The sequence below is a fragment of the Talpa europaea genome (genome assembly GCF_964194135.1).
Source record: "Talpa europaea genome assembly, chromosome: 12".
In the NCBI taxonomy this organism is placed as follows: domain Eukaryota; kingdom Metazoa; phylum Chordata; class Mammalia; order Eulipotyphla; family Talpidae; genus Talpa; species Talpa europaea.
The window spans coordinates 9,923,238-10,034,793 of NC_140079.1; the positions used below are offsets into that span (position 1 = coordinate 9,923,238).

A 111,556-nucleotide genomic window follows, 5' to 3' on the forward strand; every position below is an offset into this window, starting at 1 on the left:
GCTTATTCTCATCCTTTGTCTTTGATAGTCTTGATAGTTTAGGGGCATCGGTCAGTTATTTTATAGCCAGTCCCTCCATTTGAGTTTCACTCATGTTCACCTGTGATGAGCTCGAGAGCAGGGAACTGGGGGGCTGCCGGGTCAGGGAAAAAGCGTCAGGCTTTTCTGCCCTCCCGCCATTAGGATTGATGACGGATCTGCCGTCCTGAATGCATGCCGGATGGCGGGCACCTGGAGCAGGGTGTGGGCATGCGTAAGGGGGTACACCTGGGCCCACGCTGCGCTTAAAAGGGCGGCGTCACGGGGACGCCAGCAGAGAGAACCACGAGAAGCAGAACCACAAGAGAAGCAGAGAGAACCTGAGAGAAGGCCGGAGAGCTTAGACAGAGTGAAGACTTGCTGGGGGCTGGCAGGTCTGCCAGCCTCCCGGCCCCCCAGCACCCCTGCCTGCCGTGTGCCTGGTAGATCCCAGTAAAGCCTGAAAAGCCCCCGAGGGCTCCAGGACTCCTCCGTGACCCGGTCTGCTCGCGTCATAGAGAACCTGCCCTGTGCCCCTTCCTGCCGCTTCTGGGCAGGACACCCCAGCAGCAGTGCGTGCCCCTGTGCCCGCTCGCAGGAGGCAGGACGCCTGCAGGCCTTTTCCTGGGGACACGGAGCGCCACCACTTGGATTTAGGGGCCTTTGGCCACAGCCTCCACTAGAAGATGGCTACTGAGACACCATGTGAGTATCTTGCTCCATTTATCTTTTTCACCTGCTCATTTCCCTCCTCCCCTCCCGCCCTTCCTTAAACGTGTGTTGCACGGCCCACGTGTGCCGGTGATCCTGGTGCATGTCTTGGTGATTTAAAAAAATGACTTAAAAAGTATCCCTTCTCTCAAACGAGAGTCAGGTGTGATGCTGCATCCACTGAGGGGTGCGTACGTGATACAGGTCCAGCTGGAGGCACGCCCTCCTCTGGGGGTGCAGCGGGCTCGACCAGCTAGGATCGAGTCTGTGGCCTCACAAGGATGAAACCACCCGACTATGCATTTCCTCCTCAGTGTCTGTGTCATTCAGGACACAATTGATTGCAACAGAGACCTTCTGGTCTGCAAAGACTAGAATATTTGCCAACGGCTGTCCTCAAGTTTCAGCAATATCAAGTGATGGAAGTTATTTTGATTAACCAAATAATTGAAGGAGATGCTTCTTCTTTCCATTGATAAATTTATTATTCCAGATAAAAATGATATGTCATGGGTGCCCCATATTTAACACCCACTTAGGAAGTCAAACACTGCACACCTAGTTTTATTGCCTTGTGTACCCTTAGCCGAGTGTATTTCCTATCCCCACGCCCAGAGGGAGCAGTTGCCCCGAATGTGCTAATAGATGAGTTTTTCTAAGCGTGTCATAGTTGTCGCTCTTACATTTAGGTCTTCGATCTACTTTTTTTTTTTTTTTAAAAGATTTCTTTATGCATACAAGAGCTGGGGCACAGGCCAGAGATGCAGGGGGTGAGAGGATTCACCAGAGACAGAGTGGGGAACAGAACAGGCAGACTGACCGAAGCAAACTGCTGAGGGGAGCAGCGGGCGAAACAGGAGAGGTCTGCGCGCCATGTGGGTTGCTCCCTGGCTGGCCGGGGATCGAACTCGTGCTGCAGAGGCTGCGACTGCTTCATAGTGTGGTGCTTAACCTCTTGCGCCACCAGGGAGGCCTGTCTTCAATCTACCTTGAGTTTATTTTCATATATTGGTTGAGATAGGGGTTCAGTTTCATCCTTTGCACGTGACTATCCAATTGTCCCAGCTTGTTGAAGAGACTTTTTTTTTCTCCTTGGTCTTGGCACCCTTGCCAAGAATCAGACATACAGGTTTATTTCTGGAATTTCAATTCTATTCTATTGATCTCTATGTTCATATTTATGTTAGTATTACAGTGTTTTATTTTCTGTAACTTTGTAGTAAGTTTTGTAGTAAGTGTTGAAGTCTGGAATCGTTAGTCTTCCAACTTTATTGTCCCTCTTCAAAATTGTTTTGACTAAGTTCCTTAAAAATTCACAGGGGAAGGGGGCCTCCCCGGTGGCGCAGCGGTTGAGCGCTGGGTTGCGAAGCTGCCCGCGGCCTCTGCGGCGCCGGTTCGATCCTCGGCTGCTCCCCGGCCACCGGAGGAGGGTCCCACATGGCGCGCAGACCTCTCCTGCCGCCCGCTGCTCCCCTCAGCAGTGTACCTCGGTCCTTCTGCTGTCCCGCGGTCCTTCTGCTGTCCCGCGCTTGACTGTGCCCAGTGCTTGTATAAACAAATAAATAAATAAAACATGCCTCTATTAAAAAAAAAAATTCACAGGGGGGCCACCCTGGTGGTGCAAGAGGTTAAGATGCAAACTATGAAGCTATCCGCAGCCACTGCAGCACGAGTTTGATCCCCAGCCAGGGACCTACCCACATGGCACAGCTGACCTCTCCTGTCTCGCCCGCTGCTCCCCTCAGCAGTGCATTTCAGTCAGTCAGTCTGCCTGTTCTGTTCCCCACTCTGTCTCTGGTGAATCCTCTCATCCCCCGTACCTCTGGTCTGTACCCAGTTCTTTAACGCATAAATAAATCTTTAAAAAAAAAATTCTTATGAATTGTAGGACTGAATTCGACACTGCAACTAGATTGCTGGGAGTTTGATAGGGATTGCACTGAATCTGTAGTTTGGATAATATTGCCATATAGATGCATTTATATATATTTGCTGCTTAAGTATTTATCTCTAACTAATATATTTGCTTTATGTTTTGTAATTCCACAATGGAATTACACCAACTTTTCTTCCAGGGGCTGCTTGTTTTGCTCAGTGTATTTGAGATTTATTGATGTGGTGGTGCATACTTCTACTTGCTCCATAATAACTGCTGTGTTGTGTTCTGTTGTATGACTACATCGCACTTCTTTCTGCATCGTCTTGTTGGTGAATATTTTAAGTTGGTTCTAATTAATCAAATTAAAAAATTGGCCCCAGTTAAAAATTTTTGTATACAGTATTACTGTACCTTAGGTAATGTTTTTGTTTTTTTCACAAATAATCCCAGTGTGAGCACTCCTGTGTGTATCTTCAAGTATCTGTGAGATGCGGATCTAGGAATGGAACTAGAGCCAAGTGGTTATACACATCTTCAACTTACATTGTCAACCAGTTCTCCAATGTAGCAATTTGTTCTCACTCTAATGTCAGTAGATTTTCAAAAGTTGAACCATCTTTGCTATAACATTTCCTCTGTTGAGTCAGAACACGCTATTTCTGTAATGAGAAGCTAGCTGTTCATTGGTGGTGTTTTCTTGGCATTTTTAGCATCTAGGCACATAGTGGGATGTACTTACTTTTTTCCTCTTAGAAGAGTGCTATCTCCTTCCCCTGTAAGTGGACCCAATTTATAAAAGATGCAAATCATCTTGTCCTTGAAGATTTGGTAAAGTTCTCTTGAAAAACTATCAGAGAGGGTATCTTGTATGAGGAATAGGTCTTTCACCACCATTTCAATAAGATCATTCACTTTTTAATGAGTTGGCTTGATTTTGACATTTATTCTTAGATTTTTTTTTCTATTTTATCATTTTGGACATCTTTCAGTATAAAGTTATATTACATAGTATATGCTTATCCATTAAAATAGTTCCTCTGTAAGAGTCATCGGTTCCTCTCTCATCCCAAGTGTTATTTATGTCTCTGTCTTCTTAGCATAGTTTGGCTTCTTTATGGGTATTCCCAAATATCCAGGTTTTTATTACTTATAGTTTTCTATTGTGTTACTTTCTGATTTTCGTAATGTTTTCCCTTGGTTTATTGTTTTTTTGGTTGATAGTTGAGCTACTCATTTTGTTTCCTCATAAATTTATATAAGGCTACATATTTTCCTCAAATTACTTCTTTGGCTGCTTATTTTCAGTGCGCTCCTTACCCTCATAACTATATAAGACGTTAATTAGAGTTCTGCATACATTTTTTGGTTGTTGTAACCCACAGGTTTTCATTTGTGGTGGCCTCATTCAGTTCTAAACATTTTGTATCTATGTGTGATTTATCTTTAATGCATGTTTTAGCATTTCCAACTCTATGGATTTCAAGTATGTCACTGATTTATAATTTTATTGTGGCTAGTGAGTGAAGTCAAAAAGTTGCTTTCTGTTGTGCTTTTAACACATGGTCCATTTTTGTAACGGCTGAGTGTTGGGACAACATGTACATTCTTTACTGGATTCATATATTTACATATTTATTTAATCACGTTTGCCATTGTATTATTCACCTCCCCAAGATTATCACTATTTCGTTGGTTTGGGCTTGCTTGTCCAAGTAGATTCTCTCTCTACAACATTGTGGTTCTGCCCATTTCTCCTCACTGGTGATTTTTTTGTTTGTTTGAAACTCTTTTAAACCATTGTTTCTAGGGACAAAGTAGCATCGAGGGTATTTGCAATTTCCAGAGCATTAAGATGCTTTGGCCCTTGACAGGGGTGCATGATGGAAGTGGGGCTCTACACTGGGCTGTCCCCCAGCCTGTGGCTGCTGTGACTGGCACTGATTCATAGCAGGTGAGGCTCACAGAGCCTTGAACTCCCTCACTCTGGCCGTGGGAAGTGGGCAGACCTGGGGCCATGCCCAGTTCCATCACTTACCATTTGCGATCTTGAACAAAATACCTGACTCTTTGGACTGTTTTCCCATCTATCTCTGCGCTATCAGAAGATTTAAATGTGTGTGAGCCAAACAAGTAAATGCTCGGTCAGTGGGGATGACACATGGTGTCCAGGGGTCGTGTCTGTGTTCAGCTGAGGTAATTCCTTCTAGGAAGTCTTCATGTAAATCCCAGCCTGCCACCTTCTACCCCCAATCAGTCCTGACCACCTCATTCACTTATTATTCCTGAAGGTTCTTTGTCTAGTTTGCAGCAAGGGTGAAAAAGAGACCATATTCAGAAACTTCAGCCTCGATAGGGTAAAAGACCAGAGAAGGGGACTAGGAAATGCTTTCACGCAGACCTTGACTTCTGGGCTGAGGCTTGAGTAAGATTTCTCCGGGCATAGCAGCCTGTTGGTAAAGCCCGGGATGAATAGGCTTGATTAGAGGCTGACTTTTCTGTCCATTTTGTCCCATAATCTGTCACTAAGAAGGGGGTTCCTCCCCCCACCCCATGTCCCGAATTCAGCACAGTAACTACGAATGTAGTTAGTCCTCTACACGCTTCCTCTCTCTTCAGAGTCTGCGTTGCCCATGATCTCACAAGGGACAGTGAGAAACTGTCCTAAGCTAGCTCTGCCACGGCTCCCCATCTCCCGCTAGTCTCCCCAATTCTCACTTTATACTTGAAAGAAAAATCCTCAATCTGTAAAATGTCCTCCCCAATTTGCTGGCGCGCTCTCTACTTTCATTTTAATTGATTGTGCTTGCCTAAGATGATCTAATTTTGGTGCTTTCCAAGTTTTTGATTTTAGGGTAAAAAACCTTTAATGCCCAATTGGAATTAATTCCCACCTTAATCTACATTTGCATCTATTCTATTTCTAGTTATTTGGATTGAAAGCTTGATTCATTTTTAAAGTTCACTTATTTCCAGAATTTATTTTCTTAATCAGCGTACTCAGGGCTACCCATGCTCTTCTGGGCATGCCTCTGGCTGCATCCCACGGGTTTCATTGTGTAATGTAACATTTGAAATGGTGATTGATAAAAAAACTACAATATCTACATTGAGTCCATCTTTAATCCATGCCTTAGAGATGTTTCACAATCTCACACTAAAGACCTTTTCAGAAGAGGTTAATTTTAATTGTAGAATCTACCTCTTGGGGTGAAGATCAGATTATCTAATATTTGTTTCTTGGCATTTGGGAGGCTCCTCGCTGCTGATTCTTATAAATGTGGATCTTGATAAACTTTCACAGGTGTTTGAGAATTTGGGGGGGTGGTAGGGGGCACAGGGTTTGATAAACTTGACTAAGTTTATTAATGGTAGTAGTCACACCATTTATGGCTAATACCCTATATATATAAAATCACATATAATTAATTTTTGACTATTGGATCTGATAGTTTCTAAAAGGGGAGAGCCCACTTTTCCCTAAATTGGGCCCCCTCCTCTCCCCTTTCCTGCCACCTCAGGCACCTATGCCAGAGGAGGGACTCAGGTGAGGGTGTAGACACAGAACGGCTCACCCTCCATTCACTGGGGGAGTCTGCCTGTAGCTCAGAAGTCAACTCATTGAGTGGCCTAGAACTTGGGGAACAGTGTTCCCAAGCCGCTGTTTCCCCGTATGGGAAGCTCTGTTTTGGGAGCACAGCACACCGTGGTGTCTGGGGGCAGCGGGTGTACCTAACCCGGGCGTGAACCCCAGCTCCACTTCAAGCACCTTCTGTGACTTTGGGGTGGTGGCTGCCCCTCTCTGAACCGGTTCCTTCACTTGTAAATCAGGCTGCTGAAGCCTGCCTTGGATGGCTGGCCCAGGGGCGCTGCTCAGGGGCCATCATATCGACTAGAACACGAAGCAGCTTTTGCAGGACCAGGTGTGGGTTTGGGTCCCCAGCACGGCCCCTCAGATGCTGCATGACCTTGGACAGGCAATACCACCTCAGGGGCCTCCCAGCTCACTGGTCCAAGGAGAGACAGGATAATTGTTTAGGTCCCTGCCTGCCCCAGAAACGAGATGGGGTGGGCGGGGCACAGCAAAGACGCCACCACCGGCCGGGGTCGGACGATCTTCCTTTAATACAAAGTCGATATATCTACATACACAGAGGTGGGAAACCGCCGGCTGCTTCCACTCGAATCAACAGTGTCGGAAGCAGCGGCAGATCCGCTCTCGTACAAAGAGAAAAACTCACTTGCTCGGGGCTGAGGGGTCCCGTCCTTCTGTTTTTGTCCCAGCACTGCCCCGTAGTCCCAGGGGGTGGGTCCCTGATCCAGGGCAGCATGTGGCCTCTACTGCCCCCCCCCGGTAGTAGTGGGGACCTCCCCGTTTTGTTCAGTCCTCCTTGGGGGCAGGAGGCAGGGGGCTCAGGCAGTGAGGGGGTCGCTGCCATCTTCTTGTGGCAGTGCCCGCCTCGGAGGGTTCAAATCCCGCGCTGGTGGGCCCGAGCTGCCCGCTGCCCTGCCCTCAGAGCTGTTCGTGATATGTCTGAGAAGTTAATCAAAAAACAAAAGCCAGAAAGGGAAGAGAAGAAACGAGGAGCAAAGGGACTTCCTACTCTTGAGCAAGGCACACCTTCCGATGGTGGGACAAGAGCGCGCGCGGGCAGGGAGGGCCCACGAGGACGCGCCGTCACACAGGAACACTTGCTACGGTGAAAAAATAGTCTGTAACAGAATAGGAATAATAAGCAAAGTTTTTAAATTCATTGACTGGCAAGTCTTTTTTTCTGTTTTGTTTCTTCTTAAAAAAAAAAAAAAAAGAAAAAAATACACTATTTAAAAAAAGGAAATGTCACTGGATACAGTTACACTGAGTTCCAAAAGAAAGCTGAACTCTGCCCCCAGCCTGGCACCCCCAGGCTTCAGGGCAGCACGACTCCCGGCGGGGAGGACCAGGGGTCAAATCCAAGGCCTGCACCCCCATCCTCTGGTTCTGGGGAGAAGCCCTGTTTGTTCACCACCCCCCACCCCCACCCCGGAATCTGTTTTGGAATCGGAAGGAAATGAGGAATGTGCCAAGTATTTGAAGGCGGCAGCTGGTGCCAGGGGGATTGCTGGGGGCCGCATGGGGGGCTTGAGGGGCTGCCTCGTTCCCGGAGACCGTGCAGAAATGCTGCTGCTGCTGCTGCCGCCGTGGCCGCCACCTCCTCCTGCCTGGGGCCGGGGGAGTCCAGGCCTCTGTGGGCTCACCCAGCGCGAGCGGAGGCAACAGGGGCCGGTGGTTGGACCCAGGGAACCATGGCTTTAGGTTGCATAGTGGTCGAAACTTCCGAGGTACTCCAGCGCTGCCTGGTAGCAGAACTGGTACTCGTCCTGTGCGGGAGGGAACAGAGCTTGTCAGTGCCCTCCTGCTCCCCAGGCTCAGGCTGCACACCTCACGGGGCTGGGTCTGCGCCTGAACGCCACCCCTCCCCCTGCCTGCAGGCCCTACTTATTGCTAAAGAGACCTGCTCAGTCACCCCCACCTGAAATCTTGCCCTGAGGCCGAGTCTAGGTAGTGGCTAGCCCTCGGGGGACACTGTTAAAGTGCCCGTATGAAGGTGAGCACTGGGAAGCCCCTCCCCGCTCTCGGCCTTGCTTTCCCCATCTGGGAGCAGCAGGACCTCAAGGTCTGTGGCCCAGGCAGTGTCCTGGCTGAGCCGTAAAGGCTGGGGCTTTGGGGCAGGGATGGCCCCACCTCTGCGCACACCAAGCGGCACATCTTGGGTCTGGATTTCAGTCTGTTCCTGTGTCCAAAGGGCCGACCGGTCCCCTTCCTCCCCACACCCCAGGGAGAGCAGGGCGGCAGGGGCGAGGGGCAGCCACTCCTCCTGCCCGTCCTCACCTCCGTCTGCACCATGGCTGGCCTCTGGGTCCGCAGCATCTTCACCGTCTGGAAGATGTCCACCACGCCTTCGTACCGCATGCGCTCCAGCACGATGCTGAGCGTGATGAAGACTCCCGTCCTGCCCACGCCGGCACTGTGGGGGTGAGCACAGCCATTCAGGGGTGGCGCTCAGAGGCCCCCATTCACTGCCTAGCTCCCCAGGAGATGGCCCAAGTGGACTGCCCAAAGCTTGCAGCTGAGGCCTCAGTTTCCCCAGCCAGGTGGTGAGCTGGGGTCTGGGCGGTGGGGGGTGCAACTCACCTGCAGTGGACAGAGATGGGGCCATCCTGGCCGAATTGCTCCTTGGTCTTGTGGACTTGGCCAATGAAGTCAATGAAGCCCTCCCCTGACTTTGGCACACCCTGTTCTGGCCAGTCTGTGAACTGGAACTGCCGGACAGTCCGGGACTGACCGTCCTAAATACGGAGTGAGAAAAGGTCTCAAGTGATGTCAGCAGCGGTCATGACTGTCCCCCCGGCCCCTCACTAGTAACACTTCTCTCCACCATCTAAAGGCACCATCTTCCGCTGACATTCTGCATCCTCTGCCTTTTCCCAGTCACATTCTCTCCATCAAAGTGTGTGTCTAACCCTGACAGACACCTAGAATTTCCTTTCTCTGGTCCCATCGCCTGAATCTTGCACCATCGATAGCACTATGACCACTGACCACTGACCACTGCCTGGCCATCTTCTTTACTGTTCCGTCATTGCCACTGATTTTCTCCATCCCCTGCTGGTCAAAATGGCCCTTCTCCAGTCTCATCTTCCACCCATTGCTGAAAAAGGTCACCATCTACTGACCTGTAGTGCCAAGTTCGACCATCATTCTCCATCCTGTTATAGACATTCGTTCCGTGCTAAAGTTTCTATCTTCCTGCCATCCAACACCACCCAACGGTACTATCTTCCACTAATTCTACAGTCCCCCAAGCTAAAGGTGCCATCTCACACCACTGAAGCATTATGACCAGCTCTTGTATAAATAAATAAAAAATCTTAAAAAAAAGATTTATTTATTTATGCACACAAGAACTTGGGTGTAGGCCAGAGGTGGGTGGGGCAGTGAGAGGATTCACCAGGGACAGAGGAGGGGGCAGAACAGGCAGACTGACAAATACACTGCTGAGGAGAGCAGCGGGCGAGACAGGAGAGGTCTGCTGCGCCACATGGGTCAGCTCCCTGGCCGGGGATCTGCAGTGGCCGCCGATAGCTTGATGGCACTGAGACTTTAACCCCTGTGCCACCAGAGATGCCACCAACATTCAGTATTCTTGCCTCTGCATTCTCCAAACCCCCCTTCCACCACTTAGATCCTGCAGCCAGCAGGGTCACCTTCCACGGTCAGTCTTCATCAGTTATCATAATACCCGCCCATTCTCCCACCACCCGAAACCACCAGCCTCTGGTCTCCACCAGCCAGTCCCCCCACCCCATCCATCCTCCATTCTCATCTCTCCTTCCAGTGATGCCTCTCCCCGCCCCCTGCTCCACACTTCCGGCGCCTGCCACCAGCGCCATCACCGCGCCCCAGCACGCTCTGGCACCAGTGTCCGCAGGTTGTTGCAAGACATTCCCTTTTAAGGGGCCTCCGGGTCACATTCCCTGGTGAGTGTTGTTGCTCATCATCTGATGGAGACACCTGCTCTTCCCCTCACTGGCGGTGGGGACGGTGGGTGGGCTTGCTCTTCTTCCTTCCAAATCCCAGTGCTTCCCACCCCGGGGCGTTTGCTTCTGCCACCAACCCGAGGACCCTTCTGCAGATCACTAGGGTCCACTGGTGAACCCGTTCGCCAATCTCCACACTTACCCGGGCATCTGTGACCTTGAACTCCCGCAGGATGTACTGAGGCATGTTGTATTCCGCCATCGGGTCCACCACGAAGTACTGGTAGCGGGCGGAACGCTCAGCTGGCCAGTACTGGTGACATTTTTCCTGTTGAGAAAAGGGCAGTGGTGGGTGGTCAGCTCGCCTGAGTTCTGCCCTACCCTGCCCTGCCCACCCACAGGGTGCCTGGCTCACCCGGCCCATCTCCCGCAGCTTGGTCAGCATCACCACGATGGTCGAATTGTTCTCCCACAGCATACGCCAGAAGTCCTCCGTGGTTTCTGCCAGAGGCCCTTGTGTGGCAATGTAGGCCTTTTGCTGCCTGTGGGGGTGTGTGAGCGAGGGCGGTGGGCAGCAGGAGGCCCCAGCCCATGTCTGGCTTGGGCGTGATGCCACTCGGTGCACCAAAGCAGGACTCCGCAGCAGCCATGACTGCCACGCCCCTGCCCTCTTGGGAGCTGCCGTCTGGTGCACCTCACCCCGCCACTGACTCAGCCCCCCAGTAATCTCACTTTCCGCATGGCAGCGCCATCGGCCACAAGCTACATTCAATCTCCGTGAGAAAGTTGCAAAACCTTCCCTGCTCTTCTCTGCCTTCCTCCTCCGCCCTGCACAAGTGTCAGGAAACGACTTCCAGTCGTTTGCACAGGCCTAGTCCTCCCTCGCGCCTGGGCCTTTGGCCAGGTGGTACCTTCTGCCTGCAACACCTTCCCCTCGGTCAGGGATTCTCAGCCCAGCACTGCTGATGCCTGCGGTGGACAGTGTTTCGTGACGAGGGCTGTTTTATGCACTGTAGGTTGCTGAGCAGCACCCCGGCCCCACTCGCTGGAGGCCAGTCCTACCCCACTTCTACACTTGCCAAATGCTCCCTGGGTGGGAGCTATGCCCAGATTAAGAAACAGTGATGCAGAGGGCAGATGGAACCATGTAATGGAGCCATCAGTTAAATGCACATCTGAAAACCTTCACTTCCAGAGACTGCCGGGAGCTGGCCTCGTCCATCTAGCTTTGTCTCCCAGACTTGGGAAGTCCCTTGTGGGCAGGAGGGGACCCTCTGGTGCTCCAGCATCACTGGGCAAAGGCCAGAGTCCTACAGTGACCGCTGTGAGGTACCTGTAGCCATCAATGAAGCTGGCGTTGATGTAGTCAGAGCCCTCCACGCCCCGGATGGGCTGCAGGCAGACCCGCGTGCTCTCGTAGGGCATGATGTTCACCAAGCGGTTCTTGAACTTGTTACAAGGCAGATTGGCACTGATGAAGCGGGACGTGTGGGCTTTGGAGTTGGCCAGCCGCTGTGGGGACGAGGAGGGGTCCACGTCAGGAGGCCTTCCAGCGAAGGAGGGGGTCTGCTTTCTCCAGGGACAGGGAGGGCTTCCCGCGCCAGTGCCGACGTGGGAGGTATGGGAGGGGAGGGCGGAGTGACACGCCCCAGAGGGGCTCCCTTGAGACCCCACCGAGGCATCCACGCCCACTTACCTTGAACTCAAGCTCCATGCCGGTGACGTGCTCGCCGGGCTCCACCTGGGCCAGTTTCTGGATGTAGGCGTAGAGGCTGCGGGCCGGCACCTCGGTGTTGCCGCAGCCCACGGCCTCCAGCAGGGCCTCGTGGATGAAGCTGTACTGGTCCTCAGTCTGCACCATGTAGTTGCGCTGGGACCGCATGAGCGTCACGTGGCCGTACACGTCCACCGTCTTCTCTGGCTTGATCCGCTCGAGCATGGCGTCGATGACGATGAAGCAGCCTGTGCGGCCCACGCCCGCGCTGTGGGGTGGGTGCGGCGGTCAGGGGCGGCTCAGGTAGGGGGTGGGCAGGACAGGCAGGGTGGGGTGCGGAGGGAGCAGGAAGGGCCAGGGGTGCTAGGGTAGAATGGGTCATGGAGAGCTGGGGTGGCAGAGGGGGGCCAGGGCTGGGCAAGGCAGGCTCCAGGAACGGGAGGTGGGTGAGGCGCAGAGGTTGGGGACCCGTGTACCTGCAGTGGACCACAATGGGGCCTGCATCTGGGGGGTTGCAGGTCTTGACTCTCCGCAGGAAAGCCAGAAATGGTGTTGGGTACTCGGGCACCCCATGGTCCGGCCATGCTGTGAACTGAAACTGGCGGACTTCGCGTTTCTCACTGGAGCCGTTCTGGGGGGCATGAGGACAGAGCCTGTCACCACAGCCCATCACCCAGACTCACGCCTCCAGACCACCGTGCTCCTGGAGCACCCCACTTAGATGTCCTCTGGACAAGGGGGGGATGTTTTGACGTGGGGGTTTGAGGCCCCAACCCTGCCCTGACTTTTTCCCTGAACCACTCTCTCCATCCTAGTTGATGGCAGCTCCAATCTCCCAGAAGCTCTGGTGAAACTCAGGAATCACCCTTCGACTTCCCTCCCCTCCCAGCCTTCCGCCAATACAGTCAGCTCTGCCTTCAAAGTCTATCCCGGCCCCACGATGCCTCCCGGTCCCTCTCTTCCTAGCGCCTCCCGCCCTGACCCACACCTCCCTGTCCATTCTCCCTGCAGAGGCCACCAGAGGGCACCTGAGTCAGGTCCTGCCCTTCCCCTCCCCGCCAGGACTCCCACCTCCCTATGTTGGCTTTCCAGGCTGAGACCCTGCAGGGAACCCAGCACAGGCCCAAGGCGGGCGGTGCCAGAGGTCCAGGGAGCAGGAAAGACTGGAGGAGCAGTCGCTGCTCAGGGACAACATTCACTGCAAAGTTGGGCTCTGCTGGTTTTCTCCTCCTGCTAAGCCCCAGTTTCTTTGCCTACCAAGTGTGTGATCCTAGAAGGTGGTCGGCCTGGGTCAACAGGCTTGCCTTTCTCCTTCCCCCATCGGGAGCTCCTGGGCAGAAGCTGGGATCCTCTATTTTCCTCCCCCGCCCCAGGCCCCTCTCCCTGGCCTGGGCCCTACCTTGTGCAGAGAAAATGTCCGCACACAGAACGTGGCCAGTTCGATGGTGTCCAGCAGCGTGACCTGGATGAAGCCGTAGGTCTCGGTGCCCCTGCTGGGCCAGTACTGATCACACTTGATCTGTTGCGGGCGAGAGAAGGGAGGTGAGCGTGGGCCAGGGCCGGCGGGAGCAGGGGCCAGCGCCTGCAGGGCTGGGGCCGGGGCTCACCCGTGACTTCTCCTCCAGCCGCGTCATCATGACGATGGTGGCAGAGCGCTGCTCCCACACCATCCGCCAGAAGTCGCCGAAGGTCTCGGGCAGGGGCCCCTGCGTGGCAATATACGCGTTCTGCCGCCGGTAGCCGTCCACGTAATTGGCGTTGATGTAATCACTACCCACGATGCCTAAGGTGGGGTGAGAGGCCAGGAGTCAAGGAGGGGCTCGCCAGGCTGCTTCCAGCTGGCTGACCCAGGACTGTCCCAGCCTATTCCCAGAGTGTGCCCAAGCTCGTGGGGCTCGTAGCTCCTGGTTTCTCTACCTCAGAGTCACTGCCACTTGGGGTCAGAGCCCTGGCGGGGGCTGATGTGAACAATGTAGGAGTTGAGTCTCATCCGTGGCCTCCATTCTCCAGATGCCACTAGCACCCCCTCCCCATGAGGTTGGGACAAGTAAGTGTCCCCGGGTGTCACAAAGTGCCCCTGGGTGGTGGAGTTACCCTGAGAACCGCTGATGTGGAGGGAAGGCAGAGGTGCGTATGGACAGCAGCCAGCAGTTAAATGCACCTCTGAACACTCCCAGAGGTCTCTGTCTAGCCTTGGACCAGGCCTGTGACTGGAGCTGGGCTCAGTTTTCCTATCTGCCCCCAGGTGTCCAGGCTGGCATGACCTGTGGCCGAGAGGAGGTGGAATGAGGGGGTCTGGGGCCCCGGTGCTACCTTCGATGGGCTGGAGGATGACGCGGGAGTGGTCGTAGGCGATGACATTGGCGTAGCGGTTCTTGGGCTTGTTCACTTCCAGGTTGGAGTGTTCCCACGTGAACTGCTGGCCTGGGTCAATGGACTGCAGGGAAGAGGGTGGTCAGAGGTGTCAGGGTGGGTAAGTAGGCCCAGGAGGGAGGGGCGCAGCTCACCTCGTACTCCTGGGAGAGCTTGAGGCTGTCGTTGGCCTTGAGGCGCTCGGTGTGCTCTGCCATGTCCGAGATGGGGATGGGCGGGTGGCTGAGCATGCCTGTGGGAAGAGCAGACCCACGCGGGGCCGGTCACGCAGGAGCCGGCCTGGCCGGGGCGCGGGTGGGGTGCTCTACGGTGTGAGTCTGCGATGGACGAGCTGCGTTAGAAGGGGGTGGCAGGGGCGGGCTCAGCGGAAGGGGGAGCTTGGGGTGGCCCGGGACCTGCGGGCCTAAAGGTGGGACATTAGAGGCTGCCGCTCTCGGCCGAGCCCAACTCCCCTGGTTCACAGTGTCTACCCAACCCAGGTGGCCCCAGACTCGAAGCTCCTAGTGCCTCAGGGCGAGCAGCAGGCGAGTGACACAGAAATGAAGAAGCAGATGCAGCTGGCTGGACCTCCGGAAATACCGTCCCCAGGCGGGGTTGGGAGACTGACCCCCTTCCTGCCCTGTTAGGGGCAGGGAGCGCCGAGGGGTAGGGGAGGCACATGGGACATGCGTGCTGGGCGAGGCCCCATTCATCTTGCAACTGCCTTGGGCAGGAGTTGGTGCGGTGAGGTCCTGACTGCAAGGGGTCATTTCCTCATTGGGCATAGGACTCCCTTTATCTCTGGAGCTCCTAGTGGGCTCTGGGGGATGTGGGGTGGGCCTGGCTCTTTCACCCCATACCTGGACCTGCCAGATCCTGCTCCTCCCTCTCCTCTTCTGGGCCAGCACCACACTCGCTGCACAGCTATGCTGAGCTAGGCCAGCAAGGAAGGCCTAGTGTGAAACCACTAAGCGACTGCCAGTGGGTTGGTAAACAGCTGTTGTTCTGAGCCCCCCACCACCTCAGCTGCTCCCCAAGAGCCCCATCTGAGGGGCCTGAGGCTGATGTCCGTTTGACTGATCAGCCTCCTGCTCATCACCCAAGTGGGCTCCTGTTCCTACATCTGTGTCTTGCCTGTCCCTGTGCCCCCCACACATACACACAGTCACAACCAGCCCCAAGGGCCCAATGGACTGGACCCCCCCAATCAATGAAGCCAGGGCAGGACAGGCGGGCAGAGACTGGCTGGGAGTGGAAGCGTGGACAGAGATAGGAGGCAGGATGGAGAAACCAAAGATGAAAACAAACAGGGGGCGAAAAGGAAGCCGAGAACAGAGACACAGGAACTAACTTTCAAAGTGAAACCCCGGCTCCCTGAGGGGGCTGCTGAGGCCTGAATCTGCAGAAACAGCAAACAATAAATAAATGAAAACACGCGGGTGGGGGGTGCCTCCCCCACCCCTCTCTGGGTGCACGCACAAGGCAGGCTGACAGACGCAAAGGGCAGCGTGACTTAAATATCGCGGGTTGAAAATGGCTGCCCAGGCCACAAGCCGGAACCGACAGCAGCTGCTGTGTCCCTCTGACTGGACATTGGCCAGTCCTGGCCTCAGCTGTGTCTTTGGGAAGCCCCCCGAGTATTAGGCTCTTGTGTCAACATGTCCTCCCAGACTAACCTGGTCTCAGCTTTCCTGTTGGGGTCCACAGGGGGGGTTTTGGAGAAGGAAGCAGGAAGTATAGGGAGAAATTTGGGGGCAGGGGAAGGGCAGGTGGGCCCAGGCCACCGGCTTGGCCATAAGACAACTGCTGTTAGTTAACAGAACTCATGTTTAAAATGCTCCCGCCAACAGGGTAGAGCTGACGTAGCCAGCCCGGCTGCAGGGAAGAGAGGAGCCACTAGGCACAGCACGTGAGGCCACGCACATGCCCTCATGGGGGCTGCAGCCACCAGTCAATACAGATGTTTCAAATCTGTGTTTTGTGGGAAACAAAGTCAGTGTGGGAAGTGCAGGCTCGTGTGCAGGCAGAGGGGAGACGCAGGCAACAGGGGCTCCTGAGAACCGCAGTTGCTCGTCACATGAGAAAAAAATTCCTTGCTGGGCTGGAAGCAGCTGGTACGAGGCCATGAGATGGGGCAGGGCCAGGCGTCTGCACATGGAGATGACTGAGGACAAGCCGCCGACCCAGTTCTTCCACCATGGCCTCCACTGTGGCCACGGAGTGGGGGGTGCCAGAGACGGGGGCAGAGTTTCTGAGCCTCACTGGGCACTCATCCCAGGAGGGTGTAGAAAAACCAAGGGCAGCCCCAGCACCCACCACTGAGTGACCCTCAGACCAGAGGTGTGGACACTGGCGCGGTTCTTACCAGAAGTCAGGGGCCTGTGTAGACGCGTCCTTAAGCCCCCAAAGAGGAGTGCGACTGCCTAAGAAAGTAACTTCCTGGCAGCCCACTGGCTGGGAGCCACATGCCAGCCCCAGAGCGGTCACTAAGCCACGCCTCAGGCAGTGTGGACCCCTCCTACGTGTGGTCCCCCAGGTTGCCCCACAGCCAGGTGTGCCGTGGGCGGGAGCACCCAGGCTTGCGCCATCACACTCGACGACGTCTGCACAAAGATGTCACCGCCTACCGACGCACCGGCATTTCTCAGACGCCGTTAAGTGACGCGCAACAGGGCACCAGGAACGTGACTGTACCAAGCAGTTCAGCGGGGACAGGCGAGTGTCCATCAAAGCGGCAGCTTCCTCTTCCCCAGACCACCTGCTGCACAGGTGTGTCCTGGCACCTGGGGTGAGCACATACCCGGTGTCTGGAAGTTAATGCGTCTCATCTCCACGGGGTCCTTGGGGTGGTGAGGGGCGAGGTCGGCGTTGTTCAGCAGGCATTTGGTGCGGGGCTCCGAATCTTTGCGTTTACTGTGTGCAAGTGAACAGAACCCATGTGTGCTTGTGCCAAAGGCACCTGGCACCGTGGGCGGGTACTCTGCAGGGGGAGGGGCCGGGTCTGCAAGAATGGGGTTCGCAGGAGCATGCATATGTGTGTGTGCACATGCAGGTGTGGCCAGGTGCCCCCACCCACGGGCACACCACCCCTGCCCCAGTCTCCTGCCTTAGGTTCTCCAAGGGCAGGGCCAGCTCTTACCTGTCAGGTTTACTGCTCCCAAAAGCAGACCCAAGAGAGAAGGGGGGGAAAGAAGACAGGTGAGGGTGTGCTCTGGGGCTGTGGGTGGCTTTCTTAAGCTCTAGAGCCTTGGTGTCCTCTGAAAATGGGGTTAATACTTCCTCTTTGGCCCCCCAAATACAAGGAGGCGTGTCTCAGCCCTCTTCCTAAGCTGAGGCCATTACTGTCTTCATGAAGCTGGAAGAGGCAGTTGACACCCCAAATCTTGCTGAGTAGACTAGTCAAATCACTGGCCTGGTTCCAGCTACGAGCCTGGGGCGGGAATCTGCTCAGTGGTTTAACCTTGCGAGCATCTCCCTATCTATGTCACGGGGGCTTCCGTGACCTCCTCCTCCTCCTAGATCACCTTCCCATCCTCCTGGCCCTTTCCAGACCCTTTTCCAAGAAGCCCTCCCTCCCATCAGGTGGTGGGCACAGAGGGCTCACTTCTTGTAGAGCAAGATGGCAATCACGATGCAGATGATGAAGACCACAGCCAGCACGGGGCCGATCACCCAGATGAGCCCTTCCTCGCCGTCCACGATGGGCTGGGGGTCTGGGTTATCCAGTTGGAAGGGGTCTGAGAAGGGGCTGGCTGCAAATGTCTGTGAAAGAGGGGTGTGGAGATCAGGCCTCCATCAGTGTTCATCCTCCTCATGGGAGTCAGATGGGCCTTCCTCAAACACTGGCTCGTCCCTGCTCTAAACCCAACTATGGCTCCCAAGAGCCCTGCTCTGGTGGCCTGCAGGGCTTGGCCTTTGCCAATCTTCAGTCTCCCCATTCCCTCCTCTGCTTCAGTCACTCTGAAGTTCTTTTTGTTCATTTTGCACCTCCAGATCTTTGCATAAGATCTTTGCACAAGTAAATCTTGGGCTACTTTTTCCTTCTGGACTCCTATACATCCCTTGAAGCCCCAATCTAGAGTTCTCACTCACAAATCTTCAACTTGGAATTCCCCCAACCTCAAGTCCTCCCTTCTGCCTGGCCCTGACCACAAAGGCTGGGATGATCTATGCCTAATTTTGAGGTCAAGGGCCCTGGGGGCTGAGGCCACTTAGGGGTCCGTCTCATAGGGTGTGGCTAGATTTGGGCAGATTTCATTCGGGACTTACAGGCTCGCTCTTTTGCAGCACAGCAAGGACAAAGAGAACATATCGGTGGCCAGGCTCCAGGCCCCGGTTGTCAAAGCCACCATACTGCTTCTGGTCACCAGGATGGAAGGTGGATGGCAGTATCGAGAAGCGAGCTGCAATGTATGGCCGAGGCACCTCTAGCTGGCGAGAGTGCCGCAGGCTACGCCTCTGAAGTCGTGAGATGTCCTGGATGAGCTGTGGGAACAGAGGTGTGCGTGGCTCAGAGTCTGCTGGGAGCAACCAAGCTCATTAAAGCTGAAACATAATTGAGCCTGGCAGGCTGGGCTTCAGACCCTCACCTCCTCCAGATCCATGTCCTCTGGGCTGCCCAGCGGGGTCAGGAACTGGCCTCCACGAGACTTGCGCAGTGGCACCATCACAATGAAATAGTTCCTGTTGGGAGACAAAGAATCAGAGCGGGGCCGTCTACAGATAGGGAGGCCTGAAAGATGCTCTTTGGGGTAAGTGAGGAAGCTCTCTCGAAATCTTCCTTCTGCTCATACAGTAGGTCTATTCTCTACTGCCTTGGTCATATACAACTACAATTCCTAATTCAGGCTTCCAGGGCTGATTATTCTGTACCTTTTGCCTGGAAAACCTACCCAGGAAATGATATTTTTTGAACTACTAAAAATTCATTAAAGCCCCAACTTCTATGCCCACACATTCCTTTAGCCTTAATTTTTCTCTCTTTTGAGGCAGAGACCTCCTATTCTCACTGAAAAATCTTGACCCTGGTGCCTTTCACGGCCAGGGGGTTACAAGTCCATGTCCAGCTCTGGAAAGCCAGAACCAGCCGAGGAGCATCGGGGAGTGCTGGGGAGCAGACCCAAGGCCACGTTTACTGACAGTGCCCACGGGAAGCACTTCAGGGCCACCACGTGAACTGGGGCAGACGTGATCCAGTTTTACAGGCAGAAGCTGAGTCAGAGGGGACAGGTGACTGCTTTGTTACACAGCTGGCTGCTAGGGGTGTGAGGACTCCTGAGGGGGTGTGAGCGTACTGGACGGGCACTGGGCTCTGGCCGTCGGGCAGATACACCATGATGAAGCCGTCGGAGTCGGGCTTGGGGGCCACGCTGGGCTTGGCGCTGAGCAGGTTGAAGGCAGTCCAGGCGGTGACGGTTTGCTGGAGGCCGCCCAGGCTGCTGCCGCGGCTGGTCAGCACGAAGTTATAGAAGGTGTTGGGCTTAAGGCGCGTGATGAGCCTTTTGGTGGTCCGGCCGTCCACGTCCAGTGTGAGCCCGTTGTACTGGATCTGTGGGCCAGTGCTGGCTCAGTGGAGGCCTGGACAGAGCCCCGTCCCCAGGCTGAGCCCCCAACCTTGACTGAGCATCAATTCCAGATTCAGCCCCGACCCCAGTGAACCGTAATCCCTCACTGAGCCTCAATGCCAGGTTAGCTACTGACCATAGACCAAGCCTTAATTCCAGCTGAGCCCTAAGTCTAACCGCTGGGCCCTGATCCCACAGTGAACCTCAGTCCCAGCTGATCCCTGACTCAGGTTAAGCCCAACTGGGACTAAGTCCTTATCCCCGACTGAGGCCTGGTCCCGCGTTAAATCTTGACCCAGACAGAACCTCACTCCCAGCCACCTCAATGCTGACTGAATCCTATTCCTAGATGGAGCCTCAACCTCAGCTGAACTCAGTCCCACTCAGTCCTCAGCCCAGCTGAACTTCAACCCCAGACCAAATCCTGACTGAGCCCTAACCCCCGCCGAGCCCTGACTCCCGACACCTGCCCGCCAGGTGCCCCTACCTTGTAGGGTGTGGGCGAGTTGTAGTTGTCGGGGAACTCCCAGCTGAGCAGGACTGACGTCTTCATGATCATTTTCACCTTGAAGTTCTTGGGGGAGACTGTGCCGAGCAGCGCCCAACGGGAGAGAGCAGAAGAGAGGGCCTGTGAGTGCCGGGGTCGGGGGGCGGGTGCCAGGGGAGGGGTGGGGCGGCCCAGGCGCTCCCTGTCGTCCGCTGTGCCTGTGCCCTTGGCCTTCCTGCCTGGCCCTGGCCCGGCCCTGCCTGGCCCTGTCCCAAGTCCCTGCTGTGGGAGACGGCGCGGCTGCAGAGAGAAGGCGGAGGAGGGAGGAGGGGGTGGGGTGAGGGCAGCGGTGGGGGCGGCGGTGCCACCTCGGCACGTCCCACCTTTGCCAACGCCGGAGCCTCGGGGTCCGGACTTCGCCTTGAGCATCCACGAGGAAGCAGAAAAGTGACCACTTACCTGGGCAGGGGAGAGGGGAGGGGCTGGGGTGGGGGTGGGCGCGGGGCCCGGTCCTTCTCTGGTGCGGGGGTCGCCGCGCGCCTACCTTGGTCCCGCAGGAACGTCCGGTAGCGGACGGGGGGGCTGTAGGGGCCAGGGCCCCGGCGCGTGTGGGCCCGCACTTGGAGGTCATAGGCTGTGTCGGGCTTGAGGCCCTGCAGTGTTAGCACGTTCTCGGCGCCCTGCTCGGCCGCGGCCGGCAGCTCGGTCTCTCGGGCGGGGCCCAGGGCACCGGCCTCTCGCACAGCCACCGTGTACTTGACAATGGCCCCGTTGCGCTCAGCGGGCACAGGTGGCAGCCAGCGGAGCAGGACAGTGCCGGCCGAGGCGTTGCCCGCTGCCTCCAGGATCTGCGGGTGGCCACGGGGAGTGTCCTCGGGTATGCTCAGGGCCTCGGCCGCCTCCTCGCCCAGACCGCCTCGGCTGCGGGCTGCCAGCCGGAACACATACGTGGCCCCCTTGTGCACGCCCAGAGCTGTGTAGTGGTCCTCGGTGGGCGGGAACTCCAGTGTGGCCAGGGGGGACGAGTCCTCGCGGCCAAACTGCAGGCGGTAGCCCAGCACCTGGTCCTCTGCCGTGCCGGCTGGGGGCTCCCAGCGTGCCAGCAGGCTGCCCTCGGGGGTCTGCTGCACCGACAGGGTGGGGCGGCCCAGCACTGTAGGGACAGGAGGCAGGTATCAGGCTACACCTGTCAGCCCAGGAGTAAGAAACGGGGTTGTAAGTTTTAAAAGTGGGTCTTGGGAAGGCCTCATTTAGAAGCAAAGCCTTGAAAGAGGGAAGGGAGAGAGCTGCAGGGAGATCTCGGGGGGAATAGTCTTCAAGATAAGAGGGAATAGCCAGTGCAAAGGCCCTGAGGTGGAACCGTGCTGGCTGAGGAGCTGGGTACTCAATTGAAGCCAACAAAAGAAAACACCCACATATGTCACCGCAAGCCCTCATCTATTCATCTCCACCTTGAGTTAATGATCATTCATCTTTTGTCTTGTTCATTTGCCCCTTGCTCTCTGCTGGCACCTGATTAACTACCATGGGACAAAGGAATGTTCAAACTCTGCTCCTGCTTCACTGTCTGGGAAGTAATGAGCGTGCTATGAGAGGTCCTGGATCAGATAAAGATGGGCGACAGCTGAGCTTTACAAATGAAACCAGGCTCTTCCACTGCAGGACCTTCAACAGACTATGCTATGAGCTATCACAGCATGTTCTGCTTAGCAAGCCCAGTTCTGATGAAAGAGAAGGGAGAAATCACCGGGGACTTTTTGGAGGAGGAGGCATGGGTGCTGGACACTGGGATATACAGATTAGGCAGAAGGACACACCTGGAGTGATTAAAAGCTGTGATGGGGGAAGAAACATGGGGTGTCTAAACAGGGAGCCTGACCAAGACTCTGAGATAAGGGTGGGTGGGGAAGTCTTCCTGGAGGAGGTGCAGAGTAAGCAAAGACTTAAAGTATGGGCAGGAGAGCCAGCTTGGGGAACAGCATTCGGGTAGTAGGAATAGAAGGGTGAAGGGCAGAGGGCAAGGGGACTGTTAACTGTCTCCACTGGCTGGAGCTAAGTTGGCAGGGAAAATAAAGGTGGGGGGTGCTGGGTCATGCTGGGTCCTGAATGCCCCATGAACAGCGCCTACACCTCTGCTCTCACTGATGCCTCCGCCAGGAGCACACTCTCCTCACACGGGCTTAAGAACTCTGAGGGGACACTGAGGGCAAAGGAACCAGGGGGCAGGGTCTCATACCTGCTCCCTTGGTCACTACCACCTTGGGTTTGCTGCGAGCGCCATCGCCTTTCATGGTGTAGGCGGCTACCGTGACGGAGTAGGCAGTCTCAGGCTGCAGGTTTGTGATGACCATCTCCTGTGGGCAGGCACAGGGGTCAGGGATGCTACCCGGGCTGCGACCAGCCCGGCCCACCCTCCTCCACGTGCTGGGTTTAAGCAAGGCAGACGTGGGGTCTGGTCCTCAGGTAGATGTGCACCCGAGTTCATGCACAGACCCTGACACGCAGCACGTCCATGCTGAGATGGGCACACACAGCCTGACACCCGGTCAACTCCCTGCCTGGACCAGCGCGGTCGCTTCCGCCCTGGTTCCCTGGCTCCCACCTGTGCCTGCCACGGTCTGTCTTTTCCATAACAGGACACCTGTGAGCATTCAAGCCAGGGCTCACCTCTCCTCTGTCCACAGTCCTCCGGGGCTGCCACTGCCCTCCAGGTAAAAGCCCAAGGTCCTCTTCCCTGTGCCACAAGGCACCATATGAACTCTGTCTCCTACCTGCCCTCCCCTCTTCCCTCCCTCCTCTCTGGCTCATTGTGCTTCAGTTACACAGGCCTCCTCACTGTTCTCACGTGCCAGACACAGTCCTGCTCCAGGGCCTTAGCATGTGCTGTACCTGGTGCCTCTACCATACCTAGGAGTGTGCTGGAGATTCCCTAAACCAGCTGCCAAGAGTTGACAGTTAAACTCAGGAATTTTTCAAGCCAGTTGTTACAGACATTATTATAAATTATATAAACTTATAATCAAAGAAATAGTATTAAAAACCATAGGTGATTGGAAAACATACCTCTTCCTAATAATTTCACTACATTTACTACTATCTAAGTTCTGGGAGTTTTTCTGTCTTGGTTCTGTATGATAGGAGTACATACATCTAGTCAGAACGTATTTCCTCTAGAAGACAGCTTGAAATTGACATGGTAGCATTATTTACACCATGGGAATGAGCAAGCATATAAATCAGGACGGCCCTCTCCCAGCCAGCAGAGAGCAGATTATTAAACATTTACACCGTGTCTACATCCCACCCCCACCAGAGCTATAACTGATGATTATTTGCATCTTGTTCCAATTAACACCTCTGTCCCCCCCCCTGGACTGAGACCCCTGGGAGAGCAGGCTCAGGTCTGTGTTGGTCATTGCATGCCCACACCACCTGGCACAGGATCCAGCACACAGCAGGCACTTGGTACACAACTGCTTGTTCAGTGAATGACAGAGCACCCGATCTGCACACACAACCGCACACACCCTCACAGAGCCACACGTGTGCCCGTGTTCCCACGCACAGTGCATGCACACCCACAAACATGGTCTGGCATGCCTGGGAGCTGGAGTGGCTCTGGGTCAAGAGCACATGGAGGGGGCAGAGATGCGTGAACAGAGGGTCTCCTGCCCCTGAACCTCACATTCAGTCACCCCTGGGTCCAGATGGGTGGGTGGGGCTAAGCTGGTGGGAACTTTACTCCTACTCTCAGGGTGGAGAAGGGGCAGGGTCGGAGGGGAGTGGGTGAGCTGACGTCTGTTCAGCATCTGGACACTGTAGGACACACAAACCAGGAGATGAAGGGTCTTAGAAGGCCGGTGGCCTGTATGTGAAGAACGGAGACAGCCCAGAGAGAGGCAGCAGCTTGCCCAAAGCCTCACAGTAATTCTGCCCCTGACTCGGGAAAGCTCTGAGGGAGCTTGAAGCTCCTCTGAGGAACTGCGGCACCACAGCCTCCTCCCTCCCTGGCCGCTGACCCCTCTCGTCTCTTGAGAGTTAGAAGGAAGCTTATACTTTGGCCAGAGAGAACTTTCTAGATCAGGGTAGTAATTTTGGTTGTTTGGAAAACAACCCAGTTCTGATCTATCTGCTGGGCCTGGGTGCAACAGGGCGACTGCAGGGTGGACAGCACGGAGGCTGCGGGCAGAGCCAGAGCAAAGCTGTGGAGATTAAGACTGCAGGGGGAGCGGATGGTGGGGATACAAGGCTGGCACATATGTGGGGCGGGGGCTGGGAAGAAGCAACTATCTAGGGGTCATCCAGAGAGACGAAGACCGTGTCCAGACATCTGCCTTGTGTCTGCGTCACCCCTCTGGGGACCCCAGCTGGTGCTACCCCTTCTGTGCCTATTTGCCTGATGCAAAAACTGAGGTTACAAGTTCCCAGAGGTCACCCTGGGCACGTCCAGGGTCCAAGGGAGGAGACCCTTTCACAGGGGGCGTGCGGGTGGGGGGACAGTCACAGCACAGCACAGCCCGCGAGAAGAACATAAGAGCACGGCAGAGGCCGGTGGGGCGCTACTTACATATTCGGCCATGTCATCCATCTCCCACTGAGCGCGGGAGGCGGCGGCAGGGGAGAGAGGAGGAGGTGAGCAGAGGTGGCCAGAGAGACAGAAGCGGCCAGAGGGCAGAGCATGGGGGCAGCCCCGGCCCTGGGCCCGCCCTCAGCCCCCCCCACGCAGCCCGGCCTACCTGGGCATCGGCCAGCATGATGTCCTTAATGCGGGGCGGCCCTCGGGCCTCCGCGCCCTCCATGCGCACGTAGTGGACCTGGTAGCCGCGGATCTGGCCATGCTGCCGGCCGGGCGCGGGCGAGCGCCACAGCACACGGATGGCCGTGGCGTTGAGCGCCTCCGCTTCCACCTTCCGCGGAGGCGCGCTGGGCACTGGCGGGGGGAGGGGAGGGGAGGGGCGGGTGGGGCTGTTACTGGGGTGCCCAGCCCTGCCCCGGGCAGCACCACTGCCCGATGCCAGGGTGCCAAGTGGCTGCTGGTTAACTGGCCCTGATGGTGTGCCCCCACTTACAGATGGGCAGAACTGAGGCCCCCCCAAGAGCCTAAACCACCCAGCCAGAGCCACAGGGCGTGAGTGAGCCACGCGAGCTCTGCGCTCGGAGCTTTACCCACACTGTCTTCATCCTCACAGGATCCCTTCCAAGTAGGGGCGCTCATGTTCATTTTACAAACGGGGAAACTGAGGCCCAGAGAGCTGATTCCATGATCACTGGATTAGTAAAAGGCAAGGCCAGGATTTGAACCCAGGCAGGGCACATACATGCTACTGTTACCCCAGTAGCCGGCCAGCCCACTATGCACTGGGGAGCCTCAGAATCCCAAGGTTGGAGCTGTCTCCCCACCAACGCACCCCCGCCCCCCAAGATCTGGCACAGATGCTCTTCCCCATGCTTAATCAGGGACTGTCAACCAAACCTTCCAGTGGCTCAAAATAGCAAACAAGCTTCCTGACAGCAAGAGGTTGACATTTACTGGGGAGGCTATCTGCTCCACTTCTCTGTGCCCCTGGCTTCCCCCACGAGACTCCAGCCTCCAGCCCCCACACGTTGCAGCTTAAGACTTTCAGCCTCGGGGCAATATTTACACCACAGAAACGGGCCAATACTATAAATCAAGTCTCTAATCCAGAGAGACAGTTGTTACACAGCCTCAGCCTGCCTCAGTCTACCTGCTTTGCAGACAGGTTGGCCCAGCCAGGGAGCTGCAAGGCCCATGCCTAACAGCCAGGTCTCTGGGGTCAAGGGACCCTAATGAGGTGGCATGTGCCGCTTGCTGTTTCTCACACTCCACTGCCATGGTTTCCACCAATGGGCCAAACACGGGGCTGCCCGCTTAACTCTGCAGGCACAAGCCTCAGGGAGAGAGGCTGCCTGGGTCTACACGGAGAGTTACGGACCAAGGAGCCTGGGGCTTCTCCGAGAGGCTGCTTGCTTCACGTCTCCCTCTCATGCCCGTGGCGTCTACCTTTGACCTCCAGCCAGCCCAGTTTTCCAGATAAGGTTCCCAGGCCGGGGCAGGCTGGGGCCTTCGGGGCCCGGGCGGGGCTGGTGCTCACCGTCCTCATCGGTGCGGACGACCACGGGCGAGCTCTCGGGCCCTGGCCCCACCTCTGTGTGAGCGACAGTCGTGATGCGGTACTCCGTCCACTTGTCCAGCGCCTCCAGCAGGATCTGAGTGGTGGTCGGGGGGATGCCGTTCACCTCCTTGGGTTGCGGGTCCTCTGAGCCCAGCGGTCGGTAGCGGACGCTATAGCTCACCAGGGCCCCGTTGTGCGTTTCCGGCGGCGGTGGGCGCCAACTTACCAAAATGGCCGTGGAACGAGTGCTGACACATTTAACGTCTTGAGGGGGGGCTGACGGTTCTATTGGGGGGAGAACGTGGGGGTGGGGAAGGGAGGCGGGATGGGCAGGGAGGGGGTGGGGAAACAAAAGATGGGAAAGAGAAAATAAAAAAGAAGATGATAACAAACAAAACAGAACCAAACCAAAGAGAAATCGAACCCAAAAGAAGCAGGTGTCAACCAAAGGTGAGATGGGTGGGCAGGTAAGGATGGGGGCTGGGAGGGCTGGCCAAGAATTCTGTGCTTGTCCTGTAGGGCTGCACCTACCTAGCACACAGTAGGTCTTCGGTAGTGGACAGGCACAATCCCCGTGGAGTGTACATATGATGTGTGGCAGGCACTGTGCCAAATGGAACAGCAATGAAAGCTCCATTCATTGGGCACCTACTATGTGTTAGGCACAGTACCAAGGGCTTCAGAGAAAAACAGTAAATGTTGTCATTTATTGAACACCTACTGTGTACTAGACACTGTGCCAGAGAACTAGCAATAAAAGTTTCATTTTTTTGGGACCCTACTGTGTGTCAGGCACAGCACCAAGGATAAAAGGAAAGTACAATGCACTTATTTACTGAATACCTATTGTGTCTAGTTATTGTACCATGTGATAACAAAAGTCCCACTTATGGGGCACCTACTATGTGGTGGGCATGGTGCTAAGAGTGTCACAGAGTAGTGGTAAATGCATTTATCTGCCAAGCACCTATTGTGTGCCAGGCAATGTCAGTGCCAGCTCCACTAACTGGATACCAACTATGTGCCAAGCACAGCACTAGGAACGGAACAACAGGCTAATGTACTTATTTCTCCAACACCTACTGTGTGCTAGGGGCTGTGCCAGTGCCTTTTATAGAGCAACAGAGTGTCTTTAAGTAGAGTTCCTCTTATTGGGCACCTACTGTGTGGGGGTCATGGTACTAAGAGCTTCCTAAGGTGATGGCAACTGCTTTTAATTGCTGAACACCAATTCTGTGCCAGGGAACAGCACTTACTGGTAGCACCTACTGTGTGCTAGGCGCAGTGCTAGAACATCACAGATTAATGTTAAAATCACATATTTACAGAATACCTGTTCTACTAGGGATCCCAGAAAGCCACCCCAATGGGTTACTTTCAAGCAAGACTACCCTTCTGGCCTCACTTTTAGAGAAAATAACGCCTATGTCCTGAGCACCTATTATGTGCCAGTTAGTAAGCCAAAGGCTTTTATATAGTCACAAATGACTTAATGATGGGGACATGTCCTGGGAAATTCAAAGTTAGGTGATTTCGTTGTGCAAACATCAGAGTATAATAACAGACCTAGAGAGAGGGCCTGCTGCACCCCTAGGCACACAGTGCAGCCTGTTGGGACCACTGTCATACATGGGACTCTTGTTGACTGAAACCTCGTATATGATACCTGACTGCAGAGGTGAAGGTGCTGTGCTCTGGCCTCTGCTGTGCTAGTGCTCAACTGGGCCCCATAGACCTGGTGCCCAGGTCTTCGTCGACTGTAGCTCTTCTGGGAGGACCCTTGGCACGCACCACACCAAGCCTAATGCAGGGTGATGGCAAATTTTATGTATTGAGCACCTGCTCTGGGCTGGCCATCCTCACAGCTGCCTGAAGATCCAAACGGCAGTTGCCATTATGTAGCACCTACTGCATACCGGCAGGCACTGTGCCAAGGACTTATGCCAGGCACATAACAAGCAGTCACTGTGCCAAAGGCTTTAATGAGGAAACAGGAATAGTTCCTATATGTTAAGCAACTACTATGGGCTAGGCCCTGCACTAAGGGCCTTGTACAATTTTCATTGTTTCCCTTCTAAAGCACCCACTCTGCTTCTATATAGTCACTTGTCACTTTGCAAAGAGGGTATCTGCTGAGAAATGCACTGTCGGTTGCTTTCATTGGGAGCCACTGAGCAATGACACAGATTTGGACAGTGCAGCCAAGAGCATGCCTAGGCTGTGTGGTAGAGACCGCTGTCATGGACATGGGCCCTTGGGGACTGGAACTTGATCAAGCAATGCACAACTGTACTAAGGGCCCCAAGAATGATCACAGTCTTAATCAAATACTGACTTTCGTACACATGGTCCAAAGGACTTTGCAGATAATAACTCCATGTTTCAAGCAAAAACTGTGTACCTCCAACCATGATAGGCCCTGTCAGACTGACAGTGGTTCTCACACGAGCACCTACTAAGCACCCAGCTCTAGTAACTTTCCAACTTTGTAAGGAGCACTTTTTGTGTGCCCAGCACTGGGCCAGAGGCTATGCAGACACGGAATGCAGCCCCATGCTTGGGGTACCTCCTGTGCACTTGGCACAGGGTAAATTTATGACACACTACTAAGAAAGACTATTCATCAAGAGGCTAACACCGTGCCAATCCAGGTTTAGAGTAACACAACAGCTACACTTATAGAACACCTACTGTGTGCCAGGCAGTGCGCTGAGGGTGTTGTTGAATAACAGTGGGAGTTCCCACATACTACGTACCTGCTATGCATGTTAGGGCTCTACGAAATAATAGCACTAGTCTCTGTGTATTGAGCACCTACTATGTGCCAGGCCCTGTGCTAAGGGCATTGCAGTCACACTGCTTCACATTGGGGATCCTTTCTGGGAAATGCGTCATTAGGCAATTCCATCGTTGTGCAAACATCACAGAGTAGCGAATGGCGGATGCCTAGAGGAGTCTACCCTACACCGAGGCTAGGTGCTGCAGCCTGCTGGGTCCCCAGCGAATACGCGGTCCCTCTTTGACTGAAACACCATTAAGCCGCACAGACTATGCTGAGAATAAATCTCACATTCTATACCTCTTTTGCATCTGGTAAATTAAGTCCTTTATGGGCTGAAAATGGGTCCCAGTGATTTCTCACAACACCCCTAGGTAGACAAAACTATCACTCCTGTCCCCCACACCCCTTGTTACACATTATTAACGAGTTGTGACAGCCTCAGGTACCCCTCCAAACTTTGAAAGCAGGGAAGCCAGTTTGATGGGCTTTCTAGCGTTAGTCATGAACCAACGGGGTGCCTTGTCCCCACCCATCACCTCTCATCTTATAGATGAGGAAACTGAGGTCCAGAAATGACAATTTGCCTGGCCAAGGGCTTGGGCTGAGGTGTGTGTTGGGAGTGGGCAGAACCAGGATCTGCATGCCGGCTCAGCTATTGTCCATGGGTATCTCGGCTTGAGCCTGGGAGTTCAGAGCTCAGCCCGTGCCCCTATGGGTGCAGGCCAGTTGAGACCGGCTCAAACCACACATTCTGTACTGCCCTGATTCCTCGCCTAGAAGGGGGCCCAGAGAGGTTGCTGGTCTGCCTGAGACTAGAGGGCACGGAGCCTCTCACCACCACGGCAGCCCTCTTCACCGAGCGCGTGTTTGTAGACTACTGAATATGCGTGCAACCTGAGCAAGGGTCTGGGACCCAAGGGTGAACCAGAGCCCCAGCCTCAGAAACATCAGGCTACCGGAGACCTCAGAGTCCAAAGACTACTCCAACAAGAATGGCTGTTCAGTCTCTCTTAAAGAGAAACACTAGCGATCCTTTCTCTGGGACTACACACCTATGCTCCCCATTTCTTGACCAGCCACCCCAACCAAAAGTGCCTGGGGGAGTCAGGCAGGAACAGAAAGACCAATTGGGGAATGTGCCAGAAGGAATGGATTTGCTGCGAAAGGGGGAGGAAAAACAAAACCAAAACCATAATAAAATAAGAAACAACGGTGATGGTGATGATGATGAGAAAAACCATAATAAAAGAAAGAAAGACGCCTTCCAGAAAACTCCCAGTCTGTTACCTACCTTCCACTCTTCAACTGCTAACTTATAAGACTTTCTTACGAGGGAGGGAATGGCGGAACGCCGAGCTACAAGGCCAGACCGAGCTCTGGGTGGGTCTCCGGGTGTGAGCAGGCCCTCAGTGGGCACGCTGCAGTTCCGGGCTGGTGCCGACGAGGCGGGGAGGTGGGACGGTGTCTGGGGAGACCCACGGCTGAGTGGTCTGGCCTCCACCTACCCTTGAGTTGAGCCTAAGAAGCCCGCAGCCCCTGGGGGAGACGCCTGGCCCTGAGACTTGGCTGCAGCTTTCTTGGGCCCCACCCGTCTGGGGGCAAGAAGGGGGGAGTCCCTTCTCCCCCACTCCCTGTCCTGGGCCGCCCCGGAGGTTCGTTTGGCTGGGCCAAAGCCGCGTTCTAGACGACCGCAGAGGCCGCCTCCTTCACAATCCAGCCCAACCTGCGTGACATTCTGGGAGGGAGTTGGTGGTGGTGGTGGGGGGGCAGTGCATGTGTGGGGTGCATGGTTCCAACTCCCCTTTTCTGGGTAGAGGGTTTCAAGGCCCAAACCGGGCTCTGGACTACTGGTGTAGCCCGGAGCTGCGGGGGCAGCGGGGTGGTGGGGAAGGAGCCTGGGGGCACGCAGGGTGGGCCGTTTTTGTGAACCTGCTTGAGACCAGCGAGTACTCACCTTCACGGCACCTGTGCCGGCCTGTCACGTGGCCGCCCAAGCCACAGGACACCCTCACTGATCTCCACCTCACGCACAAACACCCAGGCGCCGCTGAGCTGGGGCGCGCTTGGCTCGGCTCGGCAAGTGGCAGCGGGAAGAAGGGGTGGGGGCTGGGGTGGTGGGGGAACTGGTCTCCGAGGCCCCTGATTCCGCTGGCTGAGATGCCCTGGCCCGAGCCGACATCACCCTTGACTGACCCGTGAACCCCTGTGTGCGCACACACCGAGGCTGCTTCCGGAACGAGGCCTGGGATGGCCACGGCGTGACTGACTGAGAAGGGGGGAGGAGAGCCACGGCAGCAGAGGCCATGGCGGCAGAGGCCAAGCTGGGCTAGGCTGAGGGAAGAGGAGGGAGCAGAGGAGGGAAGGGAGGCAGGAGACGCAGGAGAAGGGCCCTGCCTCGGCCCTGTGCTCAGCGCAGGCAGGGAGCAGCTCGGGGCCGGTGGGCGCCGTGCAGCCCTGAGCCTGCTGCAGTCCTGGCCCGAAGGTGACTTGTTTGTGACAGGGAGGCCGGGCGGGCACAGCGAAGAACTCCAGGAATTTAAAAGCCTGTATTGAGGCCTGTACCCCACAAACCTTTGACTTTGACTCCCCTGCCCCCCACCCCTGCCCTGGCAATGGAGGTCCTGGTCCTGGGGCAGAAGGGCTACCGCCACCTGCCCTTCCGGGAAGTGAGTTCATCTCCGTGCCCTTTGCTCTCTGGGCACAATGGGGTATGAGTTGTGACAGCCTCGTGTACCCCTCAAATGCGTGTGGGAAGGGCACAGTGTGACTGTTCAATTAGCCCCAAATCTGGGAGAGAAAGGGGAGAGAAGATGTGGTCTGCTACTCCCCAACAGGGGCAAACCAGCCACATCTTGTCCCCAGCCCCAGGGAAACAGACACAGGAGACTGTGGGAAGCCTGGGGCGAGCCCCCCCCTGCAGCGCGGGTGGTCATGTCTGAAGTCGAGGGGCCAGGCTGGAACGGGCCAGGATGCCCCCCACCCGTGGTGGGCTCCCCAGTTAGCCAGGGCTGCTGCGCTGGGCCGAGGGTCCCCCCCACAGAGAAGGGTGGGGTCCGAGAGACACCTACTGGACTGCAGCGTGCGCTGCCGCACCACCGAGGTGAAGGCGCCCAGGCCCTGCGGGGAGCGCGCGGCCAGGCGGAAGGCGTATTCCGTGTTGGGCTTGAGGTCGTCCACCACGAAGCTTGTGGCCGGCTCGAAGGTCCTTCCCACCTGGGTGTGGACAGGGGCAGAGACAGACACAGAGAGACAGAAAGAGAGGAGAGAGACAGCGAGATTGCAACAAAGACAAAGAGACAGAGACAGAGGGATAGGCAGAGGCAGAGAGATACAGAGGCAGAGGCACAGAAGAGACAGAAAGAGATACAGAGAGAAAGAGACTCATGTGAGGAAGTGTCAGTGAATTATAGAAACGGAGAGAAAGTGAAACCCGGGAAAGCAAAGAGAGAAATAAGTGGGGCAGAGGGAAGGGAGAGAAAGACATGGAGAGATGGAGAAACAGAAAGGAGGTGGAGAAATTAGCAATAAATAGGGGCAAAGGCATTCAGGTACAGAATCGGGGAGCCACGCCAGAGAAACAAAGAACAGGTGAGAGCAGCCTCCCAGCCCCACCCTGCCCCCCACCCCCTGGGTACCTCTCTGCCAAGGTCGCCTTCCCGGAACAGGAGCTCATACTTGATGATGCTTTCTTGCCTTGGGGGGCTCCATGAGAGCCCGATGCTGGTCTCCGACTTGGCCTCTGCCCGGAAGTTCATGGGCTGGCCAGGTACTGGGGGTGGGACAAAGGAACAGAAATGAAAGGGGAGGATGGGGGAATCCATCTGCTTAGGGTGCCCACCCCCAAAAGAGCACCTGAAGGAAGACTATTCAGCTCTGGAAGCTTCCAGAATATTTGCCCACTGTTCTCTTATCTTTCTGGGAACCCGGTATCATCCTTGTTAGTTGTCCATCTCAATCCCCCCCTCCACCCCCTCTCTCTGCCAGTAGAAACATTAAGAAATTCCCTTTGCTATTCACCCCAGCACCTTCTTCCTCCTCCCAATTAAACTGAACTGATTTCTCTAAATTGGTGGGGATATTTTGAAACGTGGCTCTCTACGCTGCACCCCTCTGCAGCAGCAGAGCTCCAGCCCCTGTGCTTGTGCAGCTGCCCGAGTCTTTCTGGATTTGAGGTTATGGAGCCCTGAGCCCAAAAAAAGGCTCAGCAACTGCTTGGGACCCCATGAACCTAAATGCTCCCCACTTCCATCCCTAGGCCTTCAACTGGAGCCGGCCAGCAGTCCAGGGCCTTTGGGTAGATGCACTTTGCATTAATTACTTCAGAACAGCCAGCATGGATCTCTCCAATGGGAGCAGCAAACAGGGGTTCTCAAACTCAGATACCAATAGTGCCGCCAAGTGAGAAGAGGGGGAAGCAGAAACAGTGCCCCTCGTTTTAGATGCAGCTGCTGGGACCTATCTGGATGTCGGGTGGTTTGTAAAATCAGATTTCCCAAAGGAAGCAGAATTTGGATTTTCTGGGACTTTGATTTTAAATGGTAGCCCGAAAATAGTCATTTGTTGCTTAACAACAGAGACAAATTCTGAGACATCGTTAGGCGACTGCGGCGCTGTGAGAATGTTGTAATTGTAATGACAGACCTAGATGGCACAGCCCACTGGGGCCACTGTCGTCTTTGTGGCCTGTCACTGACCAAAAAGCTGTTAAGCAGCACATGGCTGCATTGTAAAGCACGGTGTGGGACAAAGAATGGCTTTGTGGCTTCCAGTGGGGCCCGCTGCCTGCTGGGAGATCCAGCACCACCACTTCCTCCCATCACAGGCATCCCTGACCCCCACGGAGTCACACCTCCCACAGCCTCACCTCCCTGTTGCGTCTTGACCTGGATGGGGTCAGAAAGGGGGCCATCACCCACAGAAGTGAAGGCCAGCACGCGCACGGTGTAGGTCTCGTCCTCTAGCAGGCTGCCCACGGTGGTCAGCAGGCTGTCGTCCACGTTGTGCTTCTGCCAGTTGCCCACGGGGTGCTCGGGCTCCATGGTGTAATAGATCCGGTACCCCCGGATCAGGCCGTTGGGCTCCACAGGCTCCTCCCACTGGATGATCATGGTGGTCGCGCTCAGCATGCGGGCCTGCACATTCCTTGGGGCGCTTGCTGGTGCCTGCTCGCCTGTGCGGGTGACCACTGACTCACTTGGGGGACCCTGTCCGATGGAGTTGACGGCAGACACCCAGATCTCATACTCGGAGTTGGGGCTCAGGCCTCCGATGCTGTAGCGCGTGGTGGTGATGTCCTCTTTGATCTGATACGGCCCATCCTGACTCTTGGATTTGTATTCGATGACGTAGTAGGACACGGGATCTGGGTTGCCCGAGTCCCATGTGATGGTGATGCTGGTGGCTGTGTTCTCCGTCACCACGGGCGTCCCAGGGGCCTTGGGGAGAGCTGTGGGTGAAGGACGGACACATGTCAGGGGCACACCAGCTGCAGACCCTCAGGCCTGTGACTGTCAGCCACAAAGGGCCCTCTGGAGCCTACGTCACCATCTAAAGCAAGGGTCAGCAGACTGTAGACCCAGGACCGGCATGTGTTTTTGTAAATAAAGTTTTATTGAAACCTGCTGTGTGGATGTCCTACCCACAGTGGCTTGGCCACTATAATGGGCAGCTGAGTGGCAGCAGCAGAGACTAAATGGCCACTAGCACCACCTTTTCCTTTTAACAAACTAGTTTGCTATAGAAGAAAAATATTTACTTTGGGGAGAGACACTGGTGGCCCCTGGTCTACAGTTCACTTTGCTTATCTGTCTGTTCCCACTTCACAGTTCCCGTTCCCTGTACCTGGGACTCTCCATCCCCAGGGAGCCATGTAGCTGCTGCTGCTGCAGAAGCTCACTTGTCATGCCTCCCACGCCACCCTGGCCGCCCCAGACTACCCAGGGTCATCACTTTGTTTTCCCTACTGGCAGGGACCAAGGTTTGTCTGTAGTTGCTGGGATATTATGACTTATAAGAAACATATATTGGTCGTTCAAATGACCAAAAAGTACATGTACGTATGTGTGCAGATTTATCTCAATCATAAAGATTTGCTCTTTGTCCACAGAGCCTGACACAGGGCTCCCAAGGCCCTCATACAGGAGTCTGTTCTTATGTGAATAAGGTGACTCTGGAAGCACCGAAGGTTGGGGCTAGTTGCCTGGAGAACTGTGTGGCTAGAGGTTGGAACGTTTGTTCCTTCAGTCCCCACGACCCCCAGACCTGCTGGAAACTGAACCAGCTGTCAGTGGCCAATGAGCGAATCTGTCGTGCCAAAGTAATGAAGCCTCCACAGAAGCCCAAAAGGAGGAAATCTGGAGAGTGTCCAGGTTGGGGAGACAGCGACACTGTGCCAGACCCCAAACTCCACGAGGACAGAAGCTCCTCTGTTTGGGCCCCCCACCCCGTGTGTTCCTTCATTTGGCTTTGATTCATATTCTTTGGTATCCCTTGTAATAAACTTGTGACCTACAAGTAAATGGGTTTTCTGAGTTCTAGAAACAACTCTGCAACTGACTGAATCTGAGGAAGGGGCTGTGGTGACCTCTGACTCATGGCCAGCAGCACAGGTACGACCTTAGGTTTGTGCCTCTCACTAGCTGGTGGAAGCACAGTTGAGTAGTCTGGGTCCACGTCACAAGCCAAGGAAGCATTCACCAGAGTGTAACCCCTTAGCAGAATAACCAAAAAGCCAGCTAATGCCAACATCATCTGTGGCCCTAGCTAGGGCAGAGCTCTGGCAAAGGGCCAGGTGTAATGGTTTTCAATTCTGCAGGATAGGGCAATCCTGGTTGAAACTACTCAGCACAGCCCTTGTAGCCCAAAAGCTGCCACAGGCAGGCATGAACGAATGGGTCTGTGTCAATAAAACTTTATTTATAAAAATAAATGAAGGACTGGATTTAGCCCGAGGGTGGTGTTTCTTGGCCAGTGTCGTCATGCTTGAAAATTATTTTGGGCACCTTCTGAGTTTCACCATAAATTTGAGACAGCAGGAGAATCTGCAGTCCTCTGTTCCAGCCCCCAAAACCCCCAGTGTCAATCCTGAGTTTTTGCACAGATTGCTTCCTTTTCTGAGAATGGCACCCTGTCTTCTCTGGTTCATTTTTGTTCAATGTGTAGTCTTTCCCTGACTGAGCATGCCCAGAAAGTGGTAATTTTATGGTGGGGGCCAGAATGACACTATGTGGCCCCAGCAGCCTGTAACTCAACCCCATGGGGATGGCTATGCAGAAATTTCCTTCTCTGGACTGTGAGCTCAAAAAAGAGTTGGGTCTGTGTCTCATCCCATGGGGTCAGGCCCAGAATCATTTATAAGTGTTAAATATTTGTCCAGAGAACCATGATCCCCTTAATGTCCATGAAAGACTGAAGCCAAACTGGTAACTCAGAAATTTTCCACTTGTACCTCCCATCTGGGGGTCAGAAACCGCTGACCTCCCGGCGCCCTGCTTACATTTCACTGTGATCTGGGCCACAGCCTCGATGACACCCAGGCTGGACATGGCCACGCATGTGTAATTGGCAGAATCCTTGACATCTGTGAGTTCCAGCACATTCCGACCCACGGGCATATCATCTTCCGGTGTCAGGTCCTCCGCCCCCTGCATCCACTTGACGTATGGCATGGGAGAGCCCACGGCCACGCAGGTGATGTTCACGTTGCCACCTGGCATGATCTCGTGGCTCATGGGTAAGATGGAGAATCGAGGGGCCACGCGGCGGACTGGGGGGGGGCGGCGGCAGCGGCAGGCAGAGGGAGATGCACGGGGTGGGAGGGAGACGGAATATGGGAGAAAGGAAAGAAAAGCAAGAAGAAAGAAAGAAGGAAAGAAAGAAAAAAAGGAAAAAAAAGTGGAAAACAATTTAAATATAAACAGGGCTGCTGCCTCCCCCCCAGTTGAAATTTTTTTTCTTCCAAATGAAAAAAAACAAAAAACAAATTAAAAAAAAAACAAAACAAAACAAATTCCAACACAAAGAAACCATAACTTCAAAAGAAGGTACTTCACAAACAATATATAGAGAGATATATCGATATATAATAAAAGAGACATGAAGCATTATTCCATAGCAACAGGGTTTCAGCGACCAGAGTGGCTGGTCACAGCACAGATATGAACACAAAAATTTATCAGCCGTTTCTCATCTTTGCTGACAGACATGGCTTCGGAAGGCAGCCCCTCCACCCGCACTCCCAGGTGGGGAGCTTCGGAAGGTTCTGGCCGCGAGTGTCGGGGGGCTGGGGGACAGTCAGATGGGGAAAGGACAGGCCATGGCAGCGCTGGGACTGAGAGGCAGAGGGGGCCAACACCTGGGCCCCCCACCCATCCCCTTGGGGACCCAGGGCCCCGCCCACTTTCCCCGGGGCCCTCAAGGAAAAGATGAGAAACTCTAATGAAATTTTTGTGGTTTTTGGGTATAGAAACCCTTCTAAAAGCTTCTGTCAGTTCTGACAAGTTTCCATTGATAGATGCAGCTCTCAGGATCACAAACAGCATGCAAAATAGGTTGGTTGAGAGAGAGAGAGACAGAGAAAGAGAGAGACATAGAGGAGAGAGCAAGAGCCAGGAGGGACAGAGAGGGGCTAGTGCACAGATGAGACCTGGATCTCAGGGCCTTTAGGGTGGCGCTCATGTGGGTGCCAGAGAGGAGAGACAGATGAGCTGAGAGAGAGAGAGACAGAGAGAGAGAGAGAGAGAGAGAGAAAATCAGGGCCAGAGGAACAGAGAGAGGGACAGAGAAAGAGAAAGAGGGGAGGGGGCCCACTTCAATGCTGCATATTAATTCTAGCAAATGTGACCCAATGCAACATGTCACATTGTCACATCACAGCCCTGGCAGGATAATAAATAGAATATTAATAATAATAATAATAATAATAATAATAATAATAAACAAGGGAATGGACTGGAACGTTGATAAACAGGGACATGTTCTGTGCGTTTCTTAGCAGGGAAGCGGATGCAGCCTTCTGTCCCGTCTCACAGACCACGAAGGCAGCAGGATGCATTTCGGGGGCTCCATTTTCGGAAGTTGAATGGGTTTCGGGGTGGAGGGCCAAGGGTGGACGCTAACATGCATCTGAACTTCCATTCCAAAGGGCACTTCTCTCCCACAGATGTACAGGGGGAAGGACTAGGGTTAGCGTAGTAAGTCCTTCTAGCCAGAAAGAGGCTGTCCCTGGCTGAGATCTCCAGACATAAGAAGCCAGGTGGGGGGGCCCCCAGCTGTGGGGGGGGGCAAGGAGGAGTCTTATCTCCAACCATAGAGATGACAGATTGGGGGCTCACAAGGCTCAGAAGGGCTAGACAGGGACTTCCAGCATGCCCAGCTTGGCTAACTTTCACATGGCACTGGGGGAGCAAGCCAAACCCGAGAGGGTGGTTGCGGGGGGTCTGGCCTGCTCTACAGAGAGAGCTTCAGGAGAGACGGGGAGGCAGCTGACTCCCTCTATTCCGGTCTTGCTTCTGAACTAAGAATCCCAACCTCTGCTCCCTGAATCCCAGCTGGAGGCAAAGAGAAGGGGAGCTCCGTGGGGGTGGGAGGGAGGGTGAAGAAGTTGGCAGCCCTTCGGAAAAGGAAGCCCCGCGAAAAGTCCAGAGTCACGCTGGAGACAGGATGGTGGGAGTGGAGGGTACTGTTTGAGGGGAGGGGCTAGGGGTGCAGTGGGGGGACAGGAGGAAGACAGAGGGGCCATGCAGACAGACTGGGGAGTGAGGGGCAGGACGGGGCACTGAGATGGGGGGCGGCTTTCTGGCAGGGCTGGGTGGAGGGTGGGGGGAGTTGGGGGAGAATGGGGTCCGGCCAGCCAGTGGACACAGTCCAGGCCAGCCGCCGGCATCCACAGCGAGGCCCGAGTGGGATGCCGACGCTGCGTTGTCATGGAAACAGAACACGATGGGGGATGAGCTGGGGGATGAGCGTGGGGGATCTAATTAATCAAGGACAGAAATCAGCATCGACGTCCAAAACAAAACCAGGAGAAACAAATGAAAAAACAAAGCGGAAAAAAAAAAAAAGATCCAAAAAGACAAATTAAAGACCCTCTGAAATAAAAACCAAACACCCAAAAGCAAGAAGAAAAAAAACCATGGAATGGGTGTGGGGCTGAAAATCGGGGTCTGAAAGGAGGAGGGCTGTGGCTTCCCCAAGAAGGTGCCCCCGCCCCCCAGGCAGAACACAGGGTCTGGCCTCCCCAGCCAGCACCCCGGAGCATCGGCTGGAGGCTCGAGGCAGCTGCAGAGATGAGATCCTCTCCGAGAGGTGCTTCGGAGCAAACCAACCCCCTCCCCCACTGACAGCCCTCTTGGCCCACTGCTCAGGAAGACCCTTGCTTAGCCCTCATCAAACGGAGGTCCACAAACTCCATCACACACCGAGACAAGCTCCCCGAGGTCTCAGAGTCCCCCCAAAACCTCCTCAGGCAGAGGTGAGGGAGCTGAGTGGGCCCTGTGGCCTTGGGAATGTCCCTCATCCTCCTAGGGCCTCAGTTTCCTCATCTGTGAAATGGAGGCAACAGGATGACAGCCGAGAAGCCATTAAGCTGACTGGGTGGGGCAGTGCCCGGCGCATGGTAGATGCTCAACCCAGACAAGGGGCTGACGACGACTCTGTCGGCCTTTCGGAGTGCTGGGAAGATCAATTAGATTCTCTACCTTAAGGGGTTTTGGGAATGAATTAAAAAGAAAAGAAAAGGATACAGTAAGAATTTCTATTGACTCTCCATCTTGCTTTATCCCTCCCAACAATTTTGAGAGGCAAATGTCCTGAAATCCATTTTGTGGATGAGGGCTAGAGGCTCGGCGAGGGGACAGGGCTAGCTGGCCGTCACGAAGGAAGCAAGTGGCAGGACGAGAGCTCCAAGTCAGCCTGCCTGGTTCCTGCCTCTCAGATAAAGTGAGTCTTCGCTCACCACATTAAGTGGCCAGAATGACAGCCAGGTGTCCTTTCTTGGCATCTGGCTCTTTCCAACTTGTGAGTCCTTATCCTCTGGGGACACCAAAGAGGGCAAAAGTACCCAATCACCAGCAAGCACCAGTTAAATAATATCCAGCAGCCATCATAATAATTGTCCAGAAGCCATCGGTAAAAGGCTGATACTGAAGGGACTGTTGGAACAGCAAAGGACGTAAGAGCAGACTTTAGGATTTAAAGGTTAAATGTGAGCCCAATTTATTCCTTCACAAAGCTCAACATCTCACCCAAAAGAATGTGTCCACATCTGATCTTATCTTAAAATATCTCCCCTTAGGAGGCATCCTAATTTAGAAGGTACCTCTAACTTTTTCCAGAAGTAGAGACAAGGCATACATCTTAAATATGTAAAAGACTTGCTGTGCAGGGTTGTTAATTATAAGTCAGTTAATGTGGGAGGGCATTTATCAACAACAGTAATTTTAGTGCTCACAATCTCCAGCATGGCCGGCAGCCATCAGTTAAACGGATCTGCCAATAAACTGTAAAGGCTGACACCTAAGAAACTTTGCCCACTTGCGTTCTCACCCCCCTCATTTGCTTCTGAGGGTGTGCTGTAGGAAGAGGGCTGGTTTGCCACGAATTTGGGGAGGAGTGTGCCCAGTTGGCACTAGGTGGCTCAGACCCTCCAGGGGTCCGAGACCTCTAGGCATCCTCCCGCTGGCAATGGGGGGTGGCTTGACGCTGTGTTCTGCCCAGTTTGGTGCTGACACCCACCCACTCGTCTTTCCACCCCGGCTGCAAGCTTGAGGTACAGGTTAGAAAGTAAGGTGGGTGCGGAGCCCACGGGACAGAGTGGCCCCGTGGAACCCCCGCCCCCAATTACCGACCTGAATGGAGGGTCCAGGCGGGTTATAAGGGGACCACACCAGCTTGGTCCTCAGCATGCTCCAGCTGGCTCTGGTTTCCAGCTCTTCTCGTCACCGAGTAGCCGGGGGGTCCCAGCGGGGGAACCCACGTGGGTGAGGGGGTCAGGAGGGTGGGCAGTGGGGGTGGCAGGTTGGGGGGGGTGGGTGGCTTCAAACCCCGATTCACATGGAAAAACAACTCAAAAACCGTCAAAGCAACTGGGAGACAATCCCTCCCCCAGGCAGGAAGAAGCAGAAACTCAAAAACCAAAAAGGGGAGTAGGGTTCAGGGGAGAAGGGGGTGGGAAGGAGTGAGGGGGGAACTCAAAAGTGAGGTGATCTGGTTGAAGCACTAGGTAGGGAACTCGACAGTGTCAGACATCTCCACAATTCAGCAAGCCGCAGCTGGGGGGAAGGGGGACGACTCTGCTGGGCATTTTGGAATCAGAGAAGTTGCCAGAGCCTCCTCTAGACTCCAAAATGAGGATGCAGATGGAGAGGGTGTGTGTGTAGGGGGGGAGATGCCAAGAAGTTCTACAGCCTCCACGGGTTTACTTAAGCTTAGATTACACCTGTCGGGGGGAAGGGAGGGGTCAGGGCCTAATTCCAGAGCCCATTTCTCATCTCCTCCTTTGCCCAGCCTGTGGCCCAGGGAGGGTGGGTAACACCCTGCAGCCTCTCTTGTGCATCTTCCTTTCCTTCTTCCCTCTCCACCATCCTGCCGCCCTCCTCCCACCACCAGCTCCCTCCGCCATCAGGAGAGCGTGCACGGCCTGGAGGGACCTGGCTGGACCCTTGGCCCACGGGCTGACCAGTGGTCTTTGGCAAGTAGTTGACATTTTCAGCGTATATTGTTTTTGTTCTCTGTCCCCCCCCCCACACTTTTGGGGGGGTTCTAGTAGAAAATGGGATGACATCTTGCCAATTGACTGACTCACTTTGGCCTCCTCACTGTGGCTACTGGAGATGTGGGGCTTTCCAGATGACAAGGTGTAATCTAATATTCTCCACACCCACCCCCCCAGAACAGAGGAAAGAGCAATGCAAAGGGGTGTGAGGCAGGCAGCAGGCGAGAGGTGTCTAGAGCTCAGTGTTCCTGCAGAACATCCCCTTCCCAGCCCCCCACCATGCCCAAGTAGAGGGAAGTCTGCTTCTCCACCCCCGGAGCCCCCTCTCCCCTTGGGATGAAGGTGGGATGAGGAGAAAGGCTGGGTCCTGATGTGCAACTGACTACCCCCAGGGTCAAGTCAGGGGCCTCGGGAATGGGCATGGGGGGGTTGGCATGGCCAAGTTCAATGAGTAGGAACTGGGGAAATTGCCAACACACCCCAATGGAAACCTTTCTGAAAGTACAGGAGGTGAAGGGGGCTTAAAACCCAATATCTAAACCTACTCTTATTTTGAGGGGACAGGAAGTCACACCCACCAATTATATAGCTTGGGTACCAGGAATTTAATTTTAAGAACAACTTGTCCCATACAATTCCATGCTACAGACTGATCTAAAAGGCCTATAGAACAATAAAGGGTTCTGAAGATCTGGAAATTGGGGGGCAATCTAGACCTCCCACTGGCCAAGGGCATGAAGTACCGATTTCTTTACCTAGCATTCGAGACTGGGCACTAAATTATCTAGTCCCATCTGGTATCTTCCAGAACTCTGAAGATATCTGAAATTTTGTGAAGGTGGAAAGTTCTTCCCTAAGTCTCTTCCTTGCCCCAAATTCTCTCTGTACATCTTAGGGACATTGGAGAGTTGGTACACCATTTAACTGGGTCATGTGCATTGTGGTTCAATAATGCTATGCTGTGGAAGTAAATGGTAAAGAGAGTATCTTTATTCACTAACCCACACCTTAAAGGTTTATAATTTTAAAGAGACAAAAAAGAAAATTAACAGCCAAAGAGCATGAAATCTGGTTAACTTCCCACCCTTGTCAAAAGCCTGAGCTGCATATTCCCCAGGGGAGGTCTGGGAACAGAGCTGCCAGTTACATTAAAAAATGGGCATGGTTTTGACTTTGGTCCTATGGATCGCAAATCAATTTTAGAAAAGGCAAATCTGAATAGTCCATCCTCTGAACCATCCAGCATCAGCAGAAGCTGGAAACTGTGAAATGAAGACTTGGGTTGTGAAGGGTGGGGATTCCTTGCAACTATGAACTGCAACATTGCTGCTCAGACTACAATGCAAACAATTGTAGTTTTTAGGGCACAACATGCCAGGTGGCCTATCCCTTCTGCTGGGTTGGTCCATATTTTTAAGCATGGCCTACCACCCAAGCTGGGTCTTTTTTGCCCTCTCCTGGCTATGTGGCCATGGCTTTTCCTGTAGGAGTAACGGGAGGTAAAGTAAGAGATACAGCTCTGGGGAGGTCACAGATCTCATGGGGATGGGGTTGGAGCGAGGAGGAAATGAGATCATGGGTGGGCTCAGAAATGCACTAGCAAAAAAAGAGATCTGAGCAAATGAATTAATTTCTGGCCTATGATTCTTTTCAAAGCAGTTTCCCATAAGCCATCTTATTCAAACTATGGACATGTGAAGTACATGAAAACATACAGGAAATGATGGTTCCCCCCAAAAGGAGATGACTTCCCGAAGCCTTTGCTCAGACTCTTTATTTCTCACTTTTACAACAATGCCACTGTATTTTCTTATGTGCCATCTACTACACAGGGCACTTGGCTAGTATTAATTTGCTCAATGGAATCCTCCCATCTAACTTGTGAGCTAGGCATGTTGATGGTCTATATTATTCAAAGGAGGGAATGGAGTCTCCAAGAGATCAAGTGAATCAAGTTACTAGACTGAAGTCACAAAGCTAAGTAGGGGGTAGAGGCAGGATTTGAATGCACATGTGCTGAGCCCAGAGTCTGTACTCTCACCTCTAGGCTACGCTGCCCAAAAAGTCCACATGATCTTCAGAGGCCTCAACTACCCCTCAGTTCCAATTCACTTGGCCCCAACTTTGGTGTAGGAGTGGGGGGACCCCTCTCCTTTTATCTTTTGGGGATTCCTGAGAATCTGTCTGGCAGTTCCCCTACCAGATTAAAAAAAAGAGATAGGAGAAATCAACTCCCTCTTATTGCACCTGAAGTCCACTTGCCAACTTGGCCCTGGACTTAATATTGGAGAGTTTAGAGGAGCAAGGGCGAGAGAAGGGGGAACGGTGATCCCAAACAGGCTGGCCTATGCCTTCAGTTATCATCTGTGTTGGGTAGGGAGCTGGGGGCTAGAAATCTAAATGAATATTTTACTGGGGGACGGGGGTAGAACAGGACTGTCAAAGTTTGCCTTTCTTCAGGGAGGGAGAAGGTGGAAGTGTGCATCCCTGAAGATTTACAAGAGAGAGAGACACAGAGAGAAAGAGCTGAAAAAGAGAGAGAGAAAGAGCGAACGAAAGAGAGAGAGAGAGAGAAGGGAAGGGAGAGGGGTAGAGGGAAGGTTAAGGAGGCAGAGAGAGGGGGAGAGGCTGTGTCCAAAGTTCCCCTGGGTTTTCTCCAGAATTCCACAGTTCTGATGCTCAGGGACTCAGAAAGTGACCAGGCTGCACTGCTGAACAAATGACACCTGTGACTGGGCCTGAAGTCTGAGAGAAGGTGGGAGGAGCAGCCAATATCACCTGGGAGGCAGAGGCATAGCACTCAAACACAGGATAGCTGGCTAAGTATGCCTTCCAAAATCAGTCATGCCCTATTTTCTGACAGGCAGTTCTTTATTTGTGCCCAGCCAAGAAGCATAAAGTTATCACGCCAGCTGCCATTTTGAACATGGTTCATGTGCCAAGCATGCACCATTTGGGGTGGATGGTCCATTTAAAGGTGATCACTTCCCACATGTGGATGTGTTGTTCTATCAAGCAAGAACTCAAAATGTTAGGTGCCCATTCAGCTGTGCTTCAAATGCTTCAAATGGGTGTAGTTTGGGAGGGCAGGCGTTGGCCTCACGCTAAGGCAGAAGGACAGGAACATGTGTGCTTAAGCTCCCTTCCAACATGGTCGTTCCCCACTATAGTAAGGGGCTTAAGCAGTAAGGGCAGGCAAATGGGCTGCTCTCCCCACACACCTCACCAGGCTCCGACCTCCCACCGCCTGCCTATGCCCCTCCTGAGAGCCCATGTGGTCACTTTCTGCCCCAGCATCCCAGCTGTGGGACCCCTTCCGCCCTCCTTGGATGGTAGTTGGGACAGGAACACTGGCTTTTAAATCACAATGCGTTTGGAGAACAACCACAAAACAGCTCAGCCCAAGAAACCAAAACCAAGTAGCACGGAAACACGATACAGAACCAAAGACGAAACGCTTTGAGGGAGAAAGGGGCTGAGGAAGGGGATGGGAGGGGGGAAAAAAAAACGAACCGATCGGTTTTTTCCCCCCCAAAATGAAACAAAACCAAGAAAAGAAATTCATAAATAAAAGAAAGAAAAAGAAGTAAACCAAAGGAGAAAAACGGAACGGAAGACAAGAAACACTCCAACAGAAGGTGTTGGGAATTCACCAAACCAAACCGACAAGAGTGGCATGCAGAGAAATTTTTACATTCTCCCAACATGCATCAGGCCCAAGTTACCATGACGACGAGGAGTGCAAAAAACTTAGCAACAACATTACCAACGGATGCACAGAGAGGTGACCACAATGCAAGCATCGCATGTGTGCGGCCGGCCCTAGGCCGGGCTGGGCGCGGCTGAGATTTTCGTGTCTTTCTGGGTTTTTGCTCTCGCTTGGCGGTTTTTTGTTTTGTTTTGTTTGTTTTGTGCCAGTTATTCACATTCCATTTACTTTTTTTTATTATTATTTTCTGTGTGTGTGTGTGTCTGTGTGTCTGTGTGAGTTTTGTGTGTGTGCGTGTCACTTTCAGAATGTAAAAATGTGGGTAAAGAAAGTAAAAAAGAAAAAAACACACCAACCTTCTCGAAGCTCTGAGGGATGTAAAGGGGGTTTGATGCAGAACACAATGACATGGGGAGAAGAGAAAAAATAGGGGAGATACAGAGAGTAAAAAGAGGACTTCCCAAGGCTAAAAGCTGCAATAGTTTGTTGTTTTTTTTCTCATTAAACCAAAAAAAATTAAAATTAAAAAATAAAAAAGAACAGCAACAACCTTTTCTCTTTCCTTGACATACAAGATCTATATTCGCCTTTGAACGTTTCTTTTTAAATTTAATTTTGGAGCATCTGAGACCCAGGCAAAGGTTGGGAGGCCGGACTCCCCAACAGGAAGGAGGTTCAAGCCGGGGACCCCACCTCTGGGGGCTGAGGACACAGAAGCCCCCCGCCCTGGTTGCACCCTCTCTCTTGAGCACCCGCCCCCACCCTGCCCCATGCCTGCTGTCCGCTCTGTCTCTGAGTTATGCCAGAATTACAAACCCCCATCCCAGGTGTTTGCAAAGAAATAAGCAGGTTAGACGAAGACCAGTCAGTCAGAATTCATGAGCGCACTGGAACTCACCAGAGGTGCTGTGGCAGCGGGTGGGAGGTATGCCCCTGCCCGCCCACACCCCCGCGGTCCCATCCCCTCCCTCCATGCAGCTTCCTCCTCAGAGACAAGATGCAAAACTTCAAGTGCAGAACTAAGGAACTGCTTCGGGGTTGGGGGCTTTACTGGGAGGAGGGCCGAGGGCCCAGGGGCTGAGGGTCTGCAGGTCAAAGAGGAACCCTCCGGCCTCTGAGGTGGGAAAGGCAGGGGCTTGGCATTTCGAATGGGGAGAACTGCAGCTCAGAGAGGGGAGAGTCGAGTCAATTACACGGAGCTGACCGAGCAGCCCTGGGGTTCGGACAGCGGGGGCGGGCCCCCTGGTTCCCTGGTGGAAGCTGTTTCTACCAGAGTCAGATCAGAAGGCGGGAGGTGGGCATGGGGGAGCCGTGGAGGAGGGGGAGGCAGACTATCATTTCCAAAAGGATCCAAGAGAGTTAACATGAGGATAAGTGGGGGGTCTACAGAGGCATCGGGGGCAAAGGGAGCCTCCCTGCTGCTCCCCTGGGAGGGACCCAGAAGGAAGTATGTGTAGACACTTCCAGGGCTTCCTGGGTGGGGTGGGCACGGGAGAAGGACCTCCTGCTTCCAAGAGTGACGCGTCTTGCTGGGTGCCGTGCCTGCCTCAGCCTGGGAGGGGCAGTGCCGGGCCCCTGGGGTGTGCCTCGCAGTGGCCCCATCTTCCCTTGGCCTAAATCAGACCTTTCCTGAGGGTAACTAGGATGAGACAGATAGCACCAGGCTAGGGGACAGCTGAGGGTGTGGGCCGGTTTGGAGGGGGGGATGCCTCAAAGACCCCTCCCCAACTCTCAGATAGAGGGGCTGTGGGGAGGGGTGGTAAAGCGGGGAGCTACGAGGCCACGGAGTTCGGAAAAGCGAAGCGAGCACGGAACAGGGGGCACGGCACAACACACAGCACAGAAGCCGACTTGGATGGGCAGTTGGGTGGGCGGGCGGGGTGGGGCAGAGGCCTGCAGGCTCCCCCTGCCCTGTAGGCCCAAGACTGACCCCCTCCCCGACCCTGCCACAGTCCCTCCTGTCCCCACCCACCCACATCCCAAAACCCATGGGGCGTCCATCACCAGGCACGGGGTGGGAGTGGGTTTAAGCTACCCCCATTTTACAGGCAAGGAAACTGAGGTCCAGAGAGGGACACACTGCCTTGCCTACGGTCCCCACTGCATCCAGGCGGGGGATCTTCTGGCTCGGGTGTGCAGGGGACAGGGGAGCCCGGAGGCTGTAAGCCCGAGGTAGGGGGAACGGGATGGGGCAGGTCCCTGCCTTTGACCTGGATGCGGCGTTCCCTACCTCGCACGTAGAGGTTGGCGGGTGAGGAGTAGCGCACGCCAGCGCTGTTGGTGGCCACACATTCGTATTTGCCCTGGTCGGTCTCTTCACTGCTCTCAATCTGGAGGGCCCCTGTGGAGAGAGGGCAGAAGGCTCGAGCAGTCAGGGCAGGCGGGGGAAGGACGGGAAGGCTGTCCCGGAGTCCAGTCCAGACTGTCTCTTGCTCTGGCCGGGCCACGAGGCAGATGGAAGAGTTTAGTTAGCCTAGAAACCCCAGGGGTTACCCTGGCTCATTGTCCCCCAGCCCTGAGCCTAGCCTCGTCCTGGCCTGGACACACAGGACTCCCCGACAAATCCTTCATGTCACTGTACAAGCAGCAGCCCACCCGTGGGCGCTGCATAAATGACAGCCACATTGAACCACAAAGATGGGGGAGTGCACGGGGGAGGTGTATTTGTAAAGGGTCCCATGATGCTCTCCAGGAAAGAGGGAAAGTGGGTTCAAGAGACCCTGGGACCTAAGGGGTCATCGCAAATAATGTGCAAGTTCAGGGAAATGGCCAGCTGCTTGTTGGTTTCAACCTCTGTGCATCTGTAAACCAACGAGAGTCTGGGTTCCTCAGTGTGTTTGGAATGACAGATATCAAAGCCTACAGTGCCCACAAGTAAATGGAGACAGGGTGGTATTTTGTCAAGAGAATTTAAACTTCAGGGCTGGGGTACATCCCCTGACACCTGGGGTATCATCCTTTACCTGAGGTACAGGACATTGAAACTGATAACATTTAGCATGTTTGAATCAAAGGCGTGAAAGAAGCCTTCTATACCTGAAACTACATGAGGAATCTGAATTTCCCCAAGGATTTATTTACGTCACCTCAGTAAGTCAGTCTGAATTTATTTACCCACCTGTTTTAAAACCACAGTCCTGGATTCAGGATCCTGGTGCTCATGAATAACTGAGTGAACTTTGCCAAGTGTTTTTGAAATTATGGTCCTAGACCCAAGTCGAAGGGGCTCGCAGGTTAACGAGGAAACTTTTCAAAAGTGTTTAAAATCCGAGGTTGGAATGAAAACATTGCAGACCCACAAATAAAGTTGAAGTTAAAATGCTTCAAGTATGTTTGAAATCACAACCAGGATCACAGGATTTGTTGATTATGAGTGAATGAAAATTGAGAGAGGCCCATTTCCTCAAGTATATTTAAAATCACAGGACCAAACCAGAGGTCGTGGTGACCACAAGCAAATGAAAATAGAGCTGATTTCCCCTTAGTATGTTTGAAATCCCAGGTTAAAGATTTCACTCCCAATGAACATATAAAAATGAATGACCCATCCCAAGAATATCTGAAAGCCCAGTCTGGGGCAAATGCTACAGTGCCAATGAATAAACAGAAATGAACCCAGTTATCCTATAGACTCCTGAAACCACAGTCCTGAAACAAATCCTCACTTTCATAAGGAAATGAAGCTGACTGAACATCCGTAAGTATGTCTGAAATCACAGGACTCAATAAAATCCTTGAGTGCCCATGAATAAATAAAAATGAGGCAAAGGTTTCTACAAATATGTTTGAAATCAAAGGCCTGGGTTGAAGTCCTCATTTGTGTAAGTAAATGAAACCGAGCGAACATCTCTATGTATGTTTGACTCAGAGGCTGGGACCCAGAGCTTGCTGACCACGAGTAAGTGAAAATGAGTGAGTCTCTCCTACTGTGTTTGAGTCACAGGCTTTAAGCGGAGATTCTGGCACCAGGAGTCCAACAATCCAGTCCAAGCTCTCAAGCAGAACCGTCCGCCCTGCTTTATTCAAGGTTATCCCACAGAAGTGACATGAAGTCACAGACTGAAAAATCAGGCTCTGGGGAGGGCAGACAGGCAGGCATCATTGTGGCCCCAGAGATGGCAAGGAGCCTGCCTTCGGTCACACAGTGTTTCACGGCAAAGTCACAACCAGACATTGACTTTTCCTAGGGCTCCCACACATCAGACTATTTGTAGTCTAGTCTCTGGGCAGCACCGGAGGGCTGGCCTGTGAGACTGCCTGACTGTTCCCTCAGGCTAGACACCCTACTCCATTAAAAAAAAAAAAAAAAAGAAAAGAGCTGTAGAGCCAAAGGGTTCCTCTGCACCCTCATTTTACAGCTGGGAAAACCAAGGTTAGAGATGGACAATAGCTGCAGCCAGAGGGTGGTCAGAACCCCGGGTCTGGCACTCCGGGGGGTGGGCATGGGAAGGTGGCCCCTTCCTGTAAGCTCCCCTCTTCCTGTAAGCAGGTGCCCTGAGGAGCCACTGCGGCCACACTTGGCACCCCAAGCCACAGACAGCAGCACAGACACAGAGACTGGACCAACATCGGGTAGGGTGGCAAGGAGACACGTGGAGGGGGTGCGGGGGGCAGCCCCCTCTGAAGTCTGGGGAACTGGGTGGGCAGTGAGAGAGAGCGTGAGTGGGTGGGTGAGTGAGGAAAGAGCCTCTTACCTCGGATCGGAGTGCTTTCTGTAAGGGAAGCAGAGAGAATCAGGTGAATTTCAGAAGGCAGTCCTGGGGGGCCGGGGGCCCCAGGGAGGTCCAAGCCAGGCCTGTTCCCTCTGCCCCCAGGGGGCTAAGCCAGCCCTGGTCCCTGCTGAGGAGAACCAGCAAGGCTCCAAGGAACAGGGTGGGACGTGAGGGCTTGCCAATTAGAAGGGCTTCCCAACAGAGGAGGCGTCTCCTAGGGAAGGAAGGGGCTGAGTCCACAGGCCCCTGGGAGCTGCTATGCCCTGGGGAGGTCTGGGGCCTGCCTGGCCCCGCTGGCTGCCTTCCTTCTGGACTGAGGGAGGGCCATGACCTCTGCTTTGTCTTTCCTTCTTAGGAGGGACAAGGAGTGGTGGGGTCTGAGGGATCTTGTTAGACACAGGGGGAGGGGTTAGTGCCCTAGGGCTGGGCATTAATAAAGCAAAGGGCAGATGTTACAGACAGGCCAAGTAAGGGGGACAGGGAAGGGCAGAGAAAGGGGATCCAGGCAGAGGGAGGACACTGAAGCCTCTTAAACTTCCAAAAGGAAAAGAGGAAAGGACTGTCTTGGTGTCGGGGCGCTGGGGGAAGGAAGAGTCAGGAGACAGGCAACACCCAGGGTTGGAGCTTCATACCTCATGCCTCAGGCCAGGATGTAGAAGGCGCCAAGGAGGAGAAATCATAGCTCCCTCTGCATGGCTCATTTTACAGACAGGCAAACTGAGTCCCAGAAGGTGCCAGAGAATTGTTGTATCATGAGCCAGAGGCAGAGGTGGGCCTTGGACACAGCTCTCCAGCACCCTCGGCCCTGACTGGAGACCCTCTATTCTGAACTTTTGGGGGCCCTTGTATAATCTATTGCAAAATTCTCAAGTGACAAGGTCATTTTCTCCTCTTTGCACAGGAGGAAATGGGAATTTGCCTAAGGTTGCACTCAGGAGAGCTAAAATCTGGGTCAGTGGGAATCTAGGTCAGCCCCTGCTTTGGGTTGTTCTACTACACTTTATCGGGGTGATAAAGGTCGAAGAAATGGACTTCAAATGATGGCCCAGCAGCCTATGATTGCTATATTGGTGGCAGAGGGGATGTCCCTCTTGGATCCTAAGGGTGTTTCTGCTTTCCACTCCAAGGAAAATAAGTAACTATCAAGGGCCAATTGCAATCACTCTCACTTTAGTAAGAATTAGTCCAGCCAAGTGGTTTCAGGGGATCCAGGCTGGATGCTGGGTAAAGAGGATAAGAAGTGCCCAGTACCAGCCCACCTGGAAACTACCCTCTCACCCCAGATCTAGCACTTAAACTTCTGATTTCATCATTTTCTAAACAGGGTCAAGGCCAAGAATGGGACGAGGCACTGTTATATAGAAAGCTCCATGGGTCCCCAGATTCCTCTGATTTTTCCTCACCCCCATTCTGGGGTCTGATCTAACTCTGATGGTCCTGTGGTTTTTTCCTCTTTTCCCTTCGGGCTCCTCTCTCTGCAGCCCCCTGGTGCCTGGCTGAGGAGAGCTGGAGGACCATTGGGGCAGGGGTGGGGGTGAGGAGGGCAGGAAGGCGTTAGTAAACATGCCACGTGGAGTGGGTCACAGTTACTGTCACGGTGGCTGTTAGTCTGAGGGGAGAGGACAGGGGCACAAAGGGGGACGTTAGTTGTTGACGTGGTGAAGAAATTAGACTTACCAAAGGTTTCTGAACGTTTACAACGGAGGACAAGAAAAGAGAAGAGGAACATTAATGGGTGGTTACTCAGAAGCCTGGATCCTCACTGAGGTGGGGAAGTCAGAATAACAATCAGGTTTATGATGATTAATAACGCGGCTTATGTTCATCAAGCACTGACTTGTGCCAGGTATTCTGTCGGCATAATGTGAGGGATAAGGCACCTTTTATGGGGACACCAAGGTCCCAAGAGGATGTACTGCTGCAGGGCACAGTCTGAGCCCCAGGAGTTGGGGCCTGTGGCTGGGCCCTTAACCACTTCACCCTGCAGGTACTATAATAGCAGGGAGCAACCAGATGCCCAGTGTGGCCACCATTCTTACAGTGGAAGGCCCCACACTGCAAATATCTTTGGGTAGAGAAGGTTCTTTCTCTCCCCGGTGAGATGGTCTTTCTCCAGGGAAGAAATTCTGGGCTCCACCTCTGCACTACGCAGGGTCTGGGTCTTGGATGGAAGAACAGAAAGCAGAGGCGGGGCGGCTGGGTCCTCAGACAACAGCTGGGCAGTGAGGGAGGGAGACGGAGGACGGCAGCCGGGCCTCCGGGGGAGGCTCAGGGCCAGTCTGAGAGGGGAGACAGGATAGAAGCATGTCCCCGTGTGTACTTGCAATAGACTGAAATGCACGTGAGCACACCCGGGACGTCCCTAGTGCCCATCGCACGCACGAGGACCTGCGGGTATCACACGTGCCTGCACATGGGGGCGCTGCCTGCGTACGTGTATGAAGGGAGGCCTGTAACGTGGATGCTGCGGGGCCAGGGTGCACATGCACAGCTCTGTTCTGGGAGGGCAGGCAAACCTGTTTGTGCCGACGGACAGCCTGTGTGTGCCCACCCACGAAGCAGGCCACAACAGTGAGCCCAGACACGTGCATGCAGACACGCCATGAAGCAGTGGGACAAGTGACATGACACACACAGTCCCCTAGACAGAGGAGTTCACAGAAGGGCTCGCGGGTGCTATGCTGAGACACAACTATGGAATTCACCCATCCCCAGAGTGGACAAGGCCTCGAGCTGTGTTCCGAGGTCCCCGGAGCTCAGCCTGGGCTGCCAGTCTGCTTGTCCGTGCCCCATTACATACTCAGGGCGACGGCCTTGGCGGTACTCTCTCCCTGCAGATCTTGATGGCTCCCTGTTACCTTACCTGTCTGTGGCCCACTATCTCCACTGGAGACATCCACTGGGAATGTTCTCTTGTTGCCTTATGCCACTTCCCTCTGCTACCTGTCTGGACCCCATTATCTCCTTGCTGGACATGCCCAACGCTTCAGCATGGAAGACACTCTGCCTCTGCCCCCTTCCATGGCTCCCCGTTATCTTAACTGCCAATGTCCTGTTATATACCTAATGGTTAGGAGCGGAAGATGGACTCCCCCTAGCACCCTCCATGGCTCCCTATCACCTCTGCCCTTCTGCTGGGGCACCGCAGAGACCCAACAGCTTATGGTTTCCATATCACCCACAACTGTGCGCCTCAGGACTCCACTGCCTGGGTACTGGAGACACTCTGTGCCTGTGACACACTGGAGTTCTCCATTATTGTGCATCTATTATGTCCCTACCCAAGCACCAAGGAGCTCTCCTCCCACAGCACTCCACCGCCCCCTCATTGTCCTGCCTTTCCATGTCCTATTACCCTCAGGGGTTCAATGTTGAACTCCCTCTCAACACCAGTTCCCTCCATGGTCAGAGGTGATGTCCTCCCACGACCACCTTCTGTGGCTCCCACAGCCTGCTGGTCACCTGCGCTCACCTGATCGCAGCTGCTTGATACGCCCGTTGCTGGCACTGGGGTCCACAGGTAGGAAGTCTTTGAACCAGGTGATTTCAGGGTCAGGGTTGCCACTGGCAGCGCAGAGCATAGTAGCCGTCCGGGTCCGCTCTACCACCTTCAGCTGGGGGCCCATGTCAATGTTGGGGAAGCCGGGGGGCAGCTGGTCCTCTGAGGAAGGAGACAGGAAAAATGGGGGAGAGATGCAGTTATGGCAGGGCCACCCCTGCAGGATGTGGCTCGGGGACCACAACCTTGGCCCTGGACATCCCGAGGCTGTTTCTTCCCCTGTCCATGGGTGGGGGTGACTCTCACGTGAGAACATCAGCCCATACCAAGGCTTTTCACCTTGGGGCAACTCTGCTGCCCAGGGGACACTGGGTGAAATCTGGGGACATTTTGGGTTATCCACCACAGGGATGCAGGGTGCTTGGGGCATTGAGTAAGTGTGAGCCAGGGAAGCTGCTCATACCCACAGTGCCCAGGATGCCTCCAGAGTGTGACCAGCCTGAAGGCAGCGATGCCAGGGCCACAGACAGTAGCCAGAGGGGACTTTCCAGAACAGAAGTGAACCACACTCTCCCAGCTGCAGCCTTCTTGCGGCCCCACCACTTCAGGAGGAACTCAGCCTCCCAGCCACCGCAGCCCTGCTCACCACCCTCCCTCTGTCACACGCCCATCCTGCCAAGCTGGCCTCTTTGCTGCTCGGTTATCAATCTCCCCCCGGGGAAGACTCCAGGGCTGGGGTTCCCTGGCCCTCTGCACCTCCTCGTCTATGCTGCCTTAGGCAGCTGACATCCAGAATGTCTGAGGATCGAACTCCACTTACCATGATGAAGGTATGTGGTCACCATATCCCCACCCCCAGGGCAGGGCCTGGCACACAGTAGGCACTTTATAAATGAGAATGACTTAGTTCAACCCCCTCCCCTATGGAGAGGTGCCACCCCTCCAGGTTTCCCATTTAACATCCAGAGTCTGCACGTCACTCAGTGGTAAAGGGAGGTGTAGGGGGACACCAGGAGGAGAAAATGTACCTCCTTGGGAAGCCCTGCTCCCCGTGTGATGGGCAAGAAGATGGTCCTAGGCTAAGCAGAGGCAGACTGCAGGCTCTGTGGGCTAATTTAGCTGGAGCTGGAGCCGGGGTGGGGGGGGCAGTACAGGGGGCCTCCACCTTCTCTTCTCCCTGCACCCAATTCCAGGTTTCTTTGGCTCTAACTCCCAATGCCCCTCATTTCTGGTCTGGTCTTTCGTGCACAAAGGGTGCCCCACGTGGGAGGCAGGGGGCTGGGAACAGAGTGTGTTAAGATGGCCACTAACACCTCCCCCCACCCTGTCTGGAATGCAATGCACACCTGCCCTCAGGCTCCTGTGCTGAAGGCTTAGCTCCCAGGGCCTCAGAAGGCAAGTGTGCTTGGAGACAGGATGCTAAAGAGGTGATTCAAGTTAAATGAGGTCATAAGATGGGCCCTGAGCCAACAAAACTATTGTCCATCTAGAGGGTCAGGACACAGACGGGCTCAGGTGGACAACTGAGGACACGGGGAGAAGGCGGCTGTCCACACGCCAAGGGTCCTCCCTTCCCTCAGAGCGCTCAGCCCTCGATGCTGGACTCCCAGTCTCCAGCGCTGTGAAGCAGTAAGTGCTGCTAAGCCCCTCCGCCAGACATGCATGTTACAGCAGTCCCGGCACGGGCCCACCCCTGACGGACAAGGGCCAGACGTGAGCACCCAGGGGCTGGGGTGACTGAAGTTGGCAGGGAAGCTGACATGCCTGCTGACATCCCATCCGGGCCTGGAGGGGTGATTGGGTGCCACCCACCCAATCCTGGCCCTCAGCTTAGCATCCTAAGCCCACGCACCAGAGGAGCACGGAGGTGCCCGGAGTCGGCGAAGGCTGGAGGTGGTCTAGGCCCCCTGTCAACAGGGACTCGTCAGACACAGGCAGGAGGGATCCTCTCACACAAAGCCTCGGAGCAGAGCCCAGGATACTGTGTCCAGGGGACAGGTTCCAGAGTGAACATGATGCACACCAGAGATTCTAGGTTGCTGACGGGCACCACTTCTGAACCAATCTGGCCCTCAGCCAGCTTTTGTTTAAGTTTTACTGGCACTTGCCCATGCCCGTGCACTTCCTGGCCAGCGACGGGGGCTTTCCTGCCTTGGCAGCGCAGCTCAGAAGTCACCACAGGGCTGCCTGTCCCGCAGTTGAAGGTATTTATTTTCAGGTGTTTCACAGAGAGTTTGCTGCCTCCCAGTGTGGACAAGGAATTTGTGTAAAAAGGAAGTGACACCCATGCCGTGGCACTGGGCAGAAGCGGGAGGGTGTCAAGGATGGGATGGAGGCCTGCAAGGGAACTGACCCCAGGCATCAGCAGGAGGTGCAGGCGGAGCAAGGGAGAGGCAGGTGGAGGCAGCACCACTCCGGGTCTCTGGGGGAACAAGGGCGCTGTGGCCTCCATGCTTCCTGAGCACCAGGTGCTGTGTAGATACCTCCTCTGAGGTAGGGCCTGTTCACAGAGGGGTACTATGGCTCAGAGAGTGGCCACAGTTAGGACACAGCAAGGCTGGGGTTTGAGGACAAGCCTGGGTGTCTGGGGGTGCTGGATGCACAGCCCTCAAAATGGATTGGACCCACTGGGGTCTTCAGGGGTGGGGTGTGGCTAGACCCCACCTGAGGTGGTTTGAGCCCCATTTGTTCCTGGGTCTGAGGCCTGGATGACCTAAGCAGCTCTGATGGGTTAACGGAGGTGAACACAACCAGGGTTCAATTCTTGGTGTTCGAGGCTGGCTGTGTGCACTGAGCCTGGGTTGTCTGCCAGCACCCCTGTATCCCCACATCCGACCTGCATGTGTCTGTGTGCACCATGCAGGTGTGCAAGGCGTGTGCAGTTCACACACAGGGTGCCATGTGTGTGGCATGTACGCATGTGCGTGGTCATCACACACGTACCTGCGCCACCACGTGCCCACACGTGAGCACTTCCTGTGTGTACACAGCCCCGGGAGCCCCATGAGTGTGTGTGGGCGGCAGCCAGCCAGGGTGGGGAGCAGGCGCGCAGGTGCGGGGGGAGGTGGTGGCCGCCTGACGTTACCGAGAGTTCCTAATTAAACAAAAATGTTCATCGTGTACCACATTGTGCCCGATTCCTCAGAGTTTAATTAAAACAACAGCAAGGGAGGCGTGAGCAAGGACCACAATCAGATGGTGGGGGAGGAGGGGGGGCGGGAACACTGGGAGCTGTGGGCAGCCCAGGCCTTCCAGCGCAGCCAGGGTACCTGGGGCTCAGGGTCCCTGGGGCTCATGGTCCCTGGGGCTCAGGGCCTGGGGCTGGGGAGGCCCTGGGGCTCCACTGGGGAAAAAGGCGAACACCTGGGATTAGGCACCCGGCCCAAGCACCCTGGCCCTCTAGGGCGCCTGAGAACAGAGAGAAGCTGGGAGCCGTGTTGGGGGGGCAGGGAGCAGAGATCCGTCTTTTCCAGACTCCCGCGACTGGGCTGTTAACAGAGTCACAGCTTGTCCTTTTAACTCTCTGAGTGCTCACAATGGAGGCTGGCACAGGGCAATAGGAGGCAGGCTGTTCTGTCTGTGCCCGGAAAAGGTCAGAGCAAAAATATCTGCTGGGAAGAGGTGGGGCGGCCCGGGGTGCATATGACTTCTCCTGCTCCTCCCTTTGTTAGCCCCCGCCCCAACCCTCCAGCTGGGGCTGATGCAAAATGAAACTATGGGCCCTCATTAAAACACTAAGATTTTCAGACGGTCACGGCAAAGCATTCTGAGCAAGGGGCTCCAAGCAGACTGCACACCGGGGTCTAGGCCAGAGTGCCCCCGCCCCCGGGGCCAATGGACAACCCCTCCCAGGGCTCTAAGCTTGGCCACGGCTCCACTGCCCTCATTCAGGAGTCACATGTCGGGCCACACTCTAGCTAATGGCTGGCTGTGGCCCACACTCAGATAAGAGAGGGCCAGAGCCACAGGCCCACCCCCGGCAACAGGCAGAACCCACCCCTTGGAGAAGCACAGCAGGACTAGGGGAAGCCATCTTCTTCAAACCAAAGTAACCACAATGACAATCACAGCAATAACTGACCAACCACAGCACAACCCTGCAGGGCACTGCGCTCATCCCCTACTTGGTTCACGCAGCGACCCCCTCACTTTGGAGATGAGGAAACAACAGCTCAGAGAGGTTCCTTAACTTGCTCAAGGCCACACAGCTACAGAGTGGTAGCACCAGCACTTGAATTCAAGTTGCTGGCCCCTGGGCTAAACCGGCCTGTGACGGAGAAGGCAGCTAGGAGTCACATGGCCGTGTTCAGCCACTTCCTGCAGCAGCCAGCCCCCCTGAATGAGGCCAGCAGGCAGCCCGGCAGAGTTCCCAAAGGCTCCACGTGAACACACGGAGATGTGGAGGGCAGATGTTTCTGCCTGCCCAACATCTGTTCCTCTGTTCCTTTGGTGGACGAGCCTCTGACTAACCCCATCTACATGGGCTGACCCACCCCTGACTCCAGGGAGGACTCTGACAGTCGGAGTATGTGCCCCCCTGTCCTGATGCCAGCTCAGGGATGCCTACACTGGGCCAGCGAACAGCAGTCCTGGGTCCCGCGGGCCTCTCTTTTGGGTGGGGGCCAGGAGTCCGGAGCTGACGGGGGTGGGGGGAGCTCACGGAGCATATAGTTGATATGGAAGCAAACAAAGCCAGAGGAGAGTGAGTCCTGTGACCATCCCACGAGCTCCTGGATCCGGGTGAACCTAGAGCGAGCTGCTCCACGGACACCTTCCCTGCAGTCCCGCCGCTTGGCTGCGTTCCGGCCATGGCGAACCTGCCGGGCGGCGGCGGTTCCCATGGGCTAGCTCAGAGCCGCAGTCACCGTCCAGCGTGTCCTTCCACCCTGATGTCCACCCAGCGCCTGGCGATGCCATTCTCAGGACGGACCCTCATCATTAAACAATGCGTGACTTGTGCACAGACCAATTCTCTTTCTTACTTGAGCCAGTGCGAGTTGGATCAGTCTCGGGTAAACTTGTAAACTTGACTGAGGTGACAAACAAGGAAACTCTATTCCCTTAATGCTACTTTTTCCTGCCAAGGCTCGATAAATCCCTCCCAGCCAAGGCTCTGGGCCCCAGCGGTGTTACAGGCCGGAGAAGAGAAAGAGCGGCCCCCAAGGAGAAAATCCAAAAGCGAGGTTTTCTCAGATCCCTTCGGCGTTTGTCCCCAAAACCCAGAGCCTGACCTCTCTGGTGCCCACCCCAGGATGCCCAGTACCTCGGAGGACAGTGAGCTTGGCGTGGACGGTGATCTCTCCGATAGAGTTCTGGGCCACACACTCGTACACGTTCTCATCGCGAGGTGTCCGCAGCGGCTGGATCCTCAGCACGGCTCCCGCGCTCTCGTCAAACTCGATGGTCTGCAGCAGAGAAAGAGCAGGGTGAGCCCGGGCCTGGGTGACCGGGAGAAGAGCTGCTTCTGCACGCGTGTGGGTGCCCAGCGTGAAGGCACTGGAGGCAGAAAATGGCCTGGGGATGGGCAAGTGAAAGGGCGCTGTGTGTGTGGGTGCGGCAGACGTCCGTGTGCGTGGCGGGCGTGTGAAGGCACGCGGGAGGTGGAATGGGGCGAGCATGATCACATGCACCGGCACGGAGGTGTGAATCCCAGCAGTGGTGTGTGTGACCATGTCTGAGTGAGAAGACTGAAGAGGCAGGGCCTGGCCTCATGCCAAGGGGCATGAGGAGGCAGAGCAAGAGAGCCTGGGTGGGTCCTACCTGGACAGGCAGGTGGGGCCACGTGGCAGGGAGGGGTGGGAGAAGCTGCCAGTCAGGCTTCCCCGTGTTGGCCGCCTGGGCTGCATCTGGGGCATGTGTTAGTTCTATCTTCTACGACTGAGGTGCACGGCCCCACCTTGAGGGTGGGGTGAGGGGTGTTGGCCCTAGGCTACCTCCCTTGGTACCGACTCACCTCAAAGCGCTGCGAGTTGACTTTCTTGCCCTTCTTGTTCCAGGTCACCCGAGGCTTGGGGTCACCCGCAGCCTGGCACACAAAGGATGCGACACCCCCTGATACTCCAATCTGGTCCTTGGGCTCTTTAATGAACCTGGGGGGCTCTGAGGATGGAGCAGAAAAAGAAGGGGCTCTGGTGAGCCCAGGTTCATGGCCAGGACTGCTTGGGGCTCTGCAAACAAGCCCTCTACCCCCTAACCTGAGCTGAGATACCATGTGGGCCCAATCAAAGAGCTGGGCAGAGAAGGGGGAAGGCAGAGAAAAACCACCATCGAAGCCTTCCCCACCCCCACTGCTGCATACAGCAGCCACGCACGCTCACATGTGGACACAACCTCACACAGGCAGACCCACAAAGACCCGGTGCCACAGGCCATGGAGGAAGAGGAGACCCTCCAGTCTTAGGCCCTCAAGTTCAGTGTTTGGTCAGCCAAACCCTGGAGGAAATGTGGTCACAGAGAGCCTGGTTTAATTTGCTGGCGGGACATTTGGGGAAACTGAGGCACCAAGCAGGAAAAGTAGAGAACTAAGGTCAGAGCCAGCATTTTGACCCAGGGCTCTAGCATCTTTGCCCACACAAGGTGTCCAGACAAGAGGGCCAAGCTGGACTCAGAAGCTGGGAAAGGGTGATCAGGTTTTCCAAAGCCTATGGAGCAACAACCACTAGGGCGAGTGCTTACTGAGTGCCTAGAGTATGCCGGGGGAGAGGGGTACAGGCAGGAACATCAAATGGTTCCAAAAGCGCTGAGGGGCAAGACCATTGTGGCCCCATTTCACTCTTGAGAAAACTAAGGCACAGAACAGGCAAGGCACGCCTTCATGGGCAAGCTAGTCAGTGGCTACATGCTGGGGTTTGAACTGGGGTGGCTCGTGCCCATGATCTGGTGTATTCGATCTCTCAAAGAACATCTCTAATGGGAGCCGTGTCTGAACACCTGAGGCAGACTACAATATCCAGTGAATTTATCACCATTGTTTTCTATTTATTGACTTTACACAGTAACCTTTGAATCACCCAAAGGGATATTGGGTTTCCATTCACTGTAATGCTACAATGTATCCCAGAAAATGAATTCAGTTACTTCTGAGGTTTTTTTTTTTTTTTAAACCAACAGACTCAAAGGTTGTAACATACTTACAAGGTCCCTCAGGAAACAAACTGCCTACCCAATAATAAGAGATCGATTAAATGAATATACCAGGTGGAATACTACATAGCTGTAAAAAGGAAGCGGGACACCTTTTAAGTGAACAAGTCATGCATCACTGAACAATGTTTTGGTCAATGAGGCACCACATACATGCCAGGGGTCCTCATAGGCTCCACCATCAAGTCTAGGTATGTCATGGGATGTACCATCTAGGTTTGTGTCATTACACTCCATGACGTTAACCTGATGACAAATTCACTTAATCATGCATTTAGAATGGATCCTCATCATTAATGCATGCCTCATCAATGCATGACTGTATTTAAAGATGTTAAAATTAAAGTGACAAAAAGGTGAGCTGATTAAAGAAAATATTAAGTAAAAGTTTGGTATGTGACGTGAACAACTCAAGCTTGGGGAACCCTGGGCCTCTGAGCCTCCAACGTTAGTGCAGGTTGACCTGGAAAGCTCTGGCAGCTTGGAAACTCCGAGAAGCTGAAGGCCTCAGGTTCCAAGTCTGTGTACCCACAGGTCTGTTTCTCCCACCTATGGCAGGCTGGGCTTTGAATGAAAGAGTCCTCATCTAGTTGCCTGACTGGTGTCACCTCCCTCATACAAGGATCTACTCCCAATGATATGACCATCTCTCATGAAAATCAATAAAGCCACTCTAGGTATATGGGGTCTTACTCAGCCCTAGTGTATCCTGTGACTGCTGATCCCATTATACAGGTGGGATTGTACAGATTCAGGAAGATTAACGACCTTGCATGAAGTAACACAGTTCAGAAGCGACAGCACTGGAATTTTAAGCCCGACTCTCCATCTCCAAGTCCATATTTTGTGCTACTATCAACTCCTGGCCTGCAGCCTGACTTAGATGCTTTGCTTCATGTTGGGCTCTGGGCTAAGCCCTGCTCTCTGGCTCTGATGCCGGGGCCGGCCCTCTTCAGAGCCTCAAATCTGGTGACCCAGGCCATCTGCGTCTCCAGCCAAGGTCCCAAGGGAAAGTCACTGTGGCTGGGTCAGGAACCTTACTTCTGGGAAAATCTTCCCTCAGGAGGAGCTGGAAGGAAGGGCAGAGCTGGCTGTGGATAGCAGAAGGCATCCAGCTAGTGGGGGACACACCCCAAGCAACGGCCAATCCAGGATTGAGACACAGCAGGAGCCTGTGTTTTTCCTTCCTCCTGGACTTCCCTTCTCCTTCCCTCATCTGGCAGCTCCAACCTCAGCTGGACCAGTGTCTTGCCTGGGGAGTAGCCTCAGATTACTGCAGGCAGGGCCAGAAGACCCTCTGTTCCCACCACTGCCTTGGCACCTCTCACCACTGTCCTGATCATGCTTGGCTGAAGGAACTGCCCCATCACTCACAAGGTGGGCACGGGGCGTAACTGCTGGGACCCCACATAACTGCTCCTTTGATGTCTGATGACCTTTGAGAAAATGGCGTTTTGGCCTGATGCCCAACTGATGACCCGGTGAAGCTGCCCACTTGACCCTGGGCTCCCATCTGCAAGGCAGACGCCTTCTCAGCCTATCTCCAAGCAGCTCTGAGACCCAACCCCTCCAGAAGGAGGCCACAAGAAAATTCCTTGTGGCCACTCAGGTTCTCTCACTTGCCTCTCCCTCTCCTCTTGCCGAGGGGCCTCCAATACAAGACAGACACTTTGGGGTATGGCCGGAGCATGTAACAAGCAAATGCTTTGTGCTGGGGCTGGTGAGACTCTGCACAGCCTCACATCCATGCCTCAGAGCAGCAACAAGCTGGGAAGGGGCCGTGAGCAGACCAGGTCAGCCGGCTCATGATGCGCAGAGCTGGGATTCCAAGCTCTGCAAGCAGCCGGCTCAGTAAATAAGATTGTAGGTCTTCACTAACGGAGAGCACCCCAAGTATTCCTGTATCTTATATAAAGAGACTTGGAAGTTCAGAGTGGCGATGCCAACCACCAGCTTGAAGGCCGGAAGGGCTTGGCCCAATTTCTCTTTTTCCATTTCAGATTCTGCAGAGAAGAATCTGTTGCCAGAGCCAGAGACCCACCCACCCATTCCCTCCAACCCCGCCTGGGTCGGCCCCACAGCATCCTGGGAAGGCCCCAAAGGATAAGAGAACATTTCTGGAGCAGAAATTGCTCCTTTTGGTGCTGGTTAGGTTTTCAGGCGCCTGCTGGGCTTGCTGAGGCTGGACACTCCCCGCCCCAAATGACTCCCTGAGGACCTGGGCCACTCCTTGAACCTGGCAGTGCATATCACAGTGCCTTGGCTCCCCAGATTCCCTCCAGACGACAGTTTCTGCTAGACAGACCCACCAACAGGGTCAAAATTCTACCCAAGCAGATGGAGAGCTGGGTTCACTTCCAGCCCCAAAGTAACAAAGTCAGTACAGAACTCATGGAGGGAGCACCCACTAAACAGGCTCCCACTATATACCAAGTGCTGATATCCTGAGTCACACCCCTCTCTGTCCACTGGGACAAGCCTGGTCCCCTCTGCTCTGGTCCCCCCAACCCCATCAGTCTGTCCTTCCTATAGCAGCCACCAGAGGGTACCTGTGAGCACCCAAGCCAGGACCCATGCCTCCTCCTACACCCACTTCCCTACAGATAAAAAGCCCAAGAGCTCCCAGTGCCCACAAGGCCTTGTAAAACCTGCCCCATCCCCTCCCCTCACTCACTGCTCCAGTCACACAGGCCTCCTCACTGTTCTTCCAACATGCCAGGCATAGTCCTGCCCCAGGACCTTTGCATGTGCTATGCTCTCTGCTTGGAACATGTTTCCCCCAGATATCTTTAGGTCTCTGTTCAGATGCCACCTCCTTGTTGCAACTTTACCTGACTTCCTCCTGTCCATTTATAATGCAGCCCCTAGCGCTCCCCTCCCACCTGTATCTCCCCTCCTACTCATCTTGCTCCCTGGCATGTTCACATCCAACACACTAAATTATCAGCCTAGCTCCATTGCCAGTGGAATGTTTGTTTTGTTCTAGGTGCATAAACCAGTGCCTGGCATACAGTAGGTTCTTACTAAAAACCCACTGGATAAAAGAGGACACAGATCTACCTGTGGTGACTCAACAAAGCCAGAATTTGAACCCACGCCAGGGCAGTCTCCAGACTCCATGATCAACACCCCCTCATCACAATGGCTACTGTGTAGCTTTAGTTTCTCCAACACCTGTAAATGGGGGAAATCCTGGCTTCATCATACCCAGACTGGCAATTATCATAGGAGCAAGATGTCAAAGTAGTAAAATAAATTATTTATTCAGGCAGTGAAGGTAAATCAGAGGTTCTCATCTGGGCTGAGCCATTTTTTGCCTGGGGACACCTGTGATTGTCACAACTGGCGGCGCTCCTGGCACGAGCAGGTGGGACCATGGATGCTGCTCAGCACCCCAGTGCCTACGCAGGTCTCCCACAGAGAAGGACCTGGTCCCCGATGTCAGCTGTGCCAAAGGGGAGAGACAGACTTGTGCTAAATGAATGAATGAAAAAGTGAGGATGCTGAGTACCTTTGGCCCACCATTCCCACTGTGGGAACCAAGTCCAGGAAGACACAGGCCTGGGGGTGACAGGACCCAGTCATGCCTGGCTGCTGGCCTGGAGGTGATGTGACACAGTGGTCAGGAACCTGGCCTCTGTTCAAATCTCAATCTAGCCACCTCCTGGCTATGACATAAGCTCACTGTGCCTTAGTTTCCCCATCTATACAAAGGGGAAGATGGTAGCACCAATCAGCTACATCATCAGGTTGTGGTGGTTGATCTGAACGCATTAGGCATTTACTAAAAACCAAGAAAAAATGGATGATTCAGGTATGTTAGGTGTGTTATGTGAATGATATTCTCACCTGGCAGCAGTCATTATTTTACCTGTGGTAATTTAAGATTGTAGGCCTATTATGTGTAAGCGGTATGCAAGGGCCGATTACATGTTCTTGTCACAAGAGCACTAGGACGTGAAAAATGGGATGAGTCTCATTCAATCAGCTGAGATGTTGAGTCTCCAGCCCAGCTCAACCCAGCAGGTTGTCAGCAGAGCTAGGATTCAAACCCTGCCTGAGCATCCCAATTTCTTGCTCTGAGGGCTTTACTCTGGGTCCCCATGGGCCTGAGTGGTATCTTATTTAGGCCCCTTGGTGTGTTTGGGGAGGAAGGGGTGTCTTGGTGTTAGGGTCAGGCCTGACCCTCATTCTCAATATGTTAGTGCCAGAAATGCAGTCTTCTTCCTCCTTAAACCATACACCAATCTCTCCTTACCTCTAGGACTTTCCACTAGTTTGTCCGTCACCAAACTCCTACACACCCACAAAGCCCTAGCTTCAATATCCTATCTCCCAAGAAGCTCCCTTGGGAAGGTCTGTCTGCCTACATGTCTGCCAACTAAGTAATGGTGAACTCTGGCTAATTCCTAGCGATTTAAAGTAAGTCCCTGTCCCCTCTGAGCCTGTTACCCTCATTGAAAAATGTGGCAGGAAATGGGGTATGTTTTTGTGCGGCTGAAGGAGGGTGAAACAGATAAAGTCTGTGCCAAGGCAGAGTTGGCTGGGGAGACAGACATCATCACCATCATTACTGTTACTGTTTTATTAATGCCATCACTGTTATTTACCGGGAATCCCTCAGGACCTGATGCACTGTAAATGCTTCCTCGACCTCATTCATGGCGCACAGAGGCTCTGGCTGGCAAAATCAAGAGCCCTGGGGAGGCCCCAGCACACATACCCGTAAATGGGCACTCAGACGCCCTACACCCCGCACCAGTTCTTACCTTCTGCCGCGCAGCCTCCGACCAGCAGGACCACGAGGAAGCCCACGGGACCAACCACAGACGCCACACCAGGGCCCCAGGCAGGCGCCATGCTTGGCGGGAACCTGCAGCCTCTGGCCTCCTCCCTGGAGGGGGGTGGCCCCCCGGTCCCTCACAGACAGGCCTCAGGCAGAGCGTCAGACGGGCAGCGTCTGCAGAGACAACAGAGGGCTGTGATGGGGAGAGGAGCAGCTAGGGAAGGGGGGAAGCAGCAAGGGCAGAGAGTTGGGGGTGAAGAGTCACGGGCTTAGGGGAGAGAAGGCAAGAGGACAACGGGTTCAGGGGAGACAGGGTGACAGGACAACAGGGGAGGTGACGTGATGGGAAGGAAGTGTCGAGTCCCTGCTACAGACAGAATATTCGTGTCTCCCCAAAATTCATGTTGATTCATGTAACATCGTGAGGGCGGAGCGAGGCTCTCACCAATGGGATTTGTGTCCTAAATAGAAGGGACCCCAGAGCGCCCTGGGCCCTGTGGCTCCGTGAAGACACAGCAGAGCATCTGTGAACAGGAAGAGCGCCCTCATCACACACCGACCCTGCCCAGGCCTTGATCCTGGACCTCACCCTCCAGAACCATGGGAAATAAGTGTCTGGCCTGTGGGGTCCTGTGGGAGCAGTACACGTGGACTGTGAGAACCCTGGCACCCAAGTCCCACACTGGGGTTGCGTACCAGCGAGTACCAATTTCTCCCCTTATGGCCAATACTTGTCCAGATGACATTGCCAACTATCCCTAAATCCAGTCCCATTTGGCTACCAGTTAGATCCCCCCAGCCCCGCACCCCATCCCTGGGCCTGCTTTAACATCTCCCACAGCCCCTGTCACCTCCAGAGAAGCCACGACAGCAGGTGCTCCTCTCTGAGACTCGAGGTGCAGCCATGCAGGCTGAGGGAGTCCTCCCTCCAAGCCTTTGTCCCGGCAGTGCCCTCTACTGGCACGGCTGAGCCCCACGGCCACATGCCAGGTCTCAGCTCCACGGTCACTTCCTCAGGAAGCCCTCGCTGCCCCTTGAAGGTGAAGCCCCCAAGCCCCACTCCACACCCACAATCTCAGAAAAGCCTAAGGCGGTCCTCCACGGTGTCTATCCCAGTTTGCAAATTAACATAATACTAATCATTCAGCGTCTGCTTCCCCACAAGAATCTAAGCTCTTCCGAGGCAGAAGGGTCCCTCATTACAGGGACCAAACTCCGGGCCAGTCCCCCCCTCAATTGCCACTTCGTCCAGGACCAGGACAGAGGGCCAGGAAGGGACTGAGAGAGGCCCAGGGTGAGAAAGGGTCAGCCCTGCACCCACCCCAGGCTGCGCCCCGGGGCGGGTCCAGCCGTGACCACAGGGACTGGTGCCACATAATGACGGGACAGCCCCTGTGATTGTGCCTCCCAAAATACCCAGCTGTGGTCACCTCGCCCAGCCCGGCCCCAGGGCAAGGCTAGGTTGGTGGGGCCAGGTCATGGCCCCAGTGAAGGGCAGGAGCCTGGACGGGGGGGGGGGGGGGGGGGGAAGGAGGGGGGGCTTAACATGCACACAGTCAGACCAGGCACAGAGAAGGAGACTGGTACACAGGCCACAGCCACACCATAGACAGACCCAGACACACCACAGACAAACGGACACCAGACACCATCACGTGTGTGCTCACACAGTCAAGCGACGGAGATCAGCCCACGCGCAGTCAGACAAATACAACTTGCACACAGTCAGACCACATGCACAACAGCTGACCTCAGACACACGGACAGAGTCAATAGAAATATTCAGTCATGCGTTTTAATCAACGTGGGCCTGCACAGGCTGTGCCACGGAGGCTGGGTGTGCAAGAGGCTGGGTGTGTGAAGGGTAGGTGTGCAGGCGGCTGGCCATTAGATTGCCAATACACACAACCTGCACAGTCAGAACCCAGGCAAGGTTACACTCTGTAACACCTGCACAGTGACACACCCCTGGATGACACACTTCTCTGAACTCGTCCCAGTCACTAAGGGACGCGTGACTGTACACACTGAGGGTCGTGACAGAGCAGACAATATACTTACACAGTCAAACCATGACTGCACTCAGACAAGACACGCCCGCAGGTTCACACAAAGCCCACAGGTGCACAGCCAGGCAAGACCCATGTCTAGGGGCCGGCCAGGCAGCACAGCACACAGCTGAGCTCCCGGTCCACGGGGCCCAGGTAATGCACACTCCGACCACAGACTCGATGTCTGCACAGGAGCGAGGATGGCAGAGCCCAGGCAAGGGAGAAAGGCCAGGCAGTCAGTCACACACTCTTGCACATGCCAGACAATACACACAACCTGCAGTCAGAACCCCCGCCCCGTGCACTGTCTGCACTTGCAGACAGACACACGCCATCAGACAACAGACACACAAGCAGTCAGGGACCAGGGAGCCTGAAGTAAAGCTCCTTACTCTGGCCCCCACCCCAGGCTCCTTCAGAGCAAAAGTAGCCACTGAGGAAGGCAGACGCCAGCTGGGAAAAACAGCCCCTGGCCAGCCAGGGCCAGGGCGACCACAGCAGCTGGCCCCACCCAGGCGGACATCTGCTTGGCCACATTTGGGAAGACAGGCCGTGACCCAAACCTCTTGGATCAACTAGGCAGACCCTCAGAGAGCTTGTGGGGAAACTGAGGTAGCACAGTGGGGTGACAGCCCAGAGGGAGTCAAACTCAGACGTACCACTCTACCAGGACCCCCAGGGGGTGACTCCCTGCTCCAGCCTGAGTCTCCTGGCCTAGAACACTGGCTTACGTGGCCAGGGGCTGCCTGTGCCCAGGAGGTCCCTGGCCACAGCTGCCTCCCCCGCTCAACGTGTCCCAAGCAAGCCAGGGCCAGCTCTCTTCTAAGCACCCCTGCTTCCTTCCCACACCTCCCAGTGTCTGGGCTGGACAGGGCTGGTTCAGGTACAGCGGGCCTCGCCACAAGCTACCAACTTTCCCAAGCCCTCCGCTGCAGCTGGTCGGGATGGGGCAAAGCATTGGGGGCACTGAGGCCTGGATAAGGGGGCAGCCAACGGGGGTGGGAGGCACGGGATAGACTCACCCAGGAGAGGAGAGTCAGATACCGTGAGACATTACCATGGAAGGTCCGTTCTAGCGAGTTTTAGGCCCCATCCTTCCTATGACAGAGGTAGGACCCTGCAAAGTCCGTGACCTTCCTGCCACCCCCCACTCCTGGAAAACACCGTGGGGGTGGTTCCTGCAAGGAGTCAGGAGAGAATGCAAACAAGTCCTGTCAGCTCTACCCTCAAAATACATACTGAATTGGCCTCTACCTGGTCCAGCCCCACCTTTGCTCACCTGGATGAATGCTGTTACCTCCCGCCCTTGCCCCCCGCCATCCGTTCTCCCCAAAGCAGCCATGAGAGGGTGCTTGTGAGCCCCCCAGTCAGGTCCTGCCCAGTCCCTGCCCACAGCCCTCCAGGGCTACCACCTCCCTGGGGGGCAAGCCCACGTCCTCCCCACGGTGCTCCTCCCTTCTCTGCCTTCATTTTCTTCCTCTTTCCATTCCTCAGTCAGCCTGCTCACAGTTCTTCCAATATGCCAGGCCCAGTCCTGCCCCCGTGCCTTTGCATGTGCGGAGCCTGCTGCCTGGATATCTGTTTCCAGACATGTTATTATTTGGCTGAGAATGAAAGAGTGAAGGGGAGGCGGGGAGGTATCTCTGCACCAGGAACGTTATGAGGAAGGGCAAGAAGAAATGCCTAGAGGTCCCGGGAGGGAGAGGGGGAGAGACTGGTACAGAGAAAGATGTGGCATCAGGTCAAGCCTCCTCTCTGCCCCTCTAGCAGTAAAGCAGCCCGATCACCAGCCCATCAGCCCCATTACTGTCAAGATGGGGAAACTCAGGCAGGTGCATGAGGGCTGCCTGAGGTGTGGCCATTAAGAAGGAACAGTCACTTAGGGGAGTTGCGGGAAATAACTTGGGCAGCAGATGAGACAGGCATGGGGGAGGAAGGGCAGAGGGAAGCAGCTCCAGACCTGGAGCCCAGGCCCAGGGAGGCTCCCTGCCCACCCTGCTCAGCCACCTGCCAAGGGCTTCCTCCACGCCTCTTGGTAGTCCACCACAGGGAAGCACCCGTCTTTCACAAATGAGGAAACTGAGACTCACTGAGGAGGGGGACTTCCCAAGGCCCCTTGCAGGGTCCAGAGCTCATGCTAAATCACATGGCTATGTCCTTCCTGGGTCACTGTGTGATCTCAAGAAAGAGAATGACCCTCCCTGGGCCCCAGTACACCCTGCTGGGTGGTCTCTGAGGGTTCTTAGGCAGTGCTGATGAGGAGCAAGTGGCCACCCATTCCAGCTGGGCGCCAGGAGGGGGGCACGTGATCTTGGAACCAGCCTTGTGTACCCACGCGGTGCAGAGAGCATAAAGGGGTGATTATGAGCCAGGACTGGGCAGCAAACAGGCTCTGTGTCACCAGCACGAGGCAGGGTCCTTTGATTAAGTAGGCAGGGGTGTCGCTCCCTGTCCCCTGACTCAGGGTCGGTCCTGTCCTGGGAGGGGGGTCTAGAGGCTCATTGACCCTCAGGGGAGTTTCATGGCCCCAGGGCAGGGGAAGGTAAGGTTGACTTCACTGGTTGGTTGGGCTTAGGACAAGGCTCCCAATGGTACAACCTCACACACACCTCTCCTGCCCCACTGCCTTCCTTCTGGGCCCAGACTATACTGCTGCTCTGAACCCCATTTTCACAGCCTCAGAGCTTCTGGAGGGCAGAACCCCAGATCTAGTTTCCTTGGATTACTGTGTCCCCAAGTGTCAAGCAGGGTCTGAGCTCAAGCCCTGGTCACTGGTGAGCGCAGTGGCTCTGGCTAATCCCCTCTCCCTCCTGGGGCCTTGAGGTCCCTCCACCAGGAAATGGGCTAGGGCAGGGCCGGGTGGGGCTGGCCCTGCCATCTTTCCCGGAACGTGCTTGGACTGGGGCAGGGAGTTGCTTTTAATTGACTACCAATCTCTACTGGGTGCTGTTCCCAAAGGTCCCTAAGGCCAGGAATGGACAGGTGGGGTGGATGGAGAGCCAGTCTCGGGCCAGTGAGGAATGAGTAATGCCCACTGATGACCCTCTTGTGTTTCCTTCTGTTCGACAGATGAGGAAACTGAGGCCTGGAGAGGGAGTGCTATTCTTCACTGTGGAGGGGCTGGGCTGGGGTTCAAGGTCAGAAAATAGTTTTCAATACAGCCCAGAGTTCACACTCCTTGGTTTCCAGGCTCCAGACTTGGCCCTGCCAGCTTGTGCCCTAGGTCAGCTTCATGGAGGAATCTGTATTGCCCAGATTTGGGTTGCACCCCAGCTCGAGTCACACCTACCATCGCTCCCAGCTCCCCTGCTCCGCATTCTGACCCTGGGCCCTCCTGCTGCCTCTTCCCGCAGGTTCCCGCAGTTCCCACGCGCACTGTTCTGTGCCAGTGCTCCAAGGCTTTCTTAACACAGGCCCCCTTACCAGGTACCTCTCTCCCCTACGGGCCCAGTTGTCAGCTCATCCTTCAAGCTGCAGCCACGTTTCCCCCACGCCAGGTTGTTCCTGATCCCCTCGGAACTGTTCCCTTCACCCCGGGGTCCCTTCCACAGCCCAGCTGTGGCCTCCCATCCTGGGGCTGGGCGTGGCTATGTCCAACTCTGCCCCCCCCACCCGCCCCGCCGCCAAAATAAAAACCTTTCATGGTTCCCATTAATGTCCATTAAAATCCAGACGCGTAACTTCAGCCTCCGGAACTGCTGGCTGCATTGTGTTGCACCCCTAGAGTCACACGTATCCTGTCTGAGCCCCGACTCTTTGCCCTCTGGCTTGCCTGGGATCGCAGTACACAGTGCTCCTTCCATTCAGCACTTTCCCTCTTTCCCAATCCAACTTCAGCTCTCAATCAAAGGACTCTGCTGGGCTGTCACTTCCTCAGGAAGTCCTCTTGGATGACCCTCTGAGCTCCCTAGCACCCTCTGCTCCCATGATGGGCCTTTCCCCCACCCCAGGAATGTGCATATACTGGATACCTACTGCATGCCTGACCCCACTCGGCCCTTTGCCCACATCCTTCTTGTGGTCACATCTACTTCAGAGGGGGAAACTAAGGTCAGCGGGGGACACCACAGGCAAAGGGGGTGGCCACAGGCAGACTCCAACAGCAGCTTACATCTGTTCTGGGAATCTGTTCAACGCTTAAGGGCTGGAGATGAGGTCCAAGAAGGGGCAGGCATGGCTTAGAGGGGGTGTCCTCTGGGAGTTGGCATAAAGTCCCTCTGGTGTCACCCAGGACTCTAGAAAGGAATTCTGGGAAGCAAGACCCCAGGCAATAATAGGGGTGCTGAAGCACGGGTTCCTTGGACGACAATGGGGCTGCAAAGGCATGGAGCTGAGGGACAGGAACGTGAAGTGGAAAGCGGGTGCAGATATTCTTGTCCCAACCCACCCAGTTTATTAAAGACCCCAGGAGCCACATCAACCTGAGTCCACAGGTCCCAGGAACACAGGGACAAATGGAAAAAGGGAAACTTTCCGTGAGTTTGGGGGTGGATCACGGCAGGGATCCAAGCCGCCTATCTCCACTCCACCCACCACCCATGGTTCTGCCGCCTCGCCTGGTCTGCGGCTGGGCCCGGGGAAGGTGCCAGAACGCCGGAGCCCCCATCAGCGCATCCAGGAGGGGCAGCAGAAGCAGCCCGAGCCTGGCTCCGCCTCCGAGAGGGGGAGGTCGGCTGGGGGCCAGGCGGGGGAGGGGACCCCTCGGAGCATAACGGTCTGGAGTTTTCCAAAGTGCCAGCAGCCAGCCTGCACGGACGGCGGGAGCCCAAGGCAGCGGCGATCTGAGCTGCCCCTGGAGGGCAGCTGGGGCGTCCGCGTGGGGGGGGGGACCGCAAGGGTCCCCCTCCCAGGAACAGTGAGAAGGAGCACAGAGGGGGGCAAAGCCCAGGGCGCAGGGCTGGAAGGGGATCCGGGGCGCACTCACCCCTCGGCTTGGAGACCGGGTTGGAGACGGGGGTCCAGCGCAGCTCCTGCTGGGGAAGCGCCGTCCAGGCGCCGCGGGAAAGCGAGGGCTCGGGAGCGGCCAGGCCCAGCAGCTCGTCCCGGGGCGGGCCGGGGGCGGGGCGGGGGCGGGGCCCCGGCCGGAAGTGGGGCGGGGGAAGCCCGTGGGGAGCCCCATCTGGGGGCGCGGGCAGCGTCCTTGGGGATGCAGGGGGTGGGGAAGCTTCGGAGGGGCTGTGCCCCTTCGACCTGCACAAATGGGGCAGATCCCTAAGGGGCATGACCCTCCCCCCTTGGAAGTCTGCGCCCCGAACGAGGCCCTACCCTGCTCCCTCTCCCCTTCCAAGCGCAGACTGTGGCCATGGTAACGGATGAAGGGGTGGATGCTGCACAGCAGCAGAGGGCTCCCCAAACACTCCCGAATACGGGGGTCGCAGAAGGGGCCGAAAGACCCCCTCCCAGTCGGGGCGGGTGGCAATGGCCGCGCCCCCTGCACCCAGAGACCCAGAGATGGGGGAGGGGCGCGACAAAGGGGCTTCCCTCCCCTGGGAGTTCGCTGGGGTCCGGGCGATGACTGGGGGACACCGTGGCAAAGGCCCCTATCCTGACCACAAGCCAGAGCAGGGGGTGGAGAGCGCAGGGCCAGATTGGAAACAGATGGGGCCACCGTGCCAGGCCCGAGACACCCGATCCCGGGGAGGGGGAGGGAGGAGGAGGAGGGTGGGGAAGTGGGGGCGGCCCCACCCCGGCAGCCAATCCCAGCTGAGGGGCTGCCCAGTGCGGGTTTGAAAACTCCACAGGCGACTGGGGAAGATGGAGGCTCAGGGGGTCCTGGGAGCTTGGGGAAGCGATCAGGGAGGGGCAGAACCCGGAGGGAGACCCACAGGCCTCGGCAGGAGGGGCCCGCTCCCCACATCTGCTCCCATGCTCGGCAAGAACGCCTCTCGTTCCACCATTAGCGCTCAGGATGAATCCCATGGCCGTCATTTATTGAGCCAGCACATAGGAGCGCTTCTGCAGATGGTCACCCACCAGCTCCGAGGGAAAGCGGAGGAATGAAATGATTCCCTGAAGCACAGGAAGGCAGGGATTCTAACCAAGGTTCGGGTCCAGCCGCGAGTTGCTACCCACAAGACCGCAGCAGGCCAAGAGTCCGAAAATGATAAGGAATCCCTAGAATTTACAGCCCTCCCCAAGCAGTGCCGAGAGAGAAGGGCACCCAGTAGGTTGCAGGGCTTTGATGGGGGAGAGGGAGACACGGCAGCTGTGGAAACCCAGAAGGGTCCCTGATCAGGTTCAGATAACTCATTTCCCATGGTGGCCCATCCATGCACTGCTATGGCTGCCCTACAGGGTGCACCTCCCACCTCCCCAGCACTCAGCACCTCCTCAGTGGCTGATCTGTACCTTTCACATCATGTGGCCCAGTTCCCTCCCCCCTGAACAATGGAAGGTATAACCCCAGGTCCCCTGGCACTGGGGAGGCCTGGGCTGGAGTCTCCCAAGCACTGGACACACTGTAGGTGCTTGGTGAATATCTAGATGTAGATTCTTCACTTGGCCCTTCTGCCAGGTGCACACAGTAGGCACTGTCCAACACAGAATGGTCTGACATCTCCTCCCCCCAACATGAGTCTCATACGTGGGAGGCACACAGTAGGTGCCTCACAGAAGTGGGACACAGGAGGTATTCTCTAATCAACAGCATAACCTCCCCGAGCTCAGCAGGACACACTGCTAGAGGAAGGTACTGGGTGCTCTGCACGCATCTGCAGACAGAACAGCCCAGGCAGAGGGATCATGCAGACCTGGGTTTGAATCCAGACATAACCCATGTGACCTTACACTCTGTGCCTCAGTTTCTCCATCTGTAATATAAACCAGGCACCCTACAAGAAGCCACCTGGTCAGGACACCCAGGGCAGAAGTGCCTGTCTGTGTCACCTAGGAGCCAGAGGATAGTAGCTGAGGACCTGTTGCCCCTTCCTTGGGCCTCTTGTCCATATGTCCCTGGAGAGGGCCTCCTGTCTCCATGTGATGGTGGTGACCCTTCAGCGGGGGAGAGAGATCTGGGGCAGATCTCTTGCATCTCCGGCTGGGAGGTCCCTTATGCATAGCCACAAGGTGCTCCATAATGGCTCTGATCATCTCATACGCTAATTGCCTGGCCCAGGGAGCACCTCTCTACTAGACTGTGTGACCTTGGCGGGCAGGGCTAGGTATTGGTCAGAACAAGCATGGCACACAGTAGGTTTTCAGCAAATATCTAATAAATAGCCAGACCCTCACCCAGAAGAGCCCCCTCCAACACTGCTCTCCCCCAGAGGCCAAATATGCAGCACCTTCATGACAAAGCAGGGGTTGTTAGCTACCCTTTTCTAAAACAAACATTTGTTGAGTTCCTACTGTGTGCCAAGCCTGACTGCAGGGCATAGAGAGGTCACTATAAAACTGACAAAGATCTCTGCTCCTACTCCAGTGGGAACAAATAAAATACAGCAGGTCCTCCAATAAAGTTTCATTCAACATCATTTTATTATAATAGTGATGAGAACAAAATAATATCCAATCTATGTTGAAAGAAAGGATGTTATTTGAGGGCTTGCTGAATTTTTGTTTTATACATTTTTTTCACTTACAGTTGCAATTTCCAAGAATCTATTGATGTCAAGTGGGAACTCACTGCACACCAAGGATCAGCTGGTGATAAAGGCTCTCAAGATGAACAACGTGGGGGGAGGTCCTCATGGGTAGGATGTCATATTAAATAGGCGAGGGCCAGGAAGTGAGGAGGTGACATTTGAGCTAAGATATTAAAGTGTGGATGTTTCAAAGGAGCAATTCAGGCATCAGGAACAGCACATACAAAGATCCTGGGGCAGGACATGCCTGGCATATTAGACAGACAGTGAGAAAGCCTCTTCCTGGCTGGAATGAGGGAGGGGGAGAGAGGGAGATGGGGAGAGCAGGGAAGAGACAGAAGCAGATCCTGCGGGGTCTTGTGGGTACTTGGACTTTTACCAGGAGGAAGGTGGAAGCCCTGGGGAGCTGTAGGGAGAGAAAGGAGAGGATGTGGCTCGGGTATTTACAGGTACCCTCTAGCTGTGCGGATACGACAGTCTGTGTAAGGCCAAGAGTAAAGACCAGGAACTATGGCAGAAGCAACTGCACTGGTTTAGGTGGAGCTGCAGGGAAAAGAGGCACATTCTGGAAAGATTGTGAAGGCAAAGTTAACAGAATTTTCAAAAGGACAGTTTGGAGGCATAAGTTAAAGGGATGACTATAGGGTTTTTGACCTAAGCACCTTGAAGGTTACAGCTGCCACCTCCAGGAAGTCCTCCCAGACTGCTTTGCCCACCCAGTGCCTGTAGGAGCTGACCCCAGGAGCCCCCAAATGTTCATGTGATATGTGCTCAGTACACAGGAGGCAGCTGCCCTTGGGGAGGAACATGGGATAGATCACGTCAGCTTCACAGCTGGGACTTTGGGGGTAATTTTTTTCAAAATAACTTTTCTTCTAATTATAAAATAGGCACGTGCAGCAGAAAATTAGGAAAAATCAGCAAAAAGAAGAAAATAAAAATTGCCCATAATCCACTCCTCTCCTGAAGAGAAACTCTTAGCATGTGGTCATTTTCATTCACTCTTTCCACAAACACTTACTGAGCACCTACTGTGTGCTGGGCTGCCGGGGACTTGGTGGTGAGCATGACAGGGCCGGCTCCCTGTGCTCTCATGGGGCAGACATAAGTTGGAGTGGACACCCAGGGAGACAAACACTGTTAACAGTGCTGTGAGATGCCAAAAAAGGAAATGAAATATACTAGAAATGAGACTGTAGAAGCCGGGGGCATGTGGAGGGGCCTCCGAGGACGGAGATGAGAGCAAATCAGACACGCGAACACCTAAGGGAACAGAGTTGCAGGCAGAAGGAACAACAAGTACCAAAGGTCCCGGGGCCCACCACTTCCTTTTAGTCTTCACTCTATGTGCGCAAAAGGGTACTTTTCCTTCTTTAAAGGAGACCACCACTTGCCAGTATCCAGCCCAGAGAACTTAATGGACTTCCACTGTTCTCTATTAAAAACAACACTGAAAGGGAAGCCCGCAGATTAAGTGGGGCCCCATCCTTTCCTCCAAACAGCTTGCAAGCGAACAGTGTCCCCCTGGGACTGCAAGCTTTTAAAATGTGCCTTGATAGAGAGCCCTCAGAAAAAACTTCATCTTGGACACACCTGGGCAGGACCCCATTACTACTCTCCCATGTCCCACCTTCCTCACATTTGGGGTCAAAATCTCTGGAAATTTCATTTCTGGGTAACTACCAAATTCCACACCCCTGGTTTTCATAGTGAGAGAGAAACTGGCTGGGCGGCTTCTCCATTCTCTGGGCTCCCCACCCCTAGGTTGCCTGTGCCCGCAGGGCCCCTCCCCACCTAGCTGGCATTTGTGACCTGGGGCACTGAGCCTGTGCCTACAAGTTGGGAGTGTGCCTCATCTGCTCACACCCTGGCCCTGGCGCCGTGTCTGCCTGCCAGCCACACCGCAGCAGGCACACTGCCCACCGCAGGCATGCCCCAGCTCTTCTGCCTTCTTCACCTGTCAGTTCTCTCAAGCCCAGATACTTCCTCTCCTTCCAGATAAATCATGACACCGTCAGGTGTGGCTGGATCCAGCAAACCTGTTCCTCCTAAGCCCTCCCTTTGTCAGCTGATGGCAGTTCCATCCTAACAGGGACTCATTAAAATCTGATAACCAGCCTAACTTTTCTCCTCTCACACCCACAGGCTACTGGTCTGGAATTGCTCTCAAATTTAATTTCTCATGAATTTATTTATCTTTACCCACGAGATCTACCTACCCCGTGTAGTCCCCATCATTGCCCACCTAGACCTGTACGGTCCCCTCTGCCCTGGCTTCCCAATCCCACCCTCACCCCCATCTGTCCTCCCCAGTAAAGCACCTGAATCAAGGCCTGACCCCCTTCTACACCCACAGCCCTCCAGGGCTCCTACCTCCCTCAGGGTCAAATTCCAAGCCTCCCCCGCAGTCCCACAGGGCCTTGTACAACCTGCCCTGTTCTCTACCTGCCCTCACCTCCTTCGTCTCCCCCACCCCACTCTACTCCAGCCGTTGGGGGCTCTTCCAATATGGCAAGCACAGTCCTGCCCCAGGACCTTTGCACTGGCTGCTCTCTCTGCCTGGACACCTTCCCCCACATTTTCATGGCTATATCCTCACTATTCACGCCTCCCTCAGACATTGGCTGACCACTCAGGTAGCACCTCCATCATCCTTTATCAAACCTTCCTCTAATTTGCAACATTTGGGTCAATATGGGAGCACATGTGTACTGGGGTCTCCAACAAGCTGTACGACACAGTGTAGTGGGCACCACTATTCAGGATTGTGTAACTGCACTCTATGACCTTCGCACAACAACAAAATCACTAAAGGTGAATTTCTTAGCGCATGTCCCCTCAGTAAGCCACTGTAACTCTTTCCTTTTTGGCCCGTATTGTTATCTTTACTGCCTAGCTCTGCACCACCCAATATGGGAACCAGTCACATGTGACTAGTTAAATTAAAATAACATTTAATAAAAATTTAAGCTTTAACTAGTCACACTAGTGATGCTTCCAGTGTGGCTCATGGCCATGGCATGGGGACAAAGAGCTCATTTCTATCATCACAGAAGTTCTGGGGGGAAAGAAGAAAGTTCTGTGAATGGCTCTGCTGGAAACTGGGAGCCAGGAGGGCAGAGCTGGGTGGATTCTGGTCACTGTGGGTCCCAGGACCTGGCACAGGCGCTCAACAAATGACTTCTAAATGAATGCGTGAATGGCTAAGAGGCTTTGCAAAGCCTGGAGGGGCTGATCTGAGGGGCAGGGCAGTGGCTGGCGGGCACCAACCAGAGCCACAGTTCTCCCGCTGGCTCTTACCTGATAGGCTCTTGAGGTCCCTAAACTCACTGTCTTCCCAAAGGAAGAAAGGGAGACACAGAGAGCAAAGGCCACATGGCAGAGACCTACAGGGCTTACCCACCAGGGGCACCCTCCCTGGGCTGATACTCCAGGCTCCAGGCAGAAGTTTGCCAAAAGCTGTCGTGCCACAGCAGGCGCCACTTGCAGCCTGGCATTAAGGCACCGAATCAGCCAGAACAGGAGGTGGAAGGCCCTCCCAGGCCCACCCTCTCCCACCTTGAGCCTGTGGCTGCTTTAATGGATCTGGCTGCGTCCTCTCTGCAACACACCTCTGCACCCGCCAGATCCCTAGCAGGGACGTCCATGGCATGGCCCCTAAGTCCTCCCCTCCTTGCTCACAGCATCCCAGTAGCCCTCGCTGACTCTTTCATTCCATTGACTCATGCTTTTCTTTAAACTGATTTGCCTTAGAAACTAACTTTATAACGCTGGGCTCAAGCCGGGCCTTGCAAGTCACCAGAAAAATTGTTTCAATGAAAATATGTACTAAGGTCTTCCATTTTCCCTGGACACTGTAGCTAAAGCCAATAGCCTGGTGGGATTTGGTTATAAAGTGACTGGCAGGCATTGGGGTTAAATATCACCTTGCACTTAACTGAACCTTTCTCCACGATCAGAACTGAAAGTGGAGTCACTGCTAGTCTGTGCTGCCAAATGCCACCTCCAAGGGTTACCCTAAAACAGCCTCACCCAGGGATGGGTCTCCCAATTTAGAAATGATATCCCAGAGGAGTCAGGAGGCCCAGGTTCTCTTTCTAGCTCTGTGCCCATGGAGCTGCGTGGTCCTGAGCGAGTCCTTGCTACTCACTGCATGTTAGCTCCCCAACCTGTGCAGCGGGGAACTGGCTACTGGTGCCTGGCGCTGACTTTTGTGGGTTCCAGGTCTTTGAAGATCAGGGAAACTGAAGCACAAGCCAGCCAGGTCCCCAAGGCAGGGGCTGATGGGACCCTGTGCCGGTCACTGCTGAAACCTCATCCTCCACCCTGTGCCAGGTGCTGTCCTGAGCTCTGCAGACAGCAGGGAACACGGTAGAGGACCTCCCAGGCTTCCTGGGAGAGTGATGCAGGTGGGGGTGAGGAGAGTTTGCACACAGCACATGCAAACGCCCCCTCCCTTCCCCTCCTATGCCTCCCCTCCTTCTGCTAAGAGGTAGGCAGTTGGGAGTTGGAATAGCAGTGCCTTCCCTTTGGGACTGCTAACACCACCTCTAGGGATTTATCCAACATGCACATTTTCATGAAATGACACATGAAGAGAAGTCCTCACAGCAAAAGACTTGAATCAACCTACATACCCATCAATAGAAGGTTGGCCAAATAAATGACGACACAGAAGATTAGCACAGTTGACCCTCAACAATACGGGTTTGAAGGGTGAAAGTGAACTTACACTCAGAGAGTTTTCTATCTGCAGGTTCTCTACTCAGGGATTCAACCAACCTTGGATGTGAGTTGATTAGCCGAATCCGAGGATGCAGCTCTCACGAATACAGGGGGTCAACTATGAGGGACTGGAGCATCTTTGGATTTGAGTATCGGAGGAGATCCTGAAACCAGTCCCTCCCACCCCCAGATATGAAAGCATAACCTTAAAGTTTTAGGAGAGTCAAATCCTATATTCAACTTTTGACAGCATGGGGGTTAGCATCTCTAGCCTCCATGGTGTTCAAGCGCCAACTATATTCCACTCTATCTCAGCTTCATGAGATTAATATCACAGCTGTGACAAGGAATGGGGACGTCAGATATACAGTTATAAAATCACTTTCAAGATACTGTATGTTTACATGCAAAAAACCCTCACCAAGGCACAGAAAAGTTTGGAAGAGATGCTACCATTTGGTTCAACAAAAGAATATAAATCTACCCACTACAGCTATTCACAATCTCTAGATAATCGCATTGTCTAAAACAGTAGCCTGCAGCACACAGCTATTTACATTGAAATGGAACAAACTGGAATAAAATTAGAAATTCAATTCCTTAGTTGCACCAGCCACACTTCAGCACTTCAAGTGCTCACGAACTCACACGGCTGGTGGCTGCTTTATCAGAAAGTACAGGTGGAGAAATTTCTATCATTAGACAAAAGTTCTACTGGACAGTGTAAGTATGACAAACTATAGCCCACGGGCCAAATCCTGCCTGCCAGCTTTGAGTAAATAAAGCTTTATTGATACAAGGTCACGTCCATTCATTCTTTTCCTCGTTGCTTGCAAGCTACAACGTGGAGTTGAATGGCATTGACAGAGGCCATTCAGTCCACACAGCTTAAAAAAAAAATGTTCTATCTAGTACAAGAGAAGTCTACTAACCCCTATTCTAGAAGGAGCTGGTGGCTATTTCAGGGAAGGAGAGGGGTGGAAGATCTGGGGGTGGCAGACTCTGCACTGTACATTCTTCTGTTATGTCCTCAATTGTGTCCCACGTGTATGTGTTATCTGGCCAGAAAAATAAATTAAAAATAAAAAGATGTTACAAAGTGACAATGCTTATTTATTCTTCTACCAGTGGTGCCTGGAGGGCCTGGTTCCCCGCCGTTGCCACTCCAGTGATTACCAAGCTTTAGAGGCATTTTTGCCAAGCAGATGGGCACGGAATGGTAGCTTGTTTTAATTTGCTTCTCCTGGGCAAGAGAGAGGGAATCTTTAAATACGGATATAAGCCCATCTACTCATCCATCAGCCCCAAGACTCCGAAAGGGCAGAGGCCCCCCACTGTGTAGGGCCAAGCAAACAATTGGAGCCCAATAAATGTGTGTTGAGTGGATGAATGAAGGACGGAGGGAATTGAGCCCAGACCTGGAATCACTGGAGATGAAAGTGGGCACCGAGGGCCAAGCCAGCCTGACCGATGGACATGGGGCATCCCTGGCTCCTGAGCGGGCGAGAGCTGCCAACCCCTTGGGCAGGAGGCTTTGAACATCCATCCTGGGGGGCCAAGCTCCGCAGAGCTGGTTGGGCGGGGGTCCCGAGGCTGCGGGCTGCGGGCGGGGAGTGAGATTATATATTCATCAGAATCTTAAACAAAAGCCCTGCAGCCGCCTGTCAGCCGGGCTCTGGCTTTTATGGTAATGGGCGATGAATTACCCACAATGCCCGGCCAAGCGCAAGTGGTTCTTGGCCCAGAGCCTAAACTAATTTTTATATGTTCGTGTGTATATAATTTTGCTCACTCCCTCCTGTTCCTTTTCCATCATTAGCGGGAGTATGGGGGAGGGGCGGGGCAGGGGCGGGGAACCCTGGCGCAAGACAGAGGTGCTCACCCAGACCCCCAGCCCACGAGCCTGACTGGCACCAGGCCCTGGGCCCAGAGCACATGGAGGTGGGAGGGGAGTGCCACACTGGAGCCAAGGGGACCCTGGAAACCACCAAGAAATAAAGCTGGCAACCCTGGGGGTGAAAGACACACAGAGGAGAGGGGAGAGAAGCCAGGTGGTGAGGACACGTGGGCCCACAAGCAGGGCTGCACCTCTGTGACATGCCATGTGGCCTGGGGCAGGTGCCTCAACCTCTTTGGGCTTCAGCTTCCTGGCCTGCAAACCAGACTCCCTCCAAATCCCCAGTGAATCTCAAATTTCTATCCCCGGATCCCATGTGGAATTCAGAGCTGGCAAAGCCCCAAACCAATCCCATTCAATCCCAAATGTATAGCTGGACACTGCTCTAAGCGCTTCCAACATCAGGTTGAGCGGTGACTGTGCCTTGTCCATGTCCACTGGCTTGCTTGTGGCATGGGATGCCAACTGGGGGCCAACTTGGGAGCCACCAGCTCCAGGAGGTCCACCCAACTGCCCCCAGGGAGAAACAGCCCCTTGGGCCTCTGGGAACCTTGGTGGGTTTCCAGTAACATGTGGATCTCCGCACCTGCACCTCTGTCCCAGCAGATGCTCAGGCCAGAAGTGTAGGAGTCATCCTGGATTCCTCTACACACACCACTTGGCCAATCCCACTGGCTCTTGCAAAAAATCTTTCCATAATCTACTGTCTTGCCATCCCTCTACCTCCACCTGGTTCAGTGCAACCCAGCAAATGCTAAAAAGGACCTCATACTGATGCGTGAGCAAGCACACACTGAACCCTATCACATGGGAGAGAGGGATGGATAGCCGTATCTATCAGGAGGACACACCAACGGCACAGTACACAGTCCTGAAAAAGGAGGTGACAGCTCTGTGTGAACCCACATGGCTAGCGAAAGACCATGGGGAGCAATGAGCACAGGGCTTGTGGAGAAGGGGACAGGAAAACAGGCCTTTACCTGCCACTGCTGAAATACTAATAGTGATAATGACAATTGCTAACATCTTAGACTGTCTTGCGTGCTGGACACACCTCACCTAATTCTATTTTATAGATAAGAAAACTGAGTCCGAGAGGTCAGGCCGCTTCCTCAAGATCACACAGCTTGGAGGTGGCAGAGGGGGGCCATCAGTGCTGGCCACCTGGCCCAGGATGTGCTGACAAAGCCTGCTGGTAGCCAAGCCCAGAGTCTGGCACACAGTAGGTGCCCAGTGCGTGCCATGGAGAGGGCCAAGGTCAGCAAAATGAGCAAAGCCAGGGCTGTGGCCAGGTGGAGACGGCAGGCGCTATTGAGCGGTCGGTCAGACAATGCTCGCTGTGGAGCCGGGGCGAGGGCTGGAACAATCAATGCGAACACGTAGGAAATTGGGCGTTGGGGAGCGAGGCAGCTGGCTCAGAGGAGAACAATTGGCTGCCAGTCTCATTTCCTCCTGTGACAGAGATGGGCAGGCCTGGCCAGAGGCCACTGGCACAGCTCCAGGGTCGGCAGGGACCTCCCCACCTGTCACCCATGATGTGTTCATCAAGACCAAGGGGAGTGTCACAACCATCGGGGTGGGCAGCATGAGGGGGTGTGAAGGGTGCTTCTTGGTGGGATGAGAGAGTGTGGCCCAAGGTCAATGTGGTCCCTGGCAAACCTGCTCCCTCTGCTTCAGCTGAACCAACCCATCATTCAACTTACATTTACAGAGAACCATATGGTGTGGGGCCCAAGACCACACCAGGGCCTAATGGAAATTCAGTTCCAGGCACTGCTCTTCACTGTGTGAACTTAACCAAATCACTTTCCTTCCATGAACCTCAGTTTTGCCATCTGTGAAATGGACTCATTACCTCCCGGCCTGGGACAGCCTTCCCGAGGCTTTTTTAGATTCAGGGCAACCTGAGTTTGGATTGTGTCTGACCCTCCTTCCAGCTATGTGGCTTAGGCAAGCACTTTAAGCAATCTGGGTCTGCTTTTCTTCACCCATTAAAGGTTCCCAGTGTTTGTGTCCCTAGATTGCACCATGCCTGAAACTGGTAGATTTCAGTACAAACGCAGAACACCCTTCATTTCCTGTCTACTCCGTTAATTCCTACTCAGCCTCCATCCACATCTTAGATCAGTTGCCACCTCCTCCAGGAAGCCTGTCCTGACCTCCCCTTGCATCACTAACCCCTGGAGCATCCCATCCTCTTTCCCTCCCCCATCCCAGATCCAAAACTCACAACTCCCATATTCCACTAGGATGCGTCATTATTTTATGTATCAATAGAAGACTAAATGCTGCCAATTAAACGGACACAACTTCTCATCACACAGAATCACCATTTGATAGTTACTAAAAGATTTTTTTTTATTTATACAAGAACTGGGGTACAGTCAGAGGCGCGGGAGGGTGAGAGAATTCACCAGAGACAGAACGGGGAGCAGAACAGGCAGAGAGACCGAAGACAATGCTGAGGGGAGCAGGGGGCGAGACAGGAGAGGTCTGCCACACCATGTGGGTTTCTCCCTGGCTGGCCGGGGATCAAAGCAGCACTGCAGAGGCTGCAGACAGCTTCATAGCACGGTGCTCAACCTGCTGCGCCACTGGGGAGGCCCTAAAAGATCTTTTTTTTTTTTTTTAAACGTTTTTTGCTTTTTAAAGATTTATTTTATTTATTTGTTTATTTATTTATACAAGCACTGGGTACAGTCAGAAGCGCGGGAGGGTGAGAGAATTCACCAGAGCCAGAGCGGGGAGCAGAGCAGGCAGAAGGACCGAAGTACACTGCTGAGGGGAGCAGCGGGCGGCAGGAGAGGTCTGCGCGCCATGTGGGACCCTCCTCTGGTGGCCGGGGAGCAGCCGGGGATCGAACCGGCGCCGCAGAGGCCCGGGCAGCTTCGCAACCCAGCGCTCAACCGCTGTGCCACTGGGGAGGCCCGCTGAAAGATCTTTTTGAGCCCTCCCTGGATGTAGATTTTGATCACCTTTCTCTCCTGAGCTACACACACACATGGAAAGTGTAAGCAAAATCTACAGTTCAAGTTTTCCTAAAATACCTTTGTGTTCTGAGTCCAGCTCTTTTGAATTGCTTTTCACCCAGAGCTACTGACTTGGGGGGTAGAACATGGCACTGCTCTCTGTGCCCCTGGGACCTAGCGCCTTCTCAGGGAGCAGTCTCAGAATGTCCTTCTGAGTGGCCAGTGACAGATCCTTGGCTGGTAGTGACCATGCTGGGATTCCCACTCACCTTTGTATGGTCCAAATACTATGGTTTGTTGACTGACACTTGGGGGTGTTCACAGATCAAGGCAGGAATAACCACTGTGCCTAAAACTGCCTGGCACACAGCAGGCACCCACGAAATATTACTGGGATAAAAACATTAGACTGCAATTTCCTGGGAAGTGAGAAGTCAGAGAGGTTAGGCAGTGACCACAAAGTTATGTGAGAGGTGAGGACAAAATTAGTGTCCCCGGCTTTCCCCGCTAATAGCCCTTACAATCTATTTTCCTGAAATGGGCCAATACCTGGACCAAGAGAAATAAAACTCATGCAAACCGATCCATGCTTAAGGTCAATCTATAAACTAGGAAGTAATGGCCAGTAAGTGGCTTGGTCTGTCCAGTCATCCTACCACTGTGCAACATCCAGCTGTGTGATGCTGGGCATGAGACTTGACTTTTCCAGGCCTCAGTCTCCACATCCACAAGATGGGTATCCACATTTCTCCTTCTGTCATAGAACTGCTGTGAAGATTATACTCACAGGAAGCACTGCAAAACTCCAGCCAAATATGCACCCTTCTCCCCAGCTCCTCTGCCTCCATGTGGTCCACAGGGCCCACCAACTCACCAGCCTGGACCAGTGTAGCCCCCTCAGCCCTGGTTCCCCGGATCCTTTCCTCATCCCCCCACAGGTAAGTCTCCCAGCAGCAGTCACCAGAGGCTGCCTGTGGGCACCAGAGTCAGATCCTGCCCCTCCTCTGCCCACAGTCCTCCAAGGCTCCCACTTCGTTCAGGGAGAAAAGTCCAGTCCTCCCTATGGTCCACAAAGTCCTGCACAACCCCCCCTAAGCCCCCTGATCTCACCTCCTCCCTCTCCCCTTACTCACTCTGCTCTACCCTCTTGAGCCTCAGTGCTATTCCTCCAACACATCGAGCAATGCCTTGTCCCAGGGCCTTTGCACTGGCATTCCCTCTGCCCAGAACACTCCCCCCGACACACATATCTACCCACTCGAGTCCCTCACTTGCCTCCATTAGGGCTTTACTCAAACTGTCACCTTCTCAATGAAGCCATTCTTCTAAGCCCATTTAAAGCGACAGCCCTAATCCAGCCACTCCCAAATCCCTTTTCCCCTTTGTTTTCTCTTCTCAACACTTAACATGAGGCATGTTTTATTTCACTCCTTGTCTCTCCCTGATCAGAATGTGAGCCTCACAAAGGCATGCACTTCCTCCCCTGCCGGGTTCCACACAGAGTAGGTGTCTGAGAATCTCACGGGATAACTGAACGTACGGGCCTGCAGCTGAGCCAGGCACTGAGACTCCAGGGCTGGCACGGAAGCACCCCCCCACCCCCCACCCCCGCCTCCTCCAGCTGGGCCCTTCCTGTCCCCATTTTGGAGCCATCCCAGGACTCTGCCCTCTGCCCCCTTTCCTGAGACTCTAGCCTGGTCTGAGCCATCCGGAGGCCCAACACCTGCTGGGCAAATGCAGGAAGCAGGGGGTGGCCACCACAGAGCCCATGGTCTCAGCTGGACATGTTTAATCCTTGCTCTGGTGGGAGGAAGGATCCAGCGGCTGAGCTAGGACCTCAAAGCCAAACAGATCTGCAGGAGAAGTATGAATTTTACTGGCCCCACTCTCAGGAAGAGTCAGTGCTCAGAACACCTGATAAATATTCAGGGAGCACGTGTATTCATTTCCAAGCACCGTGGCACCCCCACTCTGAGCCCAGTGCTGCCCATTGTACAGATGGGAGGCGGAGGCTCCAGCAGGGATGTCACCGCAAAGAAGGGACAGAGTTGGACTCCAACCCTATCTGGTCCTAAATCTGGTTCTTGACCACGAATCCACACTGTCTCAACAAAGTAACAAGAATAAAAGGTGGTGGGGAATATCCATGACTCCTATGGAGTTTGCTGGGTCCTGGGCTCTGGGGGGGAACCACACCCCAGCTTCATCTCCAGGTGCCTCCCGGCAATCTAGCGACAGTGGCCCACTGAAGGACAGGAAACCAGCTCCTGTGGGAAGAAGGGGCTCCCTGAAGTCCCAGAGCTAGAGCTAAACTCACTGAATTCTTCCTCATGGAGGTGATGGAGGCTGCTTCCAGGGGGCTGAGAGTTGGAATGACAGCGGTTGAGACCCAGTGAGCACCGCCTCACACCCTCAGTGTCTGGTTTCCAGAAGGGCACACCCAGCCAGCGGCATTCCACCACCTGCCCAAGCCAGAGGCTCAAAGAAGTCTCAGTTCCCCAAGCCCAAGACAGTCCCACTTCAAAGACCGATAAGCTGAGCCTCAGAGAAGTTCCTCCACTTGCTCAAGGTCACAGCCAAAACGCAGTGGGGCTGGGCTCAAATGCGGGGCATCCCCACCAGAATGAGGCAGTGGGTGAGCTGGGGGGCGCCCGCAGAACCTGGGCCCAGACACCGCCTCGGCGGCTGCATCCAGGGGGACACGCGCGGGAAGCCTAAATGAGTGTCTGCGACTGGAAAGCAGCCCTGTGGGTGGCTGGGCTTCTTCAGGCATAAAAGGAGTGGGGGGCGGGGGAATACCTAACACCAGCTATATTTTTAAAAATCCCACAGCAATAAGGAGGCCGGCCCGACAGTGCGGCGTCACGTCCGTGGGCAGGCAGAGGCCCCAGAACGCAGGACGTGGCTATTTTAAAGGGGCTATTTCTGGAGGCTGAGGTGAGAACACGGGGGCGAGAGGAAGGATCAGGAGCAGCCGCTGGGACCGACTACGGCTCGCCCGAACTGGCCGCCTGGGGGTGGAGGTGGGGTGAGAGGGAGAACTTGGAGCCAGCTGCTTGGTGCAATTGTGGGCACTGCCACCAGCCAGAGAGACCGCTGGCGTTCCTGAGCCTCATTTCTTCCCCAGTGAATGGGGATCAGTTTGCGCAAAATACCTCCATCAAGCCCTACTGCGCAGAGCTGAGAGGGTCACAGCAGGGGAGATGCGGGAATGCCCCCTGATGAGCCCTGGCCAGGAGTGGACAACATGGAGATGGAAACCAGGGCTTTGAGGAAAAGCAGGACAGGAAAGGGGGTGAGATGGGGAGCCAGGGGATGTACAAATTTTGGAAATAATTTTGCTAATAATGATTTTGTAAACTTCAATAGGGAGGTCAGGAGAGGCCTCTCAAATACGGAGAACTGCAAGAAAGAGAAAGAGACAGCACTGCGTCCTGAAGCTCACCTACTGTAGCTGTCAGGATCCAGGTGGGCTGCAGGCGCCAGAACACCGGAGAGGCGTAATTTCTTTCTTCAAATAACATAAAGCTCCCAGGTTGGCCATTCAAGGTTATTGTGCCCACCCCACAACCATCACGGTTCCGACTCCTGCCAACTCTGACCTCCCCTTCTCCACGACACCTGTGCTTCACAGCCCACGTGGCTCCCTGAGCGATGGCCATCACCTCCACATTCTTGGGGGTGAGGGACAGAGTGTCAGAGAAGGGAGCATGTGCTCCCTCCCTTTGAAGGCATTTCCAGGAAATCCTGCTCATTCATCCCAGAGGTCGGAAGGGAATCATACAAAACAGATAGCGGAATGCACAGTGGGAGATTTTTTTCTCCAGGTAGCCATGTGCCCAGATAAGTCACCGAACTCAACTGCAACGGTAGAGAAGGGATTCTGGGAAGGTTCACCCCAAACATACGGTTGAATCAAGGCAGGCCTCAGGTAACAAAACCAGCTCGCCTGAGACGTGGGTCTGGAAAGCAAAGGTAGAAGCCAAGGGCCAGCCTCCCGACTCCCGCCAGGACGCTCGCACTCAGCCCAGCGTCCACCTTCCCGAGACGCCAAGTTCGGAAAGAGCGGCTGCAGGCCAAGTCGGGGCTCTGTGTTTTGGGGGGGCCTCCCAAAGGCAAGACCCCACCTGTGGTTTGTGCTTTTCAAGCCCCAAGGCACCAGGCAGGAGGCACCCCCTTCCCGCCTGCTGCCTGCCTGATGAGGACGCCTGGCCAATTCATCTCCTTCTCCTCAGTAAACAACTGTCAGGGAAAATAAATAGTTTTTAATAGGCTCATTAATTGAATTCAGGGAGAAATAACCTCCCCAGGCCGCTGAGAAGGAATACGCTGAAGCAAATAGGGAAAGTCCGAGCACCCAGTCCCATGGTAGGAGGGGACCTGGGCCCCCTCCAAGACCAGGAGACCCCCACACGCTTCTCGTTGATTCAGGGACACCAACGCAGCCAGCAAGGGGGCCGCTCTGGCCCTGGGTTTTTACAGGTTTCTGACGGTTGAAGTCCCTAGCGTGTGCCAACGCGGCCTTGCCGCCCTCGGCCCCTGCTCTGAACCTGCAGCGCTGGCGGCACAATGATTTAATGTCTTTTTTTTTGCTCGCATCACAATTATTTTTAAGGTTCTGCCTCCTTATATCAAGGACAGACCAGGTTCCTATTCAGGAGAGTGAGACAAAGTTTTCCTCTTTGAGGTTTTAAAAGAGAATGGGCTTGGAGGACCCATCAAGTCATTAGGAGGATTGGCCGCCGGGCAAAGCCACGTGTCCTGGTGAGGAACTGGAACTGGGGTGGTGTCAGGCGGAGCACCCAATGGGCAGTCCAGAGGCCTCACTGCAGCTGCAGGGTGACTTCAGCATAGGCGCAGAGGTCAGAGCTGGCCGCCACACCTGCTGAGAGGTGTGGCTGCACTGGTATGACTCAGTTTCCCCAGCTGGGTTAGCCACCAGCTCCTGCCAGCCTGCTTTTGGCACTGCAGTGGGGAGGACCCAGGCATGGCTTGAAACATATGGGCTCAATCTTGCCCTCAGCAGCCCCAAGCCCTCTGCCCCCAAAGCCCTACAGGCATGCCAGTCCCTCCTGCCTCCCGGGGGTGCCAGTCATCAGTCTACTGTACGACAGTTGCCAGTTACAGGGGGCCTGCCACATGCCAGCGTTTGCCAGGTGCACCGGAGAGAGATCCTTCCAACTACCCAAGAGATGGTCTCAGCTTCAGTTTACAGAAAAGGACACTGAAAACTGGTGGAATCACTAGCCGATGGTTATATTAAGCATGAGGCCAAGTCAAGGCTCAAACACAGATTCTTCAAATTCCATATCTGATCCTCAAAAAAAGTCTGGCCTGTTCCTGAGGGGCTTCTAGGTGACTTCTACATCACCATATATTTGACTGGACACACAGAATGTCAAATGAACATCAGGGCTAGTCAAGTCTTAAGATTCCCTGGCCCAGCTACTTTGCACTTTTTCGGGGCCCTGGCTTCTCCACCCTTCTCCCTAGGAGACAGAAAATCTCACAGGCTGTTTCAGGGCTCACTTAATCCTTGGACACCCATCCTCAGACCTTTGGCTCTCAACAGTCACTTGTCACTGCTTCTGTCACAGACATTTAGACATGCAGAGGCTCAGAGAGGGCAGATGAGGACTGAAGTCACACAGCATCTCCACTTAGGACCAGGCCTCCTAGCCGCCTCATCCAGGGCAGATGGAGCTGCCAATGCACTACTTTCCCTCCTTAATTGGGACAATTAGACACGTACAGGTTAGTGCATCTAGCTCCTATTCTGGAGTGGGGCCGACAGGCATAAAGCAAAGAAGCAGAAATAAAACGGGTGTGGCTGGGGCTGCATGAGCATAGGGAAGAGAAACGGGCTTGGGGAGCAAGAGAAGGGTGGAGGGTGCCTCGGTTCTCCCCTCAAGACGGGACAAGAGCTGACACCCACCTCTCGGTGCCAGGCTAAGGATGAAAAGAGAAAACTCAGACTCCATGATAGGGGGACTCAGTGCCTGCTTGGGTGCATTCCCCTGTGCTGCAGCCCTCTGGGGGACGCCTCATCTCCCCGACCAGTGCAAGAATATCAGCTCAAGACGACGAGGGAGCAGAACAACACACTCATTCAGCTCCTCCTTGTGCACCCCGGGCACCCGGCCACACATCAGTGAAATACCTGTAATCCCCAATGACTCAGCAGGCAAGATTTGTCCCCATTTCACGGATGAGAAGACTGAGGCTCAGGGGAAGACAGTAATGGGGTCACCTCACACCGCTGGGAAGCCCTGTGTCAGGATTCAAGCTACAAGTGCTCGGGCCTCCAAAGCCCTTACCCGGGGGGGCCTGGGGTTGGGTTCCTGGGGCCAGCTGAACAGGGGCAAGGCCTAGATGTGGCAGCCCCCATCTTCCAGATCCAGCACCATTACCAGAAAGCCCAGGCACTTGCAATTTCTAGAATCCATTGTCAAGGCAATTGGCCACTTCAGGTCATTAGCTGGTCAGTGTGGCCAGGGCAGGTGTGCAGCAAGAAGTCGGGTAATCTCAGTGCCTGGCCACACGTGACACTGCAGAGCGAGGAGGTGGACAACAGCCTGCCCGCCTGATTTCTCTCGTCACAGGCTTCTAAACATCAGCACTATTGGCATCAACGTAGGGTCTGGCTATTCTGGGGGGAGGACATCTTGGACACTGTGGGGTGTTGAGCAGCATCTCTGGTCCTCACCCCGTGATGCCGGACTACCCCTCAGGGAACATAATCACCCTGGTTGAGAGCCATCACAATAAACTACAAATAAAGCAGGTAATCAGGTGCCCCAGACCCTGAGAGCAAACAGGTATGTTCTAGAAAAGACAAGTATGTGAAGAACGGGTCTTGCAGCCAGCAGATAATTCACAGCCCTGCCCCTTGGGACGAGTCTGCTTCCTTCTACACAGCATTTAATTTAAGTCAAGTTTATCATTATGACCAATATTAATACAATCAGAGGCAACATTTATTGAGCGTGGATGCTGGCCCAGGACCTGTTCTCAGCCCTCCCGTAACTTATCACGCAGTGCCTCTGAAGAACCTGTCCAGGTGCCCACTGCACTTATGCCCATTTTGCAGGCCCAGAAACTGAGGCTCCTCAACCACCAGGGAAATGTCGATGTCACACAACCGGCAAACAACAGTGTTTTAAGGACAGGAAAGCTCCAAGGGTGTAAAGTAGAATGATTTCACATAGAGAATTCTGTTTTTTCTCAAAAAACCAGCAGATCTGGCAACAGAATGCTTCAAGGCTGCCTGTGAGACCAGCCGTTGCACACCACCCATTGGCATCACCTTCCCAGACATGACGAGAGCTAGGGTTTGAGAATGACATTCCAGCAGCGCCTTCCTGTCTGTTTCCCCTTCCTCACTGGTGTCAGGAGACACAGCCAGAGGGCTGGCTGAGCGAGTAGGCAGATATGGCTGTGTGCCCTCGGGCAAGTTACTCTCCCTCTCTGGGCCTCAGTTTGACAGTTACTCTAAGAGGCATTGCCCAAGCTGCCAGGTCTCTGTTTGCACTGATGTTTGTACCTAAGCTCTGGGGGGCTTTTAGCAAACCCGCTGCACATGTTTCCAATGCAATGTGAATGTGGAACCTCCCATTTCTGCTTCCTTCACCTCCAGCCACACAGTGGTGGGTGCCCCCTCCTAGTTTTGTACTTGCTGTCCCCAATACTTGTTCATTTGTCTCTAAGGTTGACTCCGACCCACCCTCAGGTCTCACCTTAAAGGTCAGCGGCTCAGAAAGGCCCTCCCTGACCCGCCAGACAAAACAGGAGCCAGGTGACCGGCTGGATGTCACTGGATCTTCAATTTCAGGAAACTCTGTAGTTGATCTTTTATTTATTTTTATTTATTTTAAAAAAGATTTATTTATTTTATGCATACAAGAACTGGGGTACAGGGCAGAGGTGTGGAGGGTGAGAGGATTCACCAGAGACAGAGTGGGGAGGAGAACAGGCAGACTGACTGAAATACACTGCTGCGGGGAGCAGCGGGCGAGTCAGGAGAGGTCTGCTGTGCCATGTGGGTAGCTCCCTGGCCGGGGATCGAACTTGTGCAGCAGAGGCTGCGGAGAGCTTCATATGTTGCGTCTTAACCCCTTGCGCCACCAGGGAGGCCCTGTAGTTGACTCTTTAAAAACATGTATGCACTCACTCTCTCCCTCAATGGACCGGGGTCCAAGGGACACAGGGTCAAGCCTGCCCTGTTTACTACTCCCCTGAGTTTCATTTTTATTTGCTTTTCTTTAAAAAGAACAGAATGTAACAGCTGTTTCTGCCTGCTAGTCACACATTACTTCATAGATGCCTCACAATACCCCAATTGCAAATGAGGCAATACTTAAGCACCCATTTTACAGATGAGGAAACTGAGGTATGAGGAGCTACATAACTTGTCTGGGTCCCCACAGCTGGTAAGCAGCAAAACTGGAATTTGAAGCCATGATCTGGCTCTCAGGTTTTCCAGAAGCCAATATTCCACAAATGCGGACTGAATGACTGAATTGACAAATGAAAGAACTTTTGCACGCTAAGCTTATAAACTGATCCCTTCCTGGGTGCACCCCCAGAGGGGGGCTGCAGGCAAAACTAAGATCTCACAGCCCTGGATCATCTCTGTTCCCCACCTTGGGCAGTCACTCTGACCCACCAGAAATCCTCAAAGCCAGAGGCCACGGCTGGGGGTCTCAGGAATGCCGGGAGCCTCCCAAGGCAGCCATTCCCCTCCCTGCCAGCATCGCCTGGCCTCCCGTGGCTCAGATCCTGCCAGGCGCCTGGCCCGGTCCTGATGCAGAAGTGGGGCGGCCTTGATTAGGCAGGCAGTGACGGGGAACGCCCCAGTTTGCAGTGGCTGAGTCATCCTGCCATCTCTCCCATGCCGGACCCCACGGAGGGGCCGGGAGTGGAGAGGGGCTGCCGAGGAGCCCCTGCTGGACAGGTCCTGCTACTTATCAAGGCAGCTTTTGACAGGTATTAACTCATTTAATTCTCCCAACAACCCTGCGAGGTAGGGGATGTTACTTTCCAGTCTGTGCATAAGAAAAAGCAAGCAGAGAAGTTGAGCAACTTGTCCCAGAACACAGAGCCAGCGGGTGGGATTTGAACTCAGGTGCCCCAGCACGATGAGCTGTCACCTAGAGACTCCTTTGACAGCTGGGCAGAGCACTCTTGTGCACCTCAGGGGTGAAGGCTTCAGGTTCTGGCATCTGTTGGCTCCAGGCGAGACTCCATACTCTATCGCCGATGAGCTGTGTGAGCGCCTACCTGTGCCTCAGTTTCCCTCCCAGGGAGTGGGGCTCTGAGCACGACAAGTGTGTTGCCAGGGGATGGGAAGGTTAAAGGCAGCGAGGATGCTCCTAATGTGCTTACTCAGCAGAGGGCCTGGCATGGGGCGCCAACTCCAAATAAGTCGGAGCAGCTATTATTATCCCCCCGACATCCCCTCATTTGCTGATCACCGGGTTAATTATAAGCGGCATTAAATTATACACACACAGACGCATCGACCTCGCTTCCCCAGAACCCCTGAATTTCCACCAACACTCAATTACCCATGTGACAGTGCAACAATAGAGCATCTCCCAGCCCCTCCACCCCGCCTGCCTCAGCCAAGGCTCTCGGGCCTCCAGAGCTGTGGCTGCTAGTGACGGAGGGTCCGGGCGCCGGGGGTCGTGGGGGTGTGCACAGGCAGCATCGGACATGTGGAGACCGGCGGGGGATGCTCCCCTCCCAGCATCTCAGGGCACAGCTTGCCATGAAGCAGGCTGCGGCGCCCTCGTCTCAGAGATGGTGGAACAGAGACGTCGGCCGGCCAGTGCAAGCTGCACAGCTTGGGCAGGATGCACCACAGAAGACAGAGCCGCATAGCAAGGAGGTTCCTACACAGAGAGGTTAAGGGGCAGAGTCAAGGTCACAGAGAAAAGGAGAGGGGAGGGAAAAATTCAGGAGGAAAATTGGGATTTTCCTTCCTCCAACAGGACAGGAGCCTCCTGGCCTTTCTATAAAAGACTAACAGAAAGATTAAAAAAACAAGCAAATGAACAAAAAACCCTCCAAAGCCGCAGAGGCCACCCAGGGAGTTTTCAACAAAACTGTCCCTTCGAAAAAGAAAGCTGCAATTCACACCCCAACCCCCCATTAAGGCATTCTGGTGGGGAGGGACCATCGGACTGTGACCCACAAACCAGAGCTGCAAGCCCCTGGCCAGGGGGCATCAGGGTGCACAGAGACGCCTCACAAACACCTGGTGCATTTTCAGGATGGACTCAGCTTCCGCAGGATTCTGAGGGTTTCTGAATTCTGGGGGGCAGAAGAGGGGATCCCATAACCAACTCAGAATAGCACCCATGCCCAGGTCCAGGCTGGCCAGGCAGGGGGGGAGAGGGTGGGCCTGGCAGCACCATAGAGGAGAAAAGAGACAAAAATAAAGCCACTTGAAAGTCTGGCCGGGTCTGTGAGTCACCCCACCCGCTCGTTCATTTTCGCCTTTCCAGAAGTGTAAGCCAATTGATTTTTCATATTCCCCACGCACATCCCCCCTTCTGAAATATCAGTCAGAGACAGGACAGAAATGGCACGTCGGGTTCAGGTTTTTTAAAGTGTCTTTTCTTAAGAGAGGGAAGGGACTAAAAACCAGTTCTCTGCTTGATACCCTTGAATTTCTGGCAGGGGTGGGGGGGCGGGAGACCCCGTATCAGCCTTCCGGCGCATCTCGGGGGGAGCTCTGTCTCTGCACCGTCCTCCTCTGACCGGGTGCTATGCCCTGAGCCTCCACCCCGACCCAGCACCCTGTCTTCCCTACCCCCCAAGCCAGCAGTTTCCTGGTTCCAGACCAATACAAGGTGGGCGAGGGCAAAATTTAGAAACCATTTGAAAAGGCCACCAACCTCGTTCTCCCCAATCCCGACGGTGGTGTGACTTTTCCGCCAACCCACGGCGGGTTCTTATGGGTTTGGCACGGAGACCCTATACCGGCATGGTAGTTACGCATTAATCTTGTCCCCTCCCGTCCCCACCTGCCTGGCGAGCAACTGGGGTCTCTCAGATACCCCACCAGCTCAGGCGTCTTTTGCTTTGGGGAAGGACAGCGCAAGGGTAATGCATATCAGCGTCGCCGGAGAGGGCCAGCCTCCCCTTACCAATTCTGAGAAACGGATGCCCTGCCAGAGGGTGGCAGGAGGCCGCCCTGGAGGCAGAGGGAAGCTAGGTGGGCCCGGCCTCTCGGGCCCCTGCCGCCCTCCAGAAGCAAACCCCTGGGAAGGGGAGCCCCACCCCGGCAAGCACCCACCGAGCCCACCGTGCTTCCCAGGAACCTGCCTCTGGCTCGCCTGACTCCACCGCGGAACCTAATGCAGTTGGGGGGGAGATCGTTCTGAGCTGAAAACATTAAGCTTTGCCAATTATCCCCCAAACCGCTGGGTTTATAAATATCCATCTTTATTTTTAGGGATTTCCTCCCCGTCCCGAACTCTTTCGACGCCCCCTTTCCTCCCCCCCACGCACACACGCGCGGCGGCTGCACTCCAGTCACAGGGGCAGGCGAGCCGGGGCGCAGGGCACGGCGGAGATGCCGCAGCGCGCCTCAGGCCCGGGGTCCCGGCGGCCGCCTCCCTGACCACCGTCTGGGCCGTGCGGCCAGAGGAGCCACAGGTCTCCCGTCACCTGGCCCCTGGAAGCAGCAGTTCCAGGAAATAGAACTGGAAGCGGAGGTGCACGCTGCCCGCAACACCTGTGCGCTGCTGTTCAGCGCCAGCACAGACGGCGAGAGGGAAACCGAGTCCCATTCCGGAAAGCCGTGAGCAGAGCAGGGGCGCCTGTGCCTCCTCGGCAGGACCTGGGGAAGGCAGGGCACAGCCCCCATGCTCAGAGCCCACTGGAAAAACATGTGACTGGTGACTGCTCCAGCGGTGCCCACCCAGGTGCCGCTGCTAAATCCCCAACAGTCGGGAGCGTCTCTCCTCCCATCCACTCCAGACACTTGAGCCCAGAACAGTACCCGTGCTGGGAGAAAAATGCCTTAGGGGTCTCCAACTGGGACCCACGGACACATAAAGAAGGCCGGGATCCCCTGGGTAGCAAGGGAAAAAGAAAGGAGCTTGGAAAGTCCAAAGGGGTGTAAAAACCAGAAGCATGGCCGATCGGCGAGGATTTCCGAGCAGGCAGCAGACGGGCATCTGGTTTGGAGCGTCCCTCCCTCCGCACCTACCACATGCCCAGGCCAGAGTAAGGAGACCCTCAATCCCCCTGCAGTCCAGTCCCCATCCTAGCATTGCCCGCGATGCCACACCCCTGCTATACCAGAATAACCCAAACGCCCCCCACCCCACCTGCCGCGGGGGATGGGGAGTGGGCCAGGCCATCACCTCTCCCAGGACAGCCATTGACAGGACCGCTCCAGCCCCCTCATCCCTGGGGCGCCGATGTCATAGGCCAGGGTGGCAGGAATAGAAAAAACGCATGAGCTCACCAGGCTGGCTGGGTCTCCCGCGACGTTTTGTTTGCCTGAGCCCAATTATACCAACTCTCACGGCGGCAATGGAGTAAGGCGGGTGGCAGCCCCCAGGGGGCCTGGGGGGGGGGCTGGGCCCCTGGCAGAAGTGCACCGTCATGGCGAAGGTACCCCCGGGGCCCCAGGGACTGGACAGCACAAAGCATTTTGGAGAGGAAGAATAGAGACTCTGACAGGCAGCAGGCAGCAAGCTGCCCTGCAGAGGGCAATGAGGGGAGCAGGGCGGTGGAGTCAGAGACCCAAATCCAAATTGGTGGGCTCTGGGGTTTGGGGGTGGGTAGTAGCCACCCCCAGCCCCAGCTGCTTGCCTTCTGCAGCCAAAGCATCAGCTGGCAGAGGAAGAAGAGAGATGCTGAGGGACAGAAGGCAGGCTATATTGGCGGGGGGGGGGGGGGGGGGCCACAAAGGAAGGGGACCCTGGGAGGGGGGAGGGGTGTATGCAAATATAAGAATCAACCAAGTCCCTCGGCCATTAATAAAAGCTCCCGCAGCAGCAGCTGGCATCACAGGAGTCGGAGCAGGATGGCTCGCTCTTTCCTCCCGGGGAAGGTGGCTCGGCAGGGGAAGCACAGCACCCCAGACAAAGAGGAGCCCGCACTCCAGGCACCCCAGGGACAGCAGTGACCGGCGACATGACACGAAGGCCAGAAACCCAATAGCCGAAGTCCAGGTGGAAGCTGAGGGGACCCAGAGGGGGCTGGTCCCCATCCCGGCGACCCTCCGACTTTGTCCCTGCTCTTTATAGTCCCAACCCTCTGCCTGGACATCTCAGACACCCCCTTCGCCAGCCTTGTTGGCCAAGCCGCTTTTTCTGGGATTTGACCAGAGGCAGAAGGGATGCGTGCTCAGAATGGGGACTTCTCCAGATTGAGATGGGGGGTGACAGGGGAATCCCAGCTGAGCCCAGGAGGGGGAGGGGTAGCATCCCAGATGGAGACGAGGCGCTGGCGAGGTTTGTTAATTTGGGGGGTGAGACACCCAGAGGGGGGCTAAATTTGAGAAAAGGTTGCAGAGGAGGGGCCGGTCTCAAAAGCTGCATATTTACGGGGCAGCTAAAGGATTTGAAATCTGGAGAAAGGGTCACCAGGGAAGGAGGTTCCAGATTTTTTTTTTGGGGGGGGGTGTGGCTGAAAAAATATCCAGTGGGGGGAGGGGGTTTGCCTGATGTGAGAATTTGGACAGAGAGCTGCCGAACGGGAGCTTCTCCACTTGGGGAGGGTCTCCTGCGGGGAAGTGGTGCGGGGAGTCCTAAATTTGGGAGAGGTTCCCGTAAGGAGCAGCGAACTTGGCCGAAGCTTGGCCCAAACCCCGCGCCCAGAGCGCCCGCACTCCAACTTGCGGGGGGGGAGGGGGTTCCCCTAGGGCACGCCCCCCCCCCCCCGCGCCCCTTTCAACCCCGTTTCCACAACTCCGCCCCGGGTGACGTCACCGCCCCTCCCCCAGCCCCCGAGGGGGCTCCCGGGGCGCGAAGAGCCCGCGGGGCTGGCGACTCAGGGGCGGCTTCCCTCTCCGGGGATCCCCACGGCGCCCCCAGCGCCGAGGGAAGGTCGGGGTGCCGGGCGCGCGCTCGCGCCCGCGGGTCAGTCCCTCGGGCTGGGGGCTGCGCCTGCTCTTCCCGGGAGGTTGGAGGGGGCGCCGGGCCGCAGAAGGGTGGGGCACGGCCGGGGTGCAGGAGAGGCGGCCCCCCGAGGGATGCATGAGGCTAGGAGGACGTTAGAGGCGACGGCGTGGAGCGGGGGCCTCCGAAGCAAGGGGCCGGGCGCGCGGAGCGGCGGGCACAGCAGCCGCCGGGCGCACCGGCCGGTCCCCTCGCTCCGCGCCGAGCCCCGGTCCCGGCCGGCCCCCTCGAGCCCCCGCGCCCCGGCACGGCGCCCCGCCTCCAGGACGCGCCCGGGGACCCCGGCCCGGCGGCCCGGCCAGCCCCCGCCCCGCACCCCGGGTCCCCGCGCGCCTCCGCCCCGCCCGCAGCCCGGGGGCTGCAGCCGGCGCTGGGCAGCGTCCAGCGCCGGCTCCGGGCGCCTCCAGCCCAGCCCCCGCCGCCGGCGAAGCCCCCGGCCGCGCCCGCGCCCGCCCCCGCCCCGCGGCGCCCGCCGCCCTCCGGGGCATTGTTCGGACGCGGCCCCGGCGCCGGGCCGGGCCGGGCGCGCAGCGGCCGCAGCGGAGCGCCCTCCGCACAATGGCCGGGCGGGCTCCGCACAAAGCCGCCCGCCGCCCGCGCCGACCCGGGCGCGCCTCCGTCTCCCGCACCGCGCGCCCGGGTCGCCCCCGTACCTGGCGGCCGGCTGGGCTGGGCTCCCCCGGCGTCGCCCCGCTTCACATCCTGGCCGTGGCATGGAAGCCGAGCGGAGCCCGAGCGCCAGCGGCTCGCGGCGTGCGCGCGCCGGCCGGGCTGCCGGGCGGGCGGCGCGAGGACACTCACTGCGGCTCGCGCTCCCCTCGCGCCGGCTCGCGCGCCCCCCCACCCGGTGACGTCATCCCTTCCGCCGGCCGCCGTCGCCGCCGCCGGCCGGAGGCGGGGCCGAGACGGGCCGACACGCGCGCGGCACCGCGCAGCCGCGAAGTCGCCACGCCCCCGGCCAATGAGGCGGCGCCGTGGGGTCACGTGGTCCGGGGGCGTTTAAAGGGCCGCGGGAGCACGTGGGGCGCGGAGCGCCGGGCTTCGTGGAGCACGTGGGCTGTGGTAGCAGCCCAGGGGACCCCTCGGGCCACTGTCCCTAGCTGGAGCCCCAGGGCGCTTGGCACAGAGACCGTGGGGCTTGTCATGACCGCTTAAAACTCTTCCGTGGCCCCCCAGGACCCTTGGAATAAATTGCACACTCTGTGAGGCCGTCGTGCCTCGTTCATTCCCACCACCCCAGCTCCTCTCCATGATCCAGCCAAGCTGACGCCTTCCATTTCTCCACCTGCTCATTCCTGACTCAGGGCCCTTGCCTCTGCCTGGAATAGTCTCCCCAGAGATCTTTTCCTTCTCGTCTTTCCCATTTCTGTTCAAACTGCACCTTCTGAAAGAAGCTCTCCTGACCACAGCCACCATCACCCCATCACTCTATCCCATCATCCTGTTTTTATTCTGGCCGTGCCAGGGTATGCCTCCAGGGGCCTTAGGGGCTCTCTCTGTGAGGTTGACCAGATGAGAGAGCAGATCCAGCAGCGTAAACACTTTACAGACATCTCACCTCATTGCCATCCCTTGCTGCCTTAGAGTCAGGACACACCACTGGGAGAACCTCAGTTCAGGCTCTGACTTTTTATATGGCGCTGTGAACCTCGGTTTTACCACCTACAAAATGTGTTTGCCTCTCTGGTCCGTCCATGAAATGGGGCAAGGTAGGCCCGGTTTGCATAGACAGTGAAGGATGGATTCTGATAATGCACCTGCCTGGTCTGAGGATGCAAAGATGCCGAACAAGACTGCATATGCAGTACTTGTTTTTTGAACACGTTGAAAGTGTTTCATGTCTTCAAGGTACCTATTTGGAGAGGACCTCAGACCTACAAAGGGATTCAAGTTTAGATTTGGGTTTGTTTTTTTTATCCTCCAGAATTGTTGATTCATTCACTCCAGGCCAAAGATGCAGATATAAACAAAAGACATTAACCCAGGGAACAAAACAAGAAGGCGGAAGTCATAAATAGGAGAATGGAGAGGAGAGGATGAATAATTAAACAAGGAACCTAAATTAAGCTCGGAGTTTCCCAGCGGCCAGTACAGCGGCCAGGTTTGCAGAGCCTACTTTGTCCTCCTTCCTGGCTGCCTGACCCTGACCCAGCCATTGACAATCTAGCCTTGGTTTTCTCATCCACGCAATAGGGATACAGCCCCATCCTAAAAGAACAGACAGGATGGTCTGTGCATGAACACTCAGCATGGTTTCTCCTACACAGTAGGTATTCAAGCCTTGCACCCTTGGAAACTGTGAAATGAAGTTGCCCTAGTACTGCCACTTTTGATGGGCGCATCCTTGAACCAGTCACTGAATTACTCTAAGCCTTGCCATCACCCTGTACAAAAAGGAGACAACCATGTCTACCTCTGATGATTCTTGTGAGCAGCAAAGGCCTCAGGGCCTTTGTACAACTTTACAATCGCCTTCAGATGTTGTTCCTCTTGTTCTCTCTAAGGTGGGATTCTCCTCACCTATCAAGTCTCTGAGATACCCTTCTTGTCCATCCTGCTAAAGTTCTTTTTTATCCTAGGGCTATGTTATTATTATGATTTGAAGAGATTTTATATTTTGGTCAATTTGTTTTCTGCTTCCCCACTGTAGCTGTGCCTCAGTTTACCCATCTGTTAATGAAGGCTAATAGTCTGGATTCTCCTAGGGTTTTAGACAGATGAAATGAATGACATCAAGTACCTGACACCAAGTTTAGACTCAAGAAGAGGTGAGTGGGAAAACAAGGGTAGCTATCCAGGTGACCATAAAAGTTAGCACAAGGAGAACAGAACATTCTAGTCTGATATTGTTGCAGTCTCCAGACAGCCCCAGGAAGTGCCAGAAAGGTACTAAGGATGCTATAACACCAAACCAAGACTTCCTGCAAGCCAAAGCTTGAAGAGAACCAAGGAGGGAATGTTCTCCTTGGGGGCATGGCTAAACCTCAAAGTTCCTCAATGTGGAAAACACTAGAACGGAGCCTGGGGCATGGTGGGTGCTGGATCTGTTTCGTGTCTGTCCACCTGGCAAGGGATGGGTATGACTCATTGTTAGGTTAAAAGTTTAGTCAATAAACATTTACATCTTCTGCAGGGGCGTGGAGGTGCTCTCCCCACCCCACCCCCACCTTCCTCCTTCTTCCCTGCTAGACCAATCTCCACCCTAGCTTCTCCCAGAACCTGGTAATTAGCTCCATTGTGTTTGTGTTGAAACAGCTCCAAGGGAACCATCAACCGCCCATCACTATATATAAACAGGACTGCTCATGCCAACTTCAGGATTGTGTATGCAGAGTCCAGCCCTAAATCCCTGCAGGATGGGGCAGAAACATCTCCCCTGCAATTTTGCCCTATGCCAGGCATTCTACCATCATTACACATTCCTTCAAATTATACATTGCTCGCTCGCTCTCACCCACCCCTCCCAAGTTCACTTCCAATGCTAAGGGGAATAGCAGCGCGTTGCCACACCCCATTGCGAGCCACCTGATCTTTGCTGAGTTCCATGTGGGCCTCTTTGGGGATCCACTGATTTGGTTTATCAGATAAGTGCTGGGACTCTAAAGTCAGAGAGACATGGAGCAAACCCTGCCTGTGACGTTTGACAAAATTAAACATTCTTTCATGATAAAACACATCACAAACTAGGTATAGAAGAGCACTTCTGTAACCTGATAAATAGTGTCTACATACTTAATGTTGAAAGTCTGGATGTTCCTCACTAAGATCAAGAACAAAACAAGGATATCTTCTCTCACTATTACTAGTGAGCATTGTACTGGAAGTTATAACTGGGGAATTAGGCAAGAAGATGAAATAAAAAGCACCCAGATTGCAAAGGAAGAACTAAAAGTATCTCTGTTTGCCCACGACATCATTTTTATAAAGAAAATCTAAGGAATCCACTAAAAGACTTTTAAAACTAGAGAACAAGTTCTATAATACTGCAGAATACAAGTTCAATATTAAAATCCATTGCATTTCTTATGCAGCGGCTGTGACCAAATAAAATGAAACGAATAAGTCAATTTCATTTGCAATTCCTCAAAAAAAATTTTTGATATACAGCTACCAAAAGAAATACAACACTTATACTATAAAAACAATAAAACATTGCTGAAAGTAATCAAAGAACTCCTAAATAAATGGAAAGATGTCCTAAGATCATGGTTCAGAAGACTTACTATTGGAATGATGGCAATATTTTCCAAATTGATCTACAGATTCACCCCAACCCCTATCAAAATTCCAATTGTCTTCTTTGCAGAAATTGACAAGTTGATCCTAAAATTCAAAGGGGTTTTCAAGGTACCCAGAATAGCCCAAAAAAAACTTAAAAAAGAATGAAATTGGAGGATTCTCACTTCCTAATATTAAAAACTAGCACAAAATTATGGTCATCAAGACAATGTGGTACTGACACAATAAATGTGTAAATCAAAGGAATATAATTGGTAGTCCAGAACATACTCTCATAACCATGGTTGTCAACATTGTCAATTCCATGGGGGAAGAGAATGTTTTTCTCAGTAAGTGGTGCTGGGAGGACTACATATCCACCAGCAAAAGAATGAAGTTGGGCCTACTTCATACCAGATATAAAGATTAATGCAGAGGGCCTCCCCGGTGGCGCAGCGGTTGAGCGCTGGGTTGTGAAGCTGCCCGCAGCCTCTGCAGTGCTGGTTCGATCCCCGGCTGCTCCCCGGCCACCAGAGGAGGGTCCCACATGGCGCGCAGACCTCTCCTGCCGCCCGCTGCTCCCCTCAGCAGTGTACTTCGGTCCTTCTGCCTGCTCTGCTCCCCGCTCTAGCTCTGGTGCGTTCTCTCACCCTCCCGTGCTTCTGACTGTACCCAGTGCTTGTATAAATAAATAAATAAATCTTAAAAAAAAGAAAAAGAAGTTTAAAAAAAAAAAGATTAATGCACTTGGATCATGGACCTAACTGTAAGTGCTAAAACTATAATACTCTTGGGTGAAAACATAAATCTTAATAATCCTGGATTGGCTAATGAATTCTTTGGGATGAAGAAAAAATCCTTAAAATTTGATTGGAGATATTCTTAAAATTTGGTTGGTGATGAGGGTTTGTGTATATATTAAAAAAATACGAAATCATGTAAATCAAGTGAGTAAATTGTGTGGTGTATGAAATAGATGTCAATAAAGCTGTCATTTTTAAAAATTTGGTTATGCCACCTCTGCATTGTATGACTCTGAGCAAACCAGGTGTGCCTTCTGTTAATCTCTATTTCTTTGCCTTGAAATAAGGTATAATTGGACCTACCTCACTCAGGTTCTCTGTGAAGGTCAATGAAGCCACATCACAGAGAGTTATTTTGGGAAGTATGAAGAAATAATTGAATCCAGTATTCAGGAAAAGATTGAATAAACCACGCACAATCTTTCTGGGAAGTATTATACAGCTGTGAAAAATGATTAGTAGCATGGACCATTGGAAAGTGTCTCCAGGATAATCTGCTTGAAATTATAAGCAAAGGGTGTTGATCATCATGTTCTACTCTTTAATCTAATTTTTCAGTTATTTTAATAGGAGCAAATGCATATGATTGCACGTCTATAAATGCATGCCATCACCACCAGCCAAATGAAAGGAGTGGGATTGATGGGCTGCTGAAACAATTCTTCTAAATGGCATCTTTCTCTCTTTGTGGTACCTGCTCCGCTGAGCAGCGGGTGAGATAGGAGAGGTCTGCTTCGCCATGTGGGATTCTCACCTGCCGTCTGGGATCAAACCAGCGCTGCAGAGGCTGCAGACAGCTTCACAGCACTGCGCTCAACTGCCTACGCCACCAGGGGAGGTCCCTTAAAGTTTCTTTTTAAAAAGAACATTTCATTACCTAAAAGCAAACAGGTGAATATAAAGAAACTGCTAAGTGACTGGCAGTACAGATACTACCAAGACACCGATTGACGACTGACCAATGATCTTGTTGAAACTTAGTGAAGACAGGCAAAGCAGGCCTTCATGATCCATTTTACAAATGAGGAAAGTGAGGTCTGAGAGGTGACACCATTGCATTGAAGATCAGCCTGACCAAAGAAACTACACTCTCGCCTCCCCAGTGGTCTGCCTCCAGATGTTTCCCCAGTCTGTGCTACCACCAGGCTCACCCCCTCCAACACTTCATGCCACTCCACGTCTTTGCCAATAACTTTGCTAAAGGAGGCCCTCCAGATGCCTCCTGTTCACAGCAAGAGCTAGGCTGGGGCCTGGGATGGGGCAGGGGGTTCGTCAACCCATTCCACAGAGCCAAGCACTAGAGGGGGCTTGCTGAGCAGGTGGGATCTCCCCTATGTGTGAAAAAGGTGAACTCACTTCATTTACATACTAGGAAGGTTTTGGGGATTGGGCTGCAGCATAGCTGCGAGAAGGTGGGGCAAGTCCTATAGCACCAGGAAGGTGGATGTAGGGCAGAGTGTTAATCCTGGGTACAGCTAAAATACTCTAAGCTGGAGGGGTGCAGGGAGTAGTGAGACACAGATCACCCTACCTTCTGTGGGGTCAGTCAAGGTAACATTTCTTAGCCCCATGATATACAAACCAGAGCTGCACTCTCTCTTCCCCTCTTTTCATCCAAAAATGGACTGAGTAATTGGAAGCCATCGGAAGGCAATTCAATCCAGTCTGAGTTAGTCACCATGCGTATCACTATAAGTCAATCAACAAACGTTCATGAGCAACTTCTACTTAGTTTTAATCATGTGCAGTTCTTAAACCTGGCATGCAGCAGGCACTTAATAGATGTTACAGTGTTATTTCGCACCTCCAAAGGAAAGCCAGCCCCAGAGAGAGGAGGAGGCTTGCCCAGGACACACAGTGGGCATGGATGGCCCTGCAGGGCTGGAGCTCAGCCCTCCCCCTGGCATCCTGGCTCCCACCCGACCACGTGGCTGCGAGTGGGATCGTCCTGGCAGCGGAGATGTCGCACAGGATAAAACGGGAAGTGCTAAATAAATCCACTCGCCTCGCGTCCCAATTACCAGCGAGTTCCTCTCCTGGTGCCTGGCACTTTGGGGCATGGGGTGTGGGGGTGCTTTTTCTTGTGCCCGGGAGACTCGAGGTTGCTGCAGCATTTCAGACACTACACATGGGCCCCTCATTTTATGGTCACTGTCCTTGTGATCATCATCACTTCCTTGCATCAGCAAGAAATCTAAATATTGGGACATTTCTGAGCTAGAAGCAGGTGGCCAAGGGAAGAGGAAGGTCATCAACACAGAATAACAGAGACTTCCTTCTGAGGAGCACCTGCTGTGTGCTGGGCTGTGTGCTGAGAGCTGTCCACACAGCCAGGCGGCAAGAATCATTCCCATGGAGGAAGAATGATGATTTGTGCCCACTTTACTGCACAGCAAGCTGAGGCTCAGGGAGACAAGAAATGTACTGATATTCACATAAGTTGGCAGAGGTGGGGCTGGGGCCCCAAGGATGACTCAGATCGTTCCTTAATTCATCCATGCATCTGTCAGGTACTTATTGGGTACCTACTTATTGGTACTTATTGGCTTAACGCTGGGAACAGAGCAGGGGGGAAAATAGGCAATGATTCCAGGTTAACTTTTTAACAGGAGAGGTAGACATGAAATCAGATAAATACATCTTTAGTGGAAAGTGTTAGGAAGAAAGATGAAGCTGACAGGGAGAGGGTCAGAAGTGCAATTTGAAACAGAGTGGTCATAAAAGGCCTTTCTGTGATGGTTGAACAAGGGCCTAAAGCACGGTGGATGAAGAATATCCCATGCAGAGAGGACAGCATGTGCAAAGGTCCTGGGGCAGGACTGTGCTGGCATGTTGGAGGATTAGCAAGAGTGCCAGCAGGGGAAGAGAGGCAGAGGTGAGGACAGGTTATGCAGGGGATCTGTGGGCTGGGTAGGACTTGGGCTTTACCTGAGAGTGGTTAGAGCCTGGAAGGCTGTGGGCGGGGGAGGAGCAGGACCTGATTTGGGTGCTCACTGGTACCTTCTGGCTACTATATGGAAGATGGAGGCAAAGGGAGAGCCAGGAGGTAAGGAGGAGGGGACTGAGCTGGTCCACATGGAGAGGATGGAAATCAGACCAGGGTGGAGGCAGTTTAGAGAAGTGGCCAGACTTGGGAGACAGAGTGGCCTTCGACCACTCTTTGGACTCCCTTACAGTCTTCCCTAGGCTGGGTGACATGCAGAGACGGAGGGTGGGCACGTTTGTATTACTAACCCAGGTGATGAAGGCCCAGGTGGCTACTGAGCATGTGTCACTCAGGAGCAGTGTCCATGCCCCTAAGCCCTCTGGTTCCTGCAGCTGCCGGAGTGCTGTGCAACAAGGTTGAGTGCCCTCCTCCCCGAGACAGGGGGTGCCCACTCCACCCTGAGCACTTGAGCACGAGTCCCCAGAGGCTTGAATTGGAAATACTGATGACATCACCCCCAGAGGCCCATCAGCTGCTGCCAACTCCTCCCAGCTTGTGCCAGACACTGCCGATTCCCTAGGGACATCCAGAGTGCACTTTCTGCTGCAAACACCATTCCATACATTTTGTGGTGACACCTCGAAGCCCTAGGTGAGACGCACCTGTACACTGAGAACCAGCCCGGATCCATGTAAGGGGGGGGGGGACTGGAAAGCAGTATATTTGGCTCTTCGACATTGAGCCAAACCAAGACGGCCTTTGAGTCTTGGTTTGAGGTTCCTTCTGCCATTGCATCATAGGCTGTCAAGGAGTGGAGGGTCTGCGGAGTCAGTGGGTTGCCTAGAACAGAAATCCCTCCCTGATGCAGGCCAGCTTTGCACACTTTCAGCAACGGGAGCCTCATTCCTTGTATGGGGGAGCTGCCTTGGTCTTGGGCAATGCTGAGTTAGAATGTCTCCTCTAATACAGCTGGTCTCTCTCTCTTTGCCTTTTCTCCTTTATCATTACTTTTCCTCTTGGGAAATTGCTCTGAAAAATGCCCCTTCCTCCTTTTCTTGCCCCCTTTCTCTCCTCCACCTACATCAGCTTTCACTCCTAGGATCAGAATTGGGGAACAGATGAATCTCAGACACACTTGCCTCTTGGCAGCTCTGGGGCCCTGGAAAAGTCCTATCATCTCTTTGAGCCTCAGTTTCCTCTTTTCTGAAAAAAGAGAGCAATATTCTCTAACTTGTTGTCCCTGCAGCCCCAGTGCCCAACTCAGATAGTGGCACAAAACAGATGGTCAATAAATGTTTCCCAAATAAATGTTTTTCCTTTCAATTATTGTCCAGATTGATTATTCCTCACGTGCTCCAAATCTGACACTCCCCAAACCCCCCCGGGTTCCCAGAGTGACACAGCCCCTCTACCAGAACCCACAAGACCCACACAGCCAGCTTCCCTCTGCTCTGTCCTTTATCTTCACCATGCCAAGCTACTTCCTAACTCTTGGCTTTTGCATGTGCTCTTCCCTCTGCCGGGAATACTCTTCCCGCATGCTTTACTTTTCATCCTTTATATTGTAGCTGAGAATTCAGATGAGATCGCCCTCCCAGCTCCCTCTCTCTCCTCGAACAGATTGCATTTAAATCATTAACTGTATGTAATTAACTGCTTAACATCTGTCTTCCCACGCAGTCTGTGTGCCACGAGGGCAGGACTTTTTATCTGCTTTTCCACGTGTGTAGCCCCAGAACCCTGGACAGCGCCCGACACACCTTAAGGGCTCCATAAGTGCTTGTGAATGGAAACGTGAATGACATTATATCCTGTTTGCTTCTTCCCTAGACTCCAGTTTATCAGAGTTTTCTGAATTGAACACACCTCTTCATGAGATTCCGAGCAGAGAAATTGTCACCATCACCTCCCTAGCTTTGCACTCCATACTCTTGTTAATACAGTCAACATGTTCCACCTTCCCCTACCCCCCTTTGCCTTTCTCATTCAGGAGAGGAAAATGTTAAAATGTGTTGATGTAGTCAGAAGTGTTTTAAGCCTTCAGACAATTCAGACTTGAGAATCAAGTGATGGCGGAAGAGCTAAAAAAAAAAAAAACACACATTCTTGTTTATTAGGAGGAGAAAGAAAATGCCATTTCAATAAGCTCGAGGCTCGTTAATGCTGGAATATAAAGATAGACACTTCCTGTCCTCGACACGCAAACTTCACCCACAGCTGTGAGTGCCAGGCCCTCCAGAGAGACTGGTGCAGGGCAGGCACAAAGAGAACATAATTGCTTCAAAGCTGAAGCCCAACGTGTTTGTGGATCCATGCCAAGAGGGAGTGAAGGTCACAGGGGAGATGGGATGCTGTGGAGAGGGGACTGTCCTTGGGGCTCTTCTAGGGGACAGGAAGGTCAGGGGCTCAGCCCCAGGGGCAAGTAGTAATGCTGTTGCCTGTTACAAGGGGTCTTGTCTTACCAGGCCCAGCACAAGGTTTTATTCCTGCAGAGGGAGCTTTCTGGAAAACACTTGAGTACCCACAGTGCATTCCTTCCCTGTGCCTCAGTGCCCCATCTGCCAAATATGGGCACATAGATTATATCAATAAATCAATAAATATTATAAATATCAATAAATATTATAAATATCAATGAATATTATAAATATCAATATCTTAATATTTAACATTTTAATACTAGTTATTATTCTTTGCTGTGATTCTTTTATCCAGGATTTGGAGTGAGGGCCCCAAATTGCCCATTCTAGGTCCCAGACACTGCAGATAAACTCGTGTAATATGGAAAGTACAGGCAAGCTGAGAAATAGAGATGTTAATTGCCACAAAGAAATAACATCATGGCGACAGGAAGGAAGGGTTGGAGTTGAGAAAACTTTAACCAGGGCATTGGAAAAGGCTCTCAAAAGAACTAAGAGGTGGCGTGGAGTACGAGGGACATCAAGGGCAACGTCGAGGCCAAGAATTTGGCTGTCATCCTTGGGGCGATGAAAAGAAACCCACAGGATTTTTAACAGAGAAGGGATGAACTCTGGGGCTTAAAAATGTCAGCCTGGAAGATGAAGAAGCAGGACTTCCTGAAAAGAGAAGAATCAGTCTATGTTTATCCCACAACCTGCTTGTTGATGGGAAGCTGCTGCTTTGGGACTGTGTTGAGAAGGATTCTGAGCCTGTGTCCCAGTTCTGCAGGAAAAGGGGTACTGTAATCTATTGGTGATGCCTGGGCCCCATCTTTTTGGGAACGACTTCTGCTATTGATTTGTGATGGCTGCCGGGCCCCTGAACACAGTATGTACTGTATGTGCTGTCCCTGGATTAAGGGGCTACTTCTGTTCACAGAAAATCCTCCAGGGCTTCCGGGGCTCAAATTTGGGCCTGGTCTACTTCCTCCCTGTACTATGAGCTACTTGTTTCCTGAAAGCAACTGGCACTCCCTCCTCCCGTGGAGCTCTCGTGTGGGTTATGAAGCGTGGGTTATGTGACAAGCCCAGCATGTGGAGGGGCCTGCTGTGGTTGACGTGGCCCTCTCGGGCCTCCCTAACTGTGGTCCAGGTCTAGTTTTAGCTCCAGACTAGTTCTAGGGTTGGTTCCAGCTCTGCTCTCCAGACCTGGCAGACACCCTCGCCTGCCCCTGGCACCTGCGTTCTGTCCCAGAACTTTGGTGTCCACTATCTACACACTGCAAAGTGGGCACAGGGACAGATGGGCCTGGGGCTCTGGGAAGGGGGTCCCACACCTGGACGTCATCCACCTCCCTCCACATGCATCTGCAAGGTGCTCCTTGCCAACAGGGATGGGCACGGTCCCTGGGCCTGGCTGCCTCCCAGCTCTTGGCTGGTATTGCACCATCAGCCCTGGTGTCTGCAGGTGGCTGGGCCCACTTTGCCTCCTCTTTCACTTGGCACAGTCTAGGAGGACCTCAGGGAACTGTGAGGAAGATGGGTGGACAGGGGGTGACCAGAAAGCAATAAATGTGCAGGATGAGACAGGATTGAACCGACCTGGAGAACAGGAAACAGAGAAGACTTCTTCCAAATGCCCTGGCTCTCGCCTGGCCCCTCGACTGCCACCCCTGATTCTCCATGCTCTCCTCAACAGACGGAACATTTAAAAACAAAAGCCCTATTCTTTTTTTTTTAATTGAAGTAACACTGGTTTACAACACGGTATACGATTCAGAAACGTAGGGTCTCGCCTCTTTAGATGTATGTTGCCACACCACACCCTCCACCAAGCCACCCACAGTCCTCCTCCGTGGTCCACTGGCCCCCTCCGCCCTTCGCTCTTCTCTCTCCCCCTCCCTCTCTGGTAACCTCAATTTTATTGCCAGACGTCTGGTTTGTTATTGGCTTGGTGCTGTCTGACTATTTTGTTTCTCTATATTTCACATATGAATGAAATGATCTTTCTCTCCAGTTCCATCCATATCGTCACAAGTGGCAAGAGTTCATCTTTTTTATAGCTGAGTAGTATTCCATTGGGTATATGTACCACATCCTCCTAACCCACTCATCTGTCCTTGG

The 111,556-nt window shown here is 54.2% G+C and overlaps 1 protein-coding gene across 7 annotated transcripts; it reads right to left on the reverse strand.

The window, feature by feature from the left end:
- Nucleotides 1–7,897: 7,897 nt before the first annotated feature.
- Nucleotides 7,898–65,794, reverse strand: PTPRS (protein tyrosine phosphatase receptor type S; the record flags this gene model as incomplete). Of its 7 annotated transcripts, XM_084248816.1 has the most annotated exons (35): nucleotides 7,898–7,966; nucleotides 8,478–8,613; nucleotides 8,781–8,935; nucleotides 10,329–10,454; nucleotides 10,542–10,668; nucleotides 11,460–11,638; nucleotides 11,823–12,108; nucleotides 12,317–12,471; nucleotides 13,240–13,359; nucleotides 13,448–13,623; nucleotides 14,154–14,277; nucleotides 14,348–14,445; nucleotides 15,544–15,591; nucleotides 16,993–17,105; nucleotides 17,332–17,343; nucleotides 17,797–17,954; nucleotides 18,462–18,677; nucleotides 18,782–18,875; nucleotides 19,487–19,740; nucleotides 20,244–20,341; nucleotides 20,788–21,396; nucleotides 22,480–22,597; nucleotides 24,811–24,837; nucleotides 24,980–25,173; nucleotides 26,357–26,662; nucleotides 32,228–32,372; nucleotides 32,795–32,928; nucleotides 34,024–34,605; nucleotides 36,655–36,924; nucleotides 47,811–47,921; nucleotides 50,275–50,292; nucleotides 53,765–53,953; nucleotides 59,055–59,196; nucleotides 59,745–59,890; nucleotides 65,704–65,794. In XM_084248816.1, the coding sequence occupies 35 exons, from the start codon at nucleotides 65,792–65,794 to the stop codon at nucleotides 7,898–7,900; spliced, it is 5,826 nt and encodes a 1,941-aa protein (XP_084104942.1). The 7 variants fall into 7 exon arrangements, with proteins under 7 accessions (XP_084104942.1, XP_084104943.1, XP_084104945.1 ...); XM_084248817.1 differs by lacking the exons at nucleotides 24,811–24,837; nucleotides 50,275–50,292; XM_084248819.1 differs by lacking the exons at nucleotides 15,544–15,591; nucleotides 50,275–50,292.
- Between the last annotated feature and the right edge of the window lie 45,762 nt (nucleotides 65,795–111,556).